The sequence below is a fragment of the Parus major genome, chromosome 6, assembly GCF_001522545.3.
Source record: "Parus major isolate Abel chromosome 6, Parus_major1.1, whole genome shotgun sequence".
NCBI lineage: Eukaryota > Metazoa > Chordata > Aves > Passeriformes > Paridae > Parus > Parus major.
In genome coordinates this window covers 20,495,971-20,619,810 of record NC_031775.1, presented here as the reverse complement: position 1 = coordinate 20,619,810, position 123,840 = coordinate 20,495,971, and the positions used below count along the sequence as shown (strand labels likewise).

Sequence of the window (123,840 nt, the reverse complement as noted above, 5' to 3'; positions counted from 1 at the left end):
GCAGATAATTGTGTTATAATCTTTCATTGTACCCCTTTAGTACAGAGGATGAAACCAGGTGTTTGATTTGCACGCCCTTCACAGAGCACCTCTGGCTCTCTTGCAGTTACTCCCTTTCCCAAGCATTGACACACACAATGCTGCGGCACATTTTTCTCTTACTGTGAAATGGCTGATTGAAAAAAAAAATCCTTTGCCTTTTCTTTGAATTGTGCTAGAATAAGTTAACTCTCTGAACAGCTAGCAAGTGATTAAATCTAGCCTGTCAGTCCCTGTACAGATTAATATGAAGTTATCTATTACTTTAATTTTTAGTGCATGCATTAAATATGTCAAACATTCCGTCAGAAAAGATTTAAAAGCATTTCAAGAGAGGTGTAAGGCAGGAGGGCACTGATGGCAGTTAAGTGACTGATCTGTACCTCTTTTGCAAGGTGTCTTCCCCTCTTGCTTCTCCATTGCTACTTATGGTCCTTCTCTAGCCTCTGGCTGGGGCTCAGCCACATGGGCCCAGATTTCCTCTCCTTCCTCTGGGCCAGGTGTGCATGTGAGCACTCCTCTTACCTTTGTTCCTCATGCCATTCCCCTGCAGCAAATCCCCTCTCCCCATCCTTCACCATCACAATGCACCACACTCTCCTTGAGGTTCACCCTCTCTTCTCTCATTTTTTAGCTGCTGGCAAATGGTAAATGCAGGCTGTCTAGCTCCCTGTCTTCTGTGCTTCAGGGAGCAGGAGTCCCATAAGGATAAAACCCTATACAAAGCAAGTGGACTCTTTCTAGATGGGGTGCTGCTGCTCCAGCATCCTGGATACCTTCCTGCACCCTGGGGCTTTACCAGCACTGATTGGCTCGAGCAGGGACAGTAGGTGTCATTGGTGCTGGAGTGGAGCAGCTTCTGGGCATCTGTCCAAGTTTGGTGTGCACTGCTTGGCTTAGGCAGTGGTGGGATCAGAACACTGAGCTTCCCAGCAGTGTCCCTGGCAGGCAGTGGAGACGTGTGCTGCTGAGGCACAGCCCCTGCTTTAGAGCAGTCTGTTACCAATAAATGTGGCTCTTACATCATGCAAGGGATGCACAGGGGGCTGCAGATGAGCTTAATGAATGGAAGAAAATAAGCAATATGATTTAGTATCTTATTCCACATGGACAGGGAGTGTGTTTCCATGTGCTACAGGCTCAGAGTTGCCCATTGGCACTACCACAGTGCCATCCTCAGATCCACAGCCTCATTGCGCTCCTCTTCCCCTGGGCTACCCCACGGCTCCCTGCTCTGCTGTGACAGCTCTGGATTTCAAGTGCTGCAACCCACAAAGCAGATCTCTTTCTGTTACTTTGGCTTTTCTTGCTGGCTACTTTCTCATCCTATTGAAACTAGTCTCCATCATGCACCCTGGTCCACGAACTAGGAGCAGCAGCCTCTCAGCTCTCCATCTCCACAGATGTCTTCACTGTCCCTTTGCTGCCAGCCCCCCTTTCTCATTTGCATGGTTACCTCTTTCTCTCTCTTGTCATCAGCAGCTCTGGGTCTTCACACTTCACATGTTCAGGATCCGTCCATCTTAATTAACCACTGGGAGGAGCTGCATTTGCCAAGCTCAGAGTCAAAACTTCCGTCGGTGCTGTAGCAAGAGCTGTTTGAGCCCGGGATGGCTCCTCCTGCCTGTAGCTGTTAGGATCTTGTTTAGCAAGGCCTAGATGGAATGGGTTTCCCTGCTGACAGGGTGTATGATATGAACCCAAAGCATGCACATATTTATATTCATCACTTACTCATCCCTGGCAAGGTCCTGTTTGCCGATGTTCACTCTGTGCAGTGGGGTTTCTGTAGTCACCTGCCAGCATGTCAGGGAGAGAGATTTGCAGCAAACCTTCTCTGAAGAGCCGACCAGTCGGCACTGATGCTTCTGACAAACTTTCTGCTGCACTGCTGATTGAGCTGTGAGAGCAGGATGAAATAGTTCCTGCCGCTCTCTGCACCCCTGTCCCTTCAGTGCTGGGGGTGCCATGCAGTGCTGGACTGAGAGGGTGGCTGCCTGCCCACACCAATTTTTGCTGGTGTGCAGATGAACAAAGCTGTAGCCCAGCCCGTGTCCCAGCTGCTCTTGTGGCACCTCTGGAAATGCTGATGTTTCCAAAAGCTTTGTCAGCTCCTAGTAACCTCCCAGGAAATAGACATGAAATCAGATATATCGGTGTCCTGTTTTTAAGACTTGCTGATGGACACTTCTCTCCAGCTCGAAAATTTCATTCTGACAACTTTGTTCCCAGTTGAAGGTGACAGAGGAAGCTGTATTCCCAGCCTTTCATGGCTAGTGCCTGAGGCAGAGTGGAGGTGTGAGTAGCCATTCAGATTGGGCTCTCACCTTTCCACCATCAGCAGTCTTGCAGGGGGAAGAGGGCTGAGCCCCAGCCAAGGTGTACTTGGGTCTGCATCCTTGGGCTGTATGCCTGGACAGCCCAGGAGCAAGATGGGGATAGGCTCCTCCTTGACAGGGAATGCCACTGGAGCTTTTCTTGTAGCAGTAGGTTTTTTGAGCAAACCACAAGCCTATGGTGTCCCCACGTCGCGTGTGTTCCCCCCGTGTGTCGTAGCATCCATTTGGCCCATCCTTTAGCTTGGTGGTTGTGAAATGAATCCATCTGTTCTAAGATGTTCTCAGGAGTTCTTGTTTGTATTAAGCTCACCCCTAGGCTTAGCAGAAATCACAGTCCCCATCCTCCCTGCTCCCCTCTCCGCAGACAAGCCCTCTCTCTCACGAGCACTTCCACCTTCTCCCCAAAGGGCAGCAGAGGGCAGCTGGCGGTTTTGATTCAGGGCATGTTGGCAGCTTTGGGGCAGCCGAAGGAGCTGGGATGCAGCCGGCCAGCATTTGTGACATGGGTCTGGAGGCCAGGCGGTCCCACGGGCTGTATTGCTAGCCAACGTTTTCTAAGTCTGTTTGTAAGAGTACCTAATTTTAAAATGAAATGTGAATATATATTATGTGTAGGTGCCATGTAAGATAGTGTTGTGCTAGGCAGCAGGATGCTAACCTACTTTTTAAAGATTTTTGGGGGCAAGAAAAGGCATTTTTCTCTCACTTCATGCTCACAGATCTAATATTGTAAATAGGTTTTTAAAATATTTATTTCATGGGCTTTCCACAGGTTCTCGTTCTGACTGGTGTGTCGGTTTTGGTGGGGCTGTATTGCCCAGCCTGCCGCAACCAAAGGGCTGGCGATTGCGTGGGGGGATGGGACGGGGCGGGGTGGGTGGGTGGTGCTGGTGTTCAGTTTGGTTTTATGTCACATCGAAGCTGAAGCATTAACTCTCTTCATCTCGTTTTGATGATGTCAGACCTGGTCGATGGCCACGGTCCCCAGGGAGGCCGTGAGCTCCCATGGCCAGCCAGGATGGCTGTTCCCCAGGACAGGGGGCACTGCAAGCAATAAGATTTGTAGTAATAATGTCTGCTTTGATGGCAGGGGCTCTCAGGGCCAGGTGGGAATAACCCTGCTCCCGGCAGGGGCTCAGTCCAGCATGGGGGGGGGTCACTCAAGGAAGTGTCCCCAGGGATGCAGAAAATGGGGGATGCTGTTGCCCCCAAGGAACCCCCCCAAAACCACCAGGGTAGTGCAGGTAGTTGCTGGTAGCAAACTCCCACTAGTGAATTACTGCCTTTGTGGGTACGGGTGACCCAAGGGAGCACACTGCTGTCACTGCTAGTCCTAGGGCCGGCTCCAGAAGGTCATTTGCTCATTTGCTTTTCGTTCTGCAATTTTAATTCTCCTTCTAGGAGGTTTGAGGTCATTTGGTAATTTTTGCTTAAGTGGGTTTAGATTTATTTTTTTTCTTTGTTAACCCCTTTTTGCCTGGAAGTGTGGCTGGCTTCCAGTCCAGCTGTCTGTCTAGGGCAGTGTCAGCAGGACCTGCTTTTATGATGATGGGTCTCTGACTTTAGAGGATGGAGTGAGGGGTGCTGCTGGGTCCCAGCCCTGCAGGACACTTCACCAGTCCCACACTTCCTTCACCCTTGGAACAGGTGTGTAAAAAAGAAAAACAAAAAAAAAGGAAAAAAGGAAATAACACAGTAATTTTTTTCTTAAGATGTAAAACATTTAAATATTATCTCCACCCTGATGGCAAATGTTTTTCCTTCATCTGTGTCTGCTTCCCTGGGAGAGTTTTGTTTCTCTGTTTGTTTCTATATGAATTTTAGACACTGAGCTGAAATTCCTCCTGTCCGGTACTGTATGTTTGAGCCCAAGCAATGTGAACTGTACAGACCAGCAGTGGGAAGTGGGAGCCGGTGACTGCACCTGGGAGAGCCGTGGCTTGGGACGGCATTCCCAGTTGGTGCAGGGAGTGGGAAGTACTGCGCCACAAGTTGGGAAAATGAACTGTCTGCTGTGAATTCTCGGTTGGAAATGTGGAGAGGAGTTTCCATTAGATAATGTTTACATACCTCACCTGACAAACCTTTGAAAGTGTATATATAAATAAAAAAAAAAAAAAAAAGAAAATAAAATTATATTAAGTTGCTTTAAATCAATATGTATAGCTATAAGAGCTGGGTCATTTGAACTTTGAATATGTATCGATTCTCTAATTGTTGACATTTTGTGAACTCTGTGCTCCTGTCTTTTATTTCATCCTAGCCTATGGAAAAGTTATGTTCTTGTTCCAGGTAAAAGGTCCCTGAGTCAGATCTGAACTCCTCAAGGATTCCCACCACCTTGTTTTCTTTTCTTCCTCACTGTCAATATTCACCCTATGAGCTTTCTAAAGGTCCGTATTTTATTGCAGCTTATTAAACGTTTCTTTGGTATCAATGCTTGTTTGGTGTGATAAGTGGGGAAGACTGAAGGTGACTGAGTGCATGAGGTAGGGCACAACAGGCTGGCACCCTCCAAGTGTCACCCCGTCCCTATGGAGGGGGGATGTAAATGCCTGTGTGGGGTTTCAGTGCTCCCACACCAATGCCTGAGCAGCAGCAGACTTGTGTTTGTGGTACCAACAGTGCAACCTCTCGGTGGTCCTGGGGACTGCTGCTCAGGCCCCCTCTGTCCTTCCCCAGAGATCTACAAGTGCCAGGTTTCCCTGGAGCCATTCCATCCCCACAGCAGGCACTGGCCCTTCAGCTTCCCACATGCAAGACCCCAGCAGTGATGGCTGCTTTTGCAAGGCATTGCATGGATAACCCCAGCTTGTCCCTGCACCATGGGGGCAATGCGTTTGCCAGAAGCACTGGCCAGGGCTGCTCCAGCAGTAGGAAATCATCCCCCAGGGCACAACCAACTCCTTCCATCCTGTGCCACCTCCTCATACACTCAGCAGCTCCCAAGCACCAGCTTCTCCCTTCTCCCCACCAGGAAAGAAGAGGCCAAGCCTCTGAATGAATAAATGTCATGTTCACATGGAAGACAACATAGACAATACCAAACATCTCCTAAAACAATACAGCCTCTGCCAGCGGAAGGATGCCCAGCGCCACCCTCGCCAGCCTAGTACAAACCAGCGTCTTCAATAGTGACACACACAAACCCCACGGGCCAAACAAAGCCACCGTCATTTTCCTGCCCAGTAGCATCTGTAAACAAAAAGAAAACATCATTTGTTGACCCCAAACATATAAAAATACTATAACAAAATGAAATACAAATATATATTAGAATCTGTAAGTATTCTGTATAAAGAGATACTTTAGCGGTTAGCGTACAGCAAGAACAGAAACACAATACAACCAAGCCCTGGGTGGGCCACAGGCAAAATGAGACGCATCCCAGCTCCCCTGTATGGCAGAGGAGCTCCCATGGAGAGGACGTTTGTGGCAGAAACACATCCCCGTGGCGGTGGAGATGCCCTGGATGCCAGTGGTGAGCAGGGATGGTGACAGCACCTGCAGTGCTGGGTGTATCCAGTGGAGGTGCCTGGAGCCCGGCCACAGCTGGCAGTGCAGACCTGAAGCCAAAGTGCTGGAGTGGTGTGATGGAGAGACGCAGGACTGCAGCTCTGGGATGAGTCTGTCCGCCAGGGTGGTGTTTCACTGTCCAGCCATGTGCAGTGTCCCAGGGTGGGCCCCTACTATCCCTGGCCCCCACAGTTGTAGAGGTGATGCTGCTGTGGATGTTGGTGTGTGCAGTACCGTGGCAGGAGCTCCCTGTGTGCCCCTGCTCCCACACCAGCTCAGCACATGCCCTGGCACTGTGGGCTTTGGAGAGATACTGGGTATGGGCACTTGAGTCCAAGAGCTGGTGGGTCCTCCCCTGGAAGTGGCTCCACGCTTGCAGCTTCTTCAGCCTCTTCAACTTGGCATGCACAAGACTGAGTCCCCAGTGATGGGCATGACAAACCCACATCCCAGCTGTCCCAGCAGCCACCTGCTCCTGGGTCAGAGGGACATGGGGCACCTTCACCCAGCTGCAGGCTTGCTCCCTTAGGACACAGCCTGGAAAAAAGGGATTCCTGTGCTGCCCTCACAGCTCCCACCTCTGAGCAGAGCTACCTGGCTGAGCCAGGGGTATGTGGGGCCCTCTCCACAGGAATGGCACAGTGCTGTCCCCCATTCAGTGTGCCTGGCAGTGCCCTGGTCCTGCTCAAGCAGTGTGGCCCTGATGTGACCACAGTGGGTGCCCATGCACTGCAGAGCCATCCAGCATGTAAAGACCAGGGGTGTCACCAGAGGGTCAGGCTGGGGCCACAGAGCTGGGGACATTATCTGGGGTACTTTGGGCTCCAGCACCCTGAAGGGAGAGAGACCAGGGCTGCTAGAGGAGGGGATGGGAAACCTTATCTGGCCTCACCAGGACTGGAGGACAGTCACACAGCCCACTGCAAGCCATGGCTTGCCATAGATCACAAGGCTCTGCCATGCCAGGCCTCCCTCCTCTCCCAGGTGTTGGAAAAGCCCCCAGATCACTGGGCTGATGCAAGGGACAGGGCTGCCAGGGAGGGGACTCAGCCGGGATGCAGGCACTGCCCTCCATGGCTATGGGGCCTCACTGACAGGAGGCAGAGTGCCACAGGGAGAGGACAGGGCAGCTGGGCAGGGTGCCCACTCCATATCCACACATCTGTGTAGCTGCAGTTCTTAAAAAAATTCTCTATCTACACATTTGCTTTGTTTGTGGGGTTTTTTCCTTTTTTTTTTTCTTTTTTTTTTTTTTTTTTTTTTTTTTTTTTTTTCTTTTTTTCTGTTTCCATCCCAATCTTCTAGATGCACCAGCTCCACCCTCCACCTGGCTCCTCAGATGCAGCTGCAGTTCGGAACACCCAGAGAGCAGCACCATGCCCGCAGCGTAACGTGAGGTCCTTGGCTTGGGGGGGGTCTCCCCAGCAGCCCCCCGGCTCTGCAGGGCCGGTGGCTGCTCACAGGCACTGGCTGCAGCCACACTTGCTGGGCTTCTCCACCTCCTCCACGAAGGTTGCACCGTTGCTGCACTCAAAGGCGTATTTCCTGCGCCGGAGCCGCAGCCCAGTGCAGCAGCTGGCATCAGGGCCACCGCAGGTCCCCCGGCATTCCACCCAGGCCACCGGCCGCGTCGTCTGGCAGATGGCATAGCCCCGCTGCACCTGGTGGTAGTCCCGCACCGGCTCCCCACGGCACTCCGGCTCTGTGGGACAGCAATGGTCAGCTCAGTGGTGGGGCATGGGGCTGCCTTCCCTGGACACCCACCTCCTCAGCACCTACCCTGGTCACAGAGGGCCCCGGTGTAGCCATCGTGGCACTCGCAGGTGGGCTGGCCCCCTGGGGTGAGGTGGCAGTGGCCATGGATGCAGGGCTGGTGGCGGCAGGGGTCGGGTGGTTCGGCAGGCTGGTTGCAGAGCGCACCCTGGTAGCCCTCATGGCACTGGCAGCTGTAGGAGAGGGCATCAAGGGGCAGGCACAGCCCGTGCACACACCTGTGGGCACACAGTCATGTCAGGACCAGGTGGCACAGCGTGGCACCAGCACACACAGCCCACCAGCACCGAGCATGGCATGGCTCAGCACCAGCACGGTATTGCACTGTGGCTGGTACGGCACTGCCTGGTACAGCACAGCCATCATGGCACAGCACAGGAGTGACTCTGGCACGGCACCACCACAGAACAGCCTGGCACAGCTCAGTGCAAGTGGCATGGCAGGGCTTGTGACATGGCACCACTGATGGGACTGACACCACAGCACCAGGAACCAGCTACAGGGCAGGACGGGTGGGAGGCACGGGCAGGGCAGACAGTGGGGTCAGGGCACTCACTTGTGCCCCTGGCAGGGACCACCGCGGGGCTGGTCACAGTGGGGCCCGTCCCAGCCAGGCTCGCAGTGGCAGACGGGGCCCTGGGCGCCCAAGGGCTGGCAGATGCCGTGCAGGCAGTAGAGCTTGCGGCAGGGCTCACAGCCTGGCACCACCCCAGGCGTCATCCGCGTCTTGGTGAAGTCCTGCAGCTCATTGTTGATGTAGAGGTTACGGATGCATCCGTGGAAGCTGGTGCCATTGAGGAGCTGCCAGAGGCGGAAGGCAGCCGAGTTGACATCCACAGGCATTCCTGGAGAGAGGAGGACCATCAGTGTGCCCAGATGTCCCCCACCCCATGCCCTCCATCACCCGGTCCCTGTCCTACCTCCCACGTAGAGGGGAGCCTCACTGTTCAGCGTGTACTGCTTGCCCGAGTTGTCCATGGTCATGGGGCTGCCACCATCGATGGACAGGTTCACCATCTGGTCGAAGGTCACCAGCTCCACGGTGTGGAACTGCCCGTCATTGATGGTCTCAGCACTGGCAGGGATGGCTGGGTCACCAGGGACGCCCCCGGGCCGAAGCTATGGGGGTGGAGGTCCCCAGTGAGTGGAGAAGGGGTGCCAGGTACCTGTAGATGGCTGAGCTGGGGTGGGTGCCAGGGTCATAGCTGACCCTCACATGGCCCTGGTACAGCTCCACAGCCATGTGGTCGCTGTCACCATTGTACAGCAGGATGCCATTGCCTTCAGCCGTGGAGACCTGCCAGAGAGAGAGGTGGGAGCCCACATCCCTGGGGCAGACCCCCAGTGCCATCCCTCAATGCCCCCACGCCCCCCCAGCCCTCACCTGAAGGGTGATATTAGCCCGGGGCCAGTCTTGCAGGTCGGTGAACTGCAGGTACGTGTCACGGTCCACAAAATTGACGCTCAGCAGCTTCTCACATTTGGGGCCGCCGAAGCCAGGCAGGCACTGGCACAGGGCACGGGCACCCCGCTCCACACATGGGGCCCCGTTCTGGCATTCAGCTCGCTCACAGAGGCCAGCCTGGCCAGCGGCGTGGGGCGGCATCTCGCAGAGCTGGCCACTGTGGGGCCAAGGGTGCTGCTGGGCTGGGGGCTGAGAAAGAGCCCTACACCCTGCCCAATGCCCCATAGGGCTCTGACAGCACACCCCTGATTTGGGGTCCCTGGGGAGGCTCTCCCAGACACTGGCATCAGAGGGATGCCTGGGAGGGATGGAGGGATGGACAGTGGACGGAAGGATAGACAGACTGACTGACTTGGTAGCCAGGACTTGTCCCTTCCACACAGTGACACATAACCACCCCCACTACACCCCAGGTGTCCCATGTCTTCCTGGTGGTACCTGTAGCCCTCGGTGCAGAGGCAGGAGTAGCCATTCACCTCATCCAGACAGCGGGCGTTGTTCTGGCACCGGTGGTCCTGGCAGTCATCGAAGTCCTCGCTGCAGTTGCTCCCCACATAGCCGGGTGCACACTCACACCTGAGGCAGGCAGGGGGCTCGAGGCTGCCCCTTCCTTCCCCCTTGTACTGCTGGGTACCTGCTCCTCCCCTTGTAACCCACCTCTCTGTGCTCCCTCACTGCAGTCCCCAAAAAGCAAATCTACCCATCCCCAGACAGTCACAAAAAGTGGTTTGGAGAGGAGGGGGCTCACCTGGGCCCCTGGCTGGTGGAGATGCAGGTAGAGTCATGCTGGCAGGGGTTGAGCTCGTCTGAGCAGAAATTGAGTGGCTGCTCACAGAATTCCCCTACAAGGCAGAAGAGGGGTGCCCAGCAGCTCCAGGACCAGAGGAGCAGCCCCAGTCCCCATGGGGCAGACTCTGCTCCAGACAGAGCTGCCAAGCCCACAGCTTTCACCCCATGGGCACAGGGTTCTCCTCCCCCGGAGGCAGCGCCTGCCTGAGCCAGGCACTGAGGGCATCCCAGGGTGTGGGGGTTCAGCTGAGTTTACCCAAACTCAAGACAGCTGAGCCCAGAGGCCGTGGCTATGGGCATTGAGACAGCAGGCAGAGCTGCTATTTAGCCCTCCTGGGTGGGCAGAAGCACTGGGCACATTCCCACGCCAGGTCTGTGGCATTTGGAGATGGCTAGCCCCCACTCCAGGTACCTGTGTAGTGGGCAGGACAAAGGCAGGTGTAGTTGGTGGCACTGGGCACACAGGAGCCCCCATTCTCGCAGTTGTGCTCCTTGCAGGGGTTGCTGGTGGTGTGGCAGCTCAGGCCCTCGAAGCCCACCGGGCACAGGCATCTGCCACAGGGCAGGGGCAGTGTCAAGGAGGAAAACAAAATGGAACATTTAGGGGTGGCTCCCCCAAATTCCCAGCACAGGACCTTGGCAAAGAGCTGGGTTTGGTGTCCTCCCGCCGAACACTGGGCACAGGGGTGGGTGGCAGCACAGCCTGCCCGAGGATGCTGTGTTGCCACGACAACCAGCTGAGAGGCCTCTCAGCACAGGGAGGGGCTGCACAGCCCACCTCCTCACCCCCAGCCTGACAACTATTTTCAGCTCCTAATTGCAGCCTGATTCCCAGAATGGCCTAAAGTGTTCAGGGTTGTGTGAGGGCAAGGCAGCCCCTCAGGGAACAGCAGTGACTCCACAACCCCAGCAACCAGCCCCAGTCCCAAACCCCTCCATCTGCCCCTGCCTACTGCGGTGCTGGTACCCTCCTCTCCCCCAGTGACCTCAGCCTAGGAGCCTTTTGGGCAGGGGGGCATGGGGAAATGGAGTCAGACAACATGAGCTGCAGCTCCCATACAAGTGCAATATCCCAGCTATGTGCCCAAGGGAGCATGCAGGAAGCAAAGGAAGTATCAGAACTTCCCTCCATGGGATGTCAGGGTTCCATGTTACTGCCCAAACACCCACCTTTCATGGGTTCCTGTCCAGCACTCACCTGAACCCAGCTCCTTCTCCCTCCTGAGGCTGGCAGGTCCCCCCATTGGCACAGGGGTTGGAGGAGCAGCCACTCAGTGCCACCTCGCAGTCCCTGCCCTGGGGAAGGATGGAAAGGTGGGAGTGAGGAGGATGCCACAGCAGCTGCCCAGCTCTCCCCATCCCACTCAGCAGGATGCTGTGGCACACAGGGAGGGTAGGTGGTCCCACAGGCAGCAAGCCCCAGGGGCATGGCTCTGCTCCCTTGCCCTCTGCAGGGACATGTCCCCATGCACTGGGGACCCCTGGGACCAGGATACCTTGTAGCCACTGGGGCAAGTGCAGCGGTAGGAGCCAAGGGGGTCATTGTGGCAGGTGCCCTGGTTCTGACAGGGGCTGGAGAGGCAGGGGTTGCACTTGGCCTGGACGCTCAGGGCAGGTGGGCCTGTGGGATGGGAGGCACAGAGATGACCATCAGTGTGAGAAGTGACAGGGACATGTTCTTTTGTGAGCACCGAGGTGGGGGCAGAGCCTCTGGTGTTGCTGGGAGCAGAGCCTGTCCAAGGGGCTTTGCACCAGACAATGAGACAGCCACAGGTTTGCTCAGTCACCAGGGACGTGCCACCAGTCAGGTAAAGAGGATGGAAACAATCTGGTCCTCCTCCTCAGCAAGGCAGTTCAACAGAAAATCCTGGAGCCAGCCAGACTCACAAAGCATTGCTCTGCTGGGTGCCCAGAGGAGGGTATGGATAGACAGCATGGGCACATCTCACCTTGGCACTCAAATTTCTTGGCAGGGGTGGTGAGCAGCAGCTTTCCTTCCATGTCAGGGGGCCCAGCGCAGCGAGCAATGCCTGGCTCCTTGTACCCCGTCTTGACCCAGCTGGAGAGCCAGCGCAGGTTGCAGCTGCAGTACAGGGGGTTGGCCCCGATGGCTCTGCACAAGGAGAGGGGCAAAATTGCAACTGCTGCCACACAGAGGGAATTGGGCACAACTCTGTCACTTGACTGGGATGCCACATGGTGGGCAAACCAGTGCTCCTCCATTTCTGGACCCACCAGAGGTGCTGCCCACAATGGGAGGACTGGGACACACAGCCATGCTGTCCAGTTAGACCACCCTGCTGCCAGACCCACAGCCCATGCAGTGCTCCATGCTCTGCCCTGGGGCTCTGCTCCACAGCAGAGAAGGGTACAGAAGGAGTGGATGATGTGGGAGATGGAGGGCCTGGATGCCTATGAATCCTCCTTGAATGCAAAGGTCAGCAGCAATGGAGGGCTGGTGTGACCAACATGTGACAAAAGAAGGAGATGGCAGCCCAGAGGGCAGGCAGTAGGGACAGCAGATCTCCTGGGGCTGACTAACCTGCTCCTACAGCACCTGCAGCACCAGCTGTGACACAGCTCAGCCTGTGGGAACTGGCAGTGCCAGCCATCTGCAGTGAAGGTGCACAGCCAAGGGAAACTGGAGCAGAGCAAGCGGTGTTGCTTCCCAAAAAACAAGGAGGCCACCACTGGATATCAGGCTGCTCTTTTCAGACTGAAGCAACAGCCAGGAGCAGGCAGCTGGGAACAGCTTAGTTAGGAGACAGGGAGGGGACCAAAGACTGTGAGCAAAGTTAAACCCCGGCCCTGGGTGGTGGGTATAGGGCAGTGCTCCTGGGGTGCAGGCTCACTCGAAGAGGGCTGAAACACCACCACTGGCAGGATCCTTGGTAACCAACTGGGGGGCTGCTGCAGGGAAGTGCACTGGCAGAAGGCTAACAACATACTGGTGTGAGTCACAGCAGCCCCTGCCAACCCACAGCTGGGACACTACTTTGCATGGCTTCACCTAGGTCTTGGGAGACCACAGAGATCTAGTGGGTGGGAAAAGACCCCACACCACATCCACCTAAGACCATAGGGACATCCCAGCAGCACTGGGAGACTCAGCTGCACACCTGGATCTGAGCCTGAGCATGGGCAGCAGGTCACAGCACTATCCAACAAATGGTGGTGGCAAGTACCAGCCCAGAGAAGAGGGCAGAAGGCAGCTCTCACCCTCCAGGGGAGTCAAGCTCAGCCCAGTAGTTTTTAAGCATCTATGGAACATCCAGCCCTGAGCCCTGAGGAGTGAGAGGAGATACTCACAGGTGGGACAGGGAGGTGACATCGGCAAAGATGCCCTCAGGGAGGCTGGAAATGTCATTGCCATGGAGAGACCTGCAGAGAACAGAAGGTCCTGCAATGCCCATGGCTCCAAGGCGGGCAAAGGGCTGTGGCCCCATCCCAAAGGTCCAGGTGTGGGTGGCAGAGCTGGACCCCACCACATTGTCAGTTTTGCAAATGCACCATCTGTTCTGGGAGCAGATGAACCTTCCTGTGCTCCTCCTGCAGCCTCTACCCTGCCCAGATGCATGCACCCAGCTCCAGGTGGGCACAGGGGACACAGGGACATGGGCAGCAGCACAGAAGGGGACAAGCAGGGCTGTGAGCAGGGCTAAGGCTACTTACAGCAGCCGCAGGGAGCGGAGGCCCTCGAAGGCCAGCGGAGGGATGCACTGCAGGGAGTTGTAGCTGAGGATCCTGCGGGAGGGAAGCAGGCAACACAGCTGTGTGTGCTGCAAGAAACCCACCCTGGGCTACACGCTGTGCCTGCGTGAGCTCCCTCTCAAACCACAGCTTCTCCCAGGCATGGGTGGAGACTCTGCTGTGCCCAGCACCCCCAGTCTTCAGGGTCCCCTAGAACAGCCCGCACAGCCCCGCTGGGCTGCAGCCTCAGCTGCAGGGACCTCACTTACAGGGTGGTGAGCTGGCTCATGTTGGTGAAGGAGGAGTTGCTCAGGGAGCTGATCTTGTTGTTGCTCAGATCTCTGGAAAACAGAAACCCCAGGGCTTGGAGCCAGCTGGGCCCCATCCCCTGTCACTGCTCCCCTGCCTGCTCAGCTGCAATGGGGTGCAAACAGCACAGCACAGCTCCCAAGGGAACAGCAGGGCTGTCACAGAGGGCAATGGCAGCAATGCCACTTGTCCCTCTTCTATTCCATGCCTGGCCCCAAGTGGTGAGCAGCCAGAGGCTGAGCATCGCTGCCAGTCAGTTGTGTTCCAGAGCAGAGGGTGACACAGAGGGATGTCAGGGGTCCCCTCACACTGCCAGACCCCTCCTCAGCATCACACACCATGGAGACAGCCCCTGCCCCCACCCACAAATTCCAGCAGTGCCTCCAGCTGCATGGGCTCCTGCTCCTGGCTACTTACACAAGCTGCAGATACTTGAAGGTAGAGAGCTGCCCCGGGACCTGAGTGAACTGGTTTCCATCCAGGTAGCTGCAAGGGAGAACAAAAGCACCTTGGGGTGACTGAGAAGCAGGAGATCCCTCCCTCCTCCCCCTCTTTCTCCTGTGCACCACTATGGACTTCAGGCTGCAAGAAGCATCTCCAGCATAACCTCCCTCCTGCATCCAGGGCCCGAGGGGCTCTCAGGGGGCTCCTGGGCTGGCAGGGGAGCTAATGTGTGAGTGCATGAGCACACCTGGGTTTGCAGGCATGTCCCTGGGGACACTCTCCCAGCAGCCTGTGTGCAGGCACAGCGTGAACACATGCGATGGGAGCGTGGGAGGCTGTAACCGTTCCCAAGGCATGTGTGAGAATGTGAGAGATGGCGCAGGATGCAGAGAGAGGAGGAGTGTGCAAGACAGTGGAGGGGGCTGCGGGGGTGGTGTGCATATATATATATATATATATATATATGTATGTGTCCAACCAATGCCTGCACTCCCTGCACGCAGGACTTGCTGCCATCCCTCATCCCAGATGGGTACAGAGCCCCTTTCACAGCAATGGACATCACAGAGCCTGCACATCCAGCTCTGGCATGGCTGCAGGGATATCTCCCTGACACCCACACTGATGGGTGATGACCACAGGCAGACCCCACATCCCATTGCCCATGTGCTTGAGGCTGACGCTGCCAAGGCATCCCTGCAGCTGTGGTGAGAGGGGATGGCAAAGACAGGGTGTCCCTGTCCCTGCTGCTGATGGCAGGCTCCTGGGAACCACAGGGCCCTGAGCTGCATGGCTGTGCAGGGACCAAAGCTGCAGGGGCTAGTTGTCCCTCACTGTCCCCTCCCAAGGGCCAAAGACAAGGGTCTCAGCTGCTGGGTGACAACACCTCTTGCACAATACTCTTGACAGCCCTGAATAGTCAGAGATTCTTGCTGAGCCATTTGCTGGTGTTGGGACTCGACAGGATACCTTGGATGGGTGGGATCCTAATCCCACTAGCAGGCCAGGATGGGGGTGTGGGGAGGAGCCCAGGAGTGTCTGCCCTGACACAGCAACCCCACAGCAAAGGCCCCTCACCCAGAGCGGTAAAGGTTGAGGGAGGGTCAGGGGGAGAGCTTGGATACTCGCCCACTACTCACAGCTCTGTGACATTCTTGGGGATCCCCTTGGGCAGGGCCTTGAGGTGCTTGTTGCTGCAGCGGACAACCGTGTCGAGGCAGGTGCATTCCTGAGGGCACTGGGGCCGGGGGATGCAGGTGGTCTCCTCTTTACCTGCACCAGGCATGGAAAGCCACCAAGTCACCAAGGTCCAGTCCTTGGGCATTGTGTGAGGCCAGGTTCAATGCCTTGTGCCTGCCTAGGATGGCTCCCCTCCCATGCCAACCATCCTCCCCTGCCCCCAAAGCAAGGTGCTGCAGGCAATAGCAGTCAGGAGTTAGCAGTGCAGGAACTGCTCCTGCACCCAGAAATCCCCTGCCCCAATGGTGTGCATACAACCAGTCAGCTCCAGGCTGCTGATTTTCACCATTTTCATGCAAAAATGTGGTCACAGGGACAACACAGATAAGGGCATACAAGAAGCTCAGCCCTGAAAATCTTCCTGAAACCACCTCCTTCACCCTTTTCCCAGACACAGGTTAGATAGAGTAGAGCCTACGCTGAGCAGCCAGAGGAGCTGGCATCACTCCCTTTCCCTGCCATGATGCAGGAATCCTGTGGGAAAGGCATCCCTGGGACAACCGTACGCTATCTCGCACTGTTAGGAAAGGCGCAGGATGCAACCCTTCAGTTTTTGACGTGGTGGAGGAGGCAAAGCAGAAGAAAGGATGATTTGTTTGTAAATATTTTCCAGAGGGCTCAAAAGCTGCTCTAAAATTTTTTTAAATTATATAAAAAGAGGTTTTTCTCCCCACACACACTCCCCGTCTGCTCCATCTGCCCACCGCCAGCTCCGGTGCATGTGCAAGGCTGAGAAGGAAGGCAGGAAGGAGCAGGATGAATCCCAGTGTGCTTTGCCTACACACCTGCTCCTGTCAGCACCCAGGGCACAGCGTTTGCCAGCACCTACATACAAGAGCCCCAAGGTGCAATGGGTGCAAACTCCTCTTCTGGCTTCAGAGTGGATATCTGAGTGCCCAAGGGCTGGGTACCAGGAAGGGAAACTTTTGTATCATTAGGGGAGGATGTTCATGGCTATCACGGCTCATGACAGCCCCCTGAGTTATCGCCTTGCCACAGTCACATGCTGGCAGCAAGGATGGTGCTGGGACAAGGAGCACGGTGTCATCCTGGGAGGAGCAGCCTGGTCTCCCCTCACCCTTGGTGCTGCAGGGCCCATGAGTTACCTTCCTCACACCTGAAGTCAGGGAAAGCCACATCCTGGAGCGGGATCTGCCGGAGGAAGTCAGGGTTTTGGCACCGAGGGTTCCCTGTCACGATCTTCCTCTTGCGCAGCCAGTCCCCCAGCCAGGCCAGCTGGCAGTTGCAGTTGAAGGGGTTGGCGAGCAGGTTCCTGCACACGGGAAGGAGCACAAGGGCAGCACCTGAACAACCACCAAGGAGACCTGCAGCCCTCTGATGCAAGGCAGACAGGCTGGGGGCATCCCCCAGGGCCCAGGACATACAGGGTGGAGAGGGACTGCAGCGTGTCGAAGGCGCCTGGTGCGATTGTGCTGATCTGGTTGTCGTACAGGGAGAGCAGGCGGACGTTGCGCAGCCCTGTGAAGCTGTCGTTGTGGATACAGCTGATGCGGTTGTTCCTCAGCATCCTGCAGAGGGAAAAGAATAAGGGCACCTACAACACAGGCAGGCACCAGGGGGGAAACCCACCTCTAGCAGTGCTCAGGCTGTGCCCACCTCAGTGCTGGGCAGCAGAATGAGCCTGAGCAAGTCCCTGAGGAGCAAAAACCTGCCCCCCTAGCAATGGTTACAGCCAGCTGGTGGGAAAGGCATGCTGAGCTGGCCCTGCAAGGAGACGAGGAGTAAGGACATCCCCATCTGGGTGTGCAGGGAGGAGAGGGGACTCACAGTGTCCTCAGCCCGTCCAGGCCCCTGAACATGCCACTCCGCACAGACTCCAGCTGGTTGACGGTGAGGTGCAGCTCGTTGACAGAGGATGCCCCCTCAAATGCCCCATCCTCAATCTCCGACACCTTGTTGTTACTGAGGTTGCTGTGAAGAGGAAAAAGCAGGCTGGGATGAGGGCTCTGCCTTAACTTCATCCTGAACTCTGCCTCCCCCAGATCCCACTAAGCACCCTGTGATGCCCTCGGAGGACCCTCAGGTTGGGACATGGCCTCCATTTCACACACCAGTCCATCAGGACCCCCATGTGCCTCCCCAGCCCTCGGGCACTCCTGATATGACTGTGCCTGTCCAATACTCACATTTTCTTCAGATGTGGGAGTTTCTTGAAAATGCCAGTGGCCTCCAGGATGGAGATTTCATTGTTGTTCAGGCGCCTGGAATGGGCAGCAGGGAAAAGAGCTCAGGAGATGGCTGCAAAGTGCCTGGTACAGCCCAAACCCCAAGCCAACCTCCAGTGCCAGCAAGGTGCCTGCTGCACCAGGGAAGGCAGAGTGAGAGAGGAGATCCTTACAGCTCAGCTGTGGACTGCGGGATGCGATCTGGGATCTTGGTGAGTTTCAGGTTGGAGCACTCGACCACACCAGATTCACAGCGGCATTTCGGAGGGCAGATCACGTCACTGTTGCATTCACTGTTCAGCTGGTAATCCTCTGTTCCTGTGTGATGGTGAAGGCAGTGTGGGCTCCCACAGCAGAGGCACAGGGGACTACACCATCCCCATCTCCCTCTGATCCTCCCACATCCCCACCTGGTCTCATTTTCTTCCCCAGCTCCCCTCATTCCAGCCCCTGTACACATATTACTCTTCTCCATACCCAAAGCAGCTTAATTACAGATATTTGTCCTGGGTACGCGGGGCACTGCCTACCACCCTCCTGCAAACAGAGCCGGACTCTGGGGACACCAACAGCACAATGGGAGATGCCACAACACATCCTGGTAGCCAGCACGTGGGAAATGAAGAGTGGTTCTGCTGGGCCAGACCAGGCAGCCTGGCTGAAAGGGCACCATGCACACGCGTGGGACTCCTCTGCTCACCTGGGATGAAATACTGCTCCTTGGCTGCGGAAAAAATAGCACATCAGGCCTCTGAGCACACAGACAGCAGGCTGGGAGAGGGCCAAAGACAGGCACGCCACAGGGCGCCTGTGACAGGGCTGGGGACAGCTCTCACCCGAGCAGCGGAACTTCTTGCTCTTGATCTGGCCGATACGCTTGTTGGCCAAGCGCCGGGGGCTGGCACAGCGGGCTCCACTGGTCTCCACGGGGTTGGCACGGAGGAAATCTGCCAGCCACTTCAGGTTGCAGTCACAGATGAAAGGGTTCTGGGCCAGGTGCCTGTGCCAGGGACAGCAGGTGACACACTGCCAGGGACAGCGGGTGATCACCAGCTCCAGCCCTGGCGATGCTTTTCCCCCAGAGGCTTGCCTGCCCAGGCATGGGAGCTGGTGCGGACACTCACAGAGTCTGGATGGCCCGCAGGGAGGTGAATGTGCCTTTGGCCAGGCTCTGGATCTTGTTGTCATAAAGTGAGAGCAGTGAGAGGTTCTGCAGGTCCTGGAAGGCATCTGCCCGCACACAGTTGATCTTGTTGGCATTGAGAAGCCTGGCAGGGAGAGAGGGATGTGAGTCTGGGGACACCCCTTCCCTGCACCACAAGTGCGAGGGATCTCAGTCCTGCTTCCCTATGTCCCTGAAAGGCATCCCACATGGCCACTGGTGCCTTACAGCAGCTGCAGGGCAAAAAGTCCTCCGAAGACACCCTTAGGGAGGTCTGTGATCTTGTTGCCATATAGCACCCTGGGAAAGAAAGGCTGGTGTGAGAGAGATGGGGAGAGTGGTGTGGGCCATGGTTAAGGGGTACAGCATCCACCCCATCCCACCCTCACCAGTGTAGGCACTTACAAGGAATTCAGTGAGCGCAGCCCCTGGAAGGCGTCAGGGGCGATCTCCGAGATCTGGTTGTTGCTCAGGTCTCTGAAACCCAAAGGGAGAAGGTGGCCTGGTCCCCTCTTCACTTGTCCCATGTCCTCATCCTTCAGCTAGTTCCAGGGGACCACCCCCAACACCCAATATACAGAGCTGGGGTTATCCAAGACCCCCTCCCTGTGCTGCCATATGGGGCACCCGTGTCACAGCAGGTGCCCCATGTCTGTCAGCTCTCAGCAGGGTGAAGGGTGTTGGGGTTCAGGGTGAGCTGGCAGAGGCTGCACACTTACATCCTCCGCAGCTTCTTGTAGGGTGAGAAGGCTCCCGGAGGGATGGACTTGATGCCGTTGAGTTCCAGACGGCTGCAAAGAGAACAGGGAGAGATGAGGGGTCTAGGGCTGGCCAAGCCCCAGAACTCCACTGACAGAGCTGGGCCTGCAGGACCCCTAAGGCTGCAGTAAGTTACCCCATGAGAGTGGAGATATTCTGCCCAGAGACAACTTGCATCCTGTGGTTGGGGCTTTCTCCATCAGGAGAGGTGCCATGGGTGGGGGAACAATGGTGGCTAGGGTGGAGGAAGCATCTCTCCTCCCTGGTACCCCAGGTTTGGGGGTGCCTGCTGCCCCCACATGATTTGTGCACCGTCCCAGCAGGGGCTTTGCACCATAATTGGATTCCTCTAAGGAGATTATTTCTCTATTTACATTTTTAATGCAGATAAATCCAGGGCTAAATCTGGGCAGTGTGAGAGAAGGGCAAGGGAGCCCTGCCGCCCCACGGAGTGGCTGAGCTGCTGAAGACAGCTTTGCTCCTGTGTTCCCAGTGTCCAGAGCCACCCAGAGCTCAGTGGTGATGGTGTGGGACCATACTCACATCTCTGTCATGGTCTCGGGCAGGTTGGCGGGGATGGCCGTCAGCCCCTTGCCCCGACAGTCCACAATGCCGTTGCTGCAAGTGCACATGGCTGGGCAGGAGCCAGAGGACAAGCTGCAGAGCTGGGCATGTGCTGAGTCCGTTTGTCCTGCCAGGGAAGCAGCCAGCATTGGAATTGCGAAGAGCTGAGCCAGGCCAGTATGTGGCAGCACCCTGAAGAAGGGACCCTGGTGACAGCTCAGCATACAGGGACAGTTCATGGCACCCTTGAGCAGATGCATAAGCTCTTGGTGCACCCCAATCCCCTGGAAAAGCTCCAAAGGCACAGACTGATGTACTGTCACACTGATAGGGTGGCATTGTCCCCATGTAATCCCCACACCAAGGACTGTGCTGACCTGAGATGAACCCACAGCATGGGTTCATCTGAGCCTCTGAGCTGGGCCACAAGGCAGAGAGCGGAGATGGGCTGCACTGCTGGCACAAGCCTTGTCCCCCTGGCTCATATCCCTGCTCTGGCACCCACCACCTCCCCTGCCCCCTCACCGGAGCAGCTGAACTCGTTCTTTTGGATCTCAGCCACGTTGAGGCCACGAAGCTGGGCAGGAGCGGCGCACTGGGTGAAGAGCCCGATGGTGGGGCGCTGGCGCAGCCACTGTGAGAGCCAGGCCAGGTGGCAGTCGCAGAAGAGATGGTTGGAATGCAGGCGACTGCAGGCAGATGGATGGAGCAGTCAGCAGCCACAGGACAGCTTCTGTCCACCCCACTGCCCTCTAAAAGCCCCAGCCTGGCTCATCCCAAAGGCTGGGGGCATTCAGAGGGAGCTACAGAGGGGCCTAAGAGCATCTGTGACAGTCACCAATGCCACCTCTCTTGGCAGTACTTGAGAATGCTCTGCAGGCGTGTCCCTTCCATTCCCTTGCCATGGTGCTGTCCCAGCACTATTTAGCCAGCAGCACCAGCAGCAGACCTGGGGACATCCCACTCCAGCCTAGGAGATCACTCCCACCACCACCATGGCCCTGGCACTCACAATGTCCTCAGCTTGGGCATGTGGTTGAAGCTGGACACAGGAATTGAAGTGATATTGTTGTTATTCAGGGTCCTGCAGGAAGACAAAGAAGGGCGGGTCAGGGCAGACAGGCTGTAAACAGGAACATGAGATGGTCTAGGTGGCACTAAGCCCTGGGAGCAACCTAGAACAGGGTGAACGGATAGAGAGCTACTGGCTGGGGACAGCCTGAAGCCCCAGCAGGACTTGCTGTCCTTTCCAGGCTTCTCCTCTCCACAGCCAGTGGCACCCAGGTGGCCACCTGGGGCAATCGAGCCCTGGCACACAGCTCTGCAGCAGCTGTACCAGAACCCAGGTCAGCCCCTGCTCAAGTCCAGGGAGAAATGGCACGCTGGGGATGTCTCTGCAGCACCTCAGCGAGTGGGGACACCCAAGGACATCCTCATCCTGCATGGGGTTGCAGACTGGAAGCTCCAACCTGTCCCAAATCACTTACAGGACCTCCAGCCCCCTCAGGGCACGGAAAGCCCCATCCTCAATGCAGCTGATCTGGTTCTTGTCCAGTTGCCTGCAGAAGAAAGGGAAAAAAAGGGAGAATTGTTGGGACAGCCCAGGCAGAGAGCAATCAGTGCCCCTGATCACTTCTGCTGCCTGCTGCCACTGGGCCTGACCCCAAACTCCCTCATGCCCAACACTGCAAGGACTCACAGGTTCTTGAGGTCCGTGGCCCCACGAAATGCTTTCCTGGGGATGGCCTGGATGAAGTTCTCACTCAGGTCCCTGCAGAAGAAAGAGGCAGGAAGGCAAATGGGCGGTGCCTGCAAAGTGTGATGTCCCATGGGAGCAGGGCATCCACAGGCAGGGGCACACCCCAGCACTCAGTGATCCCTCAGGGACTTCAACAAACTGTAATTTGGCTTCAGGTCCTTGGCTGACCACTGTTCTGCTGGCTGTCCTGAGGCAAGTCTGACTGCATGTATGGTGGCTCAGAGACCGGGGCTCTCTGGGCACTGCAGTCCCTGGCTCTGACAAGCAGAGCTGACTGGCACAGCTCTGGGAAAACACTCAGTTCTTAAATACTCTCTGACTGCTGTAATTACAGGTCCCTGCTGATTAACTGGTAATTACACTTAGTGGCTCCAGGAGGCATTCCCATGGAGCCTGACCTGCACTTCAGAGGGCACAAATAATCGGGTCATTATTTACTTCATCACTGCAGGGTACGTCTGTGCAATCACCTGCTCTGCAATGCCAGGGCATGCCAAGCCAGCAAGGGCTCTGTGTTGCAGGGCTGGCAGCACGTCAGATCCCCCACCATTCCTGGGCTGGCTTTTAAAGACCACGAAGACCACAAATCTCACTGCTAGCAGGGTCTGGATAGACCTGCTCAGCTGAGGGAAGACCTGTTTTATTTATACTCCATGGCTCCCAAACAGACATTCCCTCTCCCACCCTAATAGTCAGCAGCTCCTTCGAACTTGGCTGGCAACTGCATTGACTGCTTCCATCCTCGGGTGCCAGCACAGTCCTGCTCCCGCCACCCTGGGGCAGGAAATCAAGTCCCCATCTCCTTCCTGGCAGAGGGAAACTGAGGCACAACATAGCATTTTCCCTATGCAAGTTCATGAGTGAGTGAGGAGGAGGACCAGGGTACCCCACACAGATTAGATGTCCTCAGAATTACGTAGGCCATACAGACACCCCCATCCCAGCCCCAAGAGGTGGTTTGGGGTGTCCATAGATGTCAGCTCATTTCAACAGTTCTCACCACCTCTGCCTCAACATAATAAAACCTGTTTGCTATCGGTATCCCACAGATAGACTGGGTCAGGATGGAGGCACAGCATCCACGTTCCTCCTCATTTCCTCCAAAAAGTGGGCTCTACAGACGGGCACATGCTGCTTGCAAAACACCTGGAGGTCTAATTGGGACTTCACTCCAGCTGAAAGCTTCACTGTCACAATGAGAAAATTCCCAGAGGAAAGCACCAGCATTACTTGCACAGATGCATGAGGAAAAGGAAATCAAAAGCACAGTGGAGCTTGCCTAGCCCTCCAGTGGGATGCCCAGCCACCAAGGAGATGCTATACAGTCCCGGTGTGATGCACCAGTCCCTGCCCCCTGCACAGTTTGTGCATCACTCTGGGTCGTTCCCAGAAAACCAAACCCGGCTGGCAAAGCATCACTGCTGGGGCAGTGGAAGGGAGGCGCTGCCCCAGGAGCTGCCCAGGCGTCTGGAGAAGGACGAGCGCAGTTGCGCTGCGAGCAGCAGGCGCAGTTTCGCAGTAACCCACGTGGCGGCACTGCCAGGCTGCCCTGCCTGTTTGTGCTGCCTGCCCTGACTGTGCCAGCTACTCCCACAGCCGCCCGACCCGCCCGACAGGGATCGGGGAAAGGACCAGACACCTACCTGCAACAGCCTCCGATTCCCCAGCATTCCTTCAAATACAAACACCTTGTCCTCATAATATGTTGGGGATGCAATTAGCCTGGGGACCTCCAGGAATTACACTGACCTTTCAGAAAAAGATAGCATTGCACCAATTCCTCTTTTCTCTTTTAGTTCCCAGGAGGAATCCCTTAAAATACTCTTTGGAAAAGATAGCAAATTTTTTACATGGGCAGACGTTGACATGGGGAACAGTTTTCAACTACAAGAGCAAAGTTTTAAATTAGATATAAAGAAGAAATTCTTTACTGTGAGGACAGCGAGCCACTGGAACAGGCTGTCCAAAGAACTTGTGGACACCCTATCCTTAGAAGTGTTCAAGGTGACGTTGGATGGGCCACTAGGCAACCTTATCTAGTGGGTGCCATCCCTGCCCATGGCCAGTGGTTTGAACTGGATGATCTTCAAGGTCTCTTCCAACCCAAACCATACTAAGATTCTATGAAACCCTCCAGGTGCAGTTCACCACTCCTCCTAGCAAAAAGCATTCAATGCACCGCATTTCCTTTTGGCAGCTTCCCGTCCTCCAACATTAAACCCATCACAGAGCTGAGCAGCACACTTCAGTGCTCTGCAACCCTCTCTCAGCTCTGGCACTGCCTGCCCAGGCAGGTCCTGTCTGCGGTTTGTTCTGTTCCCCCATGGGAAGCTTGCTCCCATTTCTCTGCTTGGAGCACATGGGAGTCCCAGTGTGCCCAGGGAGTAAACCCAAGCGTCTGTCTCCAAGCTGCTCATTTACAGCTTGCGAGGAAAATGCTTCTACAAGGTTGCAACTGACTTTGCGAGGCTTCTTCCCTTCACAGCTTTTTGTGACAGTCACCCATGAAGTGCTGCCGTTGGGGGTACCGAAGCCAAGAGGGACAGACGCTGGATGCCAGGGTTTCAGCAAGGCCCCGGCACCGGGCTTAGATTACATCTCACGGTTACACAGCTGACGACACCGGGACAAACACATGCTTTCCCTGTGGAATCCTCGGGCCCGGCGTTGGAACAAGGCACGGCCCCTTCCCTCCTGGTGTTTCATAGCTCCCAGCTATGTTTGCTTTACACTTTGGCGCAGAAGAAACAGCAGATGGCACGGCTTCTCCTCGCTCCGCCGTGCCACTTGCAGCACCCGCGGCGGCTGCATCGGTGCCGCCTCACGCCCCACCAAGTACAAGAGTGTCACTGCCATCACATGTGGAATGCCAGCTTGCAGCGGTGACCACGAGCACTGGCAGGGCTGACAACCCCGCTGGGGCCCAGCTGACGGAGGGGCACAGACAGAGGAGGGGGAGTTGTCACAGTCACCCCCACTGCCTTTTCTGGTTTCACTTCCAGGTATTGTCCTAAAGCTCCAAGTTTAAGAGTTCCTGGCTACTGAATCCCAAGAGCCAGCCCACTCACAGTACCACTGTCCTCCCATCCCTGTGCCATGGTCCCACAGGACCACGCAGCTGGAGCTTGTCCTTGCACAGCACAAGGTATAGAGGGCTCTGGTAGTCTCAGAGGAAAAGGGGAAGTACAACAAAGGGTGAGGAGGTGATGGAGGACACCTGTGTCACCAGGATCACCTCCCACACGGATTTCTGACCCAGCAGATGCCTGCACAACACCAGCAGCCGGCTCCAACCCACAGCTGTGTGATGGTGAGAAGGCAGGCACCCACTTTTCTTCCAAGTCCCCCAAAAGCCTCGTAGCCAGACTACATCCACACGAGTGAGAGGGATGGCGGTGGTCAGGGATCGCGATTTCATGAGCTTCTCTGCTCATCTCTTACACCCGGCTGCTCTGCCCCATTGTGTGTGCGATGGCGCTGTATCCGTAGCGAGTCCGGAGGTGCCCCGGCGCTGTCTCTCCTGGCAGGCACAGCCCGGTGCCGTGCCGCCGGTTCCCGGGGAGCCTCGGCGAGCAGCCAGGCGCGGGCTCCTCGGGGCTGCCAGGGGCTCGGCGGCGGGAGCCAACCCCCCAGCGCGACGCCCTGCCCGGCGCTTAGCGGGGCGCCCGAGCAAAACTGTTCGACATGGCTTCCCAGTGGGGAGCCCACTCAGGCAAACAAACCCGGCAGCCTTAATCTCCCCGGCAAGAGCCCGCCGGGCCGGAGGGCGGCCGAGAGGGAGGGGCCGCAGCGGGGCTGCGGCGGCCGGGCAAGGAGGCCGGGGCTATTACCACGCTCTCATTCTTTTGCCTAATCCTGACTTCACACTTTAACCTGATTGAGCCTTGTTTGGCGAGCCGGCTCCTTGCGCGCCGTGTGAGGGGATTAGGGCTGGACGCAGCGGGGAGGTAATTGCCATCCAGCGGCGCTGGCCCCGCGTCCCCCGAGCCCCCCGCTGCCAAGAGCGCTGGGGCGGCCTGGCAGCCCTCCGGCAAGGCGCTGCCCTCGCCAGGCAGCCCGGATTGGCAGCGGCCGCTGGGCTGGCTCCGCTGCGGGGGCACGGCTCCATCTCGCCGGTGTCAGCGGCCACGGGGGCACCTTGTCCAAAGCTGCAGCCCGTGTCGTGTCCCAGGCACGCCGGTGAGGGCTGCCGAGCCTCACCGGGGCAGGTGAGTGACTGTCCACCCTGGCAGTGCCTGCATGCCCGGGACCAGTGCCGACTCCTGGCAGGTGAAGTGCCGGGGGCTGCTCCTCTCTTTACCGTGTTTCCTCCTCAGCATCCATGCTGGAAACTCATTATGGGGGCTTCAGCCTCTGCCAGCCCACAGCTCCCACAATGAAAATGCATTTTCATATCATGCTCCTGGCTCACAGGCCAGGCACTGCTGCAGCAGCTCCGCTCCACCAGTGCTGACACCAGTCACTGCAGGCACCAGCTCAGCCACAGCAACCATCCACCAAGCCTCGAGCAGACAAGGCAAGCCAAGGCACCAGCCCTGCGGAGCATCAGTGTTCCATGCTGGGACAAGTGCTGCCCTGATCCCAGCCACACCTCAGTGGTGCTGTGCCAGAGCACCAACAGCGTTTCCCCAGCAAGGACTGTGGCACAGCAGCTATTAAGCAAACCGGTGTCTCTCAGATCACCCCGCACATGCTGTCTGTCCCAGCACAGCCTGTCCAGGGCAGAGCCATGAGCAGAGACAGGGCTGACAGCTGTTCACACCGTCACCTTCGCTGCCTGACAGGTGACAAGGGGTGAGCTGAAGGGACAGTAAGACTCCTGCATTACAAAAAATCAATAGACTAATAAGCATTTGCATTAGTAGCAAAGCCCAGAGTCCCCCAGGGGTTCTGCACTCCCTGTTGCCACTTCAGGGCAGGAGCTGCTGCACCTGCTGCTTGTGCCAGTGTCAGCACCTGCAGCCCTGTGCTGGGGAAGATGTCACCCATATGTCCACAATCCCACATGTGGTTACACAATCCACTCAAGGTGACACACACAGGTCTCCAGTGCTGCAAAGACCCAGTGCCCGAGGGGTGTCCCTAAGGGAGCTACTTGCTGGAGATGGGGACCAGCCACCCCACTGCTGCGTTAGCAGGATGCCAGGGCAACAAGGCAGAATTTTGTCCACCTACCCCAGTCCCCAGTGCCAGTGTGAGTAGGGCTGTCTTAGGTTCAGGCTCTGGGTGTGCCCCCCAGCATTATGTCACACTGTTTGATATTTAATAGGCTCCACTGAGCCAGCTGTTGGCCCCGCTCCATCCTGGCCAAGGGAGTTGAAACAGATCCCCCACTGCCCCCAGCCCATCTCACTTCACCGTCCCCAAGGTCACAGCCTGTGTGCAGCCTGCCACCCACTGCAGCCCCGGCCCTGGGGCTGATGGCTTTTGCACAGGACAAGGTGGGATGGCAGAGCCCGATGCATGGTTACAAACAAGCCAAAGTGTAGCATGGTGAGCTCAGCATGAACCCCTGTCCCTCCAGAAAAACATGGTGTGGTTTCTGGAAAAGGCACTTTGGCAGGGGCCAGAAGGGGAAATGGGAGGGAATGGGACAGGGTCCAAATGGTGTGGAGGAAAAGGAACATTATTTACAGCTTTTGACAATACTACAAGGGATGACGGACACCATCATGAAGGCAAGCTTACAATCACAGCTAAGAGTGAATCCTCCAGATTAGAAGTCCACGGGTCTCTCTGCCAGACCCATCTCAAAAGGAAAATTAATAGAAACAAAGTGTAGAGGTGCACCTGCCAAGCCTTACTGTGGCAAGAACACCTGCAGGTAGATGTATGGGAGCTGACTCCTGCTGCTGGGAGAGTTGCAGCTGGGCACACCGCTGGTAGCACCACACTGCCCAGTGCAGGCTGCATGGACAGTGGCTCCACCAATGCTCTGCTGGCAGGGACTGCCACCCACCACTGTCACTTCTGTCAGCCTGTTTTAGTGGCAGGCAGAGATGCACAACCCCTCTGCTCCCCAGGGCAGTATGGGGGACATCAACCTGGGATCAGCCCGATGCTGGAATGCCCAGCCAGGGCAGGGTACCAGGGTCCCTGCTCCAATCTCTGCCTGTCACTCTTGTCACTGCTCCTCCTGGAAGTGGGGAGGGAGGCACTGCTCCTACAGGGGTTCAAGGGGGAACAGCTGGTTGCTGTGAAGAGCATCCCAGGCTGGGCGGGGTGGCACAGCCCTCCCCGCCGGCAGCCGGAGAGGAGCGGTTCATCAGGCAGCCCCAGCCGCCGACAATTACGTGCTGAGTAAATCGATGGGATATAATTGGACTATTAAGATCTCATTATCCTCCTAGCTCTGGTTGCCACAGCCCGCAGTGAGCTGGGGGAGACTGCAACCTGCAACCACAGAAACTGCCTCCCGACCCACACAGCCTTGATGGGTACTGGGGAAGGGTGCATGGAGCAGCGACAGCACAGACAGAGGAGACAAAGGTGATGGCAGCAACCAAATTCAGCACAGGAGACATCCCTGTGGCACAGCAAAGCACTGTGCAAAAGCAGGGTAGTGTCCTTACAGGGGTCCTAGAGGTTAAGACATCCAGCCATCTTTCTAGTCACCACACCAGCCTGAAAGCCACCACTGACCTCTCCTGCCCTGTGCAGGGCTCATTGGTCCCCAGTGAGATGGGGAGTTTGGCCTCTCTAAGTCCTGACACGCATATCTCTACCCCATTCCTGCTGGAAAGCGGGGCTGGTGTCCCCACCTGCAAGATACAGGGTCCCCATGCTCTGAACCACACAGGCTGTTCCAGCCCTGAGTGTCCCTTTCCCTGTGCAAGGGCTATGGATCCACATCATCACCCGCTCACACATGGTGGCTGACAGGACTCCAGGCCATGGGACAGTCCTCCCAAAGGGACCAGCATCCTCAGCATCTCTTGGCACAGGTCATATCCACTGCGGTTCAAGTGAAAATAAATAATCACTTCCCTTAGGAGAGCTGATCCCAATCCCACCTGAGGTTTTCTTGTAATATTTCTTTCCTTATTTTCTCAGCACCAGTGACAGCAATGAATCAGAATTCCTCCTTGCCAAGCTTTATATATAAGGACAAAATAATCCTTTGCTGCAGAAAGGCAAAATACAGCTTGACACCGCCATGTGCTGAGAGTCTCAGACCACAGACCTCCGTGGCACAAGCCCTGTCAACGAATTTTGCCTGTCCAGTGTGTCCACACAGTAAAGTGTAAGAAGTGAACAGAGCAGTAAGAAGTGAAGGGAGCAATGCTTCATGCACACTACCCTGCCTTCCCCAGGCTTCCCAAAGTGCCGTGCTGGCCCCAGGCTTTGGCCCTGGTTCCTTCCCTCCCAGGAGATGCAGATGCTTCCAAAAACATTAAAGCTGGAGAGGTTTTTTTGCTTGGACAGACAAGCAGAGCATGTGTAAAAGGCAACATATGCTCATGGCAACAGTTAGTGAGAGGAGTCCCAGCCCCAGCATGGTGGTGTTGATTTAGCAAAACATTTCAGGGCAGGCATAAATCTCAGTGGCTTCAAAGGGACACTGCTGACCCATGCCATGACCCTCTGTCTTTACCGGAGCACCAGCAATTGACTGTCACCGCTGTCACCCAAGGGGCACCACGGTGTCGGTGTGTGCTGAGGGGACGCCCCGGGGATGCTGAGGCAGTGGGTCCATGCACCACGGGGAACACCAGCAGCACCGTGTTTGGGCACTGGGAGCTGGGCACATACAGTGTCCCCAGCGAGGTGGGATGATCCGTGCCGGGAGGGCACTTCCATGAGCCGGCCGTGCTCAGCCGCTCTCTGCCAGGGCAGTGCCTGGGCAGTGGCTCTGCTCCAGCTCCAGCGAGGCTCGGCTCCTGCGTGGGCTGCACTGCAATGCCAGAGCTGCGGGACTCGGCCTCCGTGGGAAGGGGGATGCTATGGGAACAAGGGGAGCTGGCCAAGGAAAAGAGGGAGGGTGGGAGGGAGGGGGAATAAAGCATCTGCTACACACCCCGGAGCCTCTTCAGAGATTGAAACAAGTTAAAAGCAGCAGCTTTAATGGAAACACAAGTGAAATAACAAGCTGCAAACCCTGCGTGCCTGTCACCGCCCCCTCCCCACAGTGTCCCTTTGTTCCTGGAACCTCGTTATCGGCGGGAATGGGAGCCAACGCGAGGCTAAGGCACCACCATCAGCTCCCCCGCATCCCAAAGTGCCTTGAGAGAGCCACAGCACCTCCTGTGTCCAGTGCCCTGTGGTCTGGCAGAGCCCGGGGTGAGCAGGGGAGTGTCCTGCAACCCACCTGCGGGAGCAGCCAGCCGGTCACTTTCTGCAGAAGGACCTGCTCTGGCTGACACATCTACCCCGGTTCCCACTGTCTGCTGGTGAGGGTTTGTTCCCTCCACCAAGCGTCTGGCTGCACACTGAGTGTTAAAACCCACCTGGCTGGCTCACAGTCCATGTCCCACTGCCACTGGGAGCCGAGGCACCCAGCCATTGGCTCCATTGCTGCACAGCCTCCTGCTTTCTGCATCCCTGCTTCTCACCACCTCCAAGCCCCCTTAGCCCTGATGTTCAGGTTTCTGACATTTCTCCTCCCTCATGTTTTTGCTTTTGCCTTACCCTCTAATAGTGGGAAATCCCTGCATGAACCCTTCCCCAAAGCATGTTTTTCCAGCTCCCACACTGCCCTCCAGCCTGTGCACCTAGCTGCTTCACACCCGCATACCCCAGCTCATTTCAAGCATGTTCCCTGCACGCTGAACATAACAGGCACAGAAATGTCCCTTTCCTCCTCAGGGCTGCATGCCAGGCCTTCCAACCCTGCAGAGGGAAACTGCTGCCCAGAGCGTAGTACCTGAGCACTCACAGACCCATATGTCACTCAGCAAATCAGAGTAGCCCAGCAGCTCCAGAGCTTGGGACAGAGCGAGCTGCGGGTGGTGGCAGGGATTTGCTAGACCATGTGTGGTTCTACCTCCGGCAGACAGCAGAGTGCCACAGCAAGACCCTCGTAGCTCTGTGACAGCGAAGACAAGGTCAATCCCCCCTGACCCCATCACGACCCCATGCACAACTGTGCCATGCCCTGAGAAGTGCCAGGCTCCAGCCCTGCCTGCTGCCAAGCCTTACATCTCCAGCATGCAGCGTGTGCTCCCAGCCTGGCAGCTCATAGCCCAGAAGATACCCCAAACTCCATGCTGCAACACTCATCCAAGGTGTAAATGAAAAAGCAAATAGCTCTTCTGGTGAGCCAGCCCTGAGCCCTGTGGGGAGCTGGCTGCAGCTCTCGTTAGCAGGCTCATCCCCTGGGTTTGCGGCACTGCAGAGCCCAGAGCTAATTGACTCCCAGGCTTTGAGGCTTTTAATTGCTAATAAGTGTGAAGCCAGCCCTGCCAGCCCTCCTGGATTCCTCCGAGGTGTGAATGAGGCTGAGCCAAGCTGAGAATTGCATCCCGGCTGTCCCAGATCTGTCCCAGATCTTGGTGAGCCAAGAAGCGATGCTGTGGATCTGTGCTGCTGCTCCTCAGCTTTACGGGTCCTGGGACAGCAACTGGCCCCAGCTTTAAGAAGAGCTAAAGCAAACTCCATGTGGGCTGGAAGATGTTCTGAAACCAAGGCTGAACCTTGCAAGACAGCTGGAGAACTTGGCAAGATGCCCTGACAAGACTAGGCATCCTTCACACTCCTCATGTTTGGCTCTAGCACTCAGACAGGTAAAAAAACTCTTATGCCTCATAGCCTGGGGCTTCCTGAAAGCACTTGGGAGAGGCTGGCAGTGCGATGAGAAGTGGGAGATGCATTGCAGGGTAAAAGGCAGCCAGGGTGGAGATGGTGCCACATCTCAAATCATGCCCAACAGCTGGTAAAGAGATGTGATTTTATACAGGACTACGAGGAAACAGCCAGGATAGGAGAAGGAAAGGCAGGTGGAAACAGCAGAGCGAGTGCAGGGCTGCAAGAGCACCCGAGCATGGGAATCAACAGGAACAACCCAACAGGCACATAAAGAGACTCAATCTCATGTAGCACACACCAAAGCCAAGATAAGACCTGCTGGAAGGCAGGCAGCAAGGTCCTGCCACAAGGCTGGCCCAAACTGGGGCTGCCCTTGCCCCAGTAATAATTGCTGTCAAGAAGGGATTTGGGAAAGCAGCACCCAGTCATTGCCATGCCACAGGGGGACTGGGAGCTGCATCCCAGCCCACATGGCTTCCCTCCACAGAGCTGCTCTCTGAAGAGCCCCTGGCACAAACCCACACCAGGTCTGGGAAAGCCTCTGTCTGCAGGTAGTGAGTACAGCTGCAGCTCCCACCCCATAGACCTGCCTGTGCTGTGGATCAACAGCCCCTCCTTGTTTTGGGGAGGCAGAAATGAGTTGCTGGAAGCACATCTGGGTGCTCCTCCCTTTCCCCAATCCACGCATGCATGGAGCCTTGGAGGAGTATCAAGCCCAACAGCAGCATCCAACCACAAGGCACAGACTAGAAAGTCCTGGCCCTGAATCTTTGGGCACCTAGGGGTCTCACAAAGATCTTCAATCTCTGTATTAAAGTTCAAGTGATGGAGCAGCCCCATACCCCTTTTCAAAACTGCCCTGAGGTTAACTGTCTTTGGGGTTAACAGTGCAACTCCTGTCTTTGTTCCAAGTGGATCTGACTCACAGTGGGGACAGTGGCTCTGTGACCCCAAGAGCCTGTGGCTGACTCTGCCCTGTGGATGTGCTTCAATAGCTGGGGCTGTGTTACCTGCATGGCCACATCTCCCACCACAGCCTGACTGAGATCAAGAGCAGCCAGGATTGCAGAGGGGAACTCCACAGAGGGGACAGCCATGGTGTTGCCTGGGAACAGGGCATGGGACCCTTCACCCTGGTGGGCTTGTGGGGCTGCTCCTCACAGCTCCAGGGGAGGTGCTGGCCAGGGCTGGAGCTGCCAAGGTTGCAGCCAGCCTCCAGCATGGCTGCTCAGGTGGCCTGGCACTGGTGGCACGACTGTGGCTCGTGCTCTAGGACCTGGGGAGAGGAGCTGCTGAGGCTGATTACCCCTGCCAGAGCAGGCCTGGCAGGTTTATTTTTAATAGTTCTGATTGAAGCTGGTTTCCTGCTGACATTTATACTCCTTCATCATTATCAGCTCCCCAGCTTCCAACCACCAAGATAAAAAGGAGAATGAAATCTCCTGAACAGTGGGGTCCTGGCTGCAAACCCCACAGAGGGGGAGAGACCCAGAGCAGTGCAGCTGGGCAGATATCAGCCCCTTGAAGGGAGGGGGGTGCCTATCTCACAGTGGGGGCATGGCAGACTGGGATCCCACCACCAGATACAGCAGGAGCCATCTCAGGGCAGCCTGGGGAGGAATAGCAGGAGCCATGGCTGCTGTCTGGGGCCAGCAGAAGGGTGAGGTGCCAATCCTGCTTGCATGGCATGAGCTCCCAGCCGTGGATAAAAGGACTCACAAAGACACACAGGGCTTGGACCCCCTGGTATGGTCCACTGTGATGGGAGAGCCAAGCAGGGGCTGTGCAGCACAGCCTGACCTTTATCCTCCTTCCTATGCTGCTGTGGGAAGGCTGGCAATGCAATGCAGAGCCAGTAGTGGGGCTCCCAGCACGGCCAGAGCTCTCAGATCTGAAAATCTCCTTTTTACCCTATGAAACAGTCAAATTCCAACACGTGCTGTCTAAAAATACACTATAGTCTGCCCAGGACTCTGCCTGCTCTTACATCTCTTGCATGATTCATATTTTGTCAGATTTCAGATCAGTTTTGAGATCAAAAATACCAGGTTTGAGAGACAAGCATATCACAGGCCACGGAAGGTATCAGAGCCCTGTGAGAGGAGGCTGGAGATGTGACTGAGGTGGGAGATGTCCTTCTGCAGCTGGGACTGCAGGCTGGGCATTACTGACATGTGGATTGGCTCTCATGGAGAGAAAAGCCCTCCAGCAGCCCTGGATGGGTACAAGCTGCTCCAAGGCCAGACAACCAGCACAACCCTGCTGCATCCCAGAAAAACCCCAAAACTAGGTGGATTCATACATGGGAGCTTGCCTCCAGCTTTTACTTAATTACCTCCATGGATATAAAATCATCTATAACCAATTAGCCCCATTCATGCCTAATATGCTGAAATCTGTCTCCTAACTAAATATTATAGGCATTTAAAAACATCTCTGACAACACATTACATATGTAAAATACTGCAAATTAGCAGTCTCCCACACTGAAATCCTGCTCAGGAACAATGCAGGGACCTGGCTGGACAGAAATCCAGGATATCATTTCAAGTAAATTGGGAAAAGGGCCCACTCTTCTGTCAAAGGCCTTTTTTTTCTGAGGGCTGGAGACTGCTGAAGCACAAAGCAGCAGCCCAGAAATGCCTCTGCCAGTCCTGCTGCCCCACGAACCATGTGAGCCCCCAGCAAAGGCGATTAGGATGTAAGAGAGCTCCTGGTTAGTTAGGCAAACGTTAATTCAAATTGTCAGTGAGCCTGGAGATGAGATCCAAGGCACAGTGGCTTGAAGGGGAGCAGGCACTTCCCTGTATTATCAGCCCATCCACCCACTGAAGGGGGAGTGGGAGCCAGGAGCTGCTCTGTGCTGTAAGAAAGGAGCTCCAAGAGCCAACTTCCATCTGACCACAGTGCATTTGATGTCTTGTGAAGTCTTGCCTCACACGAGGAAGGGGCTGGATCCTCCCCCTGCACACACACAGCAGCAGCTCTGGCTGAGCACAGGAGCATCCCACAGCACCCTGGGATCCAGCATGGGATGAGCCATCCCCACTGCACCCCTCTAACCAAAATGCAGCTGGTGTAAAAAAGGGCTTGGGTTTGATCTCCTCTGCATGAGCAAGGAGCCAAAGTGCTGCTGGTCTTGCTTTGCTCCCTGCACAGAAAACTTCTCTTCCTCAGTCTTCAACTCTGGCTTGGTGTGAGCCAAATTCAGTGCTGAGTTGGAGCCATGGGGACCACAGGAGGGCTGTAGCACCCCCCACCTTAACCTGCAGGCAGGAGCCCAGCCCAACACAGTGTCTGTGTGCTCTGCTGTTTCTGTCTGCTCTGGTACCAGGCTCTTCCCCTAAAAGCAGAGCAGAGAGCAGGCGGTTTGCAAGGCAAAAGGCCAGGAGCAAAGGCAGGGAACACCACCTGGTAATTGCCTGCAAACTTAACCTGCAAGTGGAAGCTGCAGTGCCAGGCTTTGAACAGGGCTGTTTCATGTGCCTGGTGTTCCTGCTGCTCCCTGTGCATCCCATCAAACGTGGGAGAGGGGATGAGCATAGAGAGCGCGTTTGAAATCCACACTTCAAAGTTGCTATCCGAGTGGACTGGCTCGTATTTGCTGCACAGCTGGAGACAAGCCAGGGAGCGGAAGGGTGAGTGGGGAGACACGGGCTCACATTCCCAGATCCTTTAATGCTGGGATCAATCACCTGCTCAGGGATGCTCTGCTGCAGTGAGATCAAGAGCTGCACTCAACCCTTTCCTTGCTACAGCTCCCATGCTGTACCAGGGTAACGCTGCCTGACGCTGGAGCACCCTCCGGCTGGGGCTCTCCACACACACTGCTCCACTGCCTGGAGTTTCTCCTGCTGTGTCCATCTGCCATGGCACACACTGCAACCCATCGCCCACTGCTCCACTTCCACACTCCCTGCAGCATGCAGACACACTGCACACACACAGTGTGTCTTAATTGCTCCTCAAGTCTCACTTTCGAGCCCTTGCTATCTTCTGCCCACTCCTGTGTCAGAACACCTGGAAAAGCAGCACTGTGGGGAGCAGCAGAAGGGAGGACATGGCCCCTCCAGGAGTCCAGCCCATCTTCTGAGGCTGGTGGAAAGACCATCCAATGCTCCCTTCCCAGCAATGCACACAACCTAAAGAGCACTCTGGGGAGGTTAGGCAGGGAGGAAAACCCTGGTTCTCCACCACCAGGCGCAGGGACGCAGATGTGTAGCCCCAGATTGGTCCAGATCTGCACACTAATGCCTGGATCCTCCTGCTCGCGCTTTTCCCTGCAAAACACAGCAGCAGTGTTGAGGGTCTAAGTATATCAAAGCTGGGCTTTGAACCATTTTAATCAGCACCATGACAAGATCCCCCTGAGCCATCTGCACCTTCCCGCATGGCATCCCAGAGGCTTGCAAAGCAGAGCTGGAGCGCAGAGTTGCCCCAGCTGGCAGACACAGGGACTCTCTGGGACACGGCTAAGGGGATGGACACTTTGCACTCAGCTTCCAACCAAACGACAGCCCTAAACCAGGGACCTGACCCCTTTTCAGGACTGCCACCTGCTTTCCAGGGACTCGGCAGCATCATCCCTGATTTTCCAGGGACAGATTAGGGCACAGGGACAGCATATCAGTGGCCATAAAACCACAGGCCAAGAACCACTCTCTCTCCTTCAGCCCCCAGAGACCTCCCAAGCCCCTCGGCCCGGCCAGCTGAAAGGCTCTCCCATCTGCTCCTCGGAGCCACGGCGTCTGCAGGGCCGGGCAATACCTGCCCCATCCCCGCCACGGCACGGCGGGGTGACAGCCGCCCGCCGAGCTGGGACATCCCCGCTCACCCCCAGGACCCGCAGGCAGCTGCCCGAGCGACCAGCCCGGGCTCACGGGTGGCTCAGGCGGCGTGGGGCCGCGGAGGGAGGGAGGCAGGGAGGGCAGCTGCCCACCTCCCCCGGGGAAGGTGGCGGACGGCCAGGAGAGGCCAGGCGCCAGCCAGAGCCATGCCGAGAGGAGTCACCAGGCACAAGGGCAGCCGGGCGCTAGCCACACGCTGCTCAGGGCCGGCACGGTCAGCTGGTGGATGGGCCCAGCAGGAACAGGGTCCCACCTCCCATTTTGCTCCTGGAGAAGAGGGTTTGAAGCAGCGCCTGCCCCGCCAGGCTGCAGCCTCTCCCTCTCATTATTTTTTCACCGCAAGAACTATCTTATACCTTATCAATAATTCACAGGTACAAACGATAACGTTCGCTGTCATGGTCCGGGAGCCACATGTTCCCGGCGAGGGGGAAGGGGCCGCTTGCAATCGCTATTGTTAATGCCTGCGGAGCTGGGGGGGAGGCGGGGAGGATAAATATTTAACACTGTGTCTCCGAGCAAATGTCCATGACCGAGGGCTGAACACGGGTTTTACACAGAGCTGCTCCTGCCCTTGAGAGGGTCATTAGCATGTTAAAAGCCGTCAGAGCGGGGCTGATGGAAGGGCTCTGCCGGAGGGTCCCCCAGCGCTCTGCCTGGGGACGAGCGGGGATGCAATGTGCTTTTTGCTGCTGCAGGAACATGGCGATCTCCATCCTGCCCAAATTTCCCCTTTTCTGAGCACAAAGGCTGTGCTCTCGGCAGCCTGTCGAGGAGCATGCCATCTCTGCCCGCTGCCACAGGGAGAGGCACGAGGGATGAGGCACCTGGGGTAGCCCGGGGCTGGTGGGTGGCCGGGGCAGTTCATTGTGCAGAGGAATTACAAAGGGGACACAAAGAGCCACACACCACATTTTGTGTGAGCTTCCTCTCCCGGCCGCCCGGGCCTTTCTTTTGCCATGTTGAGGGTGAGCTTTCTGTGTAAATCCCCAGGGCACGGTGAGGGGAGAATAGGTGTTTTTGTGAAAGAGGCTGGAAAATAAAGGGAAGAAAAAGAAGCAAAAGCACAAAACCCAGGCCCTGCAGTGGCAGGCTGCAAGGACAGGAGCACAAAGATTCCCAGAGGATGTAAAGACAGTCCTACAACTGGGGGATCAGGGGTTGGAAAGCTGCAAGTGCTCTGTTCATGGGGGGCACCAACAGCTCCCCACAGCATCCCCCCCACTCTGTAAGTGTCCCCAGATATGCAGCCAGAGCATAACTTCCCCAGAGCCATGTCCTCATCTACAGCCCCGTTTCACATTCTTATTGTTCCAGGCACAGTTCTGGGCACTGACAGATGGGAAAACCCCACGCAGGATAATCCAGGAGCACTCTGTTTTGGCCTTGCTGTCACAGTCACTGCTGGCATCTCTCTGCAAATGGATGGGAACGGGAGAGGAACAGGTCCTGTCTGGCTCTGTGGAGGTGGGGGCACAGGAGGAGCAGTTGTGATGGGCAAGGGAGGAGTGTAGGGAAGAGAGAACATCTTCAGCCACCACCGCTTTTTGCCCTGTGAACTCCAAGCCAGAGCCCCCGCAAAGTTCAGCCAGCACCTAAGTAGGCAAGGCACTCTAGAGCTCATAAAATTAAAGCAAAGCTGTCTTTCCCTTTTACAGAGCTGGTAAAATATAACTCCACCTAAGATGCTCAGACAGGACTGCAGTGCAGAGGTCAGGAAGGCCACGGCTGAGCATCCCCTGGGGAGACCGTGGGAAGACCGCTGCCAGCGCATCTCCCCCAGCCTGGCTGCGAGCAGCAGGGGCTGCCTGAACCCTCTCCAGCAGCCCCCCGGCTGTGGCAGCCCCATCCCTGTCCGCAGATGTGCCTGTTCAGACATCAACTCGCATCATCCCAGACAGAGAAGAGCCTCTGCAGCGGCTTTGCTCTGCCAGCCTCGCAGAGCGAGGATGCTTGGGGGCTTTGAGAGCAATTAAGGACCTGGCCTGTGCTGGAGGCACTGAACTTATGTCCCCAGTACCCAGAGATGGAGAGTGGATGGGGTGTCATCCATCACCCAGAAGGGGACACTCTATCACTGGGACACCTCTGAGCACTCAGCCCATACCCAGAGCCCTCCCAGGGATTTCTGCTCCAACTGACGCTTCCAGTTTTCACCATTGGGAAAAGAAGTACAGTCTTCTTTGCAACTTCAAAGGACATTCAATTCACCTCTTCCCAGCTAAGTGTTCCATGGTTAATTGCTCTCTGTCGTGAAAAAGACAAATTTAATTCTAGTCTGAATTTGTCTAGTTTCATCCCCCAGCTATTGAATGATTTTATGCTTTTTCTCTTTTCTTTTTCTTCCTTTTCTTTTTTAATTAATGGCATCCCTATAATCAGGCTTTTCCCCATGCAGGTATGCAGAGATGGAGATAAATTTCTCTCCTAGCCTCCTCTGGCATACACTAAATAGGCTGAGCTTTTTAATTCTTTTCACTGGAAGGCAGATTTTCCAGGTCTCCAATTATCCTGCACTTCCTCTCTGAGCACTTTCTAATTTCCCAACATCTCTCTAAACTCTGGGCCCTGAAGCAGAAACTATGCTCAGCAGAGGCCTCCCTCCTGCCCCCCAAACTGGCAACTCCCCAGTACCCAGAGCTACTCCACATTCCACTGCCCAAGCTGGAAGCCTGCATCCCAGAGCAGGCTTACACGATGGCTGCTAAGTCCTTTTCAGTGTAACCACATCCCCAGACACTGCTCCCCATCTTGTAGCTGTGACCTACATTTTTTTCTCCCCAGCTGCATGACCTTGCATGAGGATGTTTTCCAGTGCAGGTGTTTCAAGCAGAGCATCCCTGCTAGACTGATATCCTGCCAGCAGCACCAGCCCTGCTCCTCTCACCTACCAGCTCACATTTCCTCACAGACTGAGTTCTGTCACTGTGCAGCTGGTTTCTTCCCAAGCTACATCACCCACTCCACTCAGCTCACCCTCAGCTGGTGCAAAGCAGAAGGAGGCAACAAGAGACCAGGATATTGAGGGGTGATTGGCAAAAGTAATTATTTTTTTATAAATCACCAAAGATTCCAAGACCATCGCAGCTTTGCAGAGATGGTGAACCACCATCAGACCCCCACTGCACCCTGCCAGAGAGGTGACCAATTCCCCCAGGGATTTCTACCAGTGAAGAATGCTGTCAGAAATGCTACACAGATTTTTGCAGAATATTAATGTTTTCATGGCAATATCCTCCAGGCAAAAGAAAAATGACTTGCAGAAGTCTCGGTATATCATGTCAACGCAGTCGCTACTTATCAACCCAATTTGTCAGCTCATCAAAAAAATGATATCAGGTTTGTTTGACGAGAGCAATTTTCCATGTGGATTGGCATTAATTATCCTTTAATTCCTCCCTGATTGCCACCCGTATCGTTATTGTAGCGGGGATCGGTGTCAAGCTGGAGGCAGAGCAGCGGCTGCCACCGGGGGGAGGCATGGCAGGGATGCTCTATCGTCACTCACTCTGCTTCGGGGTTAATGACCTCACCCTCCCTCTGGAGGTGACAAAGTGACGGATGCACAGAAAGTGTCACATCCCTCCCCACACAGCCCAGGTCCTGGGCAGGGGTAGTTGCTAAGAGACAAGACCAGGATGAAGAGAGTCAAAGAGTAGGGGGATAGGAAGATCCTGTCCTAAGGAGCAGACTCAAACCCACAATGGGGAATTCCAGCTACCCGGGTGAAGAGCCATGTTTGTGCAACCACCCCTGCCAGAGGTGGGGACCTGCCTGCAGCACGGGCCCCTTTCCTTAGGCAAGAGGCAGCCCTAGCCACAGGCACAGGAGCAGCCCCAGGAGAAGCCAATATTTGCTTTCTCTCAGTTAACCCTCAGACTGAGGAATGCGGGGTCACCACCTGTGTGGCTCCCTGGGGAGGCAGCTGTATGTGGAGGGATGCAGGGATGTCCCCTTTTGGCTAGGCTGTTTATTTTCTCAATATTTGTGGAAGGAAACAAGAGCTGGGTGGGGGAATGTGAGGCCAAGGATGGGCTGGGAGGACTGGCCAACAGAGCGTTGGTCAAGGGTCAGCAGGTGATGGAGGTCAGCCAGCACTTTCCAACCACCCTGTGTGTCCCTGTGACACCCAGCCAGGGCCCTCCTCTGCCACCTCCCTCATGGATGGGGGAGTGTGGCTGTGGGACTCCCTCCTGAGCCTTGCCTCATTCCCTGGCTCAGCCATCTCCTTGGATGCAGCTGGACACACCAGAGCAGACCACTGCCTTCACAAAAAAGCTGTTTCAGAGTGAGTGGGCTCATTGCCACCAGGACCAGGACCAGGACCAGGACCAGGACCAGGACCAGGACCAGGGCTTTGCCAGCTTTCAATAGAGAAAGGTTCCATGTGATGTTAAATCTGCCTGTTATTTAGCCCTGCTCCCCCTAAAAAGTTAAAATCTCCCACAAAATGATGTGCTGACCTACAGTACAGGTGATATTCCCAGCAGATGACTGTCTCACAGCTTATATCCTCCTCCTGCTCTCAACCATTAATAAAACTCAAAAGCAATGACCTTGAGGTCCCAGCCAGTGACACCAAATCCCAGCAGCCCTTCACTTCTACACCCTTCATCTCATTTGGGACTGACATGCTTCCAATCAAAGCTCTGCCACCAGACAGGCTGCAAACACACAGCTCTGGCACCATGTAGCATGTCTGGAGGAGAAATCTGGCCATTGCTGGGAGGCACAGTCCTTGGAAAGATGGGCAGGGCTGTCACCACGTCTCTAACCCCCACAGATCTGGGAAATGCAACTGGCAGGGCCACACAGGCAATTTAGTTTCTATCTCTGTGACTCAGTTTTTCATCTGTAAATACAAAAAAATTGGCTGACATCTGCAGTGGTGGGGATGTTGAACTGCATGAGCACCCACCCCAAGCTGCTCTAGAGCCCAGGGGGAGGGCAACAAAGACTAAATATTATCATTCCTCATTGCAACCAAGACTGCTCTGGGCCAGCCAGGGAAGGTGCTTCCTGTGGTGCATCTGCCTGCTCACCCCCAGCACGGCTGGGCACTCACAGCACCTGGGGAGCCTCAGGGTGCCCCAGTCCCCACGCTTGGAGCAGCCGCCCTGCCGCAGGAGAACCAGGCAGCTGCCTGCAGTAGCATCCCAGCTCCTGGCCCCAAGCTCCTTACCAGCGGCCCCTGGCTGGGGTTGGGGTTGCAGGGGTGTTTCCCAGTCCAGGATGTCCATCTGGAACCCATTAGGCACCTTTAATCCCCCTCATCCATTCTGGTGCTGTCTGAGCTCCCCCCCACCAACACACACAAACGCTGCCATTCAAGCAGTTAATTTAAACAAATTCTGCCCAGCCGCCACATCGAGAAGCGATGAAAAAGCCAAACGAAGCAGCTCAAAGCCAAGGGGAGAATGAAAAACAAAAAAAAAAAAGGAAGAAAGAAAGAAAGAAAAGAAATAAAACCACTCAGCACAGTGGGGCTGATACCCAGAAAGACCAGCTGCATCCTCCCCTCCCAGCCAGCCCCAGTCCTCCCCTCTCACAGGCAATCAGATACCATGCGGGCTGTGTAATTGGATGGCAAAGGATAGAGAGAGACATCTTAAAGCTTGGGTCTAATCTCATTAGCACCCGGCTGCGGGGATGCTGTGAAATCGTAGGATGCAGGAATGAGCAACATGCTGAGCCCGTGGGGAGGAGAACAAGCGAGCTGGAGCGGGACGACAACACCGGGAGGTGGAAATGCCTCCGGTCAGACAGCAAGAGCTGGAAACACCGCCGAGTCCTGGGAATGCAGCCAGCCCCCTCGCTTGCTCCTCACTTCCTTGCTCCTGTTGACCCACAAGCACAGATCCCCACTCCTGCTACATGGCCTCGACTTTATCCCTATGATTGGTAATTAATAGCGCCAGCGTTAATTGCTGGGCAGTAACAGCCTGGCTGTGCAATAGAGAGGAGCTGCCATGGAGTATCCCTGGGGTTGAATACCTACCCCCTAACCCACACCCATTCTGCATTTCCATCATTCTTGCCTTGGATCGGCACATACCCAGCAAAACACACTGCCAGGTGTTTTGCTGGGTACGTGCTGGTCCATGGCAAGAAGAATCACAGAACTTTACCCACCGACAGCACTGGATAAAGCATCCAGTGCTCCAGGCAGCCTGCTTGGGCAAGAAGTGAGCCCACCAAGCCCAACTGCTGGTGTCAGGGTTGCAGGCTGTGTGGTCCAGCACCAATGCTAAAAGCACCACAGGTCCCTTGGGAGCAGAAGAGAAAGAAGACAGCACAGGGCACCCTGTTGGAAGCAGTGATGGAAACTGCTGACAGCTTGTTTTTGTGGCAGTCCCAGCATGAGAGATGAGGGGTTCCAGCAACCAGCAAAAGCAGGTTAATTACCTGGCTCTGCACATTCACACGTCCATGGGATGCACATGCAGTGGTACCAAGATATAACTTAGCCTCAAATCACTGCATAGGACTTTTTTCTTCCACATTCTGGAACTCAAATTACCAGAGGCTAATTCTGCTCACGATTCTTTTAATATCACTTTGAACCCTTCTACTGTTTGAGCTGTGAAAACAGGAGGAAGGAAATGCCTTTATTCTGTGCTCAAAATGGATGGACAAAGGGATCAGCTTCTTCAAGTGCTCTTTTAACTCTTTCAGGGGACCAAAGGTGGCCAAAGGCTGAATGTAGGATAATGCAGGCAATGAGCTGTGATGCAGGCAGAGAATAAATAATTCCTGTGTTTTAACAGCTGTGTAATTAGCACTGCTGCTCAGATTTAGGAAGACTTAATTTTTCATTGCTTTTTCCCATAGGTTGCAAATTCCCATTTGCCAGTGCACCACTAGGAAGCTGGACAGGGATGCTCTGCATAATGCCATGTGGAGGGGAGGACTTTGCAGAAAGGGGCAGGGGGCTGAAAGCTCCACCTCAGACTCAGCCCCTTTTGCTTTAGTAATATTACAAAACCCAAATCCAAGCCTGCACCCAAAGCAAGACCGAGGGTGAGCCCAGCTGAACCAGTGGCTTAAGGAGAGAGCCCCAGGAGTAGAGATTGACCCCGTGCATTGCCAGGGAAACCTTGGAAGCGTCTCAACACCCAGAAAGCTGGAGCCGGCCGTGAGTCAGGAGCACAACGGGGTGCATGGAGGGAACGGGGCAGATTATCTCCAGGCAGCCGTCTGGCAATGCCCACTCCTGGCAGGCCCGGCTCGCTGGCAGGATAATGGCACAGAACAGAGCCAGGGTGTCCCTGTGCAGGTTGCACCACCACCCCGCTGGGACAGGGCTCAGGCTGGTGGGAAGCAAAGAGGAAGGCTGCCCATCTGCAGGCCGAGGAATGGTTGCTACCTTCACCCCAGCACTCCTGTGCCGCTGGAGACTGTGGGTCAAGTCCCAAAATGCTTATGGAAGTCTTTAAATATAAAGAGATCTTAAAAATGTGTTTAATTTGTGAGGCATTGAGGATGTCTGCACTCAGAATCCTCCGGGAGTCTTACGGTCCTCCCCCCGCCCCAAAAAAAGCCGAGATCTGTGGCACATTAACGATGGAGGAAGAAAGGGGAGAGCGGCAGGCAGTGAGCAGCTCCCTGCACAAGGGCGCTCCTTCCCAGCAGCGTTACCCAGCACAAAACCCCAGAGGTATCTGCGAGGACGCTGTCCCCACGGGCCAGAAGCACAAGGACCTATCAGCCTGCCTCGGCTTGGCCCTTCTGTAGCTCCCCAGAGCCCCGCCAAGGCAGGGGTGCCAGGAGCAGTCCCTCAGTGCCTGGCAGCCCGCCGGGGAGGGGGCTGGCCGCCCGCCCGCCTGGCAGCATCCTTCCCTAGGTAACCTCCCCACCTATTAGTGGCACATTTGTTTCCCTGCGTTTCCTTAGAGCTGTCACGAGCCACACTGACTCTTTGTTCCCGGGGGCTGCAGAGGGGCCTCCCTTCCCCTTCCCCCCAGCTGGTGTGGGGGGCGCGTCTTGCAGCATACAGACCCCGCAGCTCCCCCCTCCCCCAGCTGCGGGGGTAAACACGCTGCCCCTCCTCATTGGTATTCGGGGGGACACATCCCAGCCTGCCCCCCCCAGCCCTGCTCTGTCCCCAGCAGAAGGAGCTTTGTCGGGGAGCGCGATGGGGTACGGCACCCGGAGTCCACAACGTGGGCATGGTGACAGCGGGGACACTTGGCCCTCACCCGGCAAGGGGAGGGGGATGCTGCTAGAGGGGGAGCTGGGACAGAATGAGGGATGCTGGGGAAGGGGAAGCAGGGAGGTTTGCTCCAGGAAAGCTGCTCCCTGCTCTGACCTTGGCACTCTGCTCTTGGACCGCAGATCTCTGCGCAGAGCATCAGCACACACAGATCTGTGCAAAGAGCAAAGGGGCACGTGCCCAGGGAGCCAAAGCAACCCTGCTCCAGCATGGGAAGATGAGAAACACAATGCTGTGCCCACAGGCGGCTGCAGGCTCCTGGGCACTTGCCGAGCTCCAGAACCAACACAAAATCTTGCTGGAGGAGTGAACCTCAACCATAGCCCCAAACAGGAGTGACTGTGGGAGGTGGGGGCGGGTGTCTGGCACAGGAGAGCCAGGGCACAGCCAGAGCCAGCCCACCACAATGACAGCATTTCCAGGGAGCCAACCAGCAGGCAGGCACCAAATATCCCCCACTAAATGGAAAATGGGGCTCAGGCAAGTCTCCCCTACTGGGAGGGAGCAAAGCTGTGGCACAGGCATTCCCCAGAGAGCCTCCCCACCTGGCACCAGCATGACTACCCGCTGTGGGGGCACAGGGCTGCTCCTTTACCCAGCCCTCACCAAGCACACATTTTTGTCTCCATCTCTGCCTTCCCTGTCTGGGGGTTTTCCTGGTGCAGCCCAAAGAGGAATGGTCACTAGTACAGTCTCGCAAGCAACACCTCCCACGCGCAGCCAGCCCTATCCGAGCGGGGCCTGTTTTGTTATTTCTTTCTCTGACAGCTCCTTTTTCACTTGTCACCCTGTTTTGCTACTACTCAGCTCACAGCTTCCTCTGGCATGGTTGTGATCCTCTCCTTCTTGAAGGATGTCATTTGCATTTTCTCAAGTTATTTAGCAGCCCTCCATTTTTCTCTGCCTGCTTTTCTAAAGGCAATTAGGGCTGGGTTTAGCCAAATGCAGGGGTGGTGCGAGAAACCTGCCCCAGGGCTCACCATAATATCATCTCTCCAAACCAGGCAGCACACCCAGCTGTGGTGCTCTCTCCCACTCTGCTCAAAACTCGCAGATCTTTAAATACCCCTGGTCCCTCTGTCAGCTCCCAGACAGAGGCAGTCATAGAGCATCACTATTCCTCTGCAGGCTCTGGCTGCAGGAGAAGAGTCTCACGGGAGCATGACAATCCCGCCAGCTCCTACAACATTTCACATGTCCCCGGCTCAGAAAGTCACCAGCCCTGATTGAGATGTTAATGCTGTTTCCAGGGAGCCCCTGCCCTTACAGACTGAGAGCAGCACGGCAGCCCTTCCCCCTGGGCTTGGCTGCCAGCTAAGATGTGGCACCATCTCCTTCACCATTTCTGCTGGCATGGGTCCGACAGAAACTGACAGTCTGCAGCCCATGTCCTAAATCTCCCTCCTTCTGGAGACAAGACTCTTTTCCCCCTACTCTCTGCTCACTCTCAGCTCCCACTCTGCCTAAGCAAGGAGCAGCTACTGCAGCTTTTGTTGAAGGAAACCACTGGGTAGACACTCCCATGGGGATGCATCCATCTGGGATTGTGACTCCCCTGCAAAAGCAACTCCCCAGAGCTCCTCACAGCCAAGCACCCACTGCTCGCTCCTCCCTCACATCAGCTCGGCTTCCCTTGGAGAAAACTATTTATTTATAGCCATCCTGGCTGCCTTTAGCACATTTCAACAGCCCACGCCTTTGCCTCCCCGATGATGCGCCCGCAGCATTTCTGTCCTCACCCTGCTGCTACAGCCATTCCAAACTCCTCTCTCCTCCTCGCATCCCCCATCCAGAACCCCCAAAGGGACTGAGAAACAGCTTCAGGAGGATGTTTTAAGGGGAGGTGAGCAGAGAAGGGAGAGAGTGCTACAAAACTCCTTTCTCATCCTGCCCCCCCACCCCCTTCCTAAGGAAGCAGAGAGAAACTCTGATTGCTTTTTCTGCTGGGGGCTGTTGGGAAACCAAAAAAAAAAAAACCCAACTCCTGCCAGCTTGGGAAAGATGGTGAAGGAAGGTCTACCAGCATCCCCTTGACTCCTGGTGTGTGGATCAGTGCCGTATGGATACCACTGCTGAACGAAGATGCGAACTGCTGTGGCACACTGGGGACCAACACCGGGCACTGCAATAGAAGAGGTCACCCTCGTGCCTGGGTAATCCTCACTGGAAGGAAAGATCCATCTTTTTACCAGCTCTCCACTTTGCAGGAGATGTGCTCTTCCCTAGTGAGCTGCTGGGGGACCCTGGCTTTCCCCCCTGAGCCCACAAAGCTTTGTTCTTCCGTCCAGCGCTGACAGTTTAATTAAACCCGGTTTGAGAACGGGTCGCTGAGGTCAGGTGCTCTCCAGTGAAACCTCAGATCAGCACCATTTCCAGCCACCAGGACTGCTTAATGAGTTATCTGCTCATTGCTGGGGACATAAATAAAGGAGGCCATGCAGGGAGTCCCCCTGCCTCCTGGCCCCACTGCCAACCCCCTATCTCAGGCTGAACTGGGCTCTGGGCAGACGTCAGCTCAATATTCCCAAATTCCAAGGGGAAAACATTACTCTCCAGGCGTCTCACATCCCCCATGCCCTCATTTGAGGTTTGCTTTCCATTGGCCCTTTCCTGCCATTCTCCAGTTTATTTAAGCCCCGATGGATCAGGTTTAACTCCAGCCCTTTCCATTATCCCAATGCACAAATGCTCTTTACAGCCAAGTTCCATGTAACTAATTGTAGCTCGAGCTGGGCTGGGAGACCACAAAGACCACCAGCATGGATTAGACTCTGGTACTCAGGAGGCAGATAAAGAGCTCTCCATCCTGACCTGAACCTGAGGGACTCCTCTTGGGCTCCTGAAAAATTTTCATCAGGTTCAGTGGGAAACTGCTCTATGGGTATGACCTACCCTTAATTCAACAGACTTGCCTTCATCTTCTGTGTTACTGATGTGCTGAAAAAGACCCATCAAGACTATGTCTAAAAAAGGCTGGAGCACCCAGGGCAGCACCCAAGGGCCCGTCTAAGCAATCCCCAGCAGCTCCTGCAATCCACCCCCGGCTTTCTGCTTCAGCTGCCAGCAAACAGCCTCATTTCCCAGCTAAACAGATCTCAGCCTGACTCATTCAGTCAGTTTTTGCTAATTCAAGACCTCCCAGTACAATGGTATGAGGACCTAGCAAGAACCCCAGAACTCGAGAAGCATGCCATGGGTGGCACAGCTGGCAGGTCAAGGGGAAGCCTGTTTGCTGGAATGATCTGGGGATCATGATTTGTGAGGAAATGGTGCAGGTAAGAGCCTTCTTTTCCTAGACCAGCACAGGTCCCGGCCTGTTTCTGGGCAGGGAGGGGGCCCTGAGCAGAGGGGCCACTCCAGATCCATTTCAGCAGTTAAACAAGTGCAAAGCCCAGTGGGGAGGCTCCAATTTCCTTCAAGGAGAGCTGATTTCAATTTAGCTTAAACCTGTTCCCCACTGGCTCATATCCCGGTAGCCTGACCCGCCTTTGCAGCAATTTAAGAGTGTCCTTATGACCTCCCACACTGACTGGACTAGCACTGGTCCAGATCCCACCTCCTGCTAAGCCAACACGTGTGTCTAGATGAGCCACACAGGGCACCCCCTGCCTTGCCATCCCCCTGAAACATCCCTAAACACCTCAGCAACCAGGAGCCCCAAGGAGAGGGAACAGCAGGTCCTCTGGCACAGAGAGCCCTGTTGCACAGATGCAGAACTCGAGGATCTGCCAGGACATTGGTTCCTGATGTGCTCTCCTGATGGGCAGACTGCAGCGCTGCACCCCTACCCTCATTAATGTGTGGGGGAATGTGCTGGAGGGTGGCTCAGTGTGTCCCCTGTCCCACCACTCATCTTGGGGAACCTCTGTGCCAAGCATGCATCAAAGCTCCCCAAGACATGGCACCAGCTATAGTTGAAGAGCTGCAAAATCTGAGCCCATGCACACAGCCCCAGAATGAACAGGAAAAGCTCCAGGTGCTGGTATCCAGGCTGTTTGCCGTGGCAGAAATGGCCAGAAAACAACTTCAAGACAGGGTGGGAGGAAAAAGGTTGGAAATAACCCCCACATTGCAGTAAGCAGTAAAACAACAGGCTGACAAAGAGGCTGAAATGCACCTGAACATGAGATGGTTGCAAGAAACATCTTGCATAGCCCTCTTAAACCCTCGGTGGTATGTACAGCCCCGCGCACACCGTGGCATAGTCCTGGCTCCACACGAGCCTGGTGGCTGCGTAGGGGCACACTGTATGTGTAGGAGACACACATGCTGCTCTTCTGCATCTCCACAATGAATTGTTAGGGTTTGCTTGTTGAAAGAGCCTGGTGTTAAAATCTAGAGAAGACTAAAAAGGAAACATGAATATCTGTAAGGCTGTTCTCCTGCCCATGTTTCTGTTATGCAATGGGCGGCTGGAGGAGGATGGGCCCTTGCTGGCGCCACAATATAGCACAGCTGAGCTCAACAAATGCCATTTGATAATTAATTGAACGCCTGTGCTATCAGCTGCCATTACCTAGGCCCATCTTTGGCACCTGTCCACCACTTCACACATCCCATGCTGGCAACCCACACAGCGTTTTAACCCTTCATTACACGCTTCAGGCTGGACCCTGGGACTGACTCCCCGGCACTGTTGGAAGAAAACGGCTCAGCCACAGCCTGACTGCACAAGAAGGGCTGCCTGGCCCCAGCATGGCCACGCCTGTCCTGGGAATGTCTCAGCACATTTAATTATTTTGTCCATTCCTGCCTTGCCTCAGCAGGGACTTGGCATCCTTATGTCACAGCTGATCAATGGAGATACAAGATGCAGCAAGCAAAAAGCTTGTGTCCTGGCAACTACCACCCCAATCCACGGGGTATAAGCTGCTTCTCTGAGTGATGGAGAGCACCCAGCCCCAGTCTGGCACGCAACCTCTCCTCACAGCACCCTTCCCAATGTATGTGGTGCCTGACATAGCTGAGAGCCTGTAAACACTTTGTTTTAACAATGCTGGCACTGCTGAAAGCACCATTGCCTGAGCAAAACAGCCCCAGGCAAGGGAAACCCAATATGGAACAGAGAATATTTATCAAAACCCCAGCAGCCCTCCCCATGCAGCCTGCTGCTGCACAGAGGGAGAAGGAACAGAGAGATCTGTGGAGCTGGGGCTTGCACAGCAAGAGACAGTCCCTGGAGTTGTTCCTGCAGGTGCAGAGGGACAGGCAGGGATGGGGATAGATAGAGCGATGTGAGGAGGGGGCAGCAGGCATGAAGGGCTGGATCTACCCTGGGCATGGCTTCCTCCTCCTTCTCCAGACCCCTATAGAAAGGCAGCTCTTGAGCAGAGTTGTGGGGCTCTCTTTGCCCCATGGAGGTCTCTGGGCAGAATGTGACCCCCTTAGGGTCATCCTCTTTCACCCTCCTTTCATGAGAACCTGGGCTAGTGTCTAAGGGAACCCTGCTCCAAAGCTCATGGTCCACAGCCATGGAGGAGGCTGAGGAGCTCACAGCACCTCAGCCTGACACTGTGCAGGCACAGCTCAACTCTGCAATGCCAGACCCAGCCCAGACTGCCAGCACCTCATCCCATGTCCCCATGTGTTACAAGGGCATCCTTAACATTGCCAGTCTCAGCTCTTCTGCAGGTCACAGCCCATTTCCCACCTTGCTGCATGCTTGGGTCACACAGAAACAGGGTGCATTCCCCTGCCACGTGCCAAGCCTTCATTGGGACAACAAACCAGTAACCACCAGCACAATCTTCCCAGGAGCAGCACCTTCCCAAGGCATCAGTGCTCCTCCAAACGCCATGGCAACCCCCCAAGCGAGCCCACACCACTGCTGGGCAGGGGAGCCCCGTGGGCACAGATGGTACTTACAGCCGTGACAGCGCCTGGTTGTTCTGGAAGAGAAGTTCGGGCAGGGTGTGCAGCTGGTTGCGGTTCAGCCGTCTGCAGAGAAAGAAGGAAAGGGTCAGGGTTTGGGGAACAAAGCAATGACCCCATCTGCAGCCCAGCTGGACGCATCAGGCAGAGCTGGGTACTTTGGCTGGCTCAGAGAGGCCAGTGGAGCAGAGCATCCCACCTGGCAAGGACACCCCCATCAGCACAGTCCCAGGCAGGGACAACCAACGGGGCACTAATGGACCTCCTCACAATGCTGTAATTACATGCAGAGAGGACTCCAAGCTGTTAACTGCTGACTGCTGCTTAACTGCACTCTTAACCTGCTGCTCGCTCAGCTCCTCATATTTGCTCCAGCAGCTTGGGATTTTTAAACTGCTGAGCTATTTTACTGAGTACTGGACCAGAACTTACAGCTCCCTTGCTAACACACAGGACACGGCTGATGCAGCAAAAGTCATTTCTGTTTAACCTGCTCCTCACTTCAAAAGCATCAGAAAGGACTCTAAGATCTATAGAAACAGAAATAGATGTGCTTCCCAAACTGTAAAATACCACTGCCACGCAGAAGAGAAGCTGTTTGAAGTCAGGCAGCACCAATACATTAGGGTTTAAGGAAAAAAGGAAAGAATGCTCTCTGCAACCAAATCCAGCAGCCCCTTACCAACCTCCCTCCATGACCAGACACTCACAGCCGCTCAAGCTCCTTCATGTCATCAAACGCCCCACGCTCCACCATGCTGATCTGGTTTTCCATCAGCTGCCTGCAAAGAGAAGGGGTCAGCTTTCTGGAAAAGTGGTCCCCAGTGCCCCCATTACTTCTTTTCACCCAGGGCACCTCACTCCCATTATCCCCTCAACACAACCTAGACTCTTCCCACTCTGTCCCAGCTGGAAATCCAACACACTCAGCCCAACACAATATCCTCCAGCCCTGCTGGCTGAAGCCCACAGAGCGAGGCTGAGTAGTTCCAGCAGCCCTAGGAGGGGCCACAAACCAAGCACAATATCCACCAAGGTGGGGATAGCGGGACCCTCATCAGGAACTCACAGGACACGGAGCTGCTTCAGCCCAGCAAAGTCATTCTTGTTGATTCGTGTTATGTTGTTGCCATTGAGCTCCCTGCGGAGAGAAGAGGAAGAAATTAGCACCCAGCACTCAGGAAGTAGTCAGGCACTGGGTCTCCCCAGTACCTCCCAAAAACGACAGGCAGGGCCCAAAGGACAGTAGGGGCTGGTGCAATTCTGCAGCCCCTGACCAGGAATGGCACCTTGCTCCAGAGAGGACCCTCATCCTCAGTGACCAGCAGTGCTGGGCACACAGAAGTCTGGCTGGCTGTGGCCGTGTGAGCAGGCATTTTTCATGGACCATAAGGCAACAAGAGGCAGGGACTGTCCGGCTCCTCCCTGTTCCCATTCCCGATGCCCAGGTAGGATGAACGGCACCTCATTCTGCAAATGCAGCTAACACCTGGTAGGGTCATCCCAAACACACAGAGCTGCTTAGAGAAGGCAGGGGTAACAAGAAACAAACAAAAGTCCCCAGAACAGCAGGATCCCTCCAAATACCCAGCTGCAAGTCACTTACATGTGTGACACTTACATGATAATGGCTTCTGCCACTATCCTTACATCACAGTTGGTTCAGTGCACAGCCATTTCTCACCTTCTACCTGGAGAATAAGCCACACTCAGGTTTCACCTGCCAAGAGAAGCTTGCACAGGTCAAGCTGTTTTGTGGCATCACTCTCATTCAAAAGCCCTGGGGGAGCACAAGGACAGGCAATGCAGCCAGAAAGGAGATTCTGCCACTCCTTGCTCATTCTGCTGGTGGAAATTAGGGGTACCTACACCCCGCCATGGCCTCGGTCCTGCCCAGGCTCTGCTGAGCAGCAGGACAGCATGTGTCCCACTGCTGCACACACACGTGGCAGGGCCTCTGCTCCCAGCCAGCTGGCTACATCTTCCCCAGCTCTCCTCAGCCTTGCTCTCCAGAACACTCCTGCTAGGATTATCCTGCTCTAAAATACATCAAGCCAGAAGATGCAGAGATTTGCACCTCGCATTCAGTTTCACAGTGCCTTTCCGCATTACAGGATGTGATTACTGTAGGAAAAGCAGGACCATCAGCCCTGGGACCCACAGGCTGCAGAGCTGGGGATCTCTGTGCAGCCCCCTCTTGCAGGAGACAGTCTCCCTGCTTGGCATCACAAAGCATGGCAGCGTTTGCTTCTTGCCATAAGGCCAGCCTGCCCACGGCATGTGCTGGGGATGGGGGATGCCTGCACGAAGGCAGGGCCCAGGGAGGGCTCCCGTGCTGGAGACCCACTGCCTGCACTGAACTCAAACGCAGAAATCAAGAGGGAAATATAAATTACAGGAGGAGAAGTCGGTCAAGTGAAGGATGAGCTGCTGGAGCCAGGGAAGGAAAGAGACAGCAGAGTGGCTCCACAGAGCAGGTTGGGGCGCTCGGGCAGCATCACGGAGGGGTCTGTAACTTCCTGAGCCCTGACAGCGGGGCCAGGGAGCAGCAATGCCTCACGTCACACGACTGGCTGAATACACAGTGCATCATCCCCATCCAGAGCGGGTTCTGCAGCCGTGCGAGGGGCCGAGGTCAGCAGCGGGCTGGCCCCGGGGCCGCCGAGCAGCGTGTAGGGCCACCGGGTGCAGGCACGGCAGCCGCGCACCCCGGGGTGCTGCCATTGTCCTGCTCAAACGGCTGATAATGGCTAATGAGTTCCAGCTCGCCATTATAGCCCCCTAATTACGGCGCTATTCAGCTCCGCGATTGCCGGGCTCCTGCCATTATCCAGCCGTGTGCGCTTGTGTTGGGAAGGAGGTAGGGAGAGCAGCGTTACTAGGACACAGATGAATGCAAGCGGGAATGAATAGAGGTTCCTCAGCCCCGGTGATTAAACTGAAACCCACACTTGGGCTCTGCAGCCCCACGACTCCCGCGGCTTCCAGTATGACCAGCGGGCAAAGAGCCCAGCAGGCTGCCGGGGATGAGCCCCCAAATCAGAAGGACCTGACCCCCTCAGTGGGAGAAAAATGGTCACTCAGGCTGTAAATCCCAGGCACGAAGCTCTGCGGTGTGTCACGCGTTCTAGGGACATTTGTCAGCACAAAGGGGGTCGTTTGGTATGTGCAGTTCCTGATGGACCACAGCCCTGGAGTCGCCTAAGAGAAGGGAGAAATCACAGCTTCAGGAGCGTTTTTCTCCAAATGTCCTAAAGGCTCCTTGGTAAAGAAGATTGCCTGGAAGATCCCCAGGGGCACGCTGGAGATGAAGCTGGAGGCAATGGCACCCATTCGAGCTCCTGGTGAGGGAGGATTCCCAACAGGACTCCCATGTCACCTTCCTTTAAACATAACCCAGCATTACTCTGGCTGTGTAGCCAGAGTACAATTCCAGTACAGTGCGTTACTGGAAGTTGAGTCATCTCCAGTACTGCAGAGGGATGGAGCAGAGAGGCTTGATTTAGAACTGCCCGACCTGAAAGCCAGGACTTCCACCTGCAAAGCCCCAGGTGGGTGCCGTTCTCAGAACACCAGCATCCCAGAGCCTTAGCCAGAGGCAGAGCACAGGCAAAGCACCATGGTGACATGTAGAAACACCAGAGCCATGGAAGCCATGGATTAGACATGGCCAGTCCCTGCACATGCCAAAATCAGGCTCTGCCCTCTCTCCAAGGCATCTGCTGGGACAGCATAGCCCAAAGACTGTAGCAGCAGAAGGCACTGGCAGAACCAGCTACCCTGGGGTCTGCTGCCCACGCAGCCCACCCCAGCCTCTGCTCCCTGCATGCTTGCTGAGCATCCTCGGGGAACTTCAGCAGTGGGGCTGGTGGCAATCCCCAAGTGGGGCTGTTTCTCAGGCCCCTTGACAATCCTCTCCCTCAGGGACTGGCTCTGTGTGCTCCCTGACAACTGCTCCCAGCATCCTTCCAAGCCTTTGTTCAGGTAAATGATGGCCTTTGCAACCAAGATGGGAACGAACAGCAGGTAAAGCTTATTTGTAAAGATGCCGAGGCAACACTGCCATTTAACTTCGTGACATTTTTTCCCCTCTGAACCCCCTTCAGTTCCTCATGGAGATAAATTACAGTCTGCAGAGCCCAGAAAGCTGGATTCCTGCTGCTCAGCTGCTCACCCACTGCCTCCATGCCCTTTCCTAGTGAAGCAAAACGCTCTGCCCTGCTCCACACAGCAGAGCTTCAATAAGGACTGATGTGTCTGGGGAACTGCCCAGCAGATTGGTTGTATTTCTGGACTGTGACTTGAAAGCAGAAACACAGGGTGTACTCTTTCCTTGCTAATTCAAAAGATTTAACAGTAGAAAGCATCCTCAGATTCATTCAGGCTGCCTTCCTCTGCCCCCCCCCCCCCCAGTACCCCAAATCTCACACTGCTGATGGAGAGGTGGCAAATTTTCATTTGCAACCCTCAAGTTTCAGAAACCCCCCTCCCATTTCTCCCTGGGAAGAAGAAAGTCATTAAAACAATCAGTCCCTTTGCTACACTGCTTGTGGATCATCCCACTCCCAGATGGGATGTCTGTGCTGCAGCAGGGTTCGTTAGACTGGATTTGCATAGTCTGGGTTTATATTTGGTTTCTAGCTTTGGATGGCTTATCCATTCCCAGGGGGTCTGATGTGTCTTTTCCCTTTGCAGGGTTTGGAGCTACACTAACTCAGTAACAACCTCAGAGAGCACAAATGCTGAGAGTTAATTTATTAAATACAGCCAACATGAATGATATTTCCCTGGGCACTGATTTATCAGGAGCGGGAAGGAGCAGACAGCTCCTATCCCTACTCTTTTGCAAAGCATCAGCTATTCAGCACACATGTGACTCCTGTCCTTGTGGCTCAGCTCAGCTCTCCTGCTGAGGCAGGAATCCTAACTGCTCTGCTCCCTGGAATCCCGCTTTTAAGAATGCAGAGGAAAAGTCTGTGAGATGAATTCCTGTATTTGCACCCACCATTGGCAAAATGTGCCCTGGCCCATCAGGGCCAGCACAGAGCAGGTGCCCACAGCTCTGGGCAGCGACTGCAGGGGCTGGTGGAGAAGGATCAGTGCTCCTGTGGTGCCTGCTGCAAGGGCATGCCCTGGTGCCCGGTGGGGTTGGTATGTGTGTTGCCCATGAGATGTGTCCCTCCCTTGACAGTCTTCATTGCTCTGCTGTTCCTGCCCGTGCCCCAGAGTGCCAGCCCCCAAGGGCATGGCTCCCCTCCCAGCAGCCCCATAGCCCTCATCCCAGAGCCCTGACCCCAGCTGGAGCTGGCCATGCCAGATAATAATCAGGGAAGTAGAGAAATGAAGGCTGGAAGGTCACGCACCCTAGAGCAGTAGCTCTGCCACCCTCCATCAATCCAGGCAGACGCACACGCTGCTCCTTCAAGGACAGGGACTGACACTACCCTGTGCCCCTGCCTCCAGGACCATTAAACTCTGACCTGAACCCCTCCCACAGTGGATGAACCCCATCTCTGCCTGCCCAGGCCACCATGGTGCAGAGATCTGGCTGCTCCCTTGCCCGTGCAGGCCTCTTTCCCAGCCCACTTCCCCGCAGGAATCCCCAGCCCCAAGGGCACAGCTCTCTCTCAGGGCCTCTCTGACTTGCAGGGGCAGGACCCGCTCTGTTTGTGCTCCCATTCCACATCTGAGCCGTTGGTGACTCCCTCCCACCAAACACTTTCCTCGAGTCCCCAGGCAACAGCTTCCTTTCTGTCAGCTCATTCCTCCCATTCACCAAGCCCACTCTGAAATCCCAGCCCATTCTCCAGCCCTCCTGCATCTCTCCCAGCCTGGTGGCATCTGCAACTGCTGTAAGCAGCTCGTGTCCCATCACACGGCTGCTAATGGAAACACGGATGAGGTTTAGACTCCAGACTGACCCCTGAGCTCAGCACTGGGGGACAGAGCAGCTGCAACCTTTCATGCTACACTTTTATTGCATTTTTCAAGTCTTCTCAAGATTTCACCCGGCTGCTTGAATGTAACTTAGCCCCAGCACAGGCTCGCTGAGCTGCTCAAACAAGGCAATGTGGGGCAGAGACCCATCCCAGCCTTGGGAGAGCTGGTCCCCTCCAGCACCAGCACGACATTTACCGGCTCTCTATAGCCCACATGGCCATGGCTGGGTGCTAACTCCATCCCACCCCACCAGGGAATTCAGGGTGTTGCTGCACACTGCTCACGGAGCAGACACTGATCACACACATCCTGGGCTGACACAGCTGCACAAGGGGCTCAGCACCTTCTCCTTTTCTATCCCATGTTCTGGCCAGACCCCTCCAGAAGAGCAAAGGTGCCCCAGGGCTTCATGGAAGTCCTTTAGGGGTGTCACTCACAGGGTGAACGCCTGGCCAGCACCACCCCTACCAGCAGGGGCCCAACAAGCAGAGCCGAGAGCAGCTGGGTGCTGTTTGGGCTCATCTCAGAATCACTGCCCTTACCAAAGGGGAGCCCAGCCCCAAGCACAGCGATGGCCCCCAGAGCACCGGAGGCTCTGTAGGCTTTTACAAGGCACTAGAACAGGTTAGCATCACGACAGATCTTTAAGCATTACAAACAGCATCCATCATGCAAGTAACAGTGAGGATCCGGAAGGCTTTCTGTTCTCCTAACTTCTCTCTGGGGTTTTCATGCCACAGCCATTAGCTGCTCGCAGTCAGGGAACGCTTTACACTCACACAGCATTGTGGTGTACCACCTTCAGGTTAAAAATAAATAAATAACCTCCCTGAACCCTGGCAGGAGAGAGAAAAGGCAGCAGGGCATTTCTGTTTCACAAATGTGGAAACTGAGACTCAGCCAAGAGAACAGATTTTCCTGGACACCCACAAAATTTGGCTTTTTATGCTGTGCTGAATAGCCTAGTGAGGAGCTGCTCTGCAGCTCCTCTGCTTCCCAGGGCAGGGGAGGCTGCCCAGCCCTCAGGCTTCATCCTGCCGCTCATCAGATTGAGCTCCACTTTGCATCTCCCCCAGCAAAACCTCTTTGGCTTATCCCTCCTGCAGCTGCTCACACCAGGGATGAGAGGACAAGTGCACCTGAACCACACAGTTATAGGTGCCTACTCAATCTCAGACCAGATGGATCTCCTGGAGCATCCCATTTGGGATGTAGGGCTTCCTCCAGCCAAGAAATATTCAGGACCAAGAGCTTGCATCTCTCTCACTCTTGGTGCCCAGGGCTGCTCCTTGGCTGCATTGCTTTAAAAATTAATCTTCCCTTTTTCTGATCTTCCTCCTCTCGCAGCCTCTCTCCCCCATAGGACACTTGCCTCTGCTATTTTGAGCAGCAAGTGCATCCAAAATGCATGCTGGGGAAGCAGACAGTCAGCACAGCCTCAGAGCCCCAATATAGCAGGGAGGTCTGAGATGATTCCTGAGGGGACAGCCCTGGGCCAACCCCACACCAACACCATGGAGAGGTCCCCTCATCCCACCTCATTTCCTTCTCACTTCCAGCAGTGGCACAACCCCAAGGACCCGGCTATCCTTACTGCTCACATTGCTAATTAGCATCCTGATGCTATACAGCAGGAAAAACTCTGCTCCTCACCACTCCTACTACTGCCATCCCTGGCTATCCCTCGAGTGGGGACGGGCCAGCTGCTGGAGCTGGCCTTGGAGCTACTCACACTGGAAGCCTGCCAGGGAGCAGTGATCTGGGTCTGACATCCCCTGGGATGAGGCCAGTTGCTAACGCACAACTGTGGTTTATACTGCTTTTCAGCAAAACACGCACAGAAACATCTCCTTGCCTCTCAGGTTTTATTGAAGGTTATTTCTGTAGCAATGAAGAGCAAGAGGATGTGTCCACAGCACTAGGCATCACTAGCCACTAGGAGTGGGCAGGGAACCATGAAGGACTCAGAAGCAAGACAAAGAGAGGATCCCTTGGTTGCCCACATGAATGTCCTGCTCCAGTACTCTCCTCCACCAGTCTGTCAGAGAGCAAATCAGAGCAAGGATACAAGAAAAGCCCCTCTTCAGTGGGAGGTCATGGGTTTGTACACCTTTCCCTGGACAGGACACCCTTTCCCTGCCCTCACCACCCCAAGTCCCTTCTGTTCCCCCAGGCTGCATGTTCTGCTGCCCGATGGGGGTCCCTCATGCATCCTTTGCCTTTTATAGCTGACTCACTCTTCTGCCAGCCAGAGTTTTGATAGGGAACAATTAAGTAGGGGAGAATGAAGCACCAAGCAAACGCACATCCTGTTAGGAGTCTGTTTCTGTAACTGGACTGTTTCTGTGTGTGCTGCCCTGCACTGGCACCGCGGCCACCATGCCCAGCTCACCCTGGGGCTGCAGGCTCTGGGGACAGCAGCAACAGCATTTGAAGATGCATGTGAGAGACCCACAATTAAAGCTGGAAACAATTCTCCTTCCTTGCTCCCACCTCAGCAGCAAGGAATTGCTGTTAGCACAATGCATCACTCTGGAGAACCAAAGTGGCAGCACATTTAAGGCAAAAATATCTGTTTTAAAGGATGCAATAAAACAGAGCCAAGGAAGGGTTTATAGGGAAGCAATTGCTGTATGGGGTGAGAAGTGGTCACCAGAGGCCAATCTGCCTGGCTTTATTGCCTGTTACTGGTGACTTTTCCCAACCAGGGGACAATAGATCCTCCACTATCAGCCTCCACTTCAGTCAATACAAACACGACATAGTTTTTTAAACTAATATTTTTCCAGCATGCAATTCCATAGAGAGTGAGAACGCAGCGTTACCATGGCAATATATAGACAGCATCTGCCTTGGACGTAGCTGAAGGGAGAAACTGGAATAGAATTGCAAATTTCCTCTGTCCAGGAAGGCTCCCAAGGAAGCCACTGCAGTGGGCTGGGTCAGGCTACCTTCCCAAGCAAGCCTGCATCCTCCCAGTGCCCAGCACTGGCTCTCCTGAGAGCTGAGGGCTGCAGGGCCAGCCAAGCACTGCCCTGGCTGGACAAAGGTCCTCCATCCTGCTCCAGAGCTCTGCAGAGCCTGTGCAGACCCTCTGCAACCAGACTGCTCGCTGAGAACTTGCCTGGGCACTTCAGGGAAGGGAGAGGTTGACTTTCTCAAGGTGCTTGCTAGGAACAAGCATTGCCTGAAGCCCCTGAAAGGAGAAGCAGCCCAACAACTGGTGTGGAATGCAGGAGTGCTGCTGTGATACACCAGCCCGGCTGCTGCAAGTCATTTTGATTAACTGGTGAGAGGTAGATGCAGGTGAACGGATTAAGCATGCTCTGAACAAGAGCTTGCTGCTGGAATTTTGGCAGGGGATGGTTGGTCAACATGCAAGAGTGCTTCAGGTGCAGTCAGCCTGGCATGGTGCTCCCACACCCGAAGGCTGTAGCTCAGCATCCCTTCCCTCCACCAATGTACACAGAGGGATGGCAGGCTGGCTACAGACTGCATGGGGCCCATTTCAGCACGGGTAAACCCCTAAGTTTGGCAACAAGGCAAACAGAAGCCCCATTAAATGCTGAGGCCAGGGACCCTGGAAAGGAAAAACCAGAGCCAAGAGGGGTGCAGTGATGGGGACCCCCCCAACAAGCTCTGCTGCCTTCCACAGCAGAAGACACAGGGGAAGGGACACAGTACAGCCCACAGTGAAATGGGGGATGTCCAGCTCATCAGAGAGGAGGCAAAAGGGGCAAGTGGGGCAATTATCAGCTGTCAGCTGAAAAATTCAATAGCAGGAGAGAGTGCAATGCCATCACAGTCAATTCATACCATGCAAGCAAAGAGCTAGGCTGGAAGCTGCCATTTAACAATGGCAAATTTGCACTGATGCTGTTGACATGGGGAGAGCTGTGCATGTCCTCAACAGGGCAGTCTGCTCTTCAGAGACACTTTCAAAGGAAGAAAGAAAGAAAAGCAAGCAAATAGGGAAGGGAAGCGTGACCTTCTCCCACAACTCTTCTCTGGTGGCTGAGGCCTGAGGGAGTCCTGGAAGCAGGTAACACCGTAGTGCTGGAGGATTATCACCCCATCCTGCCTACAAAGCCTTCAGGCCTCTGCTGTGCTTGTCAGAGGTGTAGGCAGGAACACAGTGCCCAGAGACTTTGCTGCTTCCCACCTTGCTCAGCCCAAATCCAGTCAGAGGGCAGGTGCATAACCCCCATTTATGTTGGGTTGCAGACTAAAAAGTACTTAGGGACCAGCAATATGCTGTGCCCTGGCACAAGGGGAGAGGGGTCCTGCAGCCATTACTCGTGGTCCATCCTAAACACATCTGCAGCCCTCACTCTCTACCAACAGCACAGCACCCACCAGGAAGATATCACAGAGCAAACTGAAGCTGAAGACAAGACAATTTTTCCCCAGCTCATGATTCTCCAAAGTTGCAGTGACTCTGCAAGGCAAGTAATTCCCTGCTGTTCAAAGGAAAAGGGTGTATTTCAAAAGCAATGGAACAAATACCTCGACTAAGTCCCCACAATGGCAATGCAGCAGGCATGGCTGCAGCAGCAGTGCTGCCCTGTCCAGGGGCTTCACCCATGCCACCATGGGGCTCAGCCAAGCCAGAGGCTGGAGAAAGCCTGGAGGCTCCAAAAATCACACTGGCATGCAACAGGCAAGAAATTCATCAGCAGGGACACACCACTGCTCACTGGCACTGTTGGGATGCATGGTGAGGCTGGCATTGCTCATACTGGGCATCTCAGGGCTTGGGAAAAGTGGCACACAGTGGTGGGCACGGGTAAGAGGTTGATGACTTCCCACAGAGAGCTGACCCCTGGAGCGAGGATGTCCCGAGCACAGACCGTGCTGCAGACTCCCCTGTGGCTGCCTGATGACCTTGCTCCATCGAACACTGAGAAGTTGGAGACTGCCATGTTGCAGCCTGCTTACAGGGAATTGAAACTCACTTACGAGCTGTTACAGCAGGATCTCACTGCTAGGAGATAGACCTGCTCTGCACAGACACCCTCAAGCACCTGCACGGGTGTGCAAAACAGCAGGAAGTAGTTATCCAGCAGACAACACCCACGAGAGAGCAAACATGTCTAGCTCAGTCCAGACAGAAGATCCGGCATTGCCAGCTGCATTAAAATCCAGAAAACCCAATGCTGCTGAATGGCAACAGACATGGAGGACCAGGTCAGTGGAGGCAGAACGGGAGGCAGCAAGCACGACCCATCACCAGAGTGGGAGAGATGCCCTGCCAGAACAGCAGTGAGACACCCGAAAAGGGAATCCTCCATTAGCTCACTCCAGCACTGCTTAATTTGAGCCGTGCTGAGCACCTGCCTGGCGGGCAGAGGCGGGAACTCGATGCCAACACCCCCAGGACCCTGCACCCAGGTGCATGGAGAACTGATGCCAAGGACCCCATTAAGCTCTCCAAGAGGCAGAAAAGGTTAGTGTAGCCTATGCATAAACCTTCCCCCTGCCCTGGGCACAGTGGAAAGGGGAATCCTGTCTCAGACCTCATACACTTTGTCTATGGGATGGCAGCTCACAGCAGCCTAGTTGCCACACTGGATAATAATCATTTGTATGAGGATAATTATGGTGGGAGAAAAGAAAACTCCTCTAAAGTGGTATCCTGCAGAGCTCTTGATGCTGCATGCTGGGTGCAGCCCTGGCAGCTGCCAGGCTGTCTGCAGTCCACGCATGCAGTCCTCGCCTGCGGGGTCTCTGCAGGCAAAGGGCACACTCACACTCCAGGAGCTGCAAGCAGCACAGCACAGGGACAGGAGCACCGTGTGTGGCTATCCTAGAACATATCCTGCAGCTCTGCTGCCCAAGGACACAGCAGCTCAACACTTCCCTGCACTGCAAAGGGGATGTGAGAGCAGCCTGGCCCCAGGACCAGACACCTATTGTGCCACTGTGCTCTACTGCAGCTACTGGGATGGGGCACCTGCTGCTACCGAGGGGACAGGCTAGGGACAGCCCTGCTCTCCTGCCGGGACTGGGTTCCTGCGTGCCAGGAACCTGCTGCCAGCAGCAGGTTGGACACATTCAGCTCACGCTGCTCTCCCTGGGTGGGGGCCCTCTGCAGCCACAAAAGCCCAGGCAGGCAAACCTGCCCAGCCAGGCACAGCAGCAGAGGCCCCGCTCCTGCTGGGGGAGCTGAGCAGGTAACACGGGCTGCACACAGCCAGCTGGACCGTGACTGTGAGAGAAAAGCCTTCCTTATAGGGGCCCAGCTAACAGAGACAGGGACTCTTCCCAGCACCCCTGAGGACGTGGGTAGGGACGTGATGAGCAGTGAGGTGCAGGCACAGGGGACTGGAGGGGATGGGTGATCTGCACGGCTGAAGGCTGGTCACACCGTGGGGGAGTCTCAAGAAGAGCTGGGGCAATGGGAGCTCATCCTAACACGATGTGCAGCACTCCCAGGAGAGCTCCCTAGGGACAAAGGGGTGCTCAGCACAGGTAGGGGCTTGGGGTGACAGGAGCCCTCAGAGAACCCCTGTGGCTGTGTAGCTGCCCTGTGACAAGTCACTGGAGGGGTGGCCACACACCTCGCGGACCCACACGCACAGCCCAAACGCCGCCCCGGAGCAGCCCACTCCCTCGGGCTCTGCTCTAATCCCAAACCCGCTCCACATACTTGCACAAAGACTAGCACATGCGAATTCCCGCACATGCCGGACCCCTTGCACGACTCTCACACAGAGAAAGGGTTACACACACACCCCGCTCTCCACCTCGAAGGACTACTGCACCCCCCTCAGGAAGGGGATGATGCATTTAAACTCACCTAACAGGCCCCTGTACACGTATCCCCTGGACGGGAATTTACAGACAACACAACCCCCGGGCGTAGCGGGACACCGCACATCACCCATCCCACGGGGTTCTTGCACACGCACCTTTTGGGCGCCCGACCGTGGCCCCAGGGGCGTTTGTACACGTACTGCCCTTGACGGACGCGGCGGGCACTCGCACACACACCCCCGCCACGGACAGCCTCCTCCAGCATCCCCGGACGGGCTCCCGCACACACTCCTGACAGGCTCCTGAGCGCGTTCCGCACGCCCCACGGGTTTCTCGCCCCCGCTGCCCCGCGGGGCACTCGCTCCCCACGCGTTTTTGGACACACACCCTCGGACAAGCCCCCGGCCCCGGCTCCCCGCCGGGCTCCCGCACCCCCGTCGCCGCACGCCCAGCGGCGGCGGACAAAGCCCGGCGGTACTCACAGGCGCTCGGTGCCGCGGGGGATGCTCCGGGGCACGGCGCGCAGGGCCGAGCCGTGGCAGTCCACCGTGGTGCCGCTGCAGGCGCACAGCGGCGGGCAGGCGGCGGCGCGGCCCCGGCACAGCGCGGCGCACGCCAGCAGCCAGGCGGCGGCCCGCAGCCCCGCCGGGACCCCCGTCGGCCGCCCGGGGGTCGGGGCCGCCATTGCAGCGGGCAGTGGGGTCAGGCGGTGCGGCCGCTGAGCATCACCGGGGAGCGGAGCGAAGCGGGGCTGGGCTCGACGCGGCGCGGCTCGGCTGCGGGGCGAAAGCCCCGTCGGCGCACACCCGCCCACCCTCACTGCCGCCCCATCCCGCAGCCCAGGCTCAGCCCCCGAGCTGGCTCCTCCCTCCCGCCCTGCCCGCCCCGACGGGCCCCCCCTGCCACCGCCCGCGCCCCTCCCCGAGCCCCCGGTACCGGCGGCCCCGGAGGGAGAAGCGGTCCCGGCCCGGCTGGGCTTCGGCACCCCGGCCGCCGGAGCCGTCGGGGCTCTGCACCGCCCCGACCGTGCAGGAAGGTGGGCTTCAGATCGCTCCCGCCACCCCGGACTGCGGGATGGGTTCGCGGAGCACCCGACTTCTCCGGGAGATGCTGCGGCACCCCGGGGAGAAACAGCCTGCGAGCCAGGCGGCCGCAGGCAGAGCATTCCCACCTCTCCTCGGGGGTGCCAAAAGCTTTCTCATCTCCTGATGTACTTAAGGGAGTCTGAAACCCCATCCCATCATCCACAGGGTCCAGGTGAGGCACGGGGAGCTGGCAGCCCGCGGGGACCCCACGACAGGCTGGCTCTGGTCAGCCGGGATGGTGCCCGGCCGTGAGTGGGAACCCTGCAGCTCAGCACCCCAGCGTGCACAGAGGACTTGGGTGGCAGCTCTGCTGTGTGCCTTGCCCCGCACACAAACAACAAAATGTGAAGTCCTGGCTATGGCATTAACTATGTTCTTTTTCATTCCAGAGGAACAGCTTTAAAAATAAAGTAACCAAAATGCCTTTTTGGCTGACCTACAAGGAAGAACAAGGCAAAATACACCTATTTCAATGTAAAAGGAAGTAAAGCAAAGAAACCTTGTAAGTTTGGCCATAAACAGTTGACATCTCAGAAATGCAAATGTTGCATTGCATTCAAACATTTTATTGCCTTCCATTTTTTTCCCCTGAGATTTGAAAATGCAAGGCAGGAGGGTGTAACCAGGAGGGCTGGTCACCTATTTTGTTAATGACATTTGAAACACTTGTAACCCCATGGCTCCACTTGCTGAGTCCTTAAAAAAAACCAGGTATTTTGATGTGCCCAGCACAGCCTTAGCACCTGGCAGCAACTGCTACAGATGTTCTCCTCAGAGAGGAAATCCATAGAAGGAGGGGAGGTGGGAGCCTGTTGCGCTGCACCACAGTGGGAGGGTGGTGTGTGAGCTCTCACTGGACACCCCAGTGCAACAGGTCATGGTGGATATTTGCAGGGATGGTGGCAGGTCCCAGGGCCCGGAGTGCCTCTTAAATCACTGCCCTCTGCACATGGAGCTCCGCAATCAGGGCAAGAGTCTGCCTGGGGTGCTGCTTCAGCGAGGGCCACCTCACACATACAGGGTTGCACCAGCTTGGCCCAGATCAACAGCTCTTTTCCATCCCGAATGCCGGCTCCCATCATCTGTCTGCATTTTCGTGACATCTCCTTCCTCTGGCCCCAGTCCCAGGAGGAAGCTGTGCCTGAGATGGATGAAAGGGGTTTGTTCCTCGTTGCTACCCAGCAGCCCTGACAGCAAGGAAGATGAGCTGCTTCCCAGGACTCTGGGAGCTGACCCCTTGCTGGCATAGCTTCTGCAGAGGTGGCCCTGCAGCCTGCCCTGGGGCTCCCAGGGAGACCCTGGTGGCAATAGCACCTGAAGGGATCTGAAATGTAGACCTCGGCTGAATTTTGCGGGGTGAAGGTTGTTTCAGAACGGCTTGGTGTCTCCCAAAGGCTGCTATCAGTGTGATGCTTGTGATCACCCTCCCGCACAAACTCCCCTTCACCCCTTGGCTGGCAGAGCAGAACCGGGTCTTCCTAACCTGCCCTTAACCTCTGGTGCTGGCAGGAAGGCGGGAGGGAGCGAGGGATCTTGTTTCCTCCTCTGTTTTTTTGCAGCACTTGCCTCAGGCAAATCCTTGTGATCTGCACAAAAAGCAAGCTCCCTCCATCTCTGTGTCCAGCTGCAGCAACACCCAGTCACACGGGGCTGTAAATTGGCAAAGGGAGTAGCCTGGAGCCCACCATCACCTGTCCTGGTTCCAGTGGGAGTACAGGACTGGGAAGCTGAAAACTCCATTTCAGCCTGACATCCACATTTTCTCCTGTAGGTGCCTCAGCTCCTGCTGTTCTCTGTGAGCTTTTTGCCTCCGCCTGCCACGCTGCGGTCCTGGTGCCCCAGCACCACGGTGCATCCACTGAGCTGGGCTGCCAGCTGTGGCCAGCCCCTCAGCATCTGCTCCAGCTGCAAAAGCAACACCCTTCCAGGGCTCCCAACACAAGGGCTGGGTGAGCCAGGACAGCGGTGTGGGGGAACAGGCTGTGTTCCAAGACCCTCCTCCCACACCTCAGCCCCTGGAGCATTTGGGTGATCCCAAGTCACCCAGGCACCCTGATGGGGTGGGCCTCAGAGAGCAACAGCTGCCTGGGAAAATCCCAGGGTTCCTCTGAATATGGATGAGGAACAGGGAGAAAAATAAACCCCAAACTTCTTTATCAGGGGAGGCCTGGTCCTGCCGTCTGCCACCGGGATTTGGGCCAAACTGCTTGATAGAGAGAGAGACCATCTGGATTGTCTGATGGGCTCTGGGTTTGGTTAAAATAAAGCAGAAGCTTTTTTTTTGTAGGAGTTTTCATGGGAAGATCCGGGGAAGGGTTCCAGGGTACGCGCCAGACCTGTCGTGCAAAGAGATGCGAAGCAGCTACAAAGCTTCAAACAAAAAATTGCTGCCAATTTTAGGCCAAGCCCCCCAGGGCAGCATCCTGGCATTTCCTCCCCCCCAGGACATGTCACAGCTCGCCCCTGTTAGCTCTCCCATGGGCTGGGCTGGCACTGGGTCCCATGATAGCACCTTCCAGCATGCCTGGGCTTCAAGACAGTGTGCTGTACCCTGGATTTGGGCATGCAGAGGGGCGGCACCACACCCTGGCCTATTTGTACCACGCTTTGAGGCAGTGCTGTGGCTATCATCTGTCTACAGCAGTGCTCAGCCCTTCTCAGGGTGGGATCAGGCACTGCTGCAGAGCAGAAGTGTTTAAAACACAGGCATTAGGCTTCTGCTGGGTTGGCTGTGGCTGGACACCAGGCTCCCCCCAAAGCTGTCCCTCTCCTCAGCTGGCCAGGGGAGAGAAAATACAATGAAAAGCTCATAGGCCAAGGTAAGGCCAGGGAGGGAGAACCAATTACTAACATGAGCAAAACAGACTTGACTTGGGGAAATTGGTTAAATTTATTACTCATCAGATCAGAGTAGGATAATAAGAAATAAAATTTAATCTTAAAAACAGCTTTCATCATCCCTCTCATTTCCTGGGCTCAGCTTCACTCACAGTTTTCTATACCTCCTTCCTTCCAGTGACACCAGGGGATGGGGAATGAGAGCTGTGGTCAGTTCATCACACTTTGTGTCTGCTGTTTCTTCCTCCTCAGGACAGGGACTTCTCATATTCCTACCTTGGGCATCCACTGGCTCTGGTGTGGGGTCCTTCACAGGCTGCAGGTGAATCTCCACTGTGGACCTCCATGGGCTGCAGGGGTACATCCTGGGCTTCACCACAGGCTGCAGCAGAACCTCTGCTCTGGAACACTCCCTCCCCCTCGTCTTTCACTGACCTTTGTGTCTGCAGAATTGTTCCTTTCACATATTCTTTCTTCTCTACAGCTGCTGCTGGTGTTGTGCAGAAACTTTTCCCTTTCTTACATACATCATCCCAGAGCTGCTACCACCATCGCTGATGGGCTCAGCTGTGGCCAGTGGTTGATCCATCTTGAAGCTGACTGGCACTGGCTCCATTGGACATAGAGAAAGCTTCCAGCAGCTTCTCGCAGAAGTCCCCCTACTACCAAAGCCTTGCCATGCAAACCCAACACAAGCAGGCATGCGTGGTGCCTGCTCCAACTTCCCTGCTGGGGAGCATTGCCAACAGCAGCATCTGTCCTCCTTGCACTGGGGCTGTGCTTTGAGCCCTTCCTTCCACCGGCAGCACCTGTTTGGGGAGCAGTGGCCATAAGACCCAGCTGGAGATGTGTTGGGAGCAGAGAGGCCATAACCTTCAGCTTCTTAGCATCCCCCAGAGGTTTTGTGCAGGGTGGGCTGCTGAGCTGTCCTGGGCCACATCTGTCATGCTTGGCCAGTTTGGCTCATGCTGGGAGGCCAGGCTGCCTTTGTACTGCCAGACACACAGGGCTTGGAAGAGCGAGGCATTGTGAGGGAGCGGGCGGCATGTCAGCCCTGTTAGGGTACCTGTTGGGTTCCTGTAGCACAATGCCCTTGATGGGTCTGTTATAGAGTGGTGCGGGCAGCTGGGGGTACTGGGATCACAGTAAATCTCACCTGGTTAGCAGCAGCAGGCAGGGCTGGGATGTGCTCCTTCCTATGTCTCCCTCACAAACAGCAAGAGCATCACCCTGTGAATGTGACCAGCACTGTCTTGCAAACCTGCATTGCTCTGCAAAGGTGGCCCCACTGACTGCAAGAGCCAGGCAGCTCTAATGCCTGTCAACTTTCATCATTGGGACCAAGTGAAAGGAACAGCATCCTGTCACTGCTCTGAGATGATGCAGGAGATGCCAAGACTCCCAGGCAGGCAGATTCAGCCCCAGCCTAACACAACAGGGACCAGCCAGGTAGGGGGAACCCAGTCTGTCTCACTGCCTTGAACAATTGTGGAACAGCAGGAGGGGGACAGTCTGCAAGGCTCTGCATCCCTGCTTGTGGCATGGCTGAACAGAGGGGTGATCCAAAGGATCCCAAAACCAGCTCTAGCCCACAAGGAAAACATTTGCACCAAGCAGCCCAGATGCAGATGAAGATGCTGTTCCCAGCACGACTGGACACACCAGCCACTTGGGAGCTCTGCGGTGCAGTGCAAGCTGGTTTGAATAAACCACACGCGAGGAGGTGTCTGTGAAGCGCCTTGCACATGGAAATGCTATTGTTGGATCGGGGCTCCAGGGTCCCCAGATGTAGCAATTGTTCCACATCCGCACTGTGCATACACACACACTCCTTCCCACTCACTCTGCCTGCAGCCACTCATTAACCCTCCTCAATGAAGATGCATTGGAGGGATAATTTACTGTTTAATAGACTAACTTTCCATTTGCTGTTGCCAAGCACATCCAACATATTTCTCCATGGTGCCATAAACTGTAGCTCCTCTGTCATAAAACCTTGCCTCCCAGAAAGAGCAGGTGGGTTTTCAGGATTCAGCTGATGACCTTGGCGAAGGGGTAAGCAGAGACAGTGCTCTGTTGTTAGAGGAACAGGGCTTGTTCCCACCGAGCCCTTTCAGCCCCATTGTACTGACATCCCTGGACTGGGAAAACATCTAACCTGAGAAATAAGGAGTGTCTCAGCTTGATGGATGAGGGAGGCAGAAGCTCTGTGCTGGTTTTGTTGATGAAGATGCCCTGGGTGCAGATGAGCATGCCTCTGCTCCATATTTCTGGCTGGCTGGCAGCTGGTCCCATGCTGGGGTGCAATCAATAAGCTGCATGCCCGCTTGGGCTCATTGTGCTTCCACAGCTGCAGATGGCCTTTCTGTGCCTTGTCAGTCCCAAAGTTGTGAGCATGTGTCTCTGTGTCCTTGCTCCTCCTTCCCCAGCTCTTACAGAGTCACAAGCTACTACAGAATGAAACAAAGTCAGATTGTGCTCAATGTGGGACAAGGGAACCCCTTCCATTCTCCACTCAGCCTCCATCACCCAAATTTCCACACTGTAGAAGACAAACCTTCAGGCTGCAGGTTCTGCAGGCATGAGCCTGAAGGACTAGCTACCAGAGTCTGGCTCTGAAGAATGGCAAGAGGATGCCAGTAGCCAAAAATAACTTGAAAAAGAGAGGGAAAGGGTTCAGCTTGCCTTTTGACAGCTCTGCTTGGCCCTGGATGCAGGCCAGGACTCTCCTTAGAGCTGGAGGACCATGCTAGGGGCTAGTTGCAGAGCTGATTTTTGATTTTGAGGACATTCTTCCCCAGTGCTCTTTGGTTTTGTTCACTTCATTTATAGTCCCAGATTCCCACCTCCTCCATCTGCCAGATGTAGCCAGGGAGGAAGAACCAGGCGTCTCCAAGCCTGCCCCCAGCACATCTGGCGCGGGGCCCCCAGGGCTGCGGGGCGGGCAGGGGGTCCCGTCCTGCAGCGTGTGCTGCCAGCCCCCTCTTGTGCTGCCGCTGCAGAACGGCCTGGGAGAGGTACAGTGGAGCCAGAGGCTTTTATGCAAGAGGTTGCCGTGATCCTGCTCCATAGGAAAGCAAGGTTCAAGCTTTATAAGCAAAAAGGTTGGAAGAAACAAACTCTAAAACAACTATGGGTCAACACAGACACCCCCGTATCACAGACCTGTGCACACATCAAGTTACATGCAGCCATGATGGCCAAAGCAGGATGGCACCTCTATTCATCACAATTCCCATGGGCACAGGAGCTTCAGCCAAAAACAGAGGATCAAGTGGAACAAAATTCTCTCCAGTAGAAAAGGAGACGATCTTAATATCACTGCATGGGAGGGCTGGGTGGTGGATTTGTAAATCTTCCTCAGCAGCAAGGCAGGGAGGCTGGTTTAGATTGGGAGAGGAGGAATTGGGAGGGGGCCACAGAAATTACTCCAGCTGTGACTCAGCAGAGAAAGGAAAACTTGTCTCCCTCTGACCCAGACTAAAATTGAAGGCTGGTGCTGGGAAGTATCTGAACCTCACCCTGTGCTGCATGGCTGGGGACAGCAGCTCCTTGCACAGGAGCCTCAAAACCACCCCATCACATTCCTTGGGTGTGGGGACTCCCCAGGAACAAAGCTGGGCTGCAACAGGATGGGGCCAGAGAGGTGGTGCCAGTTGAGATCCCACTCCAGGCCACAGCACAAGCGTAAGGTCAGTGTGGGACCCAGCATGGAGATCTTGGCACCACATGCCTGAACAGTTTATGAGCTTCAACATGAAACCCTCACTGGGGAGATGAGCGAACAGAACTAAAAACGGTAATTTATTCACTCCATGAAAAAATATTAGTTAATCCAAGCCAATAAGATTGCCTGATAACTGGTCCGGCTGATGCCAATATCTATCGCTAGCAGCAGTCATGTTTTTTGTCTACACTGTTGCCCTAGGCAGTGAGATGCAGCAGCAACATGACAGCTCTCAGCCACACATGATAATTTAAGAGAGAAAATATCTTATTTCAACTCCAAACCAGGGCAGAGCAGTTAAAAAAAAAAATCAAGACAACTTGCAAAAATTTATTTAGATAGCAGTGACACTCTGAAGAACTTATTTGCAAGTCTGTGCTGTGCAATTTGAGATAAAAACTGTTTAATGAAATGAAGGTGAGCACTGCTTGTTTGCTTTGTAATGCCACTGCTGTGCATACACACCAACAGGCCAAAGCAAACACACTGAGAGATGAGTGATCCCCCTTTACATATATATCTGGGACCGGTGTTGGGTCCCAGTGGCTGCTGCCCTTTCACTTGCAGTCAAGCATAAGTGCTTGGATTGTAGCTTCAGAAGCCAAAAACCACTAATTTTTTTAAATTATGTAAGTCAGATAAAGCTGTCACTTTGAATCACAGCTTATCAGGGGGGTGATATTTGGATTTTCAGCATTGAAGATAGCTGTTGTAAGTTTTTGCATTCCTTTGTTCAACATGTTCAAGAAAAGAAATGTCTCTCTGGACTCTCCTGCCCACTTTGAAGTGCACAGAGACCCGTTGCCTCCCGCTCCCCGAGCTCCAGGGAGATGGGACTCACCATTCCCACGACACCCAACTGCAGCCACGGAGGAGAAGGGGGCTCGCTTGGGGCTCAGCCCGCAGGAAGGCAGCGCCGCTTTCAAACGCGCCGTGCTGCTCCTTCTCCTGCTTGTTTTTCAATTCCATGGTGAGGATGTTAATGAGTGTCTGAGCTATGGCAGGCAAGCCCAGGGCATTTCAAACGTGGAAGAACTTCACAGAGAAATAATCTGCATAAAATCTGAGACGCCATTATTAAGAAGGAGGAAAAGAAAATGCAAGCAGAAAGCATCTTCTCTCGGCAGCCAAGAGCGGCAAGAGAAGAATGGCCCTACAGAGAAAAATTTATTCATTTGATCCATTATTTATATAAAGTGTTCTTTGTAAACCTGATTTCCCATCACCCTAGATGACAGCAGGGGGAAGACAGGAAAAGAAGAGGTCCAACTTCATACTTCCAAGGGAAAGACAGCCTGTCTGGTCACCCTGTGTCATGCAAGTACCCCAGAGGCTTTCAAGCCCTAGTGCCATGGGAGGCCAGTGCCATCCCTGCAGGTGGGCAGCACCTCACCAAACACCCCCACATTTAAGAGTGGTAGCTCTGGGCTTCTAAGCACACATTTCCTTCTTTTTGAAGATGAATTGGAGTCCTTGTTGTCCCAAATAAATTGCTTAAGCCATCAAGCAAAACCACTAAAAATAAAAGCATTTAATGTGGTGTTTTCACATGAACACACAGAAAGGCAACAGTCTGCAACAGTACTGACATAGCGTATATAAATAAGGACAAAGATTAAAAATACTTTGGAAATGATAGACTCTGGGAACAGTTAGCGGCTGCTCTGGGAAGAAGCATTCTTATGAGTCATTGCACAGGGCAGACAAACGAGACATATCCAAGCATGACAAAAACTCTCCCGTGCCTGGGAGACAGTGTGAATGCATTGGGACTGCAACAGCCAAAGTCCTAGGGGTGGAATCTCAGCCACCACCATCCACAGCATGGCAAGCCCAGCACCACAGTATATAGCCCAGGGCTCTGAACCCCTCCTGGGACTGCTCTGTCTGGAGACAGCACCCACCCTCTTGGCAAGTAAAGCATCTGACACATGCAGAAGGCCTGGCCAATGCCCCATAGGTAACTTTTCTTAGAGCTGAACAAATCTCAGCTGTGCCAGAAGCCAGACAGAGCCCCTGAACTTGAGCCATCAGTAAGGGGGGACAGTGGAGAGTTACATTCATCTCATCTATATGTGAGCAGTGTATTTAGTTTTAGGTACAAGACTGCCTTGCCAAGCAGTCACCCATACAGAGAGATATGAGATACACCAAGCAGGAACAATGGGGAGAGAGGAGTGAACAAATGCTTCACCCAGCAATTGCCCCCAATGCAAGTAAGAGCAGAGATAGCAGGAGCAGATCCAGCTCTCCCTGTGGGGCCACTTGACCTTTGTCTGTGCCTCATCTCTGCTCAGAGGCAAAGCTGAGACTCCCAAGTCTCTGCTAACAGCAGGCTGGAGGGACAGGGCAGAAGTGCAGTCAGAAAAACACGGTGCCCTTCAGAGAAAAGCACATAAACAGCTTCAGCCTCTGGAGGGAACGATTACAGATACATCCAAAAAGCACATACTAATACCACAGCAAATAGCCTCTGCCCTTCCTCACAGCATCATCATCAGTCTGGTCCCTGAAGAACCACAGCTCTTTCTTTGCTGTGACAGAGGCTCCTAACACCAGCAACTCCCAACTCACACATCTACACAGTCTCCCTACCCCCTATATTTCCAGCTTGGAGTCAGACTGGGGACAAGCATCCCTGATAAAGTACCAAAAACCACCCTTTGCACAGAGCAGCACAAAGATTTGTATCTTTAAAAAAAAAAATCACAATTAAAAAAAGTGACAAATTCCAGCTAAGCTGCACAGGGCTCCAATGCCCTGTTCTAACAGCTCCAGCCAATCAGACTGAACTCCCTGCTCATATCCCAATATTCACACCTCCTGCCACCAGTTGTTTCAGAAAGCTGTCAAGAGCAGAGCTCTAATTCCTGCTGGCTGCTGGTTCTTAAAGATTAAAAGACAAATATAATTGGATTCCAGCGATTATTTGCTTTGCTGAGAAGGGCTGAGAAGTGTTTAGATGGTCCCCCAGCTGATTAAATCTTTATTTCACAGTAGTGACCCTGTGTGTATCCTACCTCAGAGTGCTTGCAGACAGGTTCTTGGCAAGACTGGCTTACTGGAGCACTTTGGCTTAACAAGACTGCTGACATTGGCCAGCTGTGATTAGGGTTTATCCTGTATCTAGAAGGTCTCATCTCATTTCTGCAGCTCAGACCAAAGAGCTGAACCCAGCTTCAGCCCTTTTCCCCAGTTTAATGACTAATAAGCCAGCTGCCTTACCAGCCATCCAGATATCTTGAGCCAAAGCCTTTGTCACCATTTGCAGCAGATCACAAATGGATGGAGCCCTCTCTTGCCTCTCACACTGTTTTTCTCTTTCACACACAGCCATAAGACTCTGCTATCCCCAGGCATCCTAACTCCCAAAGACTAGGCTGTTCTGCCCCAGATAGCCTTTGCCTGTCTCTTGCTCTCCTCAGCTTAAGCCTCCCTGGGTGAACACCAAGTCAAGACACTCGTTGTTCAGAACTGTGCCACTGAAACATGAAGGCAGTGAACAAGAGCTGCCTCCAGCTCAAGCTAAAATAGAGGGATGAGTTTATTGGGGAAGCTGCTTTCCCCAGGCCCTACTCAAAAAGATGGCATCCAGAGCCTCTCCTTCCAGGCCCATCCTGTGCTCTGTACCGCTTGTGCTCCTCAGCCCTTTGGAAACAGCAGAGCAAAATGGAGCCAAGAAGAAGCAGAGAAGGGCATGCCTCCAGAGGAGGACTGGAGGCAAGCTTAGGTGTCAGGATGTGGGTAAGGGTCACAGCCCATCATTCTCACTGTTAACAGGGGGGAGGAAGCAAAAACAAGCCAATGTGTTAAAAACTCAGCGCAGAAAAGCAAAAAAATACAGCCTAGCAACATTAGAGAGAAAGCTGGGAGTGCACACAGAGCCCTGCAGTGAACAGGGCTCTCCTTGTAAGCAAGCACTCCAGCTCTTCCCAGAGCCAGCAGGTCAGACATGCTGCACAAGTTTTGGTTAGATAGTGGTTTGCCCCATAGTAGAATGAAATATAATTTATATACAGAAAGAAATGAATCCCTGCAATCCTTGCAAAGGTCCAGTTTCAAGCGTGCTGCTGTGTTGGTGAGGGTTGCTGTGAGCCTGCAGCACTCCCCTCTCAGTGCAGCACATTTTCTGTTCACAGCTTGCGAGGCTGGGCAATCCCCACCCATGCATGGGTGCGAGGCGGTTCAGAGGGATGATGAATCCTTGGAAAGCAGGCGGGCTCGCATGCGCCTACAGGATCCCTGTAGCAGAGAATGAGAGCAGTTGAATGCTTGAGACACAGAATACCATGCAAAAGAAGGTAGACATTCTTCCCCTGCAAGGACCCTTCCCTGGTGTCAGCCTCCCACACCTTTTGCTAAAGCTCTAGATGAGGCAGTGAGCAGACAGGCACAAACACAGCAGTCAGTCTTGGGCTGCACCAACTTCTTGTCCCACCGTCAGCCACCCTGACAGGCTGTTAGCACTACCCTGTGCTGCCAGCTTCCCTCAGCTTCCTGCAACAGCCAGCCTGCCAACTCACAGGCAGAAGGGCTCTAAGACCCTTCAGGGTCTGGTTTCCAGCACGTCACCTGCCTGCAGCTCAGCACAGGGCAGACTGCTACGAGCTGGGGCACCACAGCTGTCACAGAGCCTTGAGTGTGTGCTGTCACCTCGGCAGGTTTCAGCACACCAGGTTTCCTATAGGAAGAGGAATGGGGGGTAAGAGGAAGTGTCTCACCTCTTTCTGGCCTTCCAAAGACTTCAGCTTTGCCTGGGACATATGAGCTGGAGAGCCACATTTCTGTAACTAGACAAGAGAGGCCGATAGGAGTAGAGAGCTAGTGAATGAACTGGCATCCACAGCCTTCCCTGTGAGCAGTCTGTACCACCAAAGAGCATCTATCACCCATATCCACCCTTGGTTTGTCTGGGCCAAGGGACAGCCCTACTGCATACAGGCAGTAGGCTTTGTACAACCTGTGGAGGAGGATGAGAGGGAAGGGGGCACAAGACAATGCCCCAGGGCAGGATACAGCCAGAGAGACAAGACTGGAGCAGAGGCCCAGTGCTGTCATCCCTGCTCTGATGCTGCTCTTGCCAGCTGCTCAGCTCTCCTCAGAGCAGCTTCTCTGGACCTTATTTTATCATATAGAAAAAGCTTGGAACCCTTCTCTTGGGCAGAGAACAGCTCCCCAGGGATTGCTGAGGTTGCACTCAAACTCCCCTCACACACTTCCCCACCAGCAGCTTCAGTGGTGCTGGGAGCAGCTCTTACCAGTTGGACATTCTCTTTGCTGACCCGCACAGGCTCTGGTGTGGTATCCCTGCTCTTCCTCTCCAGGATAACTGGAGTTCCCAAAACTTTCCGCTGTTGTAAGAAGAAAGGGCTGTTGGCTAGTGCTTAGAGTGCAAAGTAAAAAAGAAAAGGAAGGAGCAGGATGCGTTGCTGGTAAGTAGTTGAATGCTGGGAAAGAAAAAAAGGAAGCCAAGCTGGGACAAAGATTGCAAAGCAGAACCACATGAAACACCACACCACTAGGCTGAGCCTGCCTGATTGTAAAGGGTTTGGAAGCTGACCTGAGGCCTGGCCAGGAGCTCAGCCTGTCAGAAGCAGGTACATGCTGCTGTAGGGCAGCCCATAATGTACTAAAACCCATGCAAACGTGCTAGACTACATGACCAGCTCTCTGTCAACCCTCATCTCATCTCAGGAAGCAATCAATTCTCCAGAAAGATGCATAGATCCTACAGCCATGTGTTTCAAGATAATTACATTTTACACTAACAAGGCTTATTGTCACTGTGCTGCCTTTTTTGCACCAGTGGATCTGTGTTGTTTGTCAGGCAATACTTTGAGGAGTCCCTACCCTTTGATGGTCTCATTCAAGGCAGGGAAAGGCAGGAGCAAAAAGCAACATCAGAAATTCACAGCAGAGAGCAAAGGTCAGAGGATGCTTTTACCTTAATGAGGCCGCTGAAGGAGCGCGAGCGGGCGCGTCGCGGTGCTGGGGAGGTGGGCACATCAGAGCCAGGAGTCAAAGCTATTGGATGCTTATTAAACTAGGAGAAAACGTGAGGGCAGTATGTTAGCACAGTTATACCTGTCCATTACTGCTGTGTGCTGCTCTACCTGCTGTCCCAGAACTCAGTTTCTCTCCTTCACCCCCTAAAATGGAGGAGCAACTCAGAACTGCAGGAGGAAGAAAGCAGAGGAAGGCCAGACCTTCCACCCAGGATTACAGGGAGTTTGGGTGCAAAGGTGCTTTGTGCTGGCTACCAGATTAACCAAAAGCAGCAGATGCTGTGAGAAAAAAGAAGCCTGGGCAGCAGCTGTAGGCTGGCAGCCATGACTGGTGCTGACCATATTGACCAGTCTGTCTGGTGCAGCAAGTTGTCTGAGACCAAGAGGAGACCAGTTTGTCCACTCTCTGCAGGCAACAGGGGAAGAACCTTTTCCCTTTCTGAGGGAGGAAGGCCATGATCAGGACTGGGAAACTGCTGGCTAGCAAGTCTTTAGCTTGAAAAACAGAGCTCAAAAGCACTGCTTGGTACAGCAACATCCAGGACACCTACTCCTCCTGTCTTCTGACAGCTCTGCCCCTTACACAGCCCAGAGCCAACTTTCCCCAGCCTGCCCAGGATTAGGAGCAGCTCTCATAACAGCTTGTCTTTAGCCCTGGGCCCAGGATTATGCTAACAAGCACACCCCAAGATATCTTTCCTCCCCACACTACCTGCCGGATAAGCTTCTTCTTCTTTGCAGAGTCAGGCATGTTGTGGACGTGGTGGAAGAGCTCCTTTAGTGCCTCCTCCGTGCGCTGCTGGGTCTCCTCCTGATGGCAAGAGTCCAGCCGGCTTCGCTTCTGAGACTTGAGGGGCTGCAGCTCCTTGGAGCCAGAAGACGTCAGCAAATCCAGGTCATCCTGGGAAAGCGGAGACAGGAGTCGCTTGCCATGCTTTAATCCCAACGAGCCACCCATCTGAACCAGGCTAGGAAGAGTCTCGTGAGCTGCCTCAACCCCAGTGAATGCACAGGGATGTGTTTTCCCTACCCCTCTGCAGCAGCACTGCATCAGCAGGCCCTGTGCCAGGAAGAGGTGACAGCAATACAAAGGTGACCCCATTGCTTCTTCCCTCCCCTCCCAGATGCGAGCTGCAGAAGCCCTTCCAGGCTTGAGAAGGGTCAGTGCCGCTCCTTGCCATGCATCCTCCCTCTTCTGCAGCTACATGAGGCAGGGAAGCATTTGCTGGCAAGACACAAATGTTGTCCCAGTAGCAGCAAGTAGCCTTTATCTCAGCGCTTCTGCCAAGCTTCCTGGCCATGGCAGCAGGTATGTCTGTCTGTTTGGAAGGCACAGCCCTGTGAAGGAGCAGGTGCTGCATGTACTGGGCACAGGGAGCAGGTTTGCTGCTAAACAGGGGCTCATAGCTTTCCTTCCCTGTGCTTTTGATTAACAGATGCTTCAACTCTGTCCAATTTCCCTAATGCAGCCGCCTGCACTACCACACCATATGCTTCTCTTGCTCCTGCCCTCTGACAGATCCTCTTTCATTACTTGGTTTGTTTTCAGCTTCTGTCACTCACAAAGATCCTTTCATAGCATCACAGCCTCTGCTCTTTCATGGAGGGCAGGCGCTGCATTTGCTGGCCTTACCTTTGATGTGTGGGCTCTGGATCCCAGATAGTGCAGCCTGGCACACTCCCGGATGTACACCGGAGCCTGTGAGGATGAGCAGAGAACAGGCCAAATCTATCTTTAACATCTTTGGCCTTGGGGCAACAGTGGCTCCAGCAAGAGCTGTTTTTCAACCGTACAACACAAGCCACTTGTATCAAGACTCAGCCATTTTGGGCAAACAAAGCCATGGAACTTCATGTCCCCAGTGCATTCCCTGTTCACAGTATTCTTTACATGTAGACAATGAGCACAAGTGGGACTCAGAATAGGAAAAAGTTCCTGTGGAACCCTGCTCTAAGTAATTGCCCCAGCTCTGAGCTGGCCAAAATGGGGCCTGACAAGGAAGGTAGAAAGGGAACTCTCCATGAGAGGACTCTGCAGCGAGCATATGCCTCCAGTGACCAGGAAGGCCTTGGGAAGTCAAGAGACTGTCCATTGTAGAAACATTTCCTTGGATGGAAACAGCTGAACGCCCCACACTCCTGGCTGTCCTACCACAGCACCCTGCTCAGAGCTGGACAGTGCCTGTACCAACACTGGGCTGATGACCATTTGCAGAGAAATTCACAACAAAACAACCCACTCCATCAGGTATTCTCCTCTTGGCAGCACTCAGGCAGGACAAATATTTTCCATTTCCTCATCCTGCCAGAACCTGAGTGCAGCCCAGTGTGTACCTGCCCTTGGGAGCCAGGTTTCCTGCCGGGCAGCAGGTGCTGGTGTCCAGCAGAGGGGAGTGTTACACTGCACCGTGCTGCTGACCTGCCCTGGCAAAGCCACCTCCAGGGCTGTCTGCCCAGCAAAGACCTCCTCCCTAGTCACTGTAGGCACAGTTTCTTGTAGGAAGTCTCCTTCTCCTGCCGCAGAAGAGAGTCCACAGAATATACACTCAGCATGTGGGATCTGTCTGGACAAGGGGCATTCAGTCTCCTGGTGATGGAGGCAGGAGAGCAAGATGCCAAAGCACACTTACCTTGAAGAGTTTCTGAGAATGTTTGATCATGAAGGTCACTCCATTGTTTAGCTTTGTGATATTTTCCTGAAGGTCATTTGCTGTCACCTGGCAAGGGGACACAGCCAAAGGTGCATCCATTAGAAGGGGAGAAGGAGGGGTCTCTTCTGGAACACAGACACACATGGTGCCACAGCAGATCTACTCTGAGATGACAGGCAGGCAGGGCTTATAGCATGCCAACAGCAGGGCTCACAGAGCCAAAGTTGATCTGAGAGGAGAATCAGATAACTCTGTGGCCAAACAGTTCACCAGCAGCATAAGAAACCTTGAAGAGAGATCTGCAAGATCTCTCTTGGATGGAGCTGACATTCTAAGAAGCATGACTATCCTGTGCTTTCAATTTTACTGAAAAAGAAGATGCGTAAGTTGCAAATGAGACCCATGGCAGGTCTGGGCTGAACACTGGGAATGAGTCCTGCCAGGAGGCTCCCACCTCTCCATCACAGCCTCCAACCCTCACATCATTATGTCAGTACTTAACCATCTCATCTTGGTTTTTCCCCTGCCAAGCCTTTGCTTTTTACCCACCCACAGACACTGAGGCATTGCTTACATTTCTGGGCCATAGGATATGGGGTGCAAACATGAGGGCAAGGTTGTGGGCAGACATCTTGTTCTTGTCCTGCTTCTTGGCTGTCTGGTAGAGCAAGTCCAGCAGCAGTTTGAGCAGACTGCGGTTGGGAGCGGGAAGGATCAAAAACAGCAGCTGGAGGGCTTCAATTTGGCGCTCTTTATCTGGAGTGCTGGTCTTATTCCCCTTCTCATCAAACAGCGTCAAGTCTGCCAAATCACAAGGCAGAACATGAAGGACATACATTACCTTTCCTCAGAGCAGTCTGTTGCAACTGCTTATCCTTTCCTCTTCATATGCAGATCTCCTACAAACCCTGCACAGTTCTTGGCCCCCCCATCTCTCTTTCTCCCAGCTCCCAAGCTCCCCACTTGATGTGTTAATCTATGCTACTCCTCCCACAGAACAACAGAGCTGCTAAGAGCTGTGATGGCTTGAAGGCAAGATGGAGGAAGTTCACATAAGGTAGTTCAATAACAGTTATTAAATACACAGAAAACCACAACTTGCTCACAACCCCAGACATAAAGCAGATGGAGACCCAGGTTATCACTGTGGGCTTTATCACTGTGGTATCTAAGAGAAGAATGGTCCAGACAGACTTGGTCTGATTTGTTAATCAGCTCTAGCCTTTCCATCACCAGGCTGAGGTGGCAGGAAGATTCCTTCTTACACTGCTTTTAAGGAATACTCTACACAGCCTAGCATGCTTTCCAGGAGGCAAATTCCAGTCTTTCTGCCCATTACTGCCTCTTGCTGCCCACTCACCTGCAATTTTAAGATGGGCATGGAAGTGCTTGTGTGTCAGCAGCGGTTCTGGTAATTCACCCAGGAACATCTTAAGTAGGGTAGCAACATCATTGGAATGAAACTCCCCAGAGTCCAGGTCAATATCTGTACCACTGTTCAGAGCATCCTTGAGGATCTGTTGCCTGATGCTGTTGCCTGGCACTCGAAACAAGCCTTCTGCTCTTAGATCTGCTCAGCAGAGGGGAGAAAAAAGGGTCCTGAATAATCAGAGGTTCTTACTAAAGCAGTTCCCTCCTCTTTCCAGAGCTTGACAGCAAATCTCAGTGAACTGTGTTCAGAGACACGGCTTCAAACTGTTTCCTATCAGTAGAGAAAGTCCTTGTATTGAGGGAAATAAACCAACAGATCTGCTAGGCAATTCTGGGGAACACTTGCCTGGTGCAGTCCCAAACTCCTGCTGCTGGAGAGCTCACTCTTGTCTCTCTGTCTGCAGCAGAGACCTGAGGTGGGCCAGACAGATACCCATGGGGAGAGGAAGACAGCAAACAGAGCCACTTACTTTTGTGCAGATACTCGATTAGCTGGGAAACCTGTGCAATGCCTTCTTCTGTCAGCGGTGAGCCAAACACCACCCCTTTCTCTGCAGAACAGAAGACAGCGTGCTCAGGCAGCTCACAACCCAACAGCCACAGAAATTAATGCTCCCCAAAGAACAGGATTTCAACATGCAAAAACCAGTGTCCCAAAATGTTAAGGGTGAAGGTCACAAGGACCCTCATAGATGTGATATATCACAAACACTCCAAAATAAGTCACTTCATCTCACCATGCTGTACTCACATGGGCTTCATCATCCTGCTTCTTACCTCACTTTAATTACAGCTTTTATCAGCTAAAGCAAATATTCTCTAGCCCTTGAAGAAAAAACAACACCAGAACAGATGCTTCAGTTTAAAATGGCATAGAATCTGCAATCTTAGACCTTATGAAAAGAGCAAAGTGGGAAAGGCAGATGTGAGAGCCTGGACACATTGGCACACTCCACACCATGAAAGAAGGAACATCCAGATTAATCCTCACTGTGGCTTGACGTAAAGTGGAGCAGAAAGAAGAGTTGCAGCTATGAGTTTATGGGAGAGGCAAATAAGCCCTGCTGGGGAGAGCAGACATAATCTGACTGGCTCACAATAGCTTCCTTTTCAGGCATTGATAAAACATGGAGTTTCCTCATCCCAGTGAATCTCTCTCCCAATCTCTCTCAGCTGTCCTGGTAAGAGTAAATCATGAAAGCTGAACAAGGCAGAAGAATAGCAAAATAATAAGATGGGCTTCTCTCATTCTTGGAGTCTGTTCCCATCTCATGGGATTGAGATTAGGCATGAACTGCAAGCTCCAGAACTCCAGTAAATAACACAAACCATAGTCCCAAAAGATGGAAGCAACTGAGCTGAAAGGAAGGGGATTCCTGCAGGGAAGGAAACATTAGATAAGAAATGTTTCTCATCATTTAACTGAATGGAATTTGTTTAACCAATGTAGAATACTCTTCTTGACAACAGAGGAACTTGCCAGGTGAGACAGTGATTATCCAGGAGGACAGTGTTTTATAATAAATGCAACCTTGCTACTGAGTTGATTTTTCTGCCGAACACACATAATTAGTATGATCTGTCCCTCAGAAAGTGGAGATAAATCCCAGAGACTTCACTGGCAGCCAGAACTCTGGGCACCACACTTCTTCCCTCAGGTGCAAATAGGTTTGGATTGGAGACAAGAAACTGGATAGATGTACCACAACATGCTGACTGGGACTGAGAACTGGAACCAGGTATAGAGCTGGTTTGTCCTGCCCTTGTACTTAGGCTTCAAAGAGACAACAGATGTAAGAAAAGAATATTCCTCCCTTCTCCATGACCAGACTGCCAGGAACATGGGTCACTTCTGAGGGCAGGCTGGACATTTGCACTGAAGGTTTCTCTCCTTATTGCTACAGCTGATAGCCCAGCAATCCAAGCATTGCATTGGCTGGTATGATAAAAGTTATCTCCCCCACAAGCTTTCTCTTGCTTTTTTTTTTTTTCCTTCTCATATCTCATTTTGATTTTACTTGCTTTTGGTCTCTTGTACTACAGATGTTACTGCTCTGTGGTGTTGATGCTCACAGCACGAGGGAGAGACCTGGTTAACCCTATGCACTTCTCTAGCTGCCATCCTGTGTAACTAAATTTATTCCGCCTGAAGAATGTTATGCTTTCTTCCAGGACTTCTGAAATACATGGTAAGCCACCAGGAACTCCAGCCTCCTGTTAAATCAAGAACTTTCTGACCTCACTCTGATAAAGCACATGCTTCACTCTTGCAAGAGAAAGGAGAGCAATGTGAGCTCTTGATCCACACGAAAGATCTGAAAGGTTTCAGTGCAAAGGCAGAGAATGATCGGCAAAAGATTCTTGTCCTTGAAGAAAACTAGACTCATTAGACATTCAACAGATAGAATCAACAGTGGCCAGGAATAGAAGAGGAAAATACATCTTCTTGAGACATACAGGGCCTGACAAATTCAATTTAGTTTTGAAGTCAGAAGCTGGTATCTGAATGCGAATTTGATTCTCAAAGAAACTTGAAAGACGTGTCTGAAGAATGGATGCTGCATTACAGAGGCTTAGATGTTATTGTGTGATTGCTTCTGAAACTAAGCAGCAGCATGAGATTGAGTTTCCTGATGCTCAAAGGAGTTGTAAGTATTTGCAGTTTGATCAGCTCTGAGCTCCATGGTCCTTGGCCTCTGGCTTGGAAAAAATACAACTTGTTTGTTCTAGCTGGTCTATAACATGAAGAAAAACAAATGATGGCTCCAAGATGAAACACACAGTACATGAAACTGATTTTCTTGTAGGCACAAACTTCTTTTTCTCAGAGTTTGGCCAAGGAGTTCACAGACAGTGCCTGTCAATGCTGGGAGACACTGCCGTTGCAGCCTGGGAGTGCAGCCAGCAGACTTGGAAACATCTGCTAGCTGTAGTGACACACGGCCATGGAGACATCTGAATGGGGGAAGGCAGAGCTCTAGGGGAAGAGAGTTAGCAGGAGACGTCAGGTCTGATAAGAGCAGTGCTCCAACAGAGTACACATAATTTAATAAAAAAAATGAGCTGGGGAAGGCTCACCAGCCCCCGCTGGAAGGTTTTGACAAGAACATGGGGGTTTACATACACACTAAGAAAACAGTTTCTTCAATTTGGTTACTCATTTCTGTTTGTCGAGTGGCAAGTACTTGAATTTAAGGTGTTCTGCTACTCTCTGGGAAGAGGCAGAAGCAGTAACAGGTATGAGCACAGGTATGAGCAGTTTAGAGGCAGCACAAAGATCTGTTATTATGGAGCAGCAAATTAAGTAATTCTCATCTAAGGATGCTAAAAGACTTGATTTGAAGTATTTTATTTTCCTAGGGTGAGTGTATGTAGCAGAATTATTGCCTGGTCAGACAGAAGTGGAGAGTTGAAGGCGCCACCAGAAAATTCTGCCTGATCAGTGGGGCTGCAAAACTTGTCCTTATGAAACACAATGGAGGAATAGGTTTGGTAGAATCAGAAACACTTAGAGAAATTATATAATGGTTGAAGACAGAAAAAAGCTGTAGTCAAACTATGCCATAGCAATAGCTCCCTTTTCTGAGTTATTCACAATAGCAGAACTGCTCAAAGGAAGGGGAAGACTAATTAGAAGTGTTCAACCTCAGGCAGCCAACATCTGAAGGTAGCTCACAGCTTCTCTGCCAGCAGCCAGCCAGTCTAAGCTGGGAAACCAGAGCTGAGGAGGAATGTGAGGAGCCCAGATGGAGGCTGCTTCTGTCTAGATGACTGAGAAGGTTTAACAGAACTTATCAGGACAACCAGGCTCCAACTTGAGTGTGGGCAAAAGCAGGAGAAGACACACAGAGACCTAGAACACCCTTTTAGTTTCAACAAAACAGAGTGGTAAAAAAACAACAAAAAACAGCCATTGAAGAGGAAAGGATCTGAACACAACGATGCTCAAAAGAAGACTACTGCAAAGGGCCTGGGACTAACATTTCAGAACCAAGAAAGCTAAACTTGAGAGAAGATAATAGTCAGTTTAGGAGAAGAAAACTCCGGTGGAATGCTTATCTAAGAGAGTAAGAGCTATGTCACCTGCCAGAGTTGAACCTGGGCTTCATCAGTCAGTCTGCAGAGCTTTGTCACTGGCTCACTGGACTGAGATGTGGATGAGACCAGCACTAGCATTTGGATGCAAGGTGCTTACAGCTGCACAGTGGGCAGCTGACCCACTGAAGGAAGCCAGCCTGCCATACACCACAGCAATAATCCCAGAAGAAGGGTATTTTCTAAGTGCAGGGCATTTCTGGGATCAATTTCCTGGCCTGTTTTTCTCCTTTCTAGAAGTGGCATCCCCAGAGATTATGAAACCATAGTATTAAGCATTCCACACCAGCTCAAAACTATGGGCTGAAAGTTTGTAAACTGAATGTAACAAATGATGTCCAGCATCCCTCTAAAGGTGGGCACCAGACTTCATGCCATCCATACTCACCCTTGCGCTTCAGAGACATCAGAGAACGAAAAAATCCAGAGGCTGTGCTGTTTGCCCCAGGCAGCTTTGGGTCCTCCTCTCCCATTAGCTGGGCCAGCTCTGTCCCAGGCAAATCAATCAGCCTGGTAATGTTGCTGACAACCAGCTCTGTGAACACCTCTGGTTTTTCATGGCGCAGCTTTTCCACAAAGAAGTCAGGATTGAAGATGATCGGCTGGCTGCGGAGGGAGGAGTCATTGCAGATGACAAAATTGCAGATGGCATCACTGAAAAAGAGAAAGAGGGGAAAAAAATACAGTAACTCCTCATCACTTTGGTTTTTACATCCAGCTGGTCTGCCCTGAAGGAGACATCTGCTGACACAGGAGCTACCAGTCTACACCAACAGCACTGTCTGACTTTGGTGAGTGTTCAGCACAGCACAGTTACATTTCCCTATGGAGCAAAATCATTTCTGGACTGTTTGTACAATACAGCCTAAGACTAGAACTCCACAGTGTGATGATGACATAGGCAACACGTGGCAACACCCAATGAAAGCCTACACTACATCTACATCTCTACTACTTGTTTCACTGTATCTGCATCATACTAGCTCTGGCAGAGATGACACCCAGTATTTTACATCAACTTATTGCTTTAAGTCCTAAATAAGTTTGGTTTTATCTCCCTTCCTCCCCAGAAATTCACTCCCAGTGGCCTGGAAGACTGAAAAACAATCTAAATTTTTTTATTAACTGCCAGCTTACACTCAGCAGTTCCATTCTCAGCCATTCTATCATACCTATCTTTCTATCAACAAATACTATCAACAGTTAGTTCCCATGTCCTGGGACTTTGTTTTTAAGGTTATAAATGTGCAATACCACTGAACCCTCAGTTTTGCTGTGGGTGTGGTCAAATGTTCCCAGGTGACATGCTGCCAACCCTTTGGTTACTGCTCTCTGCCAGCTCTGCACCCTGAGTCTGGAGCAAGTGAGAACATTGTCATGAGCCATGCAAAATCCCTACTAACTTTTCACCTAGATCATCCCTTTTCAGCGCATCCAGCTATTAGCTCTTTGTCATCCCTTCATGCCCTTTATCTGACCTCCCTATTCTCTACTGACACCTACTTTTTTCATTTCATAGCTTCTCATGTGGCATGGGAAAAGGGATACACCCGAGACGGCTCTAAGAGATATCTCAAACAGATATCCTTACCAAAGGATAGGTACATTTCCCATGTTGAAAATCAAATCAAGGAGTTATCAAAGAGATATCTCATGTTAATCAGCACTCTTAATGCTCATACTTAGCTTTTATCACAATTTCTATCTACCTCTATGGTACTTGGTAATGGCATTCCAAAGTTGCCCAGCTTGATTCTCCCGTCACTCTTTTATTTAAAAGTAAGAATTTGTGTCATTATTCTTGAGTCATGAGCTGTCCTGATTTCATACTCAGCTATAGTGACAGCCTGGCTCTGGGAATGGATGTGCCAGTTCTTCCAGAGCTCTGGGAGGAGGATGCCTACCCACTCATCTTGCATATACTGTGTGCGTTCACCCAGTGACATTCCCCAATCCTTTAACCATTCTTTAGCTCTTATTTAAACTCTTTCTACATCCATCTTCAGCTGTGAGCTCTCACTGGACACCTTTTTCCAAGAGCAGCTGTCGAGTGCGCAGTTAACAGGGATGCTGTGTTCATGTACCAGGGATCATGTCAGTCCCTTAGATGTGGGGCAGAAAGTGCTCTGCTGAACGCCGCCAAGCCCATGAAGGCTTTCCCTTCAAAACAGGATTTTCTACAGAAGACTGGAGCACCTTGATCTTCCTCTCCTCACTGCTGAAGGGTGGAGGCCAAGCCATTGTGTTCAGACCATGCTGGGCATCCCTGCTCACTGCTCAACACGTTTGCAGCCCACTGAACCTCACATCCATTGGCTCAAGAAACAGAACATTACTGGTTCAGAGACCTCAGCAACTTTCTGTTCTGATGTAAACTGACAGTAGCTGACAACAGGAGGACATCAAAGCACATACTGGCAAATCACCTGAGCTCCAGCCCACCTCCACACATTATCTCTGAACACAACACTTATCTGAGCTACTGCTGTATGTTTTTGACCTGAAAGACTATCTTCCAGGATTTCCAGGATGCGTGATCAGAATAACAGAACAGAAGCTGAGACTCAGGCTCCACAGAAGAAAGACACTTGCTGAAACAAGAGGAAATGAGGCTCTCAGCAACTCTTGCATCGTGAGAATCCATACCAAACCCCCTCCCCTTTACACTGCTCTCCACGGATGCCAAAGACGCCTTCAAGAGGATCGAGAGGAAGAAGGTCTGCAAGGCAGACTGCAAGGCAATCTGCCAGGTCATCTAAAATTTTAGAAAGCTCTTAAAGGCTCCCAGCTGCCTGGCTTAGTGGCCTAGCAAGCACACTGCTGACTCCAAATGGGAGCCATATTTTGCTGAGCACCTCCCAGCCTGTTTTTCAGCAGTTTATTATCTGCAATAAATCAAGACCAAAATGCAACAATTAAGAATCAGTTTCCAAAAAGCAACTGCCAATTGATCTGACCATATTCGTATTTCATTGCATAGGGCTACAATGCACAAACAAGTGCCAACTCTGCCCATAATGTGGAGCAAGCCCTTTGCCTGAAACCCATGACAACTCATTCTGTGGCAATACAGATCCTGAGAAGGGTTAATAGCAAGTGTATAGGCCCAGTGACCCTGCCTGCAATGATCCATGCACTGTTATTCACTCACTAGCAGTTTTGTTTCCCCACAGAGAAGATATGCAAATACTTTGCAGCAGTTACATCAAGCATCACAGATTATCTCTTCCCTCTGACAATTAGATATCTAGATGCACAGATAGAAAATTAAACAATTTGGTCAACTAGCACTGACTGATATGACTTCTCTGCACAGCCCGTGTTACAAGTCACACAAAGTCCAACAACATTTAATGCAAAAATAAATAGAAAAAAGTAAATTTCTTACATGAGTGCTGAGAGCTTTTGAAGAGGCATTAGGAAGCAGAGACAGGGAAAAGAACTTGCTCCTTGTTTCCAGCAACAAAAGAAACCTGCCTGTCCCAGCACAGCCTATGCAAATTCCACGCATGCTACGAGACACAAGGGCGCATTATTGGGTCTGAAAGGCCCCCTTGGCACACACTGGGCATCAGCCTTCACACAGGGACAAAACAGAAAAGAAAAGCTGGACAAATTGATTCATGTCTCTTGCCAAAGGCTGCGTAGCTGGAGTTTAACTGCAAATAATTCCTACATAGAAACCAGAGTTTTGAATTAGGACCAGCGTGGTATTAAGTGCTTTCCACCTGTATCCAAGAGGAATCCACAAAATAGTTCCAACTCTACCCTGTGTTTACCATGAGTAAAGCCATGCAAACACATTCCCAACAGCATCCAAGCACAACCGATGTTACAGCACTGGCAGGACAATAGCCAAGTCCCTTAACTGCACAACACCATGCCCAGAAACCTTGATAGAAACACTCTCTGTGCCTGTCTTTCACTTTCAGATCCTTTGAAAGACAAAGCACATAGACTGGCCCCTCAGAGCTGGAAACTGCACCTGGCCATTGCTCCTTGCTATCATTGCTTTGCCATCATGTGCTGTTCATCCACTTCAGGATTCCTGTTCCACGTTTCTCTGGATTCCCGTCCAGTTTCCCTGCCTGCTGCAGCTGGGACCAGCCTTGTATACGCTTATTGTGATATGGCACTTCAATGAGCTACTTAATTTTGAAAGGTCACTTTATTAGCAGCTCTTCCTCGCACAGAAAATTTGCTTTTGTATCATTATTGCTAATCAAAATGGAAATGTGAAGCAAACCCCTATTTCTGAGCAAAGATAAAGCCCCCACTGGCTTTACACACAATAACCCTGCCAATCCTCACTGCTGCACACACCATAACCTTCAGAAAGAGCCGTGTGCCCCATCTGCTGTTTTCATGTTAAAAAAGGGAGATGGATGTACTCTACCTACACTCACAGTTTATATAACAGCAGCAAAGGGGAGAAAAACGCATTCATGGAGTTTATTGCCTTTTTTTTTTTTTGCCTTGCTTGCAATTACAGAGTTATATCTTCTATATGCTGTGATCTCAGACTGCTTTACGACATGTCAAAAGACAATAAAATAAAGGAATAAATAGCTTCCTCTCCAGTCTCATGAATATAATCAAATCTCAATGAATAATAAAACCTTGTTCTAATAGGGTTGCGATTAAGACAGCAGATTAAAAAAAATGGGTCCTATATTGTGCTGAGATTCTTGCCATTCTAGTATCCTTCAGAGGCAAAGCCTGTGATCCCAGCCAAGTCACAAAGAAAGCTGTCTGTCACACACAACGTTTTTGCTTCAGGCATGACAGCCCCATCATTTCATGGGGAGTGGATGGTGCAGGAGGTCAAAATCATGATGGATCAATTAATCCCTAAGGTAACTAGATCCAGGCCAGAGAAATGCCTTGGAAACTAGGACAAAAATGGGACTTTAACTGCCAAAACCTGGGGATCAAACCTGTGGTGCAAGAGCTCTGCAAGCAGGCAGATTACTTCATGTGGCAGCAAGCTTGCGTTTGGATAGGTGAGATGGAGCTGGTTTAGTGGCTTTCACAGATTTGATATTGTTCTAAGTCTATACATGTGACATAAGAAAGGTTCAAGAAACATGAAATAGAGCATAAGGAGAACAGAAGGCAAGAAAGAAAGAAAGAAAAGGAAGAGGTACCTTTGGGGCAAGGCATCAGCTGTGTTTGTCTAGCAGAGAAAGTGGATACACTGAAAGCTAAAGATTTCAGAGGAGCCTGATGTGTCTAATTCAGTGGGCAAAATGCATCTCCAGTGCCATTTTGCACACTTTGTATGTCATCACTAAGGCCCTATGCTTCAGACACACCACAGTAGACAAGTTATACCATATAGGAGTAAAAGGATTAAAGAGCTTTTGAATATAAGGCAGATAATAGAAGAAAATCTCCCTCTATAATAACAAAATCTTTAGATTATAGGAAAGAGCCAGGCTGCTACCAAATACTAAGAGCAGGGTGATAAGCAGGCAGTGCTGAAGAACACAAAACATGAACAATTCTCTGCCTGGCTAAGCACAAAGGGACGTGGGACAGATGCGCACAGGCTCGGATTTCCCCAGGGAGGGAGAAGTAGCATTGTTTCCTATGTTGTGCCAGAGTAAGGAATCAATTAATGAGGATGTCTGAAGACAGTATTTCCAGAGCCAGATAGGAGCCATCCCAGATTTTGCAAAGAGATGAAAGAACCATAGTGGAATTATATGGAATCATTTTAAGTACAAAAGGATTAGAAGACAAATTATTTCCTATATTAAAAAGAATAAAAAAATAAAAATAGTCTAATGGGAATGGACTGCAGAGACATTAGAAGTGACTTCACAGTTAAAGTTGCTTTGAGGGCTGTACTTCAGACTGACATTCTTGTAAGATGGTGTAACAAAGATCACATTCAGGCCTCAGACTTGGCACCCTAACTCTCCATAGGATGATTGATAAGCGTCTGAAAAATGTCAGGAAAAACATGCAGTAATTTTTGCCTAGGGTTATACTCATAAGGTCTTGAGGGGCAGAGTCCTTTTGTGATGAGTACACAGTGCACAGCACAGTGGGTGCCAATCCTTTCCTACTGTCTCTAGCCTAGATATAAGTAAGCCTTATGAGATAACACTGCCTTTTTAATTTCTGCTTTGCTTTCTTCACATTTAAATAGCTTACACAGAGTGATTCAGCCTTTTGGCTGTGAGAACCAGATAATAATATACAATTTAAACAGCAAGGAGCTGGCTAAGAAAGCTGCTGTTATTTAATGGTGGCCTGTGCTCAACAACCTGGAACAAATACAACTCCTGGCCACCTTTTGGAAACCAGGTATATTGGTTATCCAATGTCACTGCTATCATCTATGAATTCAAATTCTGTCTCAATAAAGGACTCAGAGTAGATCTTGGCAGCATTGGCTACACATCTGTGATGTGAACCTGGAGGAGATGGACCTATCTGAAAAGATAAAAGGGTTGGGAGGGGTGGGGGGGTCTGTGCTTTGGAAGAAAATGAAAATGCAATATATTACCAGTGTCAAAGAAAACAGCAGTAGCAAGACAGCTTGATATATGTGAAACATCAAGAAATTTGCATTTCAGCATGAAATTTCTCAAGTTTGACCTGAGTGAATTCTTTGTGATATTTTTAATAATAGCCACTGGAATATTTTAAAGTCAATCAAGCAGTACTTCAATCAGCCATCACAACATCAGAGCATCCAGATGCCTTCTAGTGCTAGGAGGGAAAGAACCAAGGGGTGCCTTAGAGAGGAACTTCACGTTCACTGCATTGCTCCTCATCAAGTCTCCTTCCCAGTGCCACTACCCCAGGTCTGGGTGCTCCCACACTCTGCGATGGCTCAGCTGACTACCCAAGACCCTGTAAAAAATGCAGAAAGACAGCCATCACCAAAAATCCAGTAATTTTACATTAAAGATCTGCAAGCTCATATGTCTGCCTTAAGATCGGATTAACACAGTCAAACAGTGTTAAATAGGAATGCTGCTCTGATTCTCATGACTGTCAATGCATTTGTGTCTCTATTTTAATATAAACTCCTACTGGGACCAGCAATAGAAGAAGAGCCTTAGATCCAATCCTGATTTCACTGAAACCAGCACCAAAACTGAATCTTTTTAGATGGCAGCAGCTGCCTCTTCTTGTTACTGATCTGCTCACTTTTATCACAGTGGCATTGGGAACCTCGGTCACAGCTGGGGACTCTGCTGTGCTCTGTGCTGTACAAACAGAACAAAGGCAGTACCCTGTCTTTAGAGGGCTGATAGCTAAATCTGAAATGAATGCTGGAGGAACAGAAAAGAAAAGGAATCCCAAGAGAAGAGGCAGCACTATCAGTCACCATGACTGATATAACTGAACTCTGCCAGCTTTTCTGTAGACACTATTAAAAAGGAGGGCGAGGAAGGACAGGAAAAATAATCAGGTCACACTGCAGACATTTAGAAGAAATCCAGCTTTTGCACAAGGGGTGATATGGGACTGAGCATAAAGGAGCTGGTTTGAAAGCTATCAGGCAGGGACGGCTGGGACATGGGGCAGCAAGAGCTGAGCTCCATGCACTGCTGGGAGCTGCTGGTGAGGCAGAGACAAGCCAGCTGTGCCAGGGAGCTGGAGAAGCTTGGCAGTGCCACAGGGCACTGTGTGGCACATCCAGACCCTCAGTGCAGGGTGGGACACAGCCTGAGGAAGCCCCACAGCCATTTCCCACCAAACATCTGTCTGCTATATCCCCAGTGTGCTGCTGGGTACTTTCCTGTTGCCAATAATGATAGCATTCCCTTGCTCTTCTCATTTTAAAATGTCTTTATCCTCTTTATTTCCTCATGTTGAGTGTACTGGATGGAAGTCAGTAACAGGCATGGCCCAGTCCTACCTATACCTCCTTGGCCTCTAGCAATGCAAAACTGCTGCATGCACCTCTGATTGTCACCCTTACTCTAGAAGGTAAGAGTCCTAGGACATCCTTCAGAGGCAGGATGAAATGGAGTTCAGAGACCAGCAAAGACACACCATCTAGATGCTTCTCAGTCCAGTAGCTCCAAGCTAGTGTCCAGTTCAGAGCAGGTCTACCATCTATAAACAGCAACCCATAACAATCAGGTTTACTTGTGACATGAAAAATCAAGCAATCACATAAAAATAACACAGCAAAGTTAATGAGCTATTGAAGCAACCAGTCTGGGAACTCAGAGCAACCCAGCAAGGCAGGATGGATGTTTTCCTCCAGCCCTCCCACAAGATGATACCCAAAATTGGTAGCACCAGCTGGTGCCCAGAAACACATTTGGGAATCCCATCCCACCATCGGTTTGTAGACCAGTGCTTGAGCAAAGCACCACAATTTGTGTACAGTGTGCTGCAGCACTCACAGGTTTGCTTAGCTGCAGTTGCTTTTCCTGGACTGAGAGGATACTGAGACCTGGGTCAGGACCCACAGCCAGCTCCTCACAGTACTGTTGGTGAGGTTTTGTAGTCACAGCCTGGCAAACACAGAGGACGAAGGTATCCAGGAATCACAGCTCTTGGTTTTGTTCACTACACTTCTGTGTAGTGAACGCTCCAAAGGTGCAGTGAACAAGCTGCATCCTTGCATCTGTGTTTCATATCACAGTGGTGTTTGCAAAGGATGATAGCACATCAAATCCCTCCTCATCAGCAGTCCTCTGCAGACACCACTGAGTATGTCAAAGGCCACATCCCTTGTTCCAGATGTGTAAACTCTTACAAGCTGGAATTGTGATGAGGAACACCTGGATGCATGCCAGCATTTAAATAAGCTGGTGACATCTGGTCAGGGCTGCTGAGGCACACAGATAAACAGGCTGGGCCCGCCACAGAGCAGCACAGCATGCGGCACCAGAGAGACAGAGATACAGAAAACAGCCCAATTAACTCACCAAACTGAGAAGTATGGGGGCCTAGGGCTTTTGGAGGGGATCTGGGCAGGCTAGGATGTCAAAAACTGGAACACTGTACACAGATACCAGAATCCATATGACAATAACCTACAGTGTCACTTTGTGCAACTCTAGTGAGATACAGCTTCTCTTCCCATCCCTGACAGCTCATCTCTGTCTGGATCAACTGTTTCACTGCAGAGCCCAGGGAACTGTGATATATTTATACATGCTCCAGGGGCCACTCAAGAGAATGCAGAGTGGCATGTGCGTGAGGAGAGCTCCAGGAAGCCCCAAGAGCTTGTGAGGATGTTCCCTAAAAGGCTTCCTGCTCTCCAAGGCACAGAGAGCCACAGCATGCTTGTCTCCTGCTGTAAGACAGCTTGCAAGCAGGGCTGTAGGAATGCCCATATGGAAGTCCCAAACCATAAAGCTATGCTTCAACCTTGAGCCTGAGCTCCAGAAAAACAAAAAGGAAAACTAATGCCATTTCCCCGGAGAAATTCCTGCCTCTGAAAACCAGAGCTACCACATTACTGCTCAAGAAGAAAGGATGTTTTGGCTGGAGTCCAAATTATTAGAGCTTTATAGGCCAAAAGCAAACACATTAAAAGTTCCTGTAAGCCAGCTGGCAGGCAATTATTAAGCAGCTTATCACATTCCCTGCTATCTATAGTTTCTGAAAATAAAATTTATGAAGAAACTCTAGATGGCTTAATTGCAATTACCTAGTGTAGAGGTGAGAAAGGCCAGGAGTCAAGGAATGAGGGTTTTGCACTTTGGAGCAAAGGGCCCAATGCTCTTGTCAGACGCTACAGTAAGTGTAATGTATTACCAGGATGAGAGGCCAGGGACACACCAGACCTGTGAAGCCTATTTATCCCACCAAGCAGCCACATTTCCTCCCATTTCTCTGCCCATGCTGACTCCAAGACCCCTGTGAGTTGGGAGCCCATGGTGTCAGTCCCCAGGACCACAGTGCAGGTTTGGTAACAACCTCCACAGCAGCAGCACAGCAGGGCTGTGCCTGAACCCAGCCCAGTGCAAGGCAAGGAAAGGGCCTCAGCTCCCTGCTCCTGCCTCCAGCTGAAGGGCAAGTGAAAATGAGATCATACAGAACAAGCTAGGTCCAAAACAACTGGAAAATATAGGGCCTCAGCTGTGATCAGGAGCCCAACCCAACATACAGAGGGACAGTATTTCCAAGATGGACTCGACTTCAGTGCAACAATTTGACATTAGCCAACATTTCCATGCTGCCCTGTCTCCTTTCCATCTGTTCATGTCACTTATTAAATCAACACACACTGAGGACTTTTGACCTTTAGGACAAGGCATTTGATTTCCCAGCAGTGTTTAGCACTCAGTGCTTCAGTTTCAGACTGAACTAAATGCCCAGGCACCTTTAAAGGAGTGATAACGAAGCTCTGTGACATTTTCATAGGCATGTAAATGTGCACACAGCAACAAGGCAACAACCAGGCTGGCAAGGAGACCCAGACGCTGCTTTGGGCTATGTGGGAAGCAATGCTCCCCCTTCATGCAAACAGACAATAAACTGAAGTGTAGCAGAACAAGGATCCTGTTGTCAAAGCCCATCCCACCCTGGATGGGAACAGGACAGGGTGTTACATGCAAACATATCAAAATACTGCAAATACAACATGGCCTTGAGTGCAGTTCAGATGGGTACCTCACAGGACTTGGACTGAGTATGGGGTCAAACACAAGTCTAGGTCTCAAAGATTCTCATGAGGGCTGTGGAAAAGGGAATGTGTGAATAAGATTGTCCCCAGCTCCCAGGCTATCTTCAGAGAAAAGTAGCCATGTGTTCAGACTTGGCTTTAACTCTAAAATCAACCATTTTCTCTGCCTGACCCTCAGCAAGTCACTTTGATTTTTTGCCATCAAGTCATGTTGACAGTGAACATTTTCCTATTTCCAGTAAAACACAGATGGCAACTGTGTCTCCTTTCATAACCTGTTTACAATGTGAGCTCTTGATGTCCAGTTGTGCAGTGCCACTCTATCAAACCATTTTAGCAAGAAGCTTTATGGCTTTTCCCAGCTTCATCTAGACCCACTGTTGTTTCCCTTCTGCCATATCAAATGGCCAACATGAGTACCTGGCAAAGCATTTAGGCACTGCTTGAGTCCAACATTAAATGCATTCATTAAACAGACAGATGTTTCTCCTTTGAAGTTGAGCACTCTGGCACACTGCAATTTTCATTCTCAGTTATTAAGAACCAGGCAGAGGTTAGAGAGACCACAAACAGAAGAGAGAGACCCACACAAATCATCTTTCATTGCGTTCAGTAATGTTTGGTAAGGAGTTTAGGACAACCAGCTTTTAATTCCAGTCTTTAACCCAGCGTGCTATACCACCACACGCACAGCATGCAAGCTTTACTAGCTAACTTGCACTTCTCTCCAGATGAGAGGAAACGGGGGCAAAAGCACCAAAAAAAAGCAAGCTTTGCGGCCTGTGTGGTGACAGACCAGCAAAGCAAGAGATCGATTTTCTAGCGCTACCTGTGGGTGACAGGCGGTGCTGGAGGAAAACTTGTACTTCAGGCTTTGCATTAGCACAATCGGTTGTGGAGAACGGGGGATAAAGAGCGAGGGAATACATCCTAAGGACAACTGCCAACATAGAAAAAAAAATAAATCTAGTCATTTAGGCTGATCCAGGCCATGTTAAAAATACTTTATCCAAAAGGGCATTTTCAGAATCAGATGTACTGAGCATACACATCCCTTGGCCAGGTCCAGCATTTTAGGTACTCCCTGTCCAAATACGCTGCAATGAGCACCATCTCTTCATCCCTCTTTCCAGGGCAATGCTCTGCCACAACCCAGGCACCACAGCGGTGCTGCCAGATCAGCAGAGCAAGTGGGATGGGTCCCACTCAGCAGTGAGCCGGACGGCACCACTGTGAATCAGGCTGAGCATCAGGCATCAGCCCTCAACTGTGTTTATTCATCTACAAGAATTTCCATTTAAAGGATACGCAGTTTGCAGCTGCACAGCACGCATACAGGAGGAGGGAAAAAAAAAAAAAAAAAAAGAAAAGGGGAAAAAAAGAGAAGGTATTGCAGCCTTTTAACAATCATGCGACACAACACTGCTCTAGCGAGGTGCTCATGCAGACCTTGCTATTTTATTGCAGCAGGAACAGAATGGTGATGCATACAGAAGTATGAACTAAAGGTGAACTATGTGAAGCTGACATCGCTTGTGCGTTTGGAAAGGCAGAATAACGCGCGCAAAGCGGACAAAGCGAAGGAGAAGAAGGGCTGGATGCGAAGCAAGTCCATACAGTGCCATCACCCTACCAAACCTCGCAACTGCCAAGCGCTCGGCGCCGGCTCTGCGGCTGCAGGAGGAGCGAGCCAGCCCGGCGGGGCCCCCGCACAGCGGGGCCGGGCAGAGCTGCACGGCGGGCACGGTGCCCCGTCACCCCCCCGGGAACACCCCCTGCCCGGGGCGGGATCTCTCCCCTTGCAGAGGAGCGGGCGGCGCTTTCCCGCAATGCAGCACCGGGATGCTGCACAGCCCGCGGGGACACGAGCGCCGCGGGGACACCGAGTTCTACCGCGACCCCCGCGGGACGGCGCGGCGGCTCGGCCGAGCTCCGGAGCCGCCGGAACGCTGAGCCCGACAGCTCCGTTAAGGTGCCGGGGCAGAGGCGGACGGCGCGGCAGCGGCTACGGCGCGGCTCTCACGGGCAGCGCCGCAGTGGGCGGGCCGAGGCGCACATTCCGGCTCAGGCCCACCGGCTGGTACGGGGTGCCCGACCCGTAAAACGGCGTTGAGGGGCCGAGGAGAACGCGCCGCCGGGACGGGGCCAGGGGGTGCTGGGATCCCGCTCCTACCTGCCGCCGCCGGCCGCCGGTGCTGCAGCCGCCATCTCATACCTGCCGCTCCGCCTGCCCATTGGCCCGCCGCGCCACCCCCTCGGCCCCGCCCCGCTGGCGCTGCGCGACGCCATTGGCTGCGAGCGGCACCGCCCCGCCGCTATTGGCCGGTTCGAACGGGCAACGGCCGATCCGCGCGCACGAGTGGGCGGGTGCGGGGGAACGGCCACCCGTGCGGCGCGCGGCATGCTGGGAGTTGTAGGCCGGAGGCGCGGTGCTGAGCTCCCCGGCACGGCAGCAGAGCGGGGCCGCAAGCCGCCATTGCGGGAATCGCACACGGTGCGTGACGGACCCCCGGCCTGCAGAGGCCGCACCAAGTGCTCCAGGAAACACGAGTTACACCATAAAATGCAATTCCCATCTCGGCTTGAGTGTTTTTTATTACTGCTCTCCCTCAAGGACAAATAGAGAATATAAACACGGTAAGAGCAGTTTTATTCCCCCTTTTTTCCCCTTTGTGGGTGAAGGCAGCTGCCGTGTTCACAGCCAGGGTCCTCGTGGCCCTGCACACTTGCTGTGCTCAGGTAGCAACTACAGAAAGACAACTTAGAAACAACTGAAACTCTAGACTGGAGTGCTGAGGGGACTAGGAATTAATGTAATATTTTTTTAATTGACTGGATTTCAGCTGGAGTGGTCCCTTGGCATTTTAAAATTCCACACTTAATTATCTTGCTGCCAATCACTTCAGCATAAACACCAAAGCTCCTCTTACACTGCTGTCCCCAGGAGGATTTTCCCATCCCTGCACCAAGTGTGAGGAATCCCAGCTGTGAACAGGGAACCTGAAAGGCACTGCAGTGTGCTTGGATGATGGGGTGGTCCATCTGGATGTTGGGGGCACAGCCTCATGGGGCATATCTGTCCCTGATGTAAAGCTTCAAGAATCAGGGTGGGCATTTGCAATTGTCCCAGCCAGCACTGGGGGCAATCTGTTAGTCCTGCCAGCCTCTCCTCGAGCTGGTATCTGCAAGGGTAAATCCCTTTGTGACAATGTCATGCACAAGTGCAGCTCAATACTGGTACTGCGGGAAGAAGATGCATGGTTTAAGAGCCTGCTGGGTGAAGAAATAGCCTTCAAGCCACCTCCCAGCTTGAGCAGCAAAAGCCAAGCACATCTCCAGGTCCTCAAATTGTGCCTCTCCACTGGTAACTGCAATAGTTGTGGCAGGCAGCTGCAGGAGGCACGACCCACACCACCCCGCACCTGCCCCATGTCAGAGGTGTGCCCAGGCTCCTGAGGGCCCCAAGGTGCAGCACTGCTCCCTGCCATATTATGGCATATATATGTGGGGAGCAGGCTTGACTCACAGCCAGCTTTCTCAGGCAGGATGACATCTTGCCTGGGGTTTCCATTGCATTACATGATTAATTAGCTGATTAACAAGATGTTGTTGCAGTAGAATCTGTTCTCTGGACTCCAGCTCAGGTGAACATCATCCTCTGTGCTAATAAAACTCTTCTGTTCCATGTAGGCATGCACTAATTTAAGCAACAACATGCAAATAAAAAACAATAGGGTAAGCTGGAGCTCCCAAATAAATTAGCTACAGCCTTCTCCAAGCCCTGCCTCCAAGGACAGAAGGGAAAGCGTAAAGACAGATAGTTCTGCTGGGCATAGAGCCACCGGTTACAGGTGTTGGTGTCTCAGCTGACTGCTGCCTGTCTCCTCGTCCTGCTCTCAGGGAAGGGCATCAGGCCCAGGCTGCAGAGGAAGATGGGTGTAGCTCCTGGCCACGAGGTGCTGCTGAAGAAGCCTGTCCCATAGGCTCAAAACCTGCTTTGAGTTCCCTTCTGGCAGAACAAGCAGCAGCACCTCAACATGGTCCTGGAGCTCAAGGGTCCCACTGAGAGCCCTGGCTGGGAAAGCGCAAAGGGAACAGCATTCCTGAGAAGGCAGGACCAGTATCAGTACAAGAGCTCCTCCTCCATCCCAGGCTTTTGAAAGGATCTTGGGGAAAAAAAAAAAAACAAACCAAGCATAAGAAAGCCACAAAACTGGATTTGCAGCCTCCAGAAAGAAGCCTGCAGTAAGAGGCTGAACAAGCACAATCCCTTTAGCTTATTAGGGAACTAAGAAGCGTTGCAATTCCAGCATGTAAGCTGCCACAATGGGAAATTACAAAGGGCTGAAGGCTTTTTAATATGGAAGAGGAAGGGAAAACTAGCTACATTCACCAACACATGTTCCTTGCAATGCGAGCAATGGGACCTATATCCACCTCAGCCTCGCTCTCTTCAGTGTGCTTTGGCCAAACACCATCTTTTGTGCTTACCATAGAAGTAGCTGGGCAAAACCTGATGCTCAGGCCAATGTGACAGTGCTGAGCAGCTAAAAAGGTTCAGGATTGTTCATGCTGCTCAGGTCTAGCTGGAAGGAAGTGCCTAAAGCAAACGGCTTTCTCTCAGCTCTCAAAGCCAAGAGAAATGGCAAGGCCCAGAGCTTTGCTCTAGCAGTTTTCCAGCCAGTTTCAAGAAATTTGCAATGAACTGTTCCTGCCTTGCTATTGGACATGGTTGATATGGGAAAAGTGTCCAGTGGCCAAATGGCAGACACTTTCTGCATGGCAGATTCCCTGGCCATGGTTTTGGGCAGAAGAGCCTGCCAGGGAACTTGTTAAAGCAAGCTGGTTGTAAGGACTTCATCCTCTCTGGCTTTGTTCTATGGCCATCTCCACACCTCAGCCATACTGCACATGTGACGCACTGCTCTGTGCCACAGTGCTGCTTCTGGCAGCCTCCAGGCAAGCCCAATGTAGGAGAGAGAGCTCTGGCTCCAGATGCAGGCTGATGCTGGTGTGAGAGCCCAGTGGGATGCAGCCCTGCAGCTGCAGAAGGACCTGCTCCACATGGACAGGAGGCACAGCACAGTTATGCAAGATCTGAAGGGAAGGAGAGGAGGAATCTGGGCTGGGTAAGAACAGAGGGTATTTATCAATACAGAGAATTCTTTACACATCATTGCTCTCACACATGCACACCCATGCCTGTCCAGGCAATGCAGCATCTTTTTCCAGGCATAGAAGAGCCATCAGTCCACAATACATCTGTGGCTTCCCAGGGACTCTCCAACAAACGGAGATGACCTTCAAGAGGACTCCCAGCTGTTCCACTAACACAATGCCGTGTCCTTGGGTAGGGGCAGGTCGAGCACTTGAGTGTCCTCAGGAGCGCTGGGATTTCAGACGGTTCCTGCGGCCGGCCTTGGCCCCGCGCTGGGCTCCCTTCATCAGGCCTTTGAACTGGCCCTGCATTTTCGCTCGCTTCCTGGAGGGAGCAAGGAGCAGGAAGCTGGTTTGGTGCAGGGAACATCTAACACATATGAATGCTGCTCCAGACTCCACAAGGAGTGGCACAGCAGATAACAGGGAGCTCCCAAACCCACCAAAAAACACAACAAAAAGTAGGATCAAACTCGTTCCCACCCCTGTGCTCTTCCTGGTTAGCCTCACCTTCTGTTGAGTTTAGCTCTGTTCAGGGGGATGTAGGCATAGGGGTCAAGTTGGCCCTTCTTCTTCACGTCACCTTTACCTTTCTGTGGAAGACAGCGACATGGGAGACAATGCAGCACATGCAGGGAAGACATGTGCATCCCATTCCAGTGCAACCCTGCCACCCAGCTATCCCAAACACTGTGTTGCAGTGGGGTGCCAGATGAGCACACTGTCCTGGGAGCTAAATTCCCACCAGCATGATGCTACAGACACCTGCTTTGAGCAGTGAGCAGGAACTGTCCATGGCAAGGATATGACAGGAACTTTGAAATGGGCTGGCAGTGTTCAGAGACACTGAGTGTTTGGCAGGTCTTCTTGGAACAGAGATCCCCTCCAGCCTTGGTGCTACTGAACCAGGCTCCCAACACAAATGGTGCTTCCTGCTCCAGCAGAGTCCAAGCATCCCCCCACACAAACCCTGCAATCCCATGGGTCTCTCACCTTGGATCTATACTCTGCACCAAAGGCTGGCTCCTTGTTCAGTGGCCGATGGATCCCAGAGCCTCCAGCTGGAAAACAGAATGTATGTTGGAAGTGTTGGAAGGGGGTCTTAGGCCTCCCTCTGCCCAGTTCTAGTCTGTGGAAGCTGTTCCTGTTTTTGTTTCCAGCTCTTGGTGTCGGGACAGCAGAGGGCTGGCCATTCCCCACAAGTAAAATTTCTGGAGAGATGTGTAGAGAACCATCTGAAATTAATGAAAACAAGTGTACCTGGGGAGGAATAACCCCAGGCACCAGTTCAGACTAGGGGCCAACCTGCTGGAAATCAGCTCTGCAGAGAAGGACCTGGGGATCTTGGTGGAAAACAAGTTGTTCATGAGCCAGCAGTGCCCTCATGGCCAAGAAGGCAAATGGTGTGCTGGCAGAGCATTAGGAAGAGCATTGCCAGCAGCTCAAGGAAAGGAATTCTGCACCTCCAACTCAACCCTAGTCAGCCTAGAAAAAAGGCCCCTAAAAGGAGACCTCGGCAATGTCCCTGTCTGAAGGGAGGGTGTCAAGAGGATGGCACCAGGCTCTGCTTGTGCTGTTGGGCAATAGGACAAGAGGCAATGGCAGAAACTGATGCACAAGAAGTTCAACCTGAACACGAGAAGAACTTCTTTGCTGTGTCCATGACTGAGCACTGGGACAGACTGCCTAGGGAGGTATTTGGAGTCCCCCACAATGGAGATATTCAGGAACCATCTGCATGCAATCATGTGCCATCTGCTCAGGGATGACATTGTTCGAGCAGGGAGGTTGGACCAGATGACACATTGATCCCTTCCTTACTTACTTCTGTGATCCTGTGCAGCAGCACAGCAAGATGGATACACAGTTCTGGCCCTCTGGCAAGCCCCAGACTGGGCACAGGCAGAGGACTTACCTCTATACTGAGAACAGGTTCCGGCCTCAACCTCCTCATCGTCTGGCTCCTCTCTGAACCGTCGCTTCTGACTTTTCTTCTGCAGAAGAAGGCAGCAGAACGCTGCAGCTGGCTTATCCTTACAGTTCTGCCCTCTCATTGACCCCCAACCTCCTGCTTCCTCCCATGAGCACCCAGAGACTTTCCAGACAGCACATCCCTATCCCAGACAACTTCCTGCACCCCTCCAAGCAGCTGGCAATTGCCTGGTGTCCCCACAGGGTGCTTGGGCAGAGCTGTAGCTGCCATGGCACAGGCAGTGGTTTGGCAAGGATGAGTTGCCCCAGCATCTCCTCAGGACCACGAGCCCCATACTCACACTGCGGAGCCCCACATCTTGCAGCACATCTGCCATCTCCTTGTCTTCTCCTATAGTACAGGATAATAAGGTCAGTGTGTGATGAGGGCTTGGGAGAGCCCCGGTACTGTGCTAGCCCCTGGAGGGGGCTGCAGTAGCAGGGTGCCTCTGCTGAACCAGCACCCTCCTGATCATGTAGGTGACTGCTTCCCCTAGCCAGCGGCCCAGAAGAGAGACACTGAGTGTGACACAAGGCCATACCAATTCCTGCTACTTCCACGCACATACCCACAAGATCCCACATGCAGGTGGCAAAACCATTCAGAGACCCAGACCAAGACTAGAGTGGCCCCTGTCAGTCCAGGTACCTTTGGGTTCATCATCATCCAGCTCCTCTTCCTCTTCATGGATGATCAGGCGTCCATCCTCAGACATCTGGAAATCATGCCTCACTCCTCTGGGCCGCTTGGGGCCTGGCTTGGTGGCTGCTCACAGAGAAATGGGTCAGAGCCTAGAGAAGGATCCAATTCTGGGGGCAGCTGTACCCCCAGGACTCCTGTGCATTGCAGCAGCCCCTGCCCCATCTGTCCCACCCTAGCCCCATGTGAAGCTCCACTCCTTACCCAGCACCCGCTGGGACACACTGGGGTCCAGGAAGTTGAGGGGCTCATCATCTTCCCCTTCCTTGAGCCATGCCTGCCCCTTCTGCCGTGCTTGCTTTTTCCGCTCCTTGCTCCGATGCTGTTCCTCCTCCTCCTCCTCATCTTCTGAGTCAGCCAGGATCTCCTCCATACTGGTCAAAAGGTGGAAAGGATGATGGAAAATGGAGTAACAGGTGCAGCCTGCCCCACAAGACAGAGCAGCCCTGGAGATGTTTCCAGCATCTCTAGAAGCAGAAGCTGAGCAGATCTAGTGCCAAGCCTCCTGTGGGGGCTGCTCCTTCTTCACCCTGAGCCCATCTTCACCTGTCTCCTCTGGGCTGTGGTGGTGGTGCCTCCTCCTCATCCATATCCGCAGCTGCCTTCTTCAGGGCGCGCTGCTTGCGGCTCCGGGATTCCGCCTTGCGGATGTTCACCAGCACCTTGTGGTACTCGGCTGGCAGCAGCCCCTTCACTAGCTCAAAGCTGAGGAAACACACAGAGAGCAGTCAGCACCCACCTTCTCCTGCACTGGCTCCCAGAGAGCTCCCTCACCACCCCAGAAGACCCTGGCTTACCCAAACTTGCGGATAAACTTAATGAAGAGGTTTCGCAGCTTCATCCGGAAGTGGCGTCTCATGTCATCTGAAAGGTTCCCCACAGCCTCCAGCTGTCAGGACAGAGACTCTCAAGACCAAAGCACTCCTGCCTTGGGGACCCAGCCTCCCAGCCTTTATCTGCATGACCACCTTGTTCACACTGCTGCCATCTCTCCATGCCTGCCCCAGGTAAGGCCATGGGGAGATCTCCATGCTTGGCAGTGCTGGTTGATGGGGCTTTTCTGGCACATCTACGCCAGGATTCAGGAGAGGGGCCTCCTCGCTGCTGTCTCAGCCACTGAGATCAAGGTTGTTTCCTTGGCTCCCAGGCAGAGTGCAGCAGGAAATGCTCCTGGCTGCCCAAGGAAGACACAGGTCTGCCCCACCACCCTCCTCAAGGCACCCTATGCATGATCTCACCATTGTCTGGACATGCTTGGCCAGGAGCTTGGTGTCCACCAGCAGCAGCGTGACCTTCAGGAATCCCAGGGCTGCTTTGACCACATCCCGCGTGCGGGAGGCCAACAACAGGCAGATGTTCTGCAGAAGTTGCTCCACCACACTGAACTCCAGGTGATCTGCAACCATGGGGGGACTCAGCCACAGACGGCTTCCTCCTAGCATCTACCTTTGCTGAAGGGCTGTGCCTTGTCCCCCCCAGCCCTCCTGCTCACCTTTGAACTCGAAGAATAGGCGGGTCAGTGCCAGCACAGTGCAGCTGATCATGGTGACTGAGCCAGTGAGCCCCACGTAGATGAGGAGCAGGAACCGCTGCATAGCCTCTGCAAGAGGGGGATGACTCAGACCCCGACTCACTCTGTGTCCAGCAGCATCCCTGGACCATTTCAGCAGAATGCTCCATGAGTGGACTCCAGAGTGGCCATGGGCTGAGCAAGTAGAACAGAAGCTCACCTTCAGGGGTGGGTCCAAAGCGGATGAAAGCATGGCCCATCTCCACAAGCAGCATGAAAGCGTTCTTGCGGGCTCCCACTGACACCTCCTTGGTGCATAGGATGACCTAGAGGAACAGGCATGTCAGCACTGCTGCACTACCACAGCCAGAACAGTTCCTCACAGCGACCATGCTCACCTCTGGGACCAGAGCAGTGACAAAAGGCTCATGCTCTGCAGATAGCTGCTTCACAATGTGGAACAGGCATTTCAGCCGTGGCTGGGGAGAGAAACAGACCAGCACTGGTACACCCAGGGACACACACCTGGTTACCCCTGCTGCCCACCCCATCCTTCCCCTTCCAGCAATGGCTGATCACCACCACCACCACGGCCCTTGCCCTCACCCTCTTGGCCGGGGATGCTGCGCTCTTGAGCGAGTCCAGCAGCGCTGTCTGCAGGTCCTGGAGGTGGGAGCGGACGAAGGCCTGGCAGGGAGCGTGGGGAGCAGCACACACCTCCTCCAGCACGCGATACGCCTTCTTCTGCATGCTGTGCTCTTTGCTCTGCAGGGACAGCCAACATGCTCCCACTGTCAAGGCAGTCCCTCACCGTGGTGTCTGAAAGGACACCAGCACCCCACACCACCCAGCGCAAACCCCCTAAGGCAGATGCTCAGTCCTTAGAGTGTGGGTCGAAGCTGGCAGAAGTAGAAGGTGCCCTACTGCAGCCTCTGCACATCTCAAGGCTGGGGACCAACTCACCTGGAGGGAAGGCTGGATGGTACGGTACAGGGAGTCCAGGGACTGCTCATCAGCGTAGGGTGCCATTGCCACTACCAGGTCCAGGATGGAGAGTCTGCAGCAGAGTACACACAGCTGCGGATGTTAACTGTGGACAGGTTACATCCTGACCAAGCTGGGACACCAGATGCGAGTCACATCAAGTGCACAATGGTGACAAAGCCCACACTTAGGTGACAATGCCCTAGTGATGCTCACCAGCAGTATGCCAGTTTTACCCATTAGCACCAGCTCCCAGGTGTTACCTGGCAAACTCAGAACTCTCAGGGCTGGTCAGCTTTGCACTGGCTTTCTCCAGGAGTCCGCACACCATCTGCAGAGTAGGCACAGGATCAGAACTGATTGAAGTGAGTGCTTTTACAAGAGTTTGCAGCCCACCTGGCAAACAACTTGCCACAAGAATTTTTGGAGACCAGAAGCACCAGTGAGTCCAAAAAGACCTGGACAAGCTCATAAAGAGCTTGTGCATGATGAGCCAGATGTGACCGTAAGATGTGACTGGGAAACCCCAGACTGTGAGCCAGAAAGGTCTCCCTGCCCATGAGGGCAGGAAGAGCTGCTCTCTGGTCAGAGCCCTTCTTTCTGTCCTCTACAATCAGACCTGCACCAAAGCCCCATCAGGCTGGGTCTGGCTAGATGCTGGCCTGAGCCAGAACAGCTTGCCCCAGTGCTCCAAAGGCCCCTCACCTGAGGATCCGTGATGGTCAGGTAAGCACGGACAGTGTCCAGCACAGAGCGGCGCTGAGCACTTGTGCCCCCATCCTCCTCAGGTTGGCTGTACACGTTGAACAGGATGGGCAGGAAATTTTTGGCAAAGCGACCCACTTCTGCTCGCTCTGCATCTAGGGAAAGGATGACAGGGGGCTACAGATCAGCATTTCCCCTTCCACAGGTGACGGGAACCCATCACAAGGACCTGTTTCCTCCCCCCCCGAACCTGTCTCGCAGCCTTTGTGGATGAGGGTGCGCAAGGCCTGGCACACAGTGGGGCGGAGATCTGGGCGCTCGCTGATGGCCATGCCCAGGGTGCGGGCCAGCCCCTTGAAGCCCCCCAGCACATCTGTGGGATGGGTGCAGAAACCAGGCAGCAGAGTCCAGACCTGGAAGGCAAAGGAAAAGGTGGGAGGCCACAGTCTTTGCCCAAGTCACTGCTCCCCAGCCTGGTACCAGGGGAACACTATGGCAGGGCTCCCAGGCACTGCTTGTTACCTGCCACTGCAGCGTGTCATAGATCTTGGCCTCCACACTCTTCCCAGCCTGGGTAAACTCCAGGGCTGCAGAAGAGAAAGAGGAGATGAGTGGAGCAGAAGACATTGCAAAGCCTTTCTCCACACCCCAGGGCAGAGAAGGGCGATCCCACAGAACACCCTGGACTGCTGAGACCCCTAATATGCTGCTCTCCTCACCTCTGCTTTTCAGGGCAGCCGCCAAAGGCAAGAAGTAACTGGTGAAGAAGCCAAGCCGTGCACCCTGCACATTGTCCCGCAGCACTGGCAGGAGCCAGCTGCGGGGGAAATCCAGTGTCTCCCTGGGAGGAAAGGCATAGGTCAGGAGGGTGTGGGGCACTGCCAGCATCAGCCCCTGGGCACAGGGCACTTTTACCCAGCCCCTGGGCACAGGTAGGCTTAGCAGCAATGCCTGCAGCACTGCATGGGGACTGAATGGAAACATAATAGCTGCAAAGCTGCTACCCCATGACCGTACTCACTCCTTGCCATTGATCTCCAGGGGCACAGCTTCCAGTAGCACCTCGGGACCCATGGTGCTCACAGCAGCCCCCACTGCCTGGTCCACTTCAGCAGTGTAGGGAAAGTGTGGGGAGAGACGCAGGTCACACAAGGACTGCAGACACTGCAGGGACGGGGCAGGACAATCACAGAAGAGCCATGTGCGCAGGTATGGCACATACACTCTGCCTGCCCAGGGATGCCAGCTGCCCTTCATGTCCCTGTGCTGAGTGTCCCAGAGCAGTGCATGCTCTGGCCACACACGTACAACAGAGCAGAGCAAACACCATGGCCCTGCTCCAGAGCTGGAGGAGGCAACACAGCCTGGACAGCGGCATAGCCACCCCACCAGCCTCTATGGATGAATCTGTGCCCTCCCAGCCTGGCTCACCTTCCTCATGATGGGATGGCACTGCTTCCCACAAGTTTCAAAGAAGATCTCCAACACTCGCAGAACTTCATCCCATGCTGCATGGAAACGGTATGTCAGCCCTTCCTCCACCGATCTAGGGAGGAGAAAGAAGACGGTCACACTGGCATTATTCAGGGTGCCCACCAGGCCTGCCAGACCTTATAGAGAACTGGGCAGATGCTTCATAGAGCTCAGCCAGACCTATGGGGCCAGTCCCTCCCACATCACTGCTCCTCACCTGAACATCTTGCACAGGTAGGCACCAGGGGCTGGGGCAGATGCACTCACAGTGCCCACATTCTCCATGTGGGGAGCAATGCACTCACTAAGGAGGGTCTGCAAGGGCAAACAGGAAAGATGAGACAGCTGTTGGACCACAGAACCCCCAGCCTCACAGACACAGAGGGGCATACCACTCCCTGACAAGCCCCAAGCCCCATGGCAAAGCCCCCCAAAAGGCCCAGGGCATCCAAGCAGGGAGAAGTGTCCAGGTCTGGTACCTCCAGGGTCTGCGCTGCCGTTGACACCACCTGGGAGTGTGGGGAGAGGAAGCAGTTCATGGCAGCAGAGAAGAGCCGGGGCAGGTGAGCCCAGCACAGATCCTTCTGCAGCCTGGACAGGAAAGAAAGGCCAGATTAGAGACCAATCAGCCAACTCTCCCCTTGCCCAACTGTGGCCCCCATCTGCACCTGCCCAGGTTGATGTGTGCCCGCTCCATGGTGGCCAGCCAGGTCAGCAGTGGCTGCAGGTCACTTGTGCTGGGCACGTAGTCGTAGAGAGCCTGCGGAAGCAGAAAAGTGGATAGGTGGGCAGATGTTGTCCAACTGGCAGCTCTGTCCCTCCCCACACTGGTACCCCATACTCACAGTGATGATCTGGGCATTGAGCTCAGCTGGCAGGCAGGCCACGCTGGCCTGGGCACTGAAGAGGCTGTGGAAAGCTTGCATGGCACACGCTGTCACCAGCTGCAAAGGACACTGTGTCAGAGAGGGGGCTCTGCTTTGAACCCACTGTCCCCCAACCCAAAAGTAGGCTCTGCCCTGGAAAACTCAGCACTGTTGCAAATATGCCCCATCTGCATAGCCTCAATCTTCCACAGCAGTCAGGGCAGCAAGCTGTCCTGTGCTCTTCTCCATTTGCATCCTGCATTCCCAGGCTGACAGCTGAGAATTTGATCCCTTTCAGAGCGTAGGCCATGGGGAAAGGGTCTGCCCTTGTCATCGCTGGAGCAGGAACACTCACCACATGGCTGAGGGTCATGACTCGGAGCAAGGTCTCACAGCAGGTCTTCACCACAGCTGCAGGGAAGCAGGGCAGCACATCTCGTAGCAGGGCAAGGACATGCAGGGTGGTGGTGGCCTCCTTGGCACCTAGAGGAGCAGAGCAACCTTTGAGCCTGTGGCATACCACAGCAAAGCCCTACCTAAGGCAAAGCCCCCAGGACAGCAGTGAGGCTAACCTACAGAACCAGGGTGAACACTCCCCTGACTTCTGGGAACAGGAAAGCAATGGAATGGCTGAAGAGGCTTCAAAACACTGTATGCCCCAAAGATACCTCATACCCTCCCCAGCAATCCAGTGTGCTGCAACCTCCCCTCTTCCCTCCTAGTCCTTATTCTCCCACAGTGGCAGTCCCCCACATTCAGCTACAGACCCCATGCTCCAGTGCCCCACACCTCCAGCTTTTTCAATCTCCTGCACACAGAACTTGGCAGTGGAGGGTGCTGCAGGGTGATGCTCAGGGGCTGCATCACCAAACATGAACTCGCTGCCCCTCAGGACAGAGCACACGCCATACTGTGCTGCTTTCCGCACCTGGGGAAAGAACAACACAGATGAGTAGAAACTATGAACAGAGGCACAACCATCCCCAGGAACAAACCCCAAAAGCAGCATCATCTCCTGCCAGAAGCACTTAAGGCTCTCACCTTGGGCTTGGTGTGGACACAAAAGCTCAGCAAGCCATGATAGACCTGCAGGGTGACAGGGTAGCTCCAGGCTGCCAAGTCTTGCTTCCTTAGCAGTGTGGCCAAGCAAGAGAGGACCTATGAAAAGGGAGCAGCAGGGGCATTAGCATCACCCCACAGAGACATCTCCCTTTCACTGCAAGGGCCTCAGGCCAAGCACCCAGCACCACCCTACAGCAACAACCTTGACCCCAGTACTCAGCAAACCCTGGGCAGAGCTGACAAAGCTGGCTGCCTCTTGGCTACTCACCCATCGTAGGGCAGAGGTGGAGCTGCTGCAGGCCTGTGACGACACAATATTCATGAAGGCTTTTGAGGCATCTGAGAACTTTTTAATAAGAACAGGGCTCGGGACCCTGCCAGGAGAAGGGGACATATCAGTGGGGTGCGGAGCAGACAGCTGGTGGAAGTCACAAAGGGGACTGCATTGCCAGCTCACCCCAGCTGGGTCTCTTCCCCAGCCTGAGGAGGGAGGACAGCACCAATCCCTTTTCCATGATGGGGTCTGGTAGCTCTCCCTGCTTCTCTGCCAAACACTCACCGCTTTAGGACAAGGTTAAGGAGGTAGGCAACAGCAGACAGCGACTCAGGGGTCTCCACTGCCTCCAGCGTGGTCATCTGGGAACAGAAGGTGGGTAAGCGATGGGCTGCAGGGGCTCACACCAGGCCAGCCCTTCCCCAACCCCTGAGGAGGGGGAAAAGAAACCAGGAACAACCCAACAGCATCTTGGCTGAACAAAGACACTCAGGATAAAGCACCTTTCTCTATCCCTCCTCAGAGCCCGCCCATGCTACCAGCAGCAGTTCCCCTCGTGCCTCTTCCACGCAACCAGCACTCACCAGTGCACCAAAGTATTCCGTCTCGCTCTCCTTGCCCCCCCGGGAGCGGATCACCTCTGTCACGGCCGCCAGCACAGCACAGATCTGTGAGCAGCCAGCAAAGCAGGTCAGCATCTCTAAGCCTCACAGCCAGGGAGCCATCCCCACCAGACAGCCCGCTTCCCTGTCCTGCTGCTGTCCATACCTCTTTGTGAGCAGCAGAGTTGGATTCCCAGAAGCGCTGCACCTTGCTGAAGGTGATGTTAGTGCAGTCGCTCAGCCCGCTCAGGAAGGTGCCAGAGGACTTCTCCGTGGCAGCCTCTTCAGCACTGTCCTCCTCCATACGGAACTGAGAACTGTCACTTGCCCGCTCCAGACGCAGGGACCCCGACTGCAGCTCATTGTGCAGCTTCACTGCATCCACCGTCAAGTTGCTTTTCTCTGCAGGGCAGAGGGATGTGTCAGAACTGAGAAGTCACGCTCTCCACCAATCAACCCAAAATCCCCCATGCCCCCCTCCCAGACAGACTGGTTTGGCTGAAGCTCATATCCAGCATCTGGAATGCAGGTGCTGCTTCATCCCAACAGGCAAAAACACACAGATAACTGTAAAGAACTCCTCATTCCTGTGCAAAGAAACCAGAGCACAATCCATTCACCTTTGATGGAAGAGAGCATCATGTCTACGTAAACACGTGCTGGTGTACCAAGGCTTTAACACTGAGGTGTTTCTTGTATTCTGCCCTATTTATCTTCTTCCATCTGAAGCCCTAGCAACCAGCCAGGATAGATACTGCATGTCCCTCTGAGTCTCAGATATCAGCCTGAAGCCAGCATCTGCAGGAGAAAGATCTCCTTGCCGAGGAGCAGCCAGTGCTCTCGCAGTGCCTGACACTCGGTTTACCTTCCCCATCATGTGGCCACTTGAATGTTAGTTTCTTACATTCCTCGCTACTCCAAATACCACAGCAGCACTTAGAGGTACGGCCGTGGGCTTTGGGGAGCCTCGCAAGGCGACGGGCACTGCAGCATGCGGTGCCTCATTTCGGTACTGAGGCCCGGTGTCACGACGAGGTTAATTCGCTACGCTGTGGCCTCGGTTGTCCTCCCCGGTTTGCTGCCTCCGCCTACCCTGGAACTATCAGTGGCTCCGGTCTCCCTCCTGCCCCAGCTCCAGCTCTCGGAGGACCTCAGGGTTCGCCTCGCACCCTCCGCGCCCCGACACCCCTCCAGGAAGCGCTGGGCACGGGTCTGGATGGAGCTGCCCGCCCTGCCGTCCTACCGCGCCGCCCGCCCCCGCCCTTACCCGCCGGCCGACTGCAGAAGCGGCTGCGGGCAGCCAGACGATGCTGGCGGGTCTCGGGGTTGGAGTCGCTGCTGTGGCCCTTCCGCCAGCGCTTCAGCTTGGCCGCGGCTCCCGACCGGAGCCTCCCGCTCCGCGCCATGCTGGACCCAGCTCCACGTGCGGCCGCGCCCAGCGTCCCCTTTCCGCTTCCGGTGCCAGCCGCCATCTTGAGTGAGGGCAGCCGTCAGGAAAAGCCACAGCACGGCCGAGAGGGCGAGAAGCGGTGTCGGGAAAGCTCAGCGGGGTCGTGGCCAATCGGGGCTGACATAGGAGACCCGAAGGACCCAAGGGAAACCACCAACAAGAGTCCACCAGACATCCCCGTGCCCAAGCCGCGGCCCTATGAAACCGTTCAGACCAATCCCGTAGCCACGGACGAGCAGTCACGCGTTACGTATTACTGCGTACCGTGACGCCACAGTGACGCCACGCCCTGAAGGTCGCACCGCCCTTCGCGGCCGCGCCATGTGGTACGTGCGCCTCCGCCTGGCGCGCGTTCAGCGCATGCGTTCCCCCCCCCAGCGGCGGCGCGCGGGGCGGGGCGGGGCCGAGCGGGGGCGTTAGTTGCGCGCGGTAGCGGCGTGAGGAGCAGCGCGCCCCGGTGTCTCAGCCCGCTATGGCCGCCGCGTACCGGCTCGTCCTCGTCCGCCACGGCGAGAGCGCCTGGAACCTCGAGAACCGCTTCAGCGGGTGGTACGACGCCGACCTCAGCCCCGCCGGGCAGCAAGAGGCGCGGCGCGGTGGCGAGGCCCTCCGAGGTACCGGTGGACGAGGGAGGGGGTATCGTACAAGAGGCGGGTTGCGGGGGATGGTGAGGAAGGGATGTGGCCTAGTACGGCCACGTCGAGCCTAGTGGGTGCTGGTTTGGGGCTCTCCGATGCCGTGCGAGAGCCTCCAGTGCCAGGTTGGGGGTTCAGTGCTGCTGGGAGAGTCGTAGGTACCGCAGTATGTTGCTTCTAAGGTACCGGTCGTGTCCTTTCCGCCTCCGCTTTCTGTAAGGACGAGGAGGCGACCAGTACCGGTGCGGTGAGGCCGCCGCCCTTGCCCTTTCACCGGTTGCATAAGGCCAGGCATTCACCTTCCTGGTCTTCCCCCGCCTCCCCTTTTCCCCGTATTTTCCAGATGCCGGCTATGAGTTCGATATCTGCTTCACCTCGGTACAAAAACGGGCTATTCGCACTCTCTGGACCGTCCTGGATGCCATTGATCAGATGTGGTTACCCGTTATCCGGACCTGGCGCCTAAATGAGAGGCACTACGGGGCTCTCACAGGTTTGAACAAGGCTGAGACAGCAGCGAAGCACGGTGAGGCACAGGTCAAGATATGGAGGCGTTCCTATGACATTCCTCCACCTCCCATGCAGTCTGACCACCCCTTCTACAGCACTATTGCAAAGGTAAGGCACATTGCTCTTTGACAACCTTGCTAAGAGTCTCTTAAAAGTCACCTGCAGCGTTGCTTGGCTTTATCTATAAGGTCTCCTGTGTCTCTGTTGCGTTATCTGGGGCTGTTGGGCATGGTGCTGGTAGACTTTAGGCTGAGTTTATCCTGCTTCCTCCCTGTGGAGCTGAACCTCTGGGTATTGCACAGACAGATCCAAGCAGAGAGCACAGTACCTCTGTTAGTCATTAGTGCTGTGACCCATTCATGGATATTTGATCTGGTTTCTTTGCTTGGGTAGGCAATGTATGACTTTTTCCAGGAGGGCTCACAGCCCAGACTGTGGCTTATTGCAGCCCCAAGCCTCAAAGGCAGTTCCAAGCCTGGCTTTGCTTACATGTAGTGGATTCTCAGACAGAGAATTTGGGGGAAAGACAAAATCTTGGCACTACCTTCCCACCCGTGATAGGGAGCACTGGGCTGCTGTGTGAGCATGGTTGTTTTCCCAGGATCGTCGCTATGCTGACCTGACAGAGGACCAGCTGCCAACATGTGAGAGCTTGAAGGACACCATTGCCCGGGCTCTGCCTTTCTGGAACGAGGAGATTGTCCCACAGATCAAAGAGGGCAAGCGAGTCCTTATTGCTGCTCATGGCAATAGTCTGCGTGGGATTGTCAAGCATCTGGAAGGTAGGTCATCCCTGCAGGAGCATCCCAGGGATCTCCTCCTTCCCCAGCTGACACTGGGGAAGAGTCAAAGAGTGATGGCACCACTGTGTTTGCAGGCATGTCAGAAGAGGCCATCATGGAGCTGAACCTGCCCACTGGCATTCCCATTGTTTATGAGCTGGACAAGAACCTGAAACCTGTCAAGCCCATGCAGTTCCTGGGGGATGAGGAGACTGTGCGCAAGGCCATGGAAGCTGTTGCTGCTCAGGGCAAGGCCAAGAAGTGAGGGCAGGTAGCAGACCAGCACACAGTAGAGCCCCTTGCCATCCCCTCCCCCTCTGTTCACACCCCCACAGTTGTAGGAACTCGGAGCTGTGGAGCTGGAGCCGCTCCCCACGGTTAGGCCCATTCCCTCAGACTAGGCTCCCTTCTGCAGATAGCCTGGGGGCCCTGGGGCGAGGGCTGGACACAGAGGTTTGGTGTGAAAGGGAGCCCTGGCTCTGCTAGGCAGCAACCACCCCTGTCCATGCTGTGATCCCAACCCTCGGACCCTGTCTGCAGAGGGACAGGCCAAGCAATCCTTTTGCCATGCCAGGCTCCTCCTTTGCTTTGCATCCCCAGCAGCTGTCGTCACCTGTTTACTGTAGTTTTGTCACTTGATTTAGTCCTCCTGGGAGCAGTGAGGCAAGTGCTGTGCAGGCAGCAATGGAGGTGGGTACCCCATCCCCTCATAGGTGTGTGGCACAGTGACTGGGACGCCACTGGAAGGGTTGTGTTTTGCTGCACGTGGTACAGCACCCCAGGGTGGTACTCATGCCACTGGGTCCAGCTCTGCCAGCCCCTGCTTTAACTATACTGCCTTCAGACAAGGACGAGGGAGGGAGCCTGCTGCCCGGAGGTCTGTGTCTGCCACATGCTTCCCCCAGCTGATGCCCATCCTCCTCCTGCTGGTGAAGCAGATGCTGTTGTGTCCCATCCCTTACGTGTGTACATGGCCTGTCATGTGGCCTCCCACTTGCCAGTGTCGTGAGCCTGGGCTTGCACAGGGTCGGTGTAATTGTCCAACCATAGCAGCTGTCTTGTTCCAGTTCAATAAAGGAGTAATGCGCAATAAGGAGGTGTCCATGTGTCTCTGGGCGATGTGGGGCTCCCTGCTGCCAGCATATGTGCAAGGCAGCAGTCACTGATGGGTACAGACATGAGACTGCAGAAGCTGTGCCAGGCTCAAGGAGCAAAGCTCAGCTCTGCAATCCCTGCCTGAGCTGACACCCTGCCATGCTGTGGTTTTTGGGCTCTGCCACACCCTTGTCTCAAAGGGCAGGGCACACACATGTGGCCTGAAGAGATATGTCCCCAGGCTGTTCTCAGGAACAGGCCTTGCTCCAGGCTTGATTCCAGTGTGGGAAAACCAACCTGGTGATGCGAGTGCCCAGCACAGCTGCAGCCCAGGGCTCTGTGCTGTTTGCCTCACTGTAGCAAAATCACTCCATCACTCCCCTTCACCAGCAGTGAAAACATGCTTCCTTCTGCCGCTGGTGCTGTGGAAACTCTTCCCCTCGCCTGCTGTACTGCAGGAGCCAGATCAGAGTGCCACAGGGAGCCCTGGCTCCCTCAGTGACTGTGAAGAACAAAGTATGAAGCTCTCAAAAAATATTTATTATCCACAAATAGCAAACCGGTCTTGTCAGTGGAGGCCTGGGTGAACCTGTGAAGGATGTGGGAGCCCAGGGGCTGCTTGCTCCACAGGCCCCAGTCCTGCAGCCCCCTGCCCCCTCAGGTGTTATGTCTGCAGGAACTGGGGCTGTACCCGGGCCACCTTACGGAACTCCTTAGTGTGTGTCCGTGGGCACTGCATCTCGCACCAGCTGATGGGCACCATCTGCACCCCTGGGGAACACAGTAGGTCAGGGTTGCTGCTTCCCAAACTTGCATTTGCATCTCCGTGGGGAGAGGGAGGCAGCTGCATCAGCTGCCCCTAAGGCAGGGATGAGGCAGAACTGTTTCAGCCCAGACCCTGTCCCTGTCCTGTCCCTACCTGCCTCACTGCGTGCCACCACCACACCCAGCTCGTTCTCTGCTGTGCTCAGCAGGTAGTTGGACTGTGCATCCCCCAGGGAGATCTGGTTGGACAGGAATTAAGGGAAAAACTTCCAAAAGGGAGCTTGAGCCAACCAACTGGCCCTGAGGGTGAAGGATACAACTTTGGCCAGCACGATGTCACTGGGGCGGAAGCTCTTATATACTTCTACCTGCAGAGGAGAGAGCAGGCAATGCCACACAGCACCAGAGTGCTGTCAGTGGGGGCACAGGGCCCCCACAAGCAGAAACAGGGATGATGGGTGTAGAACAGTTACTGGCGGTGGCTCACTGACCTTATCCTTCTCCGTGGCTCGGATATCTTCTCTCCTGAAAAAGGAAATGGAGGGATCTGAGTGCCAATGAGCAAAGACGACTCAACAGCCTGTGGTAGAAGCTGTCCCGGCTTCCCTGGGTACTCGCCAGGACCTGCTGGACACCAGCCCAGTGCTCAGGGCAGAGCTCCAGCTCAGGGCAGCCAGCTGCACTGCCCACAACAGCCTTCCTCCCCATGAAAGGGGGGGGGATCCTAACCTTTTCCCTACCGTATGGTGCCTCGGAAGGTGGACTTCAGCGGCGTGGAGCCAACATACAGGATGTGCACCTTGGCAAAGCGAGAGTTAATACTGCAGACCTGCACACAGGAAAAGGGGAATCAGTGTTCCAGGCAGGGAAAGGGCAGAGAGCAGGCAGGACTGCATGGGGAGCTCAGATCTCACTTGGCCTTCTCCTCCCTGTGACCAGTGGTGGGACATTTGGCAGCAAGCCAGGTTGAGGAAGATTATACTTGTGCAATTCAAGGCACCAGAATAAGGCTGAGACCTGAAGTGATCTTAGTCCCTCTCCTGCCTCCACCAGGAATGTAAGGAAATTAATCCCTGGTCTGTGCCATCCTTTCTCCAAGCTGCTTGAGGCACTGACCTGCATGCTCCCTGCCCCAGCAAGAGTTATGGAAGGAGAGCAAAGAAAATCCTCCTCTGAAGCTCACCTCAGTCTCAGGGCAGGTGTCCCTCATGCCAATACCCACTGTTTTTGTGAGTGAGGTACCCAACGGAGCCCCCGGGCTGCCCCTGCCCTGGTGGGAGTTGTACAGAAGGAACTAAGAAGCCCAGGGACTGTTCACCCCACCCTATCTGTGTGCAGGAACAAAGCTCAGTATGAGATAGAGCCGAGGCCATGCAGCTTGTCACCGCAGCCATGTCCAGTGCCCCACCTTGCATGTCACCACAGCCCCCACGTTGGGCAGGAGCTGGGACTCGCTGTCTCTCACCACCGACACCACGGGAAGCTGCAATGCAAGACACGAGCGTCAGCACCGGGCACAGCTCATGCACAGGATCACCAGCTGAACCCCGCTGGAGTCCAATTCCCCGTCACCGCCCAGCCTCCAGGGAGGCTGTGCAGCCTGGGAGCACGGCACTCAGCCCTGGCGAGGAGCAGCCCTGCTACGGCCGCGCTCACCTCGTTGTCCTCATTCTTCCTCTCCAGGCAGCCAGCCAGCGAGGAGAAGATGAAGCCATGACGAGTGTAGGTCCCGCTCCCAGCCGTGGCCTCCTCCGTGCTGCACAGCCGCTCACCTGCGACACAGGGGCTCAGGGGCTGCCGGGGCATCCCGCTCCGGCCACAGCGCTCGCTCCCAGCCGGCCCAGTGCGGGGCATCCCCGGGGCAAGCCCCTCCGTACTGCCTCGCCCCGTACTCCTCTCCTAGGCCGCCGCGTCCTCTTTCTGGGCAGTTGCAGCCCCAGTCCCAGGAGCCCCCGACCGCCCCGGGCCGCACTCACCAGGGATGCAGTAGCGTGCGGGAGGCGCCATGCTCGCTGCCGATAAGTCACACCAGAAAGCCCTCAGCCTATTGGTTCCAGACGTCAATGCTGCGCTGTAAGAGTCTCAGCTATTGGTTCTCTCCCGCCTGGCGTGAGGCCTGCTGGGGGCTGTAGTCCAGTGAGGGCAGACAGTGCTCCCGGCATGCCGTGCGCGGGCGCTGCCCGTGGGCCGGCGGGGCCCGGGCATGGAGGCGGCGGGCGGCGGGCCCAGGTCGGCGGCAGGCCCAGGTCGGCGGCGCCGGGCGGGGGCGTCAAGGCCTTGCGAGACGCTGTGGGCTTGTAGGGGCTGTGGTGCCGTGGGGCTGGGCGGGCTCGGCGGCTATACAGAGGTGCTCTGTGACGGGGAGCGCGGGGGGCGGGAGGTGATGGGGGATGCTTCGTGTGCTGTGAGGCAGGAGGTGCTGGTGCGGACCCGGGAGGCAGTGGGGGTCTGTGGCCCTGGGGGTGCACTTGTGATGGGAGGCAGTGTGGGGGATGCTACGGGGCAGGGAGACCTGGCTGTTACGGGGCTGGATGCGGTGGGGCTGTTGGCGTGGGCAGCTTTTGAGGATGGGGCTAAATATCGGAAAGTGTCTGGGCGCTGTGGGGCTCGGTGCTACTGAACCGGGGGAGCCGGGCGCTGTGAAGCCACGGGGAGGTGCCACAGGGCTGCGCCTGGGTGCCTGGACCTGGCAGGGGAAGGCCTCGTCTTTGCCTGGGGTGGGGCCAAATCCAAGGTTCCCCACCCCTTGGCTGTGATGTTGCCGATGCTCTTGTCTCTGCTCGCGGTCGCTGTCCCATTCCTATGGGCTCGGTGCCTCGCTGGGATGTGGGGATGGCCATGGGCAGGGCGAAGGCTGGATCCCAGTGCTCGGCTGGGCAGGGGAAAGTTGCGTGGCTCTGCTGGAGCCTCATCTCTGTGGCTGTGCTGCTGTCTTCAGGCTGGTGCCTGGGGACAGTGGGTCTTGCTCTGGAGAAGGCTGTCTGCCTGTCCCGTGGGTTCCCTCCCAACAGCCGCCGCTGTTGTAGGTGAGGAAGCTTCTCCAGGGGGCAGGAAGATGCTGTGTCTTTGGAGGAAAGGGCTGACCTCAACATCTGCTTCTGGCTGCAGTGTTTTGTCTTTTACCACACTGACAACATATGGATGTGTGCCACCCAAAGGCTGTACGGCAGGAAGTTGTTGCTCCACTTTGCACCTGCTTTTCAAGGAAAAGCTCTTGGCAAGCCAAAGGGGAAATGTGGAGAAGAGGGTGATGCAGGCGTTTGCATATCTCACCTCTCCTGTACCAGGGTATAGAAAGCCTGGTCAGGAGCAATGCCTGTGATCTGGAATGGGCTGCTGAGTCTGGGGTCCTCATATCCAGCAGATCCTAACCTTGGGGTCAACCTCACACTCCTCAGACAGAGTGGAGGAGAGCCCTGGCTCCTCTGGGCAGCCCATCTGGATGCTGCAGCTTCTGCCCTCACCCTCCCTGCTGCTCCCCAGGGACTGTCTAGGTGGGCACAGCAGCGCAGAGGGACAATCCCTGCGGGAGGGACTCTGAGCTCTGGCACCAGTGCCTGGCACCAGACCAAGGCGAGTGCTTGGCCCAGGCTCAGAACGTGCCTTGGCAGGACCCCGGGGCAGCCTTGCTGCTTAATATTGATGGGTATTGCCTGCACAGAGACCTGGGGGCCCCAGCCCTGCAGATCGTTTTCCCATATGCTGGGCCAGATCAGGTTCCTCATCACTCCTAGCAAAGCTTTCAGGTGGGACGAGGGGCTCAGCAGGCAGGGGAGCACTGGCCCAGGGCTGGTCCTGGTTGCTCTCATTTGCTGGTATGTGGCACTGTTTAAGGATCCAGGCGAGGAGAAGGAGGAAGTGTTTGGACTCTTGGAGTGAGGTTGGCAGGGCAGCCTCTGCAACCTGGTCCAGAAGGTAAACCTTCCCTTGAGGTGAAGGGAAATAGCACCCTACTTTTTGGGGATAAGGAGGGACTAGGGGTGGAGGGGTAATTTTGCACTGTCTCCTTCACATGTTCCTTGGATTCCCCTATTCCTGAACATGTTGGGAAGGGCTGAAGTCATCCCTGGAAATGGCCCAGCATCCTGGATGCTCATGTCTTCTCTGGTTTCCTCTGAGTCAGACTCTCCGTGTCACTCCCCCGGCCCCCTCCCCGCTGGGAAAGACGAGATGGGACCAGAGAGCACCTGAGCCCAGATGCTGAGGGGCCTGTGCCCCCTGATCCATGCAAAGAGACATCCTGGCGACACCAGCCCCGCAGCCTCCAGGAGCCTGGGCTCATCTTCTCCAGCTCGGCATCCTTGGCAGTTCAGGGAGCTGCACTACCGGCATCAGCGCGTCAGGGAGGGGAAACCCTTCCCGAGGGACAGCCAGACAGCAGGGTGGCCTGCCCACGCCGAGCTCCTGTCCCCCCAGGCGAGGTGCAGCAGGGATGAGGAGCCGGCAGCGGATGTTTGCTGCGGTGATGCGCCTGCTCCTCAAGTGCCTGCGGCTGGGCCGGCGGCGGCGGTTCAAGCTGGTGCGGCAGGTGGAGCAGCTGTGGCACTACGGACACCTCTGCCTCCGCTCCCTGCTCTACAACTCCTTTACCAACGGCGATGTGGTGCTAGACTCTCTCTTCGAGCCGGTCTACTGGCTGGTGGACCATGTCACCCGCTGGTTTGGTGTGGTGAGTTCCCCTCACTGGGCAGGGTACACGTGGTGCTGGGGCACCAGGATTGGGCCTGCCTGTGCTTTGGGCAGGAAGTGAGCTGGGACCTCAGTGTGTGGTTCAGATTGGTTTCCTCTGGCTCTGTCCTGCCCATGCCTCTCCCCTGGCAGCAAGGGGCAGGTGCTGCCCACTCCAGTGACTCAGGCCCCTTTCCTGTAGGTGTTTGTGGCACTGGTGATTGGGCTGACGAGCTCTATTGTGGCCATCGTGTACATCTGCCTGCTGCCCCTCATCCTGCAGACCTACACACCTGCCTGGATATGCTGGCACCTTGCCTATGGACACTGGAACCTCATCATGATTGTCTTCCATTACTACATGGCTATCACCACTTCACCTGGGCACCCACCACAGGTGAGGCACCGAGCAGCAGCACAACTTCTCCCAGTTGGACACTGGGGACCAGCTACAGATGGTCAGTGGGAACAGCCTGGTGATACTGTTGCAGGATGCCTCTGAGAAGCTAGGCTGGACAGTGTAGAGGGGGGAGGCAGCAGGGCGGCATAGGGGACAGCTGGAGGGTTTAAAGGGCACAAATCTCTTCTGATGTGTGCACAGGCCAAGAATGACCTCACCGGTGTGTCCATCTGCAGGAAATGCATTGCACCTAAGCCAGCTCGCACCCACCACTGCAGCATCTGCAACAGGTAGGGCTCCCTCCCTCTGCCTGGGGCAGCCTTTGGAGCCCCGCTCCTCACCCCCTGCCCAGTGAGACAGGGGCCCTTCTCCTCTGCTCTGCCACCTCCTTGCCCTGTCGCTTGTAGCCTGCAGGGCTGAGGGGAGCCTGTCCCCTCCCAAACACACCACTTGCACTGGCTCTGACACTGGCACTGGTCTCCTCTCTCCCAGGTGTGTGCTGAAGATGGACCACCACTGCCGTATCCTTCTGCAGTACTAACCAGTGGCACACTCCTGGGGGGAGCCAGCCCTGCTTCCCTCTTCTCTCCCAGTCCCTTCTCTTGAGGAGACAGCCAGCATAGGAATGGGTGATGGGAGCAGGGCCCAGAACTGCCCTGGTCCCTGGGTTGGGTTTGGACCCATGGTATGTCACAATTATGTACCTTTAACCCCAGAGGCAGCCTGGCTAAACAACTGTGTGGGACACTACAACCACCGCTACTTCTTCTCCTTCTGCTTGTTCATGACCATGGGCTGCATTTACTGCAGCATCAGCGGCTGGGAGATGTTCCGGGATGCCTACGCAGCCATTGAGGTGAGCAGCCTCAACTGCCATGTGCCAAGGCTGCCTGGCTTCCCCAGGCTGAGCTTGCAGAGCAAGTGTGGGCCAGGCCTGGTCATATCATGACTTTGCTTCCTCTCTTCTTCCTCCTGCGAGGCCCCCAGCTGCTCTGGTCCTGTGGGGTTGTGAGGGGAAGGGTCCCTGCCCCACTCCTCTGAGACACATAACTGGTGCCCTGTTTTCCGTCCCCTTAGAGAATGAAACTGCTTGAGAAGGAGAGACTGCAGGTGGCTGCCAACCAGGTGGGACATCCCTGCCCCCCAGCTGCTCCAGGCAGTGTGGAGCAGAGCTGCCCTGCAGGCTGGGTCCTGCTTGGGATTCTGCTCTCAAGGAGCACCCCACATCAGAACCAGCCCCCATGTTCATCTCACATGTCAGAGAGCTGGGGCTGGTCAGGCAGCTCTGCTATGAACAGTGCCTCCAGCAGCTTGGGGTCTGCCTTTGTGCACCCAGCTTCCAGGGACTTGGGCTGGTGACAGCTTCTTGGCATGTGCTGCTCAGGCCATGGTCTCCTGGTGAAGCTGCAGCACTGCATACACATCTCTCCCTGACCCCCAGCTGCAGTGTCCTGACCCAATCCCATGGCTGCTCCCTGTCCCCTTATCTCCAGCCCACTGTTCCTCATGCCTGTGCCAGCTCTGGGTGTCTGTCTGTCTCGTGGCTGTCCCAGGCTGCCTCCCCCTCACCCTGGCTGTTGCACTGGTTCCAGCTGCAATCTTTTCTTGCTGTCCAAGCTCTGCAGCAGGGAGGGGTGCAGCAATCCCTATCTGGCTTCTAACTGTGAAACAGTTTGGATAATCCTCCCCATCTGGTCCTTTTTCAGACATACTACCAGACCCCACCACCCACCTTCTCCTTCCGCCAGCGAGCTTTCCACAAGAGCGTGGTCTACCTTTGGGTCCTGTGCAGGTGAGGGGGCCCAGGGGCTGGGGAGAACAGAGTAAGGCCTGTGACATTGCTCACCATCTACCTGCCTGGAGGTGGGCTTGCTCACTCTAGTGCAGATGTCACTGCCCTGTCAGTGCTTTGGGCCACAGAGGAGAGATTTTGTCTCTGTCATAGTAGATTAGACAAGCCGACCCACTTACGTGGCTGTGGGTGTGGGGAGGCAGCCTCAGCCCCTGCCAGCTGCAGCACCAGGGAAGGTTCCACCTGCTGTCCCTTGTCATACCTAGCTCGGTTGCATTGGCCCTGGGTGCCCTCACACTGTGGCACGCTGCCCTCATTACCCGCGGGGAAACGAGCATTGAACGGCACATCAACAGAAAGGAGAGGCAGAGACTGCAGAAGAAAGGCAAGGTGAGCATAGTCCATGGCACGCGGGCTGGCTGGGGCAGAGCCAGACGTGATGTGCCACTCCCTGTCCTGCAGGTCTTCAGGAACCCCTACAGTTATGGCAGCTGGGATAACTGGAAAGTGTTCCTGGGTGTGGATGTGCCAAGGTAAAATCCTGGGGAAGCCCCTGCCTGAGAAGGTGGTGGCTCAGCAGCTCTTGGGGTTG

At 54.1% G+C, this 123,840-nt stretch overlaps 6 protein-coding genes across 18 annotated transcripts in view; 2 read left to right on the top strand and 4 right to left on the bottom strand.

Moving 5' to 3' along the window:
• Positions 1–5,375: 5,375 nt before the first annotated feature.
• Positions 5,376–64,204, bottom strand: SLIT1 (slit guidance ligand 1). 2 transcript variants are annotated; one of them, XM_015632466.2, is made up of 37 exons: positions 63,886–64,204; positions 51,777–51,848; positions 51,418–51,489; positions 50,702–50,773; positions 21,974–22,045; positions 21,762–21,833; positions 21,287–21,358; positions 20,800–20,963; positions 20,254–20,401; positions 19,671–19,742; positions 19,357–19,428; positions 19,180–19,251; positions 18,914–19,057; positions 18,626–18,789; positions 18,490–18,513; positions 17,963–18,107; positions 17,751–17,825; positions 17,392–17,535; positions 16,989–17,132; positions 16,710–16,876; positions 15,504–15,636; positions 14,338–14,406; positions 13,881–13,952; positions 13,594–13,665; positions 13,231–13,302; positions 11,871–12,034; positions 11,418–11,542; positions 11,120–11,217; positions 10,334–10,473; positions 9,881–9,974; positions 9,571–9,708; positions 9,052–9,289; positions 8,834–8,964; positions 8,588–8,742; positions 8,224–8,512; positions 7,674–7,885; positions 5,376–7,596 (listed from the first exon to the last, which is right to left on the bottom strand). In XM_015632466.2, the coding sequence occupies exons 1-37, from the start codon at positions 64,086–64,088 to the stop codon at positions 7,352–7,354; spliced, it is 4,617 nt and encodes a 1,538-aa protein (XP_015487952.1). In that variant the 5' UTR covers positions 64,089–64,204; the 3' UTR covers positions 5,376–7,351. The 2 variants fall into 2 exon arrangements, with proteins under 2 accessions (XP_015487952.1, XP_033371713.1); XM_033515822.1 differs by lacking the exon at positions 63,886–64,204 and adding an exon at positions 51,997–52,136.
• An 8,362-nt stretch (positions 64,205–72,566) lies between these two features.
• ARHGAP19 (Rho GTPase activating protein 19) lies at positions 72,567–98,086 on the bottom strand. Its single transcript, XM_015633780.2, has 12 exons — positions 98,021–98,086; positions 85,624–85,889; positions 81,611–81,691; positions 81,070–81,279; positions 80,284–80,510; positions 79,689–79,775; positions 78,692–78,757; positions 77,771–77,959; positions 76,998–77,096; positions 76,312–76,404; positions 75,775–75,843; positions 72,567–75,295 (listed from the first exon to the last, which is right to left on the bottom strand). The coding sequence occupies exons 1-12, from the start codon at positions 98,080–98,082 to the stop codon at positions 75,239–75,241; spliced, it is 1,506 nt and encodes a 501-aa protein (XP_015489266.1). The 5' UTR covers positions 98,083–98,086; the 3' UTR covers positions 72,567–75,238.
• Positions 98,087–100,972: 2,886 nt separating this feature from the next.
• Positions 100,973–112,895, bottom strand: RRP12 (ribosomal RNA processing 12 homolog). 2 transcript variants are annotated; one of them, XM_015632703.3, is made up of 34 exons: positions 112,419–112,895; positions 111,318–111,553; positions 111,134–111,217; positions 110,835–110,911; positions 110,544–110,649; positions 110,255–110,371; positions 110,003–110,141; positions 109,569–109,696; positions 109,193–109,291; positions 109,016–109,107; positions 108,827–108,938; positions 108,565–108,662; positions 108,306–108,420; positions 107,896–108,038; positions 107,594–107,715; positions 107,397–107,461; positions 107,125–107,287; positions 106,875–107,029; positions 106,433–106,500; positions 106,149–106,242; positions 105,792–105,950; positions 105,584–105,664; positions 105,406–105,511; positions 105,168–105,275; positions 104,914–105,071; positions 104,473–104,564; positions 104,222–104,380; positions 103,880–104,049; positions 103,625–103,741; positions 103,278–103,327; positions 102,920–102,998; positions 101,998–102,065; positions 101,515–101,597; positions 100,973–101,329 (listed from the first exon to the last, which is right to left on the bottom strand). In XM_015632703.3, exons 1-34 carry the CDS (start codon positions 112,621–112,623, stop codon positions 101,227–101,229), a joined length of 3,951 nt encoding a protein of 1,316 aa, XP_015488189.1. In that variant the 5' UTR covers positions 112,624–112,895; the 3' UTR covers positions 100,973–101,226. The 2 variants fall into 2 exon arrangements, with proteins under 2 accessions (XP_015488189.1, XP_015488190.1); XM_015632704.3 differs by lacking the exon at positions 112,419–112,895 and adding an exon at positions 111,772–112,195.
• Positions 112,896–113,005: 110 nt separating this feature from the next.
• Positions 113,006–115,621, top strand: PGAM1 (phosphoglycerate mutase 1). The gene is made up of 4 exons (XM_015632721.3): positions 113,006–113,215; positions 113,580–113,854; positions 114,348–114,528; positions 114,624–115,621. Exons 1-4 carry the CDS (start codon positions 113,074–113,076, stop codon positions 114,791–114,793), a joined length of 768 nt encoding a protein of 255 aa, XP_015488207.1. The 5' UTR covers positions 113,006–113,073; the 3' UTR covers positions 114,794–115,621.
• Positions 115,622–116,142: 521 nt separating this feature from the next.
• Positions 116,143–118,574, bottom strand: EXOSC1 (exosome component 1). Of its 4 annotated transcripts, XM_015632729.2 has the most exons (8): positions 118,365–118,546; positions 118,045–118,160; positions 117,797–117,871; positions 117,129–117,217; positions 116,880–116,913; positions 116,706–116,756; positions 116,543–116,627; positions 116,143–116,394 (listed from the first exon to the last, which is right to left on the bottom strand). In XM_015632729.2, the coding sequence occupies exons 1-8, from the start codon at positions 118,393–118,395 to the stop codon at positions 116,288–116,290; spliced, it is 588 nt and encodes a 195-aa protein (XP_015488215.1). In that variant the 5' UTR covers positions 118,396–118,546; the 3' UTR covers positions 116,143–116,287. The 4 variants fall into 4 exon arrangements, with proteins under 4 accessions (XP_015488215.1, XP_015488214.1, XP_015488212.1 ...); XM_015632728.3 differs by having other exon boundaries at positions 116,143–116,627; positions 118,365–118,574; XM_015632726.3 differs by lacking the exon at positions 118,365–118,546 and having other exon boundaries at positions 118,045–118,354.
• Positions 118,575–118,578: 4 nt separating this feature from the next.
• ZDHHC16 (zinc finger DHHC-type palmitoyltransferase 16) overlaps positions 118,579–123,840 on the top strand; it is a 10,525-nt gene continuing 5,263 nt past the window's right edge. Inside the window, exons 1-9 of one of the 8 annotated variants that reach the window (XM_033515859.1) lie at positions 118,579–118,617; positions 120,805–121,057; positions 121,259–121,453; positions 121,658–121,746; positions 121,949–121,977; positions 122,179–122,312; positions 122,534–122,581; positions 123,163–123,248; positions 123,515–123,781. In XM_033515859.1, the coding sequence (XP_033371750.1) occupies positions 118,592–118,617; positions 120,805–121,057; positions 121,259–121,453; positions 121,658–121,746; positions 121,949–121,977; positions 122,179–122,312; positions 122,534–122,581; positions 123,163–123,248; positions 123,515–123,781 (1,127 nt within the window). In that variant the 5' untranslated portion in view covers positions 118,579–118,591. Of the gene's footprint in view, positions 118,618–118,698; positions 121,058–121,258; positions 121,454–121,657; positions 121,747–121,948; positions 121,978–122,178; positions 122,313–122,533; positions 122,582–123,162; positions 123,249–123,514 lie in introns of those variants that run through there. The other 7 variants (XM_033515858.1, XM_015632711.3, XM_033515854.1 and 4 more) reach the window with 7 other exon arrangements.

Excerpts from the sequence above, each read along its gene's own strand:
- SLIT1 (XM_015632466.2), bottom strand. The coding sequence starts at position 64,088 with ATGGCGGCCCCGACCCCCGGGCGGCCGACGGGGGTCCCGGCGGGGCTG. Across the intron at positions 18,514-18,625 it reads CAAGAAGTTCCGCTGCTCGG|CCAAGGAGCAGTATTTCATC; the intron begins GTGAGAGCTGTC and ends TTTTTTCCGCAG. Across the intron at positions 17,133-17,391 it reads CTGGACGGGCTGAGGACACT|GATGCTGAGGAACAACCGCA; the intron begins GTGAGTCCCCTC and ends TTCCCTCTGCAG.
- ARHGAP19 (XM_015633780.2), bottom strand. The coding sequence starts at position 98,082 with ATGGGCAGGCGGAGCGGCAGGTATGAGATGGCGGCTGCAGCACCGGCG. Across the intron at positions 81,280-81,610 it reads AATCGAGTATCTGCACAAAA|ATCTAAGAGCAGAAGGCTTG; the intron begins GTAAGTGGCTCT and ends TCTGCTGAGCAG. Across the intron at positions 79,776-80,283 it reads ATATCCTATGGCCCAGAAAT|GTGACAGCAAATGACCTTCA; the intron begins GTAAGCAATGCC and ends TCCCCTTGCCAG.
- RRP12 (XM_015632703.3), bottom strand. The coding sequence starts at position 112,623 with ATGGCGGCTGGCACCGGAAGCGGAAAGGGGACGCTGGGCGCGGCCGCA. Across the intron at positions 105,665-105,791 it reads CAGCATCCCCGGCCAAGAGG|CCACGGCTGAAATGCCTGTT; the intron begins GTGAGGGCAAGG and ends TTCTCTCCCCAG. Across the intron at positions 102,999-103,277 it reads AAGATGTGGGGCTCCGCAGT|AAGAAAAGTCAGAAGCGACG; the intron begins GTGAGTATGGGG and ends CTTCTTCTGCAG.
- PGAM1 (XM_015632721.3), top strand. The coding sequence starts at position 113,074 with ATGGCCGCCGCGTACCGGCTCGTCCTCGTCCGCCACGGCGAGAGCGCC. Across the intron at positions 113,216-113,579 it reads CGGTGGCGAGGCCCTCCGAG|ATGCCGGCTATGAGTTCGAT; the intron begins GTACCGGTGGAC and ends CGTATTTTCCAG. Across the intron at positions 113,855-114,347 it reads TCTACAGCACTATTGCAAAG|GATCGTCGCTATGCTGACCT; the intron begins GTAAGGCACATT and ends TTGTTTTCCCAG.
- EXOSC1 (XM_033515862.1), bottom strand. The coding sequence starts at position 118,242 with ATGCCCCGCACTGGGCCGGCTGGGAGCGAGCGCTGTGGCCGGAGCGGG. Across the intron at positions 117,872-118,044 it reads GGAAGAATGAGGACAACGAG|CTTCCCGTGGTGTCGGTGGT; the intron begins GTGAGCGCGGCC and ends CTTGCATTGCAG. Across the intron at positions 116,914-117,128 it reads ACCTTCCGAGGCACCATACG|GAGAGAAGATATCCGAGCCA; the intron begins GTAGGGAAAAGG and ends TTCCTTTTTCAG.